The 128,851-nt window shown below is 32.6% G+C and overlaps 19 protein-coding genes and 1 long non-coding RNA gene across 48 annotated transcripts in view; 12 read left to right on the forward strand and 8 right to left on the reverse strand.

Annotated features, from left to right (window-relative positions):
• LOC101220145 (receptor protein-tyrosine kinase CEPR1) overlaps positions 1-2,672 on the forward strand; it is a 3,438-nt gene extending 766 nt beyond the window's left edge. The window contains exons 1-2 of the mRNA XM_004148353.3: positions 1-1,899; positions 1,984-2,672. The exon at positions 1-1,899 is cut by the window's left edge and continues 766 nt beyond it. Coding sequence (XP_004148401.1) covers positions 1-1,899; positions 1,984-2,363 — 2,279 coding nt within the window. The 3' untranslated portion in view covers positions 2,364-2,672. The remainder of the gene's footprint in view (positions 1,900-1,983) is intronic.
• A 7,304-nt stretch (positions 2,673-9,976) lies between these two features.
• On the forward strand, positions 9,977-14,694 carry LOC101219909 (probable inactive poly [ADP-ribose] polymerase SRO3). Of its 10 annotated transcripts, none has more exons than XR_004214428.1 (9): positions 9,977-11,047; positions 11,137-11,378; positions 11,473-11,591; positions 11,709-11,811; positions 12,561-12,655; positions 12,726-13,214; positions 13,601-13,697; positions 14,059-14,247; positions 14,452-14,668. XR_004214428.1 is itself a non-coding variant. In XM_004148352.3 (4 exons), exons 1-4 carry the CDS (start codon positions 10,107-10,109, stop codon positions 11,802-11,804), a joined length of 1,398 nt encoding a protein of 465 aa, XP_004148400.1. In that variant the 5' UTR covers positions 9,979-10,106; the 3' UTR covers positions 11,805-12,022. The 10 variants fall into 10 exon arrangements, 1 of the variants encoding a protein (XP_004148400.1); XR_004214426.1 differs by having other exon boundaries at positions 12,726-12,859; positions 13,112-13,214; positions 13,601-14,247; XR_004214429.1 differs by having other exon boundaries at positions 12,726-12,859.
• Positions 14,695-26,811: 12,117 nt separating this feature from the next.
• LOC101206636 (inositol-tetrakisphosphate 1-kinase 3) lies at positions 26,812-31,600 on the forward strand. Of its 3 annotated transcripts, none has more exons than XM_011651411.2 (10): positions 26,812-27,202; positions 27,715-27,796; positions 28,072-28,104; positions 29,400-29,520; positions 29,707-29,799; positions 30,085-30,204; positions 30,301-30,477; positions 30,670-30,725; positions 30,814-30,898; positions 30,989-31,600. In XM_011651411.2, the coding sequence occupies exons 1-10, from the start codon at positions 27,018-27,020 to the stop codon at positions 31,078-31,080; spliced, it is 1,044 nt and encodes a 347-aa protein (XP_011649713.1). In that variant the 5' UTR covers positions 26,812-27,017; the 3' UTR covers positions 31,081-31,600. The 3 variants fall into 3 exon arrangements, with proteins under 3 accessions (XP_011649713.1, XP_031737222.1, XP_011649714.1); XM_011651412.2 differs by lacking the exon at positions 26,812-27,202 and adding an exon at positions 28,324-28,431; XM_031881362.1 differs by lacking the exon at positions 27,715-27,796 and having other exon boundaries at positions 27,063-27,202.
• A 1,084-nt stretch (positions 31,601-32,684) lies between these two features.
• On the reverse strand, positions 32,685-33,447 carry LOC101206401 (EPIDERMAL PATTERNING FACTOR-like protein 2). The gene is made up of 2 exons (XM_004148382.3): positions 33,224-33,447; positions 32,685-33,133 (listed from the first exon to the last, which is right to left on the reverse strand). Exons 1-2 carry the CDS (start codon positions 33,324-33,326, stop codon positions 32,787-32,789), a joined length of 450 nt encoding a protein of 149 aa, XP_004148430.2. The 5' UTR covers positions 33,327-33,447; the 3' UTR covers positions 32,685-32,786.
• A 5,396-nt stretch (positions 33,448-38,843) lies between these two features.
• LOC101206167 (RNA polymerase sigma factor sigC) lies at positions 38,844-43,130 on the forward strand. Of its 4 annotated transcripts, none has more exons than XM_031881306.1 (7): positions 38,844-39,167; positions 39,908-40,112; positions 40,196-40,768; positions 40,850-41,080; positions 41,514-41,654; positions 41,741-41,938; positions 42,353-43,130. In XM_031881306.1, the coding sequence occupies exons 2-7, from the start codon at positions 40,086-40,088 to the stop codon at positions 42,629-42,631; spliced, it is 1,449 nt and encodes a 482-aa protein (XP_031737166.1). In that variant the 5' UTR covers positions 38,844-39,167; positions 39,908-40,085; the 3' UTR covers positions 42,632-43,130. The 4 variants fall into 4 exon arrangements, with proteins under 4 accessions (XP_031737166.1, XP_031737168.1, XP_004148429.2 ...); XM_031881308.1 differs by having other exon boundaries at positions 38,845-39,167; positions 39,908-40,071; XM_004148381.3 differs by having other exon boundaries at positions 38,848-39,232; positions 39,908-40,071.
• Positions 43,131-45,237: 2,107 nt separating this feature from the next.
• On the forward strand, positions 45,238-59,151 carry LOC101205923. Its single transcript, XM_004148380.3, has 22 exons — positions 45,238-46,322; positions 46,596-46,711; positions 47,875-48,083; positions 49,307-49,426; positions 50,674-50,802; positions 50,886-51,011; positions 51,606-51,661; positions 51,749-51,848; positions 51,926-52,043; positions 52,867-53,076; positions 53,209-53,542; positions 54,669-54,762; positions 55,221-55,329; positions 55,555-55,826; positions 55,922-56,049; positions 56,227-56,461; positions 56,821-57,009; positions 57,137-57,423; positions 57,604-57,817; positions 57,931-58,173; positions 58,299-58,381; positions 58,503-59,151. Exons 1-22 carry the CDS (start codon positions 45,496-45,498, stop codon positions 58,648-58,650), a joined length of 4,347 nt encoding a protein of 1,448 aa, XP_004148428.1. The 5' UTR covers positions 45,238-45,495; the 3' UTR covers positions 58,651-59,151.
• LOC101205695 (oleosin 16 kDa) lies at positions 58,949-59,976 on the reverse strand. Its single transcript, XM_004148379.2, has one exon. The coding sequence runs from the start codon at positions 59,797-59,799 to the stop codon at positions 59,392-59,394; it is 408 nt and encodes a 135-aa protein (XP_004148427.1). The 5' UTR covers positions 59,800-59,976; the 3' UTR covers positions 58,949-59,391.
• Positions 59,977-60,722: 746 nt separating this feature from the next.
• LOC101219668 (early nodulin-93) lies at positions 60,723-63,079 on the forward strand. Its single transcript, XM_004148351.3, has 4 exons — positions 60,723-61,065; positions 61,448-61,509; positions 62,335-62,410; positions 62,694-63,079. The coding sequence occupies exons 1-4, from the start codon at positions 60,954-60,956 to the stop codon at positions 62,792-62,794; spliced, it is 351 nt and encodes a 116-aa protein (XP_004148399.1). The 5' UTR covers positions 60,723-60,953; the 3' UTR covers positions 62,795-63,079.
• Positions 63,080-63,247: 168 nt separating this feature from the next.
• On the forward strand, positions 63,248-65,714 carry LOC105434656. Of its 2 annotated transcripts, none has more exons than XM_031881485.1 (3): positions 63,248-64,530; positions 64,860-65,198; positions 65,279-65,714. In XM_031881485.1, the coding sequence occupies exons 2-3, from the start codon at positions 64,921-64,923 to the stop codon at positions 65,478-65,480; spliced, it is 480 nt and encodes a 159-aa protein (XP_031737345.1). In that variant the 5' UTR covers positions 63,248-64,530; positions 64,860-64,920; the 3' UTR covers positions 65,481-65,714. The 2 variants fall into 2 exon arrangements, with proteins under 2 accessions (XP_031737345.1, XP_031737346.1); XM_031881486.1 differs by having other exon boundaries at positions 63,248-63,504.
• A 1,198-nt stretch (positions 65,715-66,912) lies between these two features.
• LOC101205459 (nuclear poly(A) polymerase 4) lies at positions 66,913-74,749 on the forward strand. 8 transcript variants are annotated; one of them, XR_004214599.1, is made up of 15 exons: positions 66,915-67,489; positions 67,616-67,693; positions 67,913-68,020; positions 68,247-68,309; positions 68,441-68,599; positions 69,596-69,709; positions 69,848-69,910; positions 70,016-70,345; positions 70,433-70,597; positions 70,684-71,622; positions 71,718-71,813; positions 72,287-72,380; positions 72,543-73,026; positions 73,535-73,656; positions 74,321-74,749. XR_004214599.1 is itself a non-coding variant. In XM_031881320.1 (13 exons), exons 1-12 carry the CDS (start codon positions 67,358-67,360, stop codon positions 72,323-72,325), a joined length of 2,286 nt encoding a protein of 761 aa, XP_031737180.1. In that variant the 5' UTR covers positions 66,914-67,357; the 3' UTR covers positions 72,326-72,347; positions 72,543-73,274. The 8 variants fall into 8 exon arrangements, 1 of the variants encoding a protein (XP_031737180.1); XR_004214598.1 differs by having other exon boundaries at positions 74,356-74,749; XR_004214600.1 differs by having other exon boundaries at positions 74,378-74,749.
• On the reverse strand, positions 73,322-77,276 carry LOC101219431 (receptor-like protein kinase HSL1). Its single transcript, XM_004148350.3, has 2 exons — positions 74,342-77,276; positions 73,322-73,908 (listed from the first exon to the last, which is right to left on the reverse strand). Exons 1-2 carry the CDS (start codon positions 77,232-77,234, stop codon positions 73,529-73,531), a joined length of 3,273 nt encoding a protein of 1,090 aa, XP_004148398.3. The 5' UTR covers positions 77,235-77,276; the 3' UTR covers positions 73,322-73,528.
• On the forward strand, positions 76,791-77,429 carry LOC105434657. The gene is made up of 2 exons (XR_968767.2): positions 76,791-76,928; positions 77,038-77,429. It is a non-coding gene; the product is annotated as an uncharacterized LOC105434657 (long non-coding RNA).
• Positions 77,430-80,731: 3,302 nt separating this feature from the next.
• On the reverse strand, positions 80,732-86,973 carry LOC101219195 (histidine-containing phosphotransfer protein 4). 4 transcript variants are annotated; one of them, XM_004148349.3, is made up of 8 exons: positions 86,793-86,973; positions 84,584-85,597; positions 83,258-83,317; positions 82,392-82,525; positions 82,243-82,311; positions 81,638-81,709; positions 81,433-81,505; positions 80,732-80,976 (listed from the first exon to the last, which is right to left on the reverse strand). In XM_004148349.3, exons 3-8 carry the CDS (start codon positions 83,315-83,317, stop codon positions 80,950-80,952), a joined length of 435 nt encoding a protein of 144 aa, XP_004148397.1. In that variant the 5' UTR covers positions 84,584-85,597; positions 86,793-86,973; the 3' UTR covers positions 80,732-80,949. The 4 variants fall into 4 exon arrangements, with proteins under 4 accessions (XP_004148397.1, XP_011649724.1, XP_031737229.1 ...); XM_011651422.2 differs by having other exon boundaries at positions 81,414-81,505; XM_031881369.1 differs by having other exon boundaries at positions 81,395-81,505.
• A 298-nt stretch (positions 86,974-87,271) lies between these two features.
• LOC101218954 (protein cereblon) lies at positions 87,272-92,144 on the forward strand. 2 transcript variants are annotated; one of them, XM_011651424.2, is made up of 10 exons: positions 87,272-87,657; positions 88,391-88,473; positions 88,571-88,648; positions 89,287-89,399; positions 89,493-89,558; positions 89,749-89,850; positions 89,931-90,486; positions 90,631-90,836; positions 90,924-91,087; positions 91,703-92,144. In XM_011651424.2, exons 1-10 carry the CDS (start codon positions 87,518-87,520, stop codon positions 91,836-91,838), a joined length of 1,644 nt encoding a protein of 547 aa, XP_011649726.1. In that variant the 5' UTR covers positions 87,272-87,517; the 3' UTR covers positions 91,839-92,144. The 2 variants fall into 2 exon arrangements, with proteins under 2 accessions (XP_011649726.1, XP_004148396.1); XM_004148348.3 differs by having other exon boundaries at positions 88,394-88,473.
• Positions 92,145-93,067: 923 nt separating this feature from the next.
• LOC101218724 (NADP-dependent malic enzyme) lies at positions 93,068-98,248 on the reverse strand. Of its 2 annotated transcripts, none has more exons than XM_011651425.2 (20): positions 98,092-98,248; positions 97,582-97,778; positions 97,325-97,445; positions 96,914-96,988; positions 96,222-96,373; positions 96,036-96,141; positions 95,865-95,930; positions 95,630-95,725; positions 95,458-95,529; positions 95,271-95,354; positions 95,082-95,180; positions 94,870-94,917; positions 94,727-94,780; positions 94,540-94,638; positions 94,353-94,442; positions 94,186-94,263; positions 94,014-94,088; positions 93,820-93,910; positions 93,550-93,678; positions 93,068-93,450 (listed from the first exon to the last, which is right to left on the reverse strand). In XM_011651425.2, the coding sequence occupies exons 1-20, from the start codon at positions 98,119-98,121 to the stop codon at positions 93,362-93,364; spliced, it is 1,851 nt and encodes a 616-aa protein (XP_011649727.1). In that variant the 5' UTR covers positions 98,122-98,248; the 3' UTR covers positions 93,068-93,361. The 2 variants fall into 2 exon arrangements, with proteins under 2 accessions (XP_011649727.1, XP_031737340.1); XM_031881480.1 differs by having other exon boundaries at positions 98,063-98,206.
• A 6,843-nt stretch (positions 98,249-105,091) lies between these two features.
• Positions 105,092-106,902, forward strand: LOC101210722 (40S ribosomal protein S5). Its single transcript, XM_004151667.3, has 2 exons — positions 105,092-105,332; positions 106,071-106,902. Exons 1-2 carry the CDS (start codon positions 105,107-105,109, stop codon positions 106,697-106,699), a joined length of 855 nt encoding a protein of 284 aa, XP_004151715.3. The 5' UTR covers positions 105,092-105,106; the 3' UTR covers positions 106,700-106,902.
• Positions 106,903-111,247: 4,345 nt separating this feature from the next.
• LOC101205219 (GATA transcription factor 12) lies at positions 111,248-113,385 on the reverse strand. The gene is made up of 2 exons (XM_031880709.1): positions 112,824-113,385; positions 111,248-112,220 (listed from the first exon to the last, which is right to left on the reverse strand). Exons 1-2 carry the CDS (start codon positions 113,208-113,210, stop codon positions 111,483-111,485), a joined length of 1,125 nt encoding a protein of 374 aa, XP_031736569.1. The 5' UTR covers positions 113,211-113,385; the 3' UTR covers positions 111,248-111,482.
• A 3,481-nt stretch (positions 113,386-116,866) lies between these two features.
• LOC101204977 lies at positions 116,867-118,139 on the reverse strand. 2 transcript variants are annotated; one of them, XM_011651427.2, is made up of 3 exons: positions 117,776-118,139; positions 117,276-117,503; positions 116,867-117,005 (listed from the first exon to the last, which is right to left on the reverse strand). In XM_011651427.2, the coding sequence occupies exons 1-2, from the start codon at positions 118,013-118,015 to the stop codon at positions 117,285-117,287; spliced, it is 459 nt and encodes a 152-aa protein (XP_011649729.1). In that variant the 5' UTR covers positions 118,016-118,139; the 3' UTR covers positions 116,867-117,005; positions 117,276-117,284. The 2 variants fall into 2 exon arrangements, with proteins under 2 accessions (XP_011649729.1, XP_011649728.1); XM_011651426.2 differs by lacking the exon at positions 116,867-117,005 and having other exon boundaries at positions 117,175-117,503; positions 117,776-118,134.
• A 4,714-nt stretch (positions 118,140-122,853) lies between these two features.
• Positions 122,854-125,824, forward strand: LOC101218489 (monoacylglycerol lipase). Its single transcript, XM_004148346.3, has 7 exons — positions 122,854-123,358; positions 123,571-123,609; positions 123,757-123,827; positions 124,309-124,373; positions 124,754-124,843; positions 124,925-125,017; positions 125,120-125,824. Exons 1-7 carry the CDS (start codon positions 122,982-122,984, stop codon positions 125,543-125,545), a joined length of 1,161 nt encoding a protein of 386 aa, XP_004148394.1. The 5' UTR covers positions 122,854-122,981; the 3' UTR covers positions 125,546-125,824.
• Positions 125,825-126,226: 402 nt separating this feature from the next.
• Positions 126,227-127,155, reverse strand: LOC105434658 (lachrymatory-factor synthase). Its single transcript, XM_011651428.2, has one exon. The coding sequence runs from the start codon at positions 127,017-127,019 to the stop codon at positions 126,531-126,533; it is 489 nt and encodes a 162-aa protein (XP_011649730.2). The 5' UTR covers positions 127,020-127,155; the 3' UTR covers positions 126,227-126,530.
• Between the last annotated feature and the right edge of the window lie 1,696 nt (positions 127,156-128,851).

The following is a 128,851-nucleotide window of genomic DNA, read 5'->3' on the forward strand; positions in this document are numbered from 1 at the left end:
TGCCTGACAAGATCTCCAGTCTGACAAAGCTAAAATCTATGGTCTTGACAACCTGTATGTTAGATGGCGAAATCCCACGATCGATAGGGAACATGACGTCTCTTGTTGATCTTGAACTAAGTGGGAACTTTCTCAAGGGAGAGATTCCAAAAGAAATCTCCTTGTTGAAGAACTTGCAACAACTTGAACTCTATTACAATGAACTCACGGGAAACATACCAGAGGAGCTTGGAAATTTAACAGAGCTGGTGGACATGGACATGTCAGTAAACCTTCTGACGGGAGAGCTTCCAGAATCCATTTGTAAACTCCCTAAGCTTAAAGTTCTACAGATTTACAACAATAGCCTCACAGGAGAGATCCCAAATGTGCTAGCCAACTCAACAACACTCACTATGCTATCACTTTATGACAATTTTCTTACTGGACAGATTCCTCAAAAGTTAGGGAAGTTCTCACCAATGGTTGTCCTTGACTTGTCAGAAAATCGCCTGTCTGGGCCATTGCCATTGGATATATGCAGAGGAGGGAAATTGCTATACTTTCTTGTCCTTCTAAATAGCCTTTCTGGAGAAATACCATCAAGCTATGCTGAATGTGTTTCACTTTTAAGGTTTAGGATTAGTTTCAATCAGTTGACGGGAACAATACCTGAAGGAGTTTTGGGTCTTCCCCATGTTTCAATTATTGATGTTGCTCAAAATAAGCTCACTGGTTCCATTTCAAACTCTATCTCACAAGCAAGAAACTTGTCAGAGTTGTTCTTACAAGGAAACAGGATTTCTGGAGTTATACCACCAGAGATTTCAGGAGCAGCCAATCTGGTGAAGCTTGATCTTAGCAACAATCTTCTCTCTGGTCCAGTGCCATCACAGATTGGCGATCTGATGAAACTAAATCAGGTAATGTTACAAGGAAACCAACTGGATTCTTCAATCCCCACTTCATTCACATCTTTAAAGTCTCTCAACGTTCTTGATCTCTCGAACAATCGTTTAACCGGGAAAATTCCAGAAAGTTTGAGTGAATTGTTCCCAAGTTCTTTCAATTTTTCGAACAATCAACTTTCGGGTCCAATTCCTTTGTCTTTGATTAAACAAGGGTTAGCAGATAGCTTTTTCGGCAACCCAAATCTATGTGTTCCACCGGCGTATTTCATTTCACCAGACCAAAAATTCCCCATTTGTTCAAATTTTTCCTTTAGAAAACGTCTAAATTTCATCTGGGGTATCGTCATTCCATTGATCGTCTTCTTCACCTGTGCCGTCCTGTTTCTAAAACGACGAATCGCAACAAGAAAAACATCAGAGATCAAAAACGAAGAAGCCCTGTCTTCTTCTTTCTTCCATTTACAGAGCTTCGACCAAAGCATGATTCTCGAAGCCATGGTGGAAAAGAACATTGTGGGTCACGGTGGATCAGGAACAGTTTACAAAATCGAGCTTGGAAATGGAGAAATCTTCGCCGTGAAGAGGCTATGGAATCGAAGAGCAAAACATCTCTTCGATAAAGAATTGAAAACAGAGGTCGAAACCCTAGGAACAATTAGGCATAAGAACATCGTGAAACTCTATAGCTATTTTTCAGGTCTAAATAGCAGCCTTCTTGTTTACGAATACATGCCAAACGGAAATCTATGGGACGCCCTTCATAAAGGGTGGATTCATCTTGATTGGCCCAAGCGCCACCGCATCGCGGTGGGAATCGCTCAAGGTCTCGCTTATCTCCACCACGACCTCTCGCCGCCGGTAATTCACAGAGATATCAAAACCACAAACATTCTATTAGATGCAAATTACCAACCCAAAGTTGCAGATTTCGGGATCGCTAAAGTCCTACAAGGAACTAAGGATTCAACGAACTCTGTAATCGCAGGGACATACGGCTATTTAGCTCCTGGTAAGTTTAATAAATCAACTAAAATCTCAATTTCAGAAAACCCTAGTATCCATTTTCATTGTTCTCATGTTTTATAAATGACAGAATATGCATATTCATCAAAGGCAACAACCAAGTGCGATGTGTACAGCTTTGGAGTAGTGTTAATGGAGTTGATAACAGGGAAGAAGCCGATTGAAACCGAGTATGGAGAAAACAAGAACATTGTGTTCTGGGTTTCGAACAAAGTGGATACAAAAGAAGGGGTTCTTGAAATTCTTGACAATAAATTAAAAGGGTTGTTTAAGGATGACATAATTAAGGCTCTGAGAATCGCCATTCGCTGTACTTACAAGAATCCAGTGCTTCGACCCGCCATAGGAGAGGTGGTTCAGCTTCTGCAAGAGGTGGATCCTTGCAAATTTGACCATCCCTTCGAAGATGTTGAAAAAGGAGAAGATACGTATATGATGTCACTAAAATAAAGTAACCTTTTTCAGTCCAAAATCAAAGGGGTCACCCTTTTTTTAAAAAAAAAAAAAAAAAATCTCTTCTTTTTTATTTTCTTCCTTATATGTATGAATGTATGAATGAATTATATTATATGATAAGATAAGTGCTTCCTCCAATACCAGAGGGAAGAGGGAGAGTCAAAGAGAATCAAAGTTGCTCTCTTTCCCTCTTTTTATAGTGTTTTTCTTTAACTCCCTTTTTGAGTTCCTTTTCATAATTTTGTTATTCTATTATGTGTAATAGATGAAATATATGGGTTATAATTTTGTTTCTTTCTTTCATTTTCGTTTTCTTTTTTATTTGCAATCAAAATATTAGAATGTCGAGCTCTTTCTTAAATTATGGTGCAAGATTTATAATTTCATGAAAGATGGAGAAATGGGTGATGCATGTTGTTGGCATAGGTAATGACTATCGATTCTTTAAAACATTTCTTAACCATGTTTTCATATACTAAAAATCTTTGTCATTCAAGTTAGGATTTGTAACACCTCGTGCTTAAGATTCAAAGTAGAATTCTCAATCATTGGCCTAAGACATTACAATTTATTTATAAGTTATTGTATTTCGAATACTTTTATAGATTTGACGTATATATTTGGTTAACTTGCAAGCAAGAGAACAACATGGTGATGTGTGAAGATTTAAACGAAAAGAAAAGTAAATGTATCAAGTGATTTTGTAAAAATGAGTGTATGACGAACTTTAAACATTTTAAATTTACATAGTCATTTGGTAACAAATATGTAGAGATTCTTCAAACTTGTAAGTTAATTTGACATCGAGTTTGTAGTCAACAGCTAAGATAACGATCGATTTGTACATCGATGGATTCATCTTGTGTCGGTATTCCTTTGCATATATCTACCTAGAATGATATTTCAAAAGAAAAAAAAAAGTGAGAAAAATGGGACCAAAGAGAATATACAATAAGTAACAAACTTCTTTTTCAAGATTCAATATACATCACAAATGAAAAGTTTTGGTCAACGGTAATTTCACCATCTTAGATTATTCGTATCAACTAGAAAAGACAAGTTTTCTTGCGATTCTTACTTTGTTCACTTTGTTTTAATATATACTCCGTCATTTAAACAGTACATGAGTTTACTTGTCTTAGTTTTAACTTTCATTATACCTATATTGATAGAAAACGTATTAAAAAATTAAACAAGATGGACTGAGAATTCAAAACTCTTTTACAAATGGTTATCAAATTAGATTTCTTCAACTCTAGCTATAGTTATCTTTGAATGTTTCGATATAAGATTACGTCAATCAACTAACCATTTAAAAAATCTAAAAGACGAACAATAACGAAAGAAAACGTGTATCATATATATATATATATGATAATATAAAGTAATTGACAAAACCGTAAAAGAAAAAAGATGAAATAGAATGATTTAACACAAACCCAACAAGAAAGTCATCCCAAATAGACACAAATGGACCCATAAGAAACAATAATGAATTAAAATCATCCCCCCTTTTCAAACTTGTCAAAAGAAAAAAGAATTTTCCCTTGTAAAAAGAAGTCCTAGAATTGAAAGATAAGATCTTGAGAGTCATTAGTGGAAGATGGTGATTGGCAAAAAGATCATAGCTTTTTGTTTCAAAAAATTTATCAAAAAGTGGGCTATCTATCCATCCATCCATCCATCCTTTTTATAAAAGAAAAAGAAACTAAACTAAATTAAATTCACAAAAATAATTGAGCCATCATTATTATTGTCTTCTGGATCATTCAATTCTCTGCTTTCAAGATCTTGTACAAGTTGGAAAAACATCAAAGTTTGTGTTCCTTTTTCTTTTCTTTTGACTGCTTAATAAAGCATCCTTTTTATCTCTCAAATTCACATGTACTTTGAATTCTCTATTGATCTTAAAAAGAAAATCAAAAAGACAGTAGCTTTTTCTTTCTGCTTCTTTTCCCTCTTCCTTACCGTAACAATTTTTATCTCATTCCTTTTGTTTCTAACAACCTAGATGTATTAAGATTCTTTCTTTTTAAATGTTGTATACATGTATTTGTATTAGTAGTAGATTCAAAACAGTTAAGTAGGATCGTTTTCGTAAAAGCAAAAAAAATTAAGTTCTAGAAATACTCGTATCTCTATACTTGTTATCATATCATTTCAAGTTCGCACTTATACGTCATATTATAAGATTTACGAAAGTACTGCACAAAAATGAAAGGTGGGAAGATATTTAGTATAATTTAGGAAAGAAAGGAAAAGGTAAGAATATGTTTGACTAAGTCAAGCATAGTGTATTGACCATGGTCAAACGCATATCACTTTTGGAAGAATCACTTTCTCTTAAACGTTTTTCACAAAAGTTACCAAATTCTGGAATTTGACAATAACTTATAATGATTCTTTGAGAAATGCTCAAACTTCGTCTTAAAACTAATTAATCAAATAATAAATGGATGCTAAAATGATGTCAAAATTACATCATCGAAATAAGGCATCTTAATATATTTAGAAAAGAAAAGCATCTTAATTTATAGTCATTATTGAATAGTTCTCTTTAATCATTTATATGTGCAAACAAAATTCCTAAACCAAAAAGTGCTTCAATTATTGATAAAAGTAAACCCCTAGCTTTGCCTACACACTACTGATTAGATTTGAAAGCCTACACACTGAAATAGTTTGTATAAAATCATTCACCATAAATTTAAATTTCAAAATCTTTTATATTAGAGTTAATTACTTGCTCTATATAGAAAAGAATCTATTGCACCAATAATTACTTCAATTAATGAGAAAAGTTAAGAACTTTGGCTTCTAGGGTTTAGGGTTTAGAAACTCATTAAAACAAATCCCATCAAATCATCCAATTTTTGTTAATTAAATTTTTATAATATAGTAGGGGTTACTTTATTAAGAACCAAGATTCCCTTTCACCATTTGACAAAAATGTGAAATATATTTTACTTTATGAGAATTGATCAAATATGAAAAGATATAAGCTTTTGTGTGTTTGAGTATCCTAAACACAAAACTATTCATAAAAGCAGTGATTGGACACAATGTAATATTTCATTTCGATTAATAAATCAACAAAAACAGTGTAAAATAATTGAATTAATGAAGGGATATATGTTCTCATTTACTTGAAAACATTTTAAAAAATAAATCCATTCAAGACATGAATCTAAATAATCAATGAATCATCAGAAATTTTATGTATATGTTTAGAAGTAACAAATCAAGCTAAATTTTTTATTTAATAAGAATTCATTCACCCGCGACCAAACTTTGATTTTCAAAAGAAATAAAATTACTCTTAAATGACATGTTGTTATATTATATATCTACCTAAGAATAATCATTTATACGATTATAAATATTGAAGAAGAAAAACAAAAAAGCTAAGTGAGTTACCAGTGGAAAAAAAATGAAACGAAATTGATCAAAAGCAATACTTCATAAATCTTTTAGTGTCATGTCATATATCCTAAACATGTCGATAAAACCCCCCTCCCGAAGACCAAACATATATACTTTTATCCAATATTTGTCTTAAAAGAAATGTCTTTCTAATTTTAAATTTATTAGAACATAAAAAGCTTAAAAGAAGATAGCAACAAAATGCAAGTAGATGATGGCTTTTGAGCTAAAAGAAAGAAAGAAAAAAGTGCTTATAAACTCATGTATTGTTCTATAAGGCCTTGTTGGAAGAATGAGATTCATGGAGGCATCTGTTTCAATTGCCAATGTGGAGAATCCATTAAATTCTTTTAAAAGTTGCAATCCCCTTTAACTCAAAAAGGAATAGTTATATTAAATTTTTTGAAGTGCAAAAATATAATAATAATTTTTTTAAAAATCCCCTAAGGTTTCAAATCTTTAATTATTGCATCTTTGTCTCTTACAACTACTACACTTTCCAATCTTTTTAGGGATCATAATATCTATTCTTAAATATTCACCTACACAAAATACATTTTTAATAAAATTAAGTTAGTTTAAACATATTTAATTTGATGAAAGAGTTTAACTAAACTAAGTTAAACAATAGTATATATTCTTGTAAGAATTATATAAAATATGAGATTGAAAAAAAATTGTATTATTGAATGAGAAAATTTGTATATGGTCTAAATTTTGTTCCTCAATTGGGAATCTTTTACTAACTATTTGAGTGGCACCATAATATATATAGCAACCATATTTGAACAAAACATATGGTTGCTATATATATTATGTAATTAATGTATCAAAATCTTAATGATATCAAATTTCATCACATCTCTTTCTCATAAAGCAAAACCCCATTAACATTTGTTTTTAAAAAATGAACATAACTTACTCTTATAACCAAATCAAGAGAAACAAAATTAAAAGAAAAAGTATATATTAAAAAAAATTCAAGTCAAGATACATAATACATTTTGTTTTTTTTTTTTTTTTTATGTAAAAATAAGTGTGTTATGACACAACTAAGGGAACACTATTGGGACATATATAGATATATATATATAAATAGATATAGGGACAATAATTATGTATTCCATTAAAAAAAATAAAAGCACTAAAAGACTAATGATCATGTAGAAGCAATTTCTAGAGATTTGTGGGCTTAACATTGACATCACCTAATAATTCATATAATGGTATTTGGTGATATTATACTTGGATTGCATTACAAAAAAAAATTAATTTAAATTTATTTTTTTGTATGTGCATTTAAACATGTAATTATTTAATTTAAGTTTGGCCCTTTGTTCTTGGTTGTTGCATGTGAAATGCTTTTGAAAAAAATAATGGGATTTAGAATGGGATGTGGGGTTTAACTGATGAAAATAATCCAAACATGTGATGTGCACCATAAAGCAATAGCAATTATACATACAAAGTGCTGAGACAAGTGTTGTCAACTAGTTGTGGACTTGTGGGGATATTTTTTCCCATTTTTTTTTAAAGACGTTTTAACTTTACTTTACCTTCTTTTTCCATCTATTCAATAGTAAATCTAATTCTATACCACATTCACATCTTGTTTACCTAATTCTCCTGTTTCATGTTATTTTTTTTTGCATTGTTTTTCTTATACAACAATATGAACATGTGTCAATAAGCATATTTTAGTGAATCGTTTATTGATTACTGTATAGGTCGATGGTTCTATCTCTTACATGAAACGTTCATTTGATAAATTTTATTATTGTGAACATTTTGTTAGAAATGTTTTAAGGGTAATGATATTCAAAACTTTATTCTACAAACATCGACAATGGTCTCGCTTGGGCCTATTCACGCAACTCATTGGGCCGATGGTGTAGGCCGAAGGCCAAGGTTGTAGTAGTGGGCCTTGCCTTTGTTGCTATTGGGCTTTAGATGTTTGAGCACTAAATATAGTGCTAACTTCAATACATTTTGAAAGGATTATTAGAGGACATTATGTAAAGAAGTATGATAATAAATATTTGAATCTAGAGTTACATAGAGTTAATAAAATTAAGAGGTTTATTTATTTAGAAGACGAGTTTTTTAAATTGCTTGAAAAGGATGAACTAAAGGGTAAAAAGGCATTAAAAGAAGGAAGATTAAATTGAAACTAAAGGGGTGACCAAAATTGACTCAACGAAAAATAACCCTCAAGTATTTCAAAAGTAGCACAAGGTTTCCACCTCCTTTCCTCTTTTGTCCTTGTCAACAATTATCATTTTTATTACGTTTTTTTAATGAAAATGTATTGTTTCCGCGTGAAGGCAATTTGAATATAATAAATGGAATAAAAGAAAGTCAAAAGTTTTTTTTTTCTTTTTCTTTTTTTGTTTTGTTTTTAAAAATATAATAAATGGAAAAAGAAAAATATATATATTTTTTAGTTTTTTCCATGATTTTAATTGTTTTATTTATTTTTATTCACTCCACCTGATTTCTTCTTTTTCTTTTTATTATTTTGTATAATTTTTTTTCTAATTATCATAATTTTGAGTTTACTCTTATATATACGATTGAATTATTAAGTTTGATTACATTGCAAGTCGATACTAAATAGATAAATAAAAAAATCTACACAAAAAAATCATAATACAAATAAATTCTAATTAGTTTTAAAAAATTCTAACCCGTTTTTAGATTGGAAGATTAACCTTTGTACTACTGAAATTAGTTTTAAAATTAAAAACAAAATAACTTTGTTCATTCAATAAAAACAATAGAAATAAGTGACTAATTAATTTGATGCTATAAGACACTATCTCGATTTAACGTGAGAATAATAGTTTGAAGTGAATCAAATAAAGAAAACAATAGAAGTTTATGTAAAATTGATAGCTAATTTTAGATGGTAATTAAATTTTTTTGTTAGATTAATTATTTTCTGGATATTTAGTGAAGAACTAAGTATTTAATTATAAAAGAAACTCAAAATAGATTTAATAATTTGTAGTTTTTCTAAGAAAAAGAAAATAGAAAAAAACAAATAGGAATACTTTTTGATTTTGTTAAATTGCAAATTCCGAAGAGGATGGAGAATGAGACGAGGGGTGGAAATCCCAATCCCATTCCCATTTCCATATCCCTAGAAAGGTATTCCCACCAAATTAATGTACAAAGTTATTAATTTGTGTATGAGTATTAAATAATAATAATTTTAGCTTCCTATCCCTCTTAATTTATTTTTATTGACTAATTTAACAGATGAATGTTTTTAATATTTTCAATATTCTAATTCTTTATTAAAAAAGTTTTAAAAATTAACAAAATAAAATAAAATGCACTAAAATTTGTTTGGTCAATTTTTAGGTTATGATCAAGTAATGAGTTGTCAATGTTAACAAAATAGAGTCACTACCCAAAATCAATGTGATTGGTAGGAGAAGTTATTGCTCTATATACCTAAACATATTTAACGCATTACAACCTCAAAATAAAACTAGCAAAAAAGATTTATATATTAAAGAATGACCACGTATATATATCATACTACTCTAGTATATAAATGATATTTTTTTAAGAAAAATGGTATAAATCTATAAATTAAAATACTACATCATTTAATAACTCGTCAAGATATGGATGTGATGAGTATTTACTCCTAAGGATACTAAAAAAAGTTCATAACTTCTTGAATCAACCAACCACGTGAACCAATTTGAGTTCATAGATTTCCCATCACAAATTAACTTTTGAAAAGAAAAAAAATTCCTAAAAGTTGTCATCCAACAAAACCAAAAGAAAAAAAAAGAGGAAGCTAACATATTAATTCAAAATGATCACAAAAGAGTTCAAATTCAAACTAAAATGGAATATAGGTAGATATTTTGAAGGTAAAATAACAAATAATAATAATAAAAGTCTTACGTGGGCCGAATCAATATTAAAGTCATCCAAAGCCCTCAATGACGTGGATTTTTTAGTAATAATAATAATAGAAGTCGCTAACTTAATTCCCAAGTAAGTCTTCTTCACCGGACGAAGCTTCGTTGAACCGGCGTTCCACGTTCACAAGCATCTGCCAAATCGGCGATTTAGTAAATTACTCAATTACCCTTCTCTCCTTAAAGCTTTCTATTCTCCATAACCGACTTTTGACTTTCCCAATTCGTAGGGGTATATGTGTAATTTGATATTGTTTGGTGACTGGAAACGGATACATATGCCGGCGAGCTCTGTTTCTTTTGTCTTGATTCTACTGGTTCTTTCGAAGCAAATTTCAGCGCCGGCTTTCGATCTCAGAAACTAGTAGAATCCATGGCCTCCAAGTTACTCGTGCATGAACAATTGAGGAAGAAGATGTTGGGGTCAATTGAAGTTCGATCTCCTCTCGGAAACCCTACAAATTCTTCCTCCTCCGATTCTCCTCTTTCTCTGCTTCACAACTACTCCAATTTCAAGAGAAGTGGGTTACCTTCACGTTTTATGTTCTATTTCCATAGTTCTTGGGTTGATTTCCCTACCCAAGTGCTTGAAATCTTGCGAACGGCTTTCTCTGACCGGAATCCAGCGGTGGAGTTGCAAATTGATGGATCGAAGTACTTATTTGATTTGTACAGGATGTTGCAGATTGATTTAGACACTGGTAGACAGAGATCGGTTGCTTGGATCGATGATAAGGGCGAGTGTTTCTTCCCTAAAGTTTTTATTGGGGAAGAGACGACGAATAGCTCCCCGATTTCTTGTAGTCCGAAAATTGAAATTTCGATTACGATTGATGGGAAATCCGGGAAGAGAAAGAGGGAAACTATGGAAGAAAATGAAGTCAGTTCTAGTAATGAACATATGAAAGTGAAGGCATCGAAAATTCCTCGTGTCGTTATGAATGATTCAGAAACTTCTGTATGGCCGAAGACGAAGGTGCTGAATGAAGGGGATAGTGGGTATTCGTTAGTAAGCAATTCCCTTCTCCCTTCAATGAAAAAAGTTGATTCTACCTTTTCAATCTCCGCAATTCATCGGTGTACCAGAACGGGGCCACTGGAGAAAGCTCGTCTCGATGTGTTTCTGAAGCAAAATGAGATTACAACGGCTGCTCGTGGTGTATCTAATATGGTTTATGCATGGTATGGAGCTTCTGCAAAAACTTTAGCCGGAATTTTGGCTCATGGGTTCGGAGAGCCAGTTCAGATTCCTGCTTCTGATACCACCCATGGCATTGGAGTTTATTTATCTCCATTGGGTTTGCCCCATTTAAGGTAAAATTTGGCTGTTCTTTAAGTTTAGATACTCTTTTTTTATTATGATTTCTCACCATTTTCAAACTGCGTTCAACTTCATTTCCTAGTTCTAAGCTATCGGAGGCCGATGGCAATGGAGTTAAACATATGATTTTATGTCGAGTTATATTGGGGAACATGGAAAAAGTTGGAGCAGGATCTCGACAATCCCATCCTTCGAGTACAGAGTTCGACACTGGTGTGGATGATCCAACATGTCCAAAACGTTATATTGTATGGTGTAGCAATATGAACAGACACATTTTACCAGAATATATAGTGAGCTTCAAATCAACATCTCATCTGCCGGGTAATTATTATTTTTTGATTTGGATCATTTATTTGATCCATTCTCCCATCTCTTTATTATTATTATTTTCTTTCTGGCTGATCCATTTTTCCAGGTAACTTGAGAGAATCGACTGAGACAAAGTATCCCCTTGTGAAATTACTTTCGAAGATGAGGAATTCCCTGCCTCCCTCTAAAGTTCAAGAAGTTGCGACGTTGTTTCAGAAATTTAAGGTTAGCATTCACTAAAAGGATAGAACGAAAGGAAAACATAAGAATATGGAATCGGCCTTTTAACTAATGGGACATAATATGATGCTAACTTAGCAGTGTGTGTTTTGACAATTGCAGGTTGGACAATTGGCAAAAGATGTTCTTGTTAAAAGGTTACGATCAATTGCTGGAGATCAGATGCTTCTATCCATATTTCGTGAAAGTCGTGGATGACAATGAGGTTCTTCCAAGTTTTATTTGGAAGCATTTGGAATTTCAATAATTGTGCTTTACTATTCATATAACAAGTTGTCAATGTTACTATACAAGTAGTTTTAGCAAAGAAAGCTCAATATACAGTAGAAAGATTAGAAAAACATTTGTAATTTTTCCTTAAATACATCTTATATGCAGAGATTTTCTGAGAGATCATCTTATTTCTTGATTGCTTATCTACTGTATGCCAATATATTCTTCTAATTCTACAAAAAGAGTGTTTGAATTGCCCATGAAATTGTAATTTTCAAAGTACTCTATGGATTTTGCCTGAAAAAGTCTCAAGTCTGTCTCCATTGGACTGGCTCCTCTCCAACATTGTAATTTGTAATTTTCAAGCTAAACCATCAATCTTTCTTAAAGAAACTATGGAATTTCTTAGAGGTATTTTATGAAACTGAAGTTAGAAAATAGTTTTATAATCCTTATTGAGTACCATTACAAACACCGTGAGAGGCCATCGCCATTCGTTTTCATTTATATTTCACATGTTTTGAAACATGTAGAAGTTAAATCGATCTTTTCCATTAGTTATCCTTCTGTGTCTACATTACACTTTTGCCTAGAGGATGTCTTTTTTCTATATTTGATCGCCTGTTAGGTTGGCATTAGTTTCCAACACATGTTATTTGCAATTGGGTTGTTTTTATGATTGATGTAAGAATTATTTTGGAAGCCACGTCGTTGATCTAACAGATTACCACTCACTAATAGTGAAATGCAGAAAAACATGGAACTGATATGCCTTCCGGTATCTGAGCTTAAATATAGATACTGATATCAGAAAGAACTGATGGTTCGAAATTTCTGTAAGTATCTTACTTAATTCAAAATGGTTTGTGAAGAAGTTGGTTGTGAATTTGATTGTAAGTTCTTCAGCTGGAAATTATTGGCGAGGATGATTTTCCCTCAAGTACAGCTAGGCGCAAGGGATAATAGATGTTTCCTTCTAGTTCTATCATTTGTTTCCATCTTCTAGGGGTATGAAAATCACTTGGTATGGAATCCCACGGGTATGAAAATCACTTTATTATCTTCTTGCTTTTCTGTTTTTCAATTTTCACACATGCATTTGTTTAAATATCTAGTTTCTCCCTTGTTGTAGGGTCTTACTTTTTGTAAATCTCTTAACTATTAATATCACGTTTCAAATAGTTTTACTTTCAATACTATTACAGTATTAGAACTCAGATCTCCTTTTTCTCACTGTTTTGAGTTTTGGGGTTTTCTAAGTTAAGTGGCTTGACATTTATAGTTCCATACAGAGGAAGATAGTTGGGATGGCTACAGTTCAAGGATTCTTCATGAAACTCCTTCCCTCGATATGTTCGTGGCCACATTTTTGTTAGGGCCAAGGAGGAACTCTTTGTAATTTCTTTTCCATCTTACTTCGTTTTATGACTATCTTTCATTCGAACAGCTCATCTCTAATGATAGCTTATTGTAGCTTGCCTTTTTTATTCTTTTTATAATATAGACATCTGACATGCAGACACATGGGATTTGGATTGTATGCTAACAAAAAATGTATGCATTTGGACTTGAGATTGAAATAAGGGTTTGATTCTGCTTAGTCCTTCAGGCATTGATTTTCTTCATCTTCCTTTTGAAAATTTGATTAATACTGGATTTATGGATTGGACAAGCAGAATAACTGGTACCAGGAACAAATTGATCAGCACTCGCTATTTTGTTTATTAATTCTAATGTTGGGGCTTATAATTACTTGTAAGTTACTACTCAGTTTTTCGCAGGCTGCAAAGATGGGGACAGCCTACAGGACGGATTGTTGAGACTGGTTGGGGGCCCATGCCAACTATCTGGATAAGTTAGATGTTAGCTGAACAATTGGTAACGAAGGGTGGTTTTATATTTCATTTCTATAGAATATTGGCGTAATTATCATTAGCTCTTTGCTATTGCTGACCCTGTATAGTTGTAATTGTTTATTGTTAGACTTTCCTTTTTTATTTTTAAACTAGCTCGTTTTATGTAGTTCAAACTTCTTGATGTCAGTCTCCTAGTGGTGAGGAAGAATTCATGTGCACTATTCTGTTTGGAAACATTGGAATTTCTTATTACATGAAGATGCTTGTTCTTTCGTTAGTCAATGATATTTGGTGGATAATTTTTCGTGTAAAGTGATTTTTCCCTCAACTTTCATGTATTGATACAACATTGTATATGACACCCATTTCTTCAACTCATGCAGTCTGTCTCGAGCTGATGCTCTTTGGAGAGGAGTGTCCGAGTTGCCAAGGTGCTGACCGAAACAAATGCCTTTCATCTTTCATTGTAGAATGGATTTGGAGCTTAGTCACTACTTGAACACCATGGATACATATTCAACACGTTGTCGGATGCTGTCAACTCACTGTGTCTAATAGCGAAAAGGTAGAAGGTATGTTCATGTTCATATAACACGTGATGAGTAATCCCACGTTTTTCTTACTGAGATATTTAATTCCAGAAGAGAACACTCTTTATTATTTGATTAAATTACAAGTTTCATCCTTGAGTCCTTCAACTTTCTTGTTGTGAAGTTTTAAAAATGAGTTTATGTCTAAAAAATTCGTTCTTTGTTATGTTTTACTTTTACTTTCAGGTTGGTGCAAATCCAAATCCAAATCCACCATCTTTTTAATATTGAAAATGTAAATTCTTAATAGACCATGATCTTCAACACTTATCCATATTTAGCTTCCTTGACCTTCGGGTATACCGAAAAACATCTACAGTTTATTGAATATTAGCATCGTTTATATGTATTTATATGCATCTTGATATTGATGATGTGTGAAAAAAGGGGGAATTCTATAGTATGTGCTCGTTTTTTCTTTTTGTTTTACTTACTGGGTGTTGATTTATATAAAAGAATGCTGGATTTCAAGATACTGAAAAATTTTGTTTATTTTCTAAACGAAAGAAAATCTCAATCATTGGCGATCTTAGAAGAAGATAGGTTAAATCATAAACAAGCACAAAAGCTTGAACTCCAATAAGTGAGAAGATCCATCGTTCTTTTATCGTAAGCATGTACTATGCTTTATCACAAATGCTTAAACACATCATTTACGTCCATTTTAGACCTAAACAAAAGATTTCTTCCACTTGGGTAGTAGTCTAAAGAAAGATGTGACTTGTCTAAAACCGAGACCATGCTGCTAGCATATATGATCGCTGTAAATATTTTCTCAAATAGAATCCTACTATTCAAAGTCTCAAGAAAGAACCTCACGCTGCCATCTTCCTAATTAAGTCGAGAAATTTTCTTCATTCTCAAAATTATAGACAGATTTTGACTTGGTCAAAACTAAACCCACTAACCATTGTGTGTATGTATAGTGGGCCTTGAAAATGTAAAAACTTTGGATTCTAACTCAAGAAGGCTGGACTAAAATTTTCCCATATTTAGATTCAAATGAGAACAAAAAAACTCCAAGATTTGAGATTCTTTTAAAAACTAATAATAAATAAGAAGATTTGAGATTGAAAAACTCGACTCGAGACTCAAACGGGGATTTGGGTTAGGCGAGCCACAAGTCAAGGATCAAACAGTGCTGCATCTCTTGCCCTCGGTCTCGATCAGGTATGAGGAATGTTACTGTATACATATCATTTGAGTTGTAGATTAGCAGAACTTCAAACTAACTTAATTGTTTTCTTGTTGATTCTTTCTTCTATACATTCAAATATCCTATGCATCTTCATTATAAATCATCATTTAGTGCACATTCAGTAAATTACAACAAGGTCAAGGGACTTTGCTTAGTAATGACTTAAATATTGAAAACTATTAAAAAGAGAGAGAGAAGAATAGTGGGGGGATGGGGTAGCAGTAATGGTAACAGTAGAAAGCATTTACATAATTGGAGATCAAATCAAATCATATTATATAATTAACTTAGGTATTGTCATCCACAAGACCTGGAATTTTGTCTCTTTTCTTCTTCTCAATGATTATTACTATTATTATTGCCAATCACCACACCCTTTTTCTTCCCAAAATCATATTTGACTTTTTTCTTTCTTTCCCCTTTTTTATCACTGTTATCTTCTTTCTCTTTTCCAGTCTTTTACAGATTTCTTTTTTCTTTTCTGTTGGGTACGATGAATGAAGCAAAGACATCTGATTTGATTCTTCCATTTCAAAAATAAGAGTACATGTTATGTTTACTTTGATCTTAAATTAAAATTTTCTATCGGTTTCCTTTGCTGAGAATATGATTTAATTTTCTGAAAACAACATCTTAATTTTCAGAAAATTCTAAAAAGTATATAATAAATTTCTAGACTTTTAATTTTGTATTCTTCGGGTCTTCGAGTCCGTAAGATCAGTACATCAATTTTAAAAGTTGAAAACTAAATTAATAATCTATAGTGAAAAGGTGTAAAGGTGTGGATGGATGATCTTATCATAAGTGCATTCATTTTTTCAAACTAATCCACTCCCCATTACAAAAAAGGCTACTTAATCAATTTGACTTAGGGTTAACATGATAATATATATATATTTAATTTGTCACATCTCACATAAATATCAGATAAAATTATTTTTTTTTTAAAAAAAAGCAAGAAGTAATAGTTGATTTTAAAGAAGAGGCAAAAGAAAAAGGCAATCCAACAGCAAAATGAAGTTGGAAGGGGATGCTTGAAGTTGAATGGCCAACAAGGCATTGTTTAAAGTTTTAGAAAATAAAATGAGTTGTACGGTAGAGAGAAAGAGAGGTAAGGTAACCCCAATTTGTTGGGTTATTATTGTTTTTTCTTTGTTATTGGAGTTGACCAACGTGGCAATTCATTCGTCACACACATTTGCTCACGTGGCTTCCTTTCCCATTTTTATCACTTCCTTTTTCATCAAATAAATAAATACAAATATCTCTTCTTCTTTTTTCATCCACTTGGTCTCATAAATTTTTACCTTTTTAGAAATAAAAAATTGATTACCAATTTCCTCCTAATGCTTTTGCTCCAACCATTATCAGAATTCATTTTAATACTCAAATTTGTTGTATAGATGATTTTCAACCGTTGGACTAAAAAAATCATAAGTTACATTACATGTTCAGTAATTAGATATAAATTGATATATGTCTAAAACGAATTAATAAGTTTTGTGTGTACTAAAATCTATATTCAAAGGATCATTTGAACAAAAAAAAAAAAAAAAATAGAGATTTCTTTTATTTGGGTGGAAATATGTATGACGTATCTTTTTGTTTAAGCTTTTATATGTATGTTACACTTACCTAAAACCTCTTCCATAAAGTTTTAATAACTTTGATAAATTTCATGTGTCTTTAAAAATATTCCACAATAAGTTTGTTTATTAATTCAAGTTTCATATAATTTGTTATAATAGATAAGTTTTTGTAGAGAGTTTAGACGGAAGAAATTAGTTCAAGTATTTAAAGTATGAGCAATTCACAAGCTATACTTTATGTTATTGTGCGTCACCTTAGTTGTATTCAACCTAGCTAACATCTTGCATAAATGTATCGTTGTTTAAAGGGGTTGGAGAAAATCTCTAGTACTACGATAATATTAAAAAAAATATATTCATATTATTTTTGTTTTCGTTGAAGAATTAAGTAGGTCCATAAAATAAATGTACAATAAATTAGTTGAGGACATGTTACGCATAGTAAATAAAAGTGATATGTACTACTATAGTACTAAAAAATATATTTAAAGTTTGGGAGAGTAAATTACCATTTTAGTTTCCTCAATAAATAGTACCGAAACTTTCCACACACCATGTGAACATAGACAACACATCCCTAGGGGTAAACATGATAGACCTAAAAATCAAGTCGACCAAAATCGATTGAACGTAAGGTGGTCTATTGAAGATAAAGAGGGATTTGGTTGGTGTTGGTTTGAAAAAAATTCTAATCGATAACGGTTTTTAAAAACTTTAAAAACTTAAACTGACCAACCTACGGTGGGGTCAGTTTCAACACTAGACTAAGTCGATCATAGTCGATACAGTGTCAGTTTAGTCAAAACATCGACTCAGATCGACCAATGATTATCCTAAGTGAACATTTTATTCAAATATTATCTTTGTCCTTTATTTTAAAAGTTTGTTTAATTTTCGTAACTCGATTTCAATTAATCTTAAATTTAGCATAGTAAAGTAGAAATTGTCACGATGTTAGAGATGAGGTTTAACAAAGTGTCAACACAACAAGTTTGACACATTTTGGAATCATAATAAAATATTTATTGGTATTGGAGTATGACTTTAATAAGATCAGAATGAACCCTTCTAATTTCAAATTTATACTTTATACCAATAGAATATTCTCAACTTATTCTCACCTTTCGAACTTACCTTTTTCATCCATCTTTATAATATAAAGCAATTTCTTGATATTTTTCTTTTGATTCTATATATTGAATTAAATATGAGCGAAGTTCACATAAGTAATTTTGCATTTTTATCAACAGTTGTTACTCACACCTAATTTTATTTAAAAAGCTTAAATGATAGAATAAACTAAAATTTTAAAAGAAAATATCTCACTAAATTAAATAATTTCTTCATTTGAAAAACTAGTATGAATTATTTTTCATGAATCCAATTTCATCATGTAACAAATACAATCTATAAAAATCAAAGTAATTAATTATATTGACCTTTTCATTTCCTTAGTTAAACTAATTCTCTGGTCCTCGTAAACCATAAATGCAAGTTGAAATTTAGATTTCTTTCGTCAATTTATGTATGTATTTATGGAGTACTTTGGTTATAGGAGATTTGAATCATCTCGTCTATGCATGACCATCGTTTTCTTTGCCACCTTTTAACGAATTATATCAATTCTAACAAATTGTCAACAACGCTATTAGCAATTATTTCTACTTATTGAAAGTAGGACTCAATGAGAATGAAGTCGTCTAATTAAAATCAAAATTATACTTTATACCGATAGAATATTCTCAATCTATGGTCACTTTTCAAAGTTGCCTCTTAAATGTTGTATTATATGATGTTGTTTTTTATACTTTTGAATACTTTTTTGAAATGTGAATTCTAGATGAACGTTCTCAAGTTCTAATATAGAGAATTGAGTATGAGTGACATTTAAATATAACCAAAGTTGATTAATTCTTGAAGAATTTTCCTAGTGAAACTAATTCTACTTGTCATAAATTTAATTCAAAAGTCTCATTCATAAATTCCATTTTACCAAAATTTACAAGAAATATATTACACGTGGAATAGGAATTTTGAACCAATCTAACTTATTGAATTAAGAAAAAAACATGTTTTACGTGAGTAGGTTGTAATTGAACCGTGCTTAATTAAACGGATCAAAAAACAACATTCTAATAAAGTTTAGTTATGATCATACCTAAATTAAACTACAATCTTATTCTGTTTTGGCATTAAGTTGAGCAATAATTAAGACCAAAAGATGAAGCATTTCCTCGTGGGATAAAGGAAAAAATAAAACTATACGCAAAGATTTAATAAGACGTAAAAATACATACATAATTGAACAAATTGATATGTTTGTTAGTTATTAAAATACATTGATTAAGTTTCATAGAAAGAATTAAATAGAATTAGAATTGACCAAATTCACAACCCAAATTCACTTTTAATACTAATTTTTTTCAGATTGTGGCAACGGCGGCGCGGCCTCTTTTCATTCTTTACTTTTTTATTTTCATTTCCACCAACTTATTTTCTTAAGAAATATATACATATTTTTTTTAATGATAAATTAATTTGTTAATTGAGGTAAATGACCTAAAAGTTGGGACAATTTGGTTGATTTGTGAATTAAATTATCTTTAAGTATATATATTAAAAATACCATCCATTAATATATTGTTATTTTAATTAAAAATTACATAACTTTAAGATAGATAGTTTTAAAAACTCTTTTTTAACTTTTGGAAGCATTAACTAATCTTTGACATGAATATAACAAAAGCAAGAGAGGACTTATTTCATTCCAACCTTCATTTCCATTTTCAAATGGGTTTTATTGTCAAAAGTAAAAACTTTTTAATTTCAAACATAAGAAAATATATAACACCCACTAATTTTATATTTTTTTTACTATTTTACTTTGGTGAAAAAGTTTCACTTTTAATTTAGCTCTATCTTTTTTACTTTTGAATTTATTCCATTAACTATAAATTTAAATAACCAACTATATTAATTATAAAAATTATAAAAATTATAAAAACGGGAAATTCATGGAAAGTATATATATTGAAATTATTTGAAAGGTTTGTTCTAAGGGAGGATTCATGTGGTGTTAGAAATATATTGAGAGTGACAGTCCAAAGTATATGTTGAAGTTCAACATTTTGATTTATAAAATAAACTTTATTTTATTTATTAATTAGTACTATGTTGATTAAATAGGATTTTCCAATTCAAACAACCATATAAAACCCATTTTTGCTTTATTATTATTTTTTTATTTATAATTCTCTGGCCTCTTTATATTACGTACTTTCCTTTATTCTTTATCATATCAATAACTTCGATATTGATAAATAAATACAAAATGATAGATCTATTATGTAAATAAATAAAAGAAGTATATACACTTTTTTATAACTACGAGTAATATGGGATCCTTTTTCAATGAGAGAAAATTCATTTTAATTATAAATGTTTCAATAGTCCCATGCAAACCAAACACTCCAAAACACGAATAAAATAATTATGGAGTTAAATTTTTAATTTAACTATAATGAAAATAAAACTAGTTTTTAGTTAAAAGAAACGAAGTTTGGTAGAAGTATAAGTTTTGAAATCTCTAGACTAAATTTAAATTTCAACGATAAATTAAATTAAAATAAATTTAAACTTTTAGTTAAGGTAAGTGTTTTGAAATCTAAGGATCAAATAAAAACAAATATAAAATATATGAACAATCAAGTATTTTTTTTTATAATATTTGACTTAAGGGTGTTCACGGTTTGGTTCGGTTCGATTTCAAACTAAAACCACAAAATGCAAAAAAAATCATATGAAATCGAACTGAACCACATGTTTGTGTCAAATCGAATTAAAACCAAACCATATATATGATTTGGTTTCGATTCGATTTATATCCGAGAGAATCTCAAGCAATCAAAGTATTGAGTTTGATCAAGTTTGACTTTTTGTTTTAAATCCCTAACAATCTCGAACCACAAAAATACTATCAAACTAAACTAAACCGCATAAAAAACAGTTTTAATATAGCACAAACCGCACTAAACTGCATGTAATTAGTTTCAGTTGGATCGGTCAAATCGATTCGATTTTCAAATATTCTATGAACACCCTTAATTTGACTTACGTACTGATAAATAGGAAGACTATTTCCTTTTCTTGACGTTAAAAAATCAATTTGTTTTTCTTTTCTTACCTCACATAGAGTATGAGATTTGAACTCCACACACACGTATACGTTTAATTTATATACGATCAAGTTATTTATAAATATAACAAAATGAGGCAAAATTGATGATAACAAATAACGTGTGTGTGATGCCACGTGGAAGTTGAAAGCATTTATGAAGAGAGTGACAATATGAAATCTGTGTTATAACCCTCAAATGGAAACGAAAATATCTTGACAAGTGACGTTGATATTTGACAATACCCACACCCTCCTTTTCAATAATAATAACATTAACTACAACACACACTCTCTCTGGCTACGGGACCGATATAACAAAGAATTGACCGATCACAAAAATGCTCGGACACACGAACCACGCCGCCCGGACACACAACTCCACATTCTTTTTTTTTTCTATCCCAAACAACAAACCTCATCATCACCTTACAAACAATCTCCACCTTTCTGTTTTCCGGCGGGGGGCCGGAGTGTCGTCATGTCCAGGCACTGATCAGGGCTGATTGGGGTGAAGTAATAAAGGGCATAGGAAGGGGAGTAGTAGGCGTGGTGTTGTTGCTGGTTGGTGGGGACGAAAAGTGGAGCGCCCACCACCCTGATCGACGAAATGTGTGAACCATATACGTATGTAATTGGAAAAGTTTGAAAGGGAGGAATTGGGATTTGAGAGCGTCAACTTTTGCTGCGACCATTAGAAGAGGCAAAAGAGAGAGAGAAAAAAGATGAATAATGTTTATGAGGGTAACAGAATTGAGCATATATGTTGTAGATGATATTGACATGCAAATTTGTAAAGAGAGAAGTGACTAGAATTATCATATATGTGTGTGTGAGTGTGACAACCATTGTGTCAATCAACTTTTTCCAAAAGCAAATGGAATGTGGGGAAGATGAAATGAAACCATCTTTTTTAGTTTTTAATTAAACTGTTTTATTACCGTTTTAGAAATATTACTTTAGCAGATCTGAATTTATTATTGAATTAATCTCATATATATCTAAAACACTTTAGTTTTTCTTTCTTCTTCTTGATAATCTTTATAGTCAAACTTGATACTCATATATATCTAAGTAACTATTTACTCTTTTTGATCATTGTAGACAACTTTATATTTCTTCATAAAAAATTTCTATGTATGTGATTGTGTGAAAGAAAGGGTGATCTCATAATGAATTAATTTATAGAAATTTTGTCATTATTGTAGATTTGGTTTGCTCTTTTCTTGCAATTGCTTGGTGTTGAAGCGTTGCTAAGTTAAGTTATATGTATTTATTATTCATGAGCATTGGTGGCCAGGTGGAGTACAGGCCAACCAAGCAACATCACCTTTTAATTTATACAATAAAATGACGAGAGAAAAAACAAAACAAAAGGTTAATAAATAATGTATATGTTTGGAATCGCTTTTTACCCTCACAAAAGTGCTTTTTGGATAGTTGAGATTTGTGTTTAATTATTATCGTCTTACAATACAATTCTTTGTTATTCTCTCTTCCAAAAGAGATATACATCACCAAGTGTTTAGTTAATTAGCTTTCTTCCATTCTAAGATTGGAGAAACACTTCCAAAACAATGACCAATCGTTATAGTAAATTTTGAACGTGAAATTATAACGGTTTTGAAAGTTTAATTTTGAGAATGTAAATACAAATTTTAGATATATGCAGATTGTGTAATCTGTCCTTTTATCTTTTCACCCCCATTGCTCTCTGTTTCTCCACAGAACAAACATATGGCCATATGGTGTGTCAAAAAGTAGTGGCCTTGGCTTATAGCCACACCAAGGACGTGGGAGCCTGGGAGGAGGAATATGATATAACATTATATAACCCATATCTGCCCAAAACATAGGCTTTGAAATTTGGACTAAACCACCACCCTTCGCTCTTCATTCTGATTTGACCTCAACTTTTCTCCACGTGGAAATTTCTTTTAACTATTTCTCATCTTACCTTCCTTTCTTTATTTACCACATAATTCGAATTTGAGAATCTTGGACACCTCAAAGCCGTCCAAAGCTTATAGTCTAGTGAAATTTTTGCTAATTTTTAAAGAGATATAGTTCCATATAAGTTAAGTTAAGTTGAGTTGAAATTTATGCTAAAAACTTTATTAAACGAATCTATATCCAAAACATAGACTTATGGTTTCCTAACGTGTTAATTCAAGATCACTTCATAACTCAATTTATCGTTCTAATGGTATATAAAAATGAATTTGGAAATGATCGCATAATACAATGTCAATGGAGAGTGGAAATAAAATATGAATAATGTTTTTGTACATTTCAAACTGCACTTATCTTTGTATCTCATTCACATTAAAAAAATCAAAATATAAACAAAAAGTTATCACACGATAAATTATAACCCGAATAATTTAACGAGATAGATGAATATATAAAGATATACCAAAAGAGAAATTAAGTTGAAGAGGTGTTGAAAGAATTGAAATATAATTGGTCCACGTCTTGGAATCTAAACTCGAAATAGTTTCTTGGTGATGGAAATTTGTGTATATGTGTCCCTTGAAAATTGTACCCATTGATTCTCTTTTTGAAAGTGCCACCTCCCCACCTCCATTTTCTATTTTTATTTTTTTGTTCATCACAACAACAACCAAAATCTGCTTTCTTTTTTCTAAAAATAATTTTTAAAAAATTATCAAAATATTTAATTTATGTGTGATTTTGGTAAGTATAAATAGTTTATCCATTTTTCTTTTAATTAAAAAACAACCTTTTAAGAACGAGATATCTCAAAATATTTTAAAATAAATTCAGATATATTGATACCATCTATAAATATTTTTTATTGATTTTTTTTATATTTAAAAATAGTTTTATCTTATTTGTTATTCGTCTAACATTTATCTAAGTCAAAATATTTTTAAATTGATTTTGTTTGATAGACTAAGACTTAAATGGTTAATTTCAATAGCAATGTCACTGTTTTAATTTAATAATTTTTTTACAGAAAAAGTAAGGTGTCTTTAAAAATAGCTGAATCTTATTTTTGTGTGATTAAATATCGAAATACAGTATGTTGGATACTACGTAACTCTCATGCAACTATGTTAGCTAAGAAAATGATGAAATTAGACTAGAGAAATGAGTTTTTAATGGCAATAAAATATGAATGTGAAGTTAAATTAAGGTAGATGGAGTTAGGTCTCATTTTGTATACAAAACCCACTGCTAATATTGGTGTGTTATTATTTAATTTATGAATGTTGTTGTTGTATGACAGTGACAAAAAAGAATAAGGTTTTGTATTTAATAAGGCCACTCTTACTCATAATCACACATGAAGTTGATATATGAACACTGAGGGTTCCTTTTGCAATGTTTATCCACACATATATTTATTTTCTCACTATGACCAAATCTTTTATCTTTTTTCACATATTTCTTTCCCGGATTTTTTCTTCATTTTATATAATATATATATGGTGATTTGATTTAATATTCGTATAGAATAAAAAATGATAAAATTAAGGAGTTTTTGTTGAGCTTTTTGTAGTTTAACGATTTTTATAAAGTGGATATTCAATTTCTAAACTTTTTATAGATAATGTATACTTTATGTAATTTGAGTTATGCATTATTAACGGAGTTTTTGTAACGATAATTAAATTTACTTTATAGAATATAACATCCTTTTTACTTTAAGTATTTATGTGAAATTTAGATTCTCATTGAATAATCATCTTTGTATTAATAGTCTTTATACGAGCTTTGCCCTTGAGAAAAAATATCAAGAAAGGTTTGCTTTGTGGAAATGAGAATGTGAAAACCTTTGGAGTGGTAGAATGTCTACAAATAGAATATATGTTGTTTTGGAATGAATTAATTTATAAAACATGGGTTTGTGTTCGATCTCGTTTGATAATTGTGTTGGATTCTATTGGATAACTACTTAACTTTCGGCAACTAAGTCTTATTTTCCTCGGGTAGTGATTCGGAGTTAGAATGTTCTTTTTTAGTACAATTTAAGGGACGTGGGAGATTTGAACCCACGATTTTATATTCACTTACAGGTGTATGTTGAACTAAGCTCTTGTTGGTCGAAAATAAAATGTTGTATTTTCATAATCTTAATTTTTTTTAATATATAGAAAAAGATTGTATAATTGGGATGGTGGTAGATAATTAGAACGTGGTATTTTATTGTGATTTTATACATTTTAAAATGATTCCAAAAAGGTATAAATACTCCTAATTTGAGAATAATGATATGATATGATGGTTAATGCTTTTTAATCAATGCCTAAAAAATGGGAATAATGAATATTATATTATTCTCAAATAAAGTTGTATTTACAAAATCCACTCTTATCCCCTCACAATGAAATGCCACGTCATTTATATTGTAATTAACATTCAGCCATTCAAATATGAAGAAGTAATCTTTAGGCTTTAGGCTTAGTCTTCACTGTAAAATTCACTCTTTTATTTGACATTACTGTCCCAATTAAGTTTATTCAAAGCATACTTAATTAGCTGTAGTTAATTTAATTAAGTACCGTAAATGAGTTTGAGGGTTATCACGTTTAAAGAACGTATAATATGTTATTAAATTGGATAATAAATGTAGACAGTACAATTTAAGCTAAGGAGAAATCTATACAAAGTTGTTCGAGAGTGTTTCTCAAGCCAAATTTATTAATTACTTTGTTTCTTTGCGTAGGTTAGATTGTGGCTAATTGAGTTCCAAATCTAGTTGATAAAGAAAGCTTTTGTTTATCTCATGTATTTAGTTACATTATATAACATCAACAACGAATTATAGTTCATCAACGGAGAATTAAATTTTTGTCGTCGACAAGCTTCAAAGTGTCATAGAACAATCTCTACCGTCCAAAAAAGCTCTTCATTTCATCTAGAGTCAATACTTTTGCGAGCTAAATATATATAATGAGTGGTAGTTCGAAAACCTTGTACTAACTACACCACAACACAATTTAAATTCATTGACTACCATACTAATTTCAAGATGTGAAAGAACCATTAATCATTTGTAACCACATAAAATCTACCAACTTTGAGGAATAAATAAATAAAACACTAAGCCAGTATGAAGACTATATTTCACCAAATTACATGCATATTACCTAATTAACAATCAAATTAGTTTTACAAATATTTAGTTTCCCAATTATTTGAGTACACTTAAACCAACACATCAATTTTTTTTCTTAAAAAAGTCCTAAAATATAAAATTAAGCCCCATTGTATTATCATTTTCATAATTAAGAAAAAAAACCTTAAGAATAAAAGAATAAAAGGATTATTATTGGTTTATAAAATCCAAGGATTTGGCTAAACACGGTGGAAGGCAAGAGGAGAATTAAAAACGTGTAAATGTGGGCATGGCCACAGCGCGTGGAGCTTTATTTTTCTATTTATAATTAATTATTCAAATAAATTTTAAACTCTTTTTTCTTTTTAACCAAAATAAAAATAAAAAAAATAAAAAAACAGTACAGCTATAAACCATTCCTTTTTATTTATTTTAAAATATTTTCATACATACATACATACACACACATATATATATATTTAAATTACGAAACTCAAAAACTAAAAACCTGTCTATAAATAACCCATCTCTACTCCGATTTCTTACCTCCTCCTCCTCCTCTTCTTCTTCTTCTTCTCATCAACCTTAATCTAAATTTCTTCTATTTTCTACATCCATTCGAATTCCGTTACTTCTCCAAATTCCTTGCATTTCCCCCCTTTCTTCTTCGATTTTTCCGGCTCTGAATTTCTCCTACTTCTGATTATGAGGTTGATGGAAGATTTGTCTTACTCTGCCAACGAAGGCACCCCTGAAATGGACCAAACGGTGTCGCTTCACTCCAGGTTTTCCAATGCCCATCAACAACGGAAGGTTGTTGTTGTTGGCTATGCTCTTACCTCCAAGAAGACCAAGAGTTTCATGAAGCCTAAGCTTGAAGGATTAGCTAGGTATAATTATACCAAACTCCTCCCTCCCTTCTTTCCTTCCTCCTTTTTTTTTTTTTTTTTTTTTGGTTTTTATCCTTTATTATTTATTCTCCGTTTTATGTTATATGATTGTTTGAGTTTCAATGTAGATGGGCTTCTGATTTCTCTGGTGCCCTTGTTTCCTTTTCCTTTTTCTTCTGGTTATTGTTTCGTAGAGGAATATTCCAGAGCCGCTTACGTCGTTTTCTTTTGCCTAGGGGAAGAAGGGGGGAGAGGGTGGGGGGAAATATCAGAATGTTCCAAAAATCTCGTAGTCGGAAATGGGTTGATTAATCAACTTGTATTTCTTTTGTTTTCTTTTGATTCTGAGGCCGTAATTAAGATTGGATCCTGCAAAATAAAATTCTGGGATTTTTTTTTTTTTAATAAATGGGTTTGATCAATTTCGCTATCTTCGTCTTAGACTCTCACATCATGAAGATTATTAAATGATTGTTATTAAATTTACTTATATTCTGTTCTGGGAAATGCAGGAATAAGGGTATATTGTTTGTTGCAATTGATCAAAATAGACCTTTGTCGGATCAGGGTCCTTTTGACATTGTTCTACACAAGGTTGGTCTTTCTTTGAAACTTTCCTCTATGGTTGTATTTCCTTGATAGAAACATTTGATGTTTGGTGGAGAACCGTCTATGTCTTGCTCAGAGTTTGATTCATAATTCTTCTTCCACCACATGTGGATTACATTACATGCATCAAGTTATTGATTTTTATTTTCCTTTTACAATTCACTGGGTCCCATTTGCTGTAGTAAGTTTTGTGTGGTGCTTATGGGTTTTCAACTCTTTCTCACAGCCCTTCTTTCTCTCTTTGTTTTTCTAACATGCAGTTGTCAGGAAAAGAGTGGCGTCAGATTCTTGAGGTTGGTCCTCTTTATTGACTATCAATTTAGTTTCAGTTTGACTTGTTTTAATTTTGTATAAATTACATCTAAACCTCGTGGAATGTAATACTGTTTTACCTAACTTGTATGTTACGCGACATCTATTCACATGGTTGGAGTCGAATGATCACTGACATTGGCTAATCGGCTAACTAGTTTTGATTTATAAAGCTCATCCACATCTGGCGTAATGTGCAGACTGGTTCTCTTACGTCATGAATCATGACTCAGTAGTTGAGGTCGAGGCCTTAAGGTTCCAACAAGTGAGGATGTCTCCACTTCTTACCACGTGGCTGACTTGTTCAGGTTTTCTTGGAAATTTTTGCCAAAACAAGAATTGGCGACTTCTGATTTGCATTAACTTTTATGGGTTCCATTGTCTTGAGTATATGGCTACCCATTTCAACATTCATTAGCCTAAAGTTAGATGGCTTCAGGGTTTCCTAATCCATTATTTCTAAATCCTGGTAGAAATCCAATTTATAGGATTAGATTATGTAAGTCACCCTACTCCTCTTCCTCATCTCAACTGTAAGCTTGCAGTCAGACAAAATGTCATGATTTGTAAACGAGGAAAAGGTTGTGCTGGATTGTTGGGCTACAGGATTCTCAGCTACTAGAAAGTTTGAGGGTCTTCTAACTTTACCATCTTTTTTATTCAACAACTTATCATCTGACATTTAATTGTGTCTGTTTGAACTGTCTTGTTTTGAAACATCCACAAATTTTCTTGAAGAACATAGCTAGGATGTACAAGTGATCGAGGATTGTGGACCATGAAAGTTATATTGTGATTGATTTCTCTATTGTTACTTTTTATACAAATTCTGTGTTTGGAAGGACTCAAACTGATACATTCTTAAATTTCACAAATGTACAATGCCATTTTTTAAAAAACATGTACAATGTCATTTTTCAATTGATTCTTTGTGATCAGGATAGTACAACAAAATTCATATGTGATCTAGTTTTCTAATTGCTTCTTCATTGCTTAAAAAGGTTTTGTAGATGTATAAAAGGAATTGTTGAACTTTTCTATTCTTTTCATTTTGCAGTAGCTGAAAATTCCTTCCTTCCTCCTTTTTCTTCTTCTTCCTCTTCTTCTTTTTTCCGGTATTCTGGCTTACTGATCTTTTCTGGTGGCCATTTGACCATGATGGACCATATACATGTGAAATTTTTGCATTAAAAATATGAAGTTTCATAAAGAAAATGTCTGAAACATTTGCAAATTAACTCCAATTTTTTCTTACCTTCTTTGTATTTGTTTGTAGGAATACAGGCAAACACACCCAGAAGTGACTGTCCTAGATCCTCCAGATGCGATACAGCATTTACACAATCGCCAGTCTATGCTTCAAGCAGTTGCTGACATGGACTTATCTTTATCCTATGGTAAATATTGAGAACTTTTTTTTAAAATTTTGTTTTTAAATAAATAGAAGCAAATGCTTTAATTGAGAAGAAAGTGAAAGAATATGGGGCCATACAAATATTTGAGAATGTTCTGCTTGAGTTCCACACATGATTATTACGTTCTGGAATTTACTGAATGGAAAATGGCCTTTTTGCTATGTGCAGGCAAAGTAGGTGTTCCAAAACAATTAGTCATAAAGAAAGATGCATCATCCATTTCTGATGCGGTGGTGAATGTCGGGCTGAAACTTCCTCTCGGTATGTATACTTATGCAATACACGGAGTCCTATGTAGTTTGTAGCATCTTTTAGAAGATCTAGAGGAGTGATTTGTGTTATAGATATGCTTGTTTACTTAAGGAGGTTGTTGACTACAGACCAGAGAAATTCTTCTGGCTAAGGACAGTATAGTAAAGTGTCTAACAAGCTTTATCCATTCTTATCTCTATCCAATGCTTTTTGTAACTAATAAAATATATCCTGCTAGTGTTTATCTCTTACTTTTTACGCTTTATCCTTACCTATTTCTCATATTGGCATCAGTTGCTAAACCGTTGGTTGCTGATGGAAGTGAAAAATCCCATCAATTATCTTTAGCTTATGATAAGTACTCCCTCCAAAAGCTTGAGCCTCCTCTTGTTCTCCAGGAGTTTGTTAACCATGGTCAGTAATTTTAACCTTCTTCCCTTTAATCCAAGTTACATTCATAATTTGGGATCATGAATTTTATTTCTGATTTGCTCTTATTTATGATGCCAGGAGGCGTCATGTTTAAGGTCTTCATCGTTGGTGAAGCTATAAAAGTGGTCAGACGTTTTTCTTTACCAAATGTCAGCATGTGGGAGGTATTGAAAAATGCTGGCATTTATCATTTCCCAAGAGTTTCTCATGCTGCGGCATCTGCTGATGATGCTGATCTAGATCCTTGTGTTGCTGGTAAGTCTTCAAATTTCAAGAATTGCCCTTTGACACCTTAGACGTCTTCCTCTACTCTTTAATTTTACTTCAAGAGATCAGGATCGGTTACTGTGTTCACAGCATATGTAGAATACTTTGAAGAAAAGTGGAGACATCATTTGTTAAGAATATTTGAATTTCATAACGAGATACTTAACTCTCTACTTGCAGAACTTCCTCCACGACCTCTCTTAGAGAGACTAGCAAAGGAACTCAGACGTAGACTGGTAGGGCTGTTGCTCATTTTCCTCATTTTTCTTTAGGGTGGGAAAAATAGATTGTGGCCATATAGTCATATTGTTTACCTCTATGCAGGGGCTTCGTTTATTCAACCTGGATATCATTCGAGAGTATGGAACTAGAGATCACTATTATGTCATTGATATCAACTACTTCCCTGGTGAGTGGTTTACCTTTTATTTTCGTGAAATCGATTTTGCATCAATCAAGATCTGTTAATGATGGTTTAAAGCTTTTATTCTGGTTGTAGGATATGGGAAAATGCCGGAATATGAGCACATATTCACAGACTTCCTGTTGGGTTTGGTGCAAAGCAAGTACAAGAAGAGAACAACTTACTAGAAAATTCTTTAATTCTCGTATGGTCACGTTCAGTACTCTCCAGATTATATTACAGAACTCTAGAATGAATAAGCGGCACAAGGGCCACTCAAGCAACTCATACAATCTTTTACTTGGCTGAAGGATAAGGACAGGGACGAGGAAGGGGACAGGGACAGGAGAAGCCTTAGCTAGTAGGTGTTATGGTATGAAATGGATTGCTTAAATCTCTGTCCTTCGGCTTCTTAGCCAATTATCTAATGTTATGGCTCGCTCACAAAGTTGACGAGTTTGCAGTTTGGAAGGTGTAAATATGCCTTTTTAACTTTGCATTAATTAGCCCAAATTTGAAACTAATTCTCTCTGGGGTCCTCTGTTCGCTTTTGTTAGGAGGTTACTAGAAAATGGCTGTAAATATTTCTAAGATAGAAGGAATGTGTCAAGGATCGAATGTAAATTTTGATTTAGAAGAATCAATTAACGAAATGTGTTTTTACATGGCAATGGGTAGGTGAGATCGTTATATGATTGTTGATCGAAATGATTTTATAGAAGATTTCTCCCGCTATTTTCTTCCAATTTTTTACACTTGCGAGATTAAAAGCCAAAACAGAGATCACAATAAACTTAACTTTAATATTACATGCATTTGTTGTTGTATGTGAGATCTGTTTGGTTTAACTTAAACTTTTTTAGTGGGATTAGTTTTGGGTTCACGTTGAATTGAAAATCAAATTTGATGACAAATAATATTCTAAAACTTCGAAGTTGCTTCGAAACTTAAATTTTAGATTACTGGTGCATGCATTGATATGACACTTTTGAAAAAGCTATTATTTTAGTTTATTTTTTTGAAAATGTCTTTTCTTATATTCTCAAAATGTCAAACGTGTTATTATTTTAGTTCATGTCCAAGACATTTGAAACATGTTTTAAGTTGAATTGAAGTTTGAAGAGAAGGAGTCGTCTGTATGGGAGGGAGAAGGTGAAGAAGCTTTTCAAACAAAGGTGAAGAAGCTTTTCATACTTAACCTCCATCCACACTTTAACCAGTTGAGTTATGTACAAAGAAAAGAAAAACTTATTAATATTTCATGTGATGCAATTAAACCAAAAAATTTATCCCAACAGGGAAAAATATAAAAAAAGATAGGGTTTGTTGGGTTTACTGTAGGAGTGTAGTAGCCAGCCATGAAAATATGTTTCCAGATTCAGAAATCTTGTAATATACGAAAACCAGAATTTTCTGAAACTTTTCTTCTGACATTACTGCTTCCTCTTTCTTCTCTCTCTCTCTCTCTCTTACTCTTCACTCTTCACTCTTCCTTTTCATCTCATTAATACCTCTCTATTTCTCTTCTCTCTCTCTTTTCTCACTTCAAAGATCCATTATATTTCCCTTTTTCTTTCCCTTTACAATCACCAAATCTCTCAATATTTCTTCAGCCACTGATGACTTCCTTCCCTTACTGTCATGGAAAACAGTGGACAATCCCCAGGAATCTAACGTCTTTACACTCCTTGTAATATAGATTAGTTATTAATCTCGTTATCAATTAGTTATAAGATTGAATCTCAATACAAAAGACACGGAAATTCAAGCATTAGTAAAAACACAACAGAGATGAAACTCGGGAAGAGAAGAAGTGATGATTTTCCATCTTTTTGATCTTTACAAGTTACCGTTTTTATTCAAAAAAGAAGAAGAAATGAAAGAAAAACAAAATTCATGGGTTGAAGATGAAGTTCCCACATTTGCATTTCCAGCTTATAGGCTTATAATTAGAGGTCTCATCTTCACTAGATAAAGCAACATCATGTTTTGAATTAACAGAGAAATATCTACTACTACTTCTTCTTTTTCTTCTTCCTTTTCTTTGATTCTGATTTGAATCATGTAATGCCACTGGTACTTGTACTGCTTCACAATGTCCTCCACATTCCCTACACTTCCTTCTACAGCTTGGTGGTCTTGACCCTATTTGATTCCTCATCATCATCCCCATCTTCTCCTCCTCCTCCGTCGCTACCTCCGCCGACTTCCTTTCTCCCTCCATTGCTTGAATTCCCCTACCTACAATATCCTTACAACTCAAAAACTCAACAATCTCTCTATATATGAAAAAAAAAAAAAAAAAAAAGCTCAACTTTTACAATGACTTACCTTCAATGGATGTGACAAGAATGAGAATGAAAACAGAGAGGAACAGCAAGAGAATTGAAATATGTTTGTTTCTGTTTCTGTGCCAAATTTGAAAGCTGCCCATCTTTTTTCAGTTAAAAAGGGGAAATGGGTGTTAAAGGTTTAAAGGGAATGGAAAGAAGAAGAAGCGTTTAAATAAGAAACGAGATGAAGAATTTTGATGACAGAACCAAAAAAGAAAAGAAAAGGGGTAAAATGAAAGAAAAAGAGAATCAGAGATTGAGTGAGTGCCCACTCTATAATTCAAATTGACCCATCATTTTTAACTTTTTTATATATATGTGAATATGAAGGTGGTACAAGCAATAATCCAAAGAAGAAAAGGGAAGGACATCAGCCTCGTTTCATGAGCCAACGTTCTGTTCTTTTTACATAAGAAAGAAAAGGAACTGTGTGTACTGATGAATTTCAGAAGGGGGAAAAAAGAAAAAAAAAAAAAGGTATATATATATATATATCAAATATCAAATTTTTATGTACATAATCACAAATCTCCAGCTGGGTTTCTCGTTGCCTTTTCATTTTCTTTCATTTTGTCTCCCTTTTTTTTAAATGGATAGAATCTTGGCCAGTTCCACTTCTACACGCCAAATTATTTGGTCCCTTTTTCTTTGAGGATAAAAAAAAGAACTGTTTTTTTAGTTTTTATCTGTTTTTAAAACTATTGTTGAGGATTGTTGTAGAGGAATCGTTGAAAGCTTTGAACATCACTTGTTTTGGCTTAGCTTTTTCTAGTTCTTTCCATTGTTAATGGTTACTCAATTGTCATTATTGGTCATGACCGTCATTATAAGCTTTAGCTCGTAAACTGGACTAGTGGTTTTTCCAAGATAATTAGAAGTGTGTATGGTTATCCTAACCTCTCTTTCTTCTCCATTGTCAAAATAATGAGCTCCATTCAAATACTTCATCTACAATTTTTATATTTGAAATGATTGATTTAGAATATGTATCACTAGTTAAGAGATTAGAGGTTCAAATCTCCTATCTTTATATATACGTTGTTGAACTATAAAAATATTATTAAAATCGAACAAAAACACTTCAAAGCCGATAAGTTTTACGACATTGTGTTAACCAAAATATGAGTACGAGAAGAAGAATAATACTTCTGCGTTGATTTGGGTAGCAATAATTCTCTAATGTTTACCAATATGGCCTCGTTTGATAACAACTACCTTTATTTGTTGTTTATATTTTTAAAAAAAGATAGAACTTTTGGTTACATATAAACTTACTTCTTTGTATTTTGAGATATATTCATTTTTGTTCTTTAAAATATTAAATATTTGGTTTTAATATTTTTAATAAATCTTAAATTTAGTATGTCACATTTTTTTTTTATTGAAATTGGCCAAATAATACTAATCATTTTGGAAAATTATCAAAAACAGCAAATTTGACAAAATATTTACAACATAGCAAAATTTTCAGATTCTATCAATAATAAATATTGATAGACACGGATATACTTCTATCAATGACAATAATAGAAGTTTATTAGTTTTTATAGTTGAAATCCAAAATTTTGTTATAATTTGTAAATATTTTAATTTATTATGTTATTTTTATAAGAGTCAATAACTTTTATATAAAAATCTATTATATGTGAAAATGTTTTCAAGTTTTAAATAAAACACTAGTAAATAACAAAAAGTTAAAAAAAATAAACTAGTAGTAGTGTCTAAATTTAAAATTTTATGAAAACTAAAATTGAACATTTGAAAGTATAATAACTAAAATTTAACAAATTTTAAAGTACACGCACATTTTAACCAATTTATTTAAAAATAAAAATTAATCATGTTTTAAATTTTAAAAATAAAGTTTGATTTTATTAAAACATGGATGGAAAGTCGATAACTAAACAAAGAAACTTATAGTTTAAATTAATATTTTTAAGTTTAATTTTAAAATACCAAATGGTTGTCAAATGAAGTAAGGTTATGAATTAATCTTCCTCGAATTAGGGAAAATGCTTCATCGTTTAAGCAAAGATCGAGGCAAGGGTGGAAGGACAATTTTAGGAATCGAGGATGTATGTGTGGATTGTAATCTTTGATTCCATCCTCGACCTCGACCACCTTGTTTTTTTACCCTCCCAATGTGAAACGTAAATATATATTTACCTCTCTTGTTTCTCTTCTCACAAACAAGAAAAGGAAAAATGTAAACAATAAAAGAAAATTGTGAAACATGATTGCTTGAGCAACCTTTCAATACTAGAAATTAGGGATTAATGACTAGCAAGAACAAATTTTAATAATATGTCTTAATCTTTTGAAACAAATACTTTAATATTTGAAGTTAGAGAAATAATGTTAAATGGACTATAAACACTTTTAATCGTTATTTGACTAACAAAAACAATTAAGATTAATTCCAATATATATATATATAGTCGACAACAAAAAGGATTGTCTAATTGAACTTTCTATCGTATACACAAAACTCTAACGATGTACGCTTTCTTTCTTTTTACACGACTTCATTCTATATATACTAACTTAATTTAGGGAGAGACACAAACAACGAGAGAGTTTTGGGAAGCAAAAAAAGTAATTTACAGGTTTGATTAGCAAATGATGGATGTGAAGGATGTGAAGAATGTGAATGTTTTTTTTTTCTTTTTTTTGTTGTTCTTGAAATTAGAACACAAAATGATGAAAATGGGAAAGGGAGTTTTCAAATGGAAAATGCAGAGATGAAACGTGTGCAGATTTGGGAATCGAAAAACGAAACTCTTTCAGACAGTAAAAAAACAAAGAATCACACACAGACCCAACCCTTTTTCTTTCTTCATCTGTCTCAATCTCATTTGATTTTATACATATAAATATATATAACCATTGGTTCTTCCTTTCTCTCACTTTCCCTCTTTTAAGAAACTGGTTGATGATCTTTAAGGAAGATGCATGTGTGGGTTTGTGATCTGTACAGAACAAGGTTTCTCTTTTCCCTTTTCCCTTTTCCCATGGAAATTAAATTAGGCCATTTCTTAATTAAACGTAACTCTGTTGGGTAGTATGCTACTTTACATTTAGATTTAGATCTTAATAGTTAGTACGTTTATACCAAGCTAAAAAATGAACACATGTTAGATCATGTCATTATATTCATGAACAAATAGTTCTTCGATACAAGTTTGTGATGTTCTTTTCAGTTGATCGTCATTTTCATTGACACTTACGGTGTGTATATTGACATTTTGTAAGTTGTCACGTATAATTTATATATGGGCAATCGATCTCTCATCGAGATCATTAAAGTTTGTCATATATGCCATGAAGGTAAATGATTTATTTGTTGTTGGAAAATAAATGACAAACGGTAATGTTAAATAATGCAAAGATGTCAATGGTAATATAGGGGAGGAATCAAACATGTAGAGTGTTATTTCATGTCAACATGCAAAGTTATGAGTGTAATTTAGTCCCACGACGTTACAATTTGACACTTTAAATTTGAGTTTTGTTTTAATTTGATTGTTAGGTTTTAATATTTACAATTTTAAGTATGGCGTGTTTTGTATTAAAATTTAGTTTAGATTACTGGCGTCAATATTTATTAATTAGTTTTAAATAATTAAGTGAATTTTGAAGAACAAACAAAATTTGTAATATTTTAGAACCCAATTAGTAAAAAAAAGAAATTGATTTGTTATATTTTCAAACTTAATATTAAAAATATTATGCAAATATAAAAATGGTTTTAAATAACAAATTTTCTAAAAAATATTTACAAATATAACAAAATATCAAAGTTTAGCAAAATTAATTTTAAAAATTAGATCTATGACACACCATTTTGAATTTGCAAAAATGACAAAATTCAAGTACAACCCATATTTGAAAAATGCAAAATTACAAATCTACCCTATGGAATTATAAACATCTCCGTTCGTCGTTTGATATGCTGTTGATACACTTTATGTGTTTTTGATATACTCAATATATTAAATAACACTTGATACTCATAATTGGTTTGATACACTTGATATGTTGTTGATATATTTGTTAAACTTTGCAAATACACTCAATCATTTAAATACATTGATACACTAAATATAATACGTTTGTTGTATTGTCGATACATTTATTAAACGATTTGTTCATACACTTGTTGTGTTTTTGTTCATACACTTGATGAGTTTAATACACTCTATAATTTTTATACACTAGTGATAAACATTTTATACTTCACCGATACACTCAACAAATTTAATATATTTGATATAGATCACATGTTTGATATCCTTGATGTGCTGGTACGTTTTCTATGTTTACTGATATACTCAATTGATTAAGATACATTTCAGGTTTTTGTCGATACACTTAATATACTTCACTAGTACGCTTTGATACATATTATATGTTTGATACACTAAGTTATATCATTCATATACTTAATATTACTAAAATGAATTGCATAGAAGTTACAAAAATGAAAATCAGGTAGTAATTAAGTATATCAACAAAATAATACATATAATATAAGTACATCACAACATTTATATACAAAGCTGATACATATAACGTGATGCTCTTAACAAACCAAAGACAACCATCTTCATTACATCCCAACTCAATAGATTTTGAATTAGATCTCAATGTCTTAAACTCAAGATTAGTCTTGAGAGCAGAGTGACTTCAACAAAATTTATTTACTATGTACAAAACAAATTATTCTCCAGAAAAGCCAACTCATTCTTAATATCGATAATATCAATATCTTTAAAAATTGTTAATTCACCTCCCAAATCAGTTTCAACTAGGAAAGAAGAAGTTGAAGAATCAATTAAGCATCAAATATTGTATATATAAAACAAGCAAATAAAGGATATTGGGTAGATTGATCCTTAATTAATATCAAGAACTAAGTCACATTTTTTTTAAAAAACTAGAACCAAACATAAATAAATTAAACAAAGTTCTCCAAATCCCCTCTTGGTAAAAGAGATGAGGAACAAATAAAAAAACAAACAAAAGAGATGAGGAATAACAAATCGTAGCCTTAAATTTTAATAAATGTCGATCGATTCACAAAAGAAAAAAATGATGATCAAAGTCTCTTACCAATTTTGGACACCAAAATATATAAAAGAATACTAAGGATTTAAAAAAATATTGAAAAAAATACGTACCTAAAGAAGAACGGTGGAAAAAAGGAATAGGAAGACGAAGATAAGAGACGTAGTGAAGAGAAGAAACCAATAATTGTGGAGATCGACGGAGTGACAGAGTAGACTACGAAAAGGAAGAGAATGAATGAGAAAATAAAAAAGTAGAAATTTAGAGACGGACATTTTTTAAATAATGAAAATATTAAAATATGAAATATCAATACTTATTGTAAAGTTATTATATTTGCAAAATTAAAAAAAATTAATTATAATATTACTAAATGATATCTATATCGTTTCAATCCAATACAATTTTTTGTTTGGAATGTAAATTATTTTAAAAATAATAAATAATACGAGAAGGACAAATGTCAAATATTAAAAAATTTAGCTGAGTTTTTTTTGAAAGAGAGTATATTTTAAAAAAGTGTTACGTGATTATGGTGTGTTAATCTTCTCCCCAAACGTAAGGAACGACGATCCATTGAAAAAGTTTCAATTCCTGACTCGACCCGCGAAGAAATATCCATTCGAAACTCGTTGACGGAGAGGAGATATTTTCTTGAACTTTTATTGCCCTAGTAAGCAAAAGAAATCTTGTTGATTTTCCAAATTCTTAGAAAGGAGATTAAGAATTGGTGGTAGAGAATTTGCAGTTTCGACGTCCACATTTTTCACTCATCAGATTGCATGTGACTAATTTACTACTACTTCACCACCAACCTTCTGCCTCTCCCTGGCTCCAATTTTCATGATGGGAACAAGTTTTAGGCCAAATCTCAGGTGGGGTTTTCAAATTCAGACTCATTCCCTCAAGAATTCCCCTTCCAAGCTTTCCCCACATGCCTGTTAGTTCCCTTTTCCCTTAACCACTTCATGATTTTGTGTTTTGACGTCGATTCATATCTGGGTTCATAGTTTCTTTGTGAAATATGAGATATAGAGCTTGTCTTTAGTTATTTTGATTCTGTAATTCATCGAACTCCATCGTTCTGTCTATTTGGTTTTACATTTTTAAGCTTACATTGTTCTGCTTGTTATACGTTTTAAATTGTTTTGCGATTATCTCGATCATCTGAAGATGGAAAATTTTTGGGGTTTATTTGGGAATTTTGGATTGAAATTATGAACATCCCGCCAAAATCTTGCTCCGGAACGGTTATATATGTATATATCTGTTACATGCCCTGAATTTACAGTTGTTTAAGTTTTTCGGGGATTGTTAGGCTCTGAAATTTTTCTCAAGGACTACTGACTACCACTGGACTGATTATGAACTGAATTTTCGATGATCTATCTTTAATTTGTTTTCTCCTGCTTAGATACGCGTGAGAAAGAACCTCATTTCTTAAAATATATGAACTGAATCGTGTTTTTAAAGTTATATGATGATATTGGCAATGGGAATGCATTGTTAAGTTAGGTTGGTAAAGTGAAACTCCTTTGGATGGTTTCTGTTTCCTATAAAAGAATAAAATAAGAATACTAGTTATAGTCTCTAATTCGGTTCAGTTCTACAACAGCTAAAGGCAGGGAAGCCGCCTTTAATTCAGGAAGACTTTCCTTCTTCTCCAGTATTTGTGAAGAAGGAGAATCTATCCCTAGAGAAACCTTGAAAACATACACTTGCTTGTCTGAAGCTCCACAAACCTCGGCCAATGATCTGTTAAATTTGGAAGAGATCGAGGTTAGCCCTTTGCAATGAACTTCACAACACAAAACCCACATGTAATCTTGACATCACCTAGTTTTTTGCTTTTCATAGGATGGATTTTATATGTGATCGTGGGTTTATTATTCTTATCTTTCAGATGAACAGTGGGGCAAAGTCACTTGGTCCTATGCATTATGGGATTAAAAGTACCAGGCCATCTAAGGTAGAGGACAATTTTTCTTCCTGTACGAGCTTGCCTACTGGCAAGGCGTCACCTTTTGGCATCTTAATGGAAAACCTTGATGTTTTGGAGGAAACTTTTACTGAATCAGGCATGCTCAGCTTGGAAAGAGATATTGTGCTGCAACTAACAAAACTTGGAGCTTTGGAGTTTTTTAATACCTGTCTATCTAGGACTCTTAAAACTTCAAGTTTTCATGATTCGTCAGGCTTACCCATTGAGGGCGGTGAAGATCACAATGTAAACCAGAAAACCAATGACCAGAATGACAATGTCACAGTTTACTCTGCAAAAAAAGCAGGAAGAAGATCAGTAAAAAAGAGAGCAATGGATAATGCTGATAAAATTGCTTCCCGGCTGCTGACTACAAGAGCTGTTAAAGAAAAAATCCATAGATCGACTGTATTTTCGAGAAAAAAATCATCTAATTCAAGTAAAAGAAGACTGATTGTTGCAATAAATGAAGCTGAAATGTCCACAGGGGTTAAGGTTGATACATCTTTGATGTTTGCACAACCATCTTTTTGATACATATTATGTTAACATTGCTAAGCTTCTATCTCATTCCAGGTAGTTGCAAATTTAGAAAGAATTAGAGAAACCTTAGAAAAGGAATCTGGAAGAATAGCAAGCATGAGTTGTTGGGCTGAAGCTGCCAGTGTTGATATAAAGGACCTGCAGAAACAGTTACAATTTGGTTCGTTCTGCCGGGATGAGCTTTTAAGGAGCACTAATTCATTAGTCGTGTTCCTGGCAAAGAAATACCGATGCTCTGGGTTACCAATGGAGGACTTGGTTCAGGTCTATTCATTACTGTTCTATGAGAAACCTGAGTGCTTTGAATTTCAATGTATATATTCTTTTAAGCTTTGCTTTTTGAAAAAGTATATGGCATTTTTTCCCTTCAGTTATTCATTGATAATAGCTTATCATTTACAAGTTTCATTTTTTCTTGTATGAAACCAAATTTATAGCACCCTCTAATTCTTTTTGGAGATGAAAAGCAGATAATGGTTTTTTCAGCCTACCACCGTAAATTAAGACGAGAATTGTGCTTGATGATTAAGTATTTCACCAAATTAATGCTCATTAAGGAAATTGATGTCAACATATAAATATGCAAATTTTGAATACTGATGCCTTACGGATAGAAATTCATTTCTCAATAGAAGCACATTAAGGAAAATGCAAGAGCTTATGCATCTTTGATGTTTATTTTCTCTTGGATTCGTAGGCAGGAGCCCTTGGTGTGCTGCAAGGTGTTGAAAGGTTTGACCCTAAAAGGGGTTTTAGAATCTCAACATATATTCAATACTGGATAAGGAAATCAATGTCAAGAGTTGTGGCACGGAATTCAAGGGGAATTCAAATTCCAGTATGATGTCTTTTACACCGGGAGGCGAATTTCATAAAAAATTTCATATTCTTGTATAGCTGACTCATCTTTATAATTCTTTGTAGAGGTCATTAACCAAGGCAATAAATCAGATACAAAAAGCACGAAAAGTGTTGAACCACAGTGGTAGGAGATATTCGGATGACGATATAGCAAGGGCTACTGGACTTCCTTTAGCCAAGGTTAGAGTTGCCAGCAACTGTTTAAAAGTTGTGGGTTCGAATGATCAGAAGATGGGTGATGGAGTAAATATGAAATATATGGTAGGATTTGCTCTCTCTCCTGTTCCCTCTTTCATTGAGGATTTCATTATGTTTATGGAAAATTGTCAAAAATAGCGAAGTTGACAAAATATTTACCTTTCATGAAAAAATAAGTGCAACCTATAGAGTGGAAATAATTTGTTTTTTATATATATTTTTTAAAACCCTATGTTTATTAATTGAGAGTGAAGATTTTGTCTACTAAAGTTGGTTCATCAAAAGCTTATATATTGGTTCAAAATGGCAACGCCAGCTTGTAAAGTTGCGCTAACTTAAAACGATCACGTTTAGAATATCCCTTTGCAGACTTTTACAGTGGGAGTGAAAATCTTAAGAACGATGTTTTCCTTCTGGATGTTACAGATTACAAAACATACGAAAACTCTGATTTGATATAATTTTCTTATGGTGCAGGAATTTACAGCTGATATGTCAATACAGAGCCCAGAAGAGACTGTGAAGCGAAAACTAATGAAGAAAGACATCTTTAATATTCTTCAAAGGTTGGAATCAAGGGAGAGGCAGGTCCTGGTGCTGCGTTACGGACTTGTGGATTTTGAACCCAAGTCACTCGAGGAAATTGGAAAACTTCTGCACATAAGCAAGGAATGGGTTCGAAAAATAGAAAAGAAAGCTATGACAAAGCTGAAGAATGAAGAGACTGTGAAGCACTTGAGCCATTACTTGGATTGATCTACTTCTTTCAAGCCACGAGAACCTCCAGTCTTTTCAAAACTTGCAGCCGGCCAAACAAGCCAAGGGGTTCGCATTGCGCTTTCGGGCCACACTAACAAAGTTGTTACAATGAGCATATCTCAATCCTCAACGATTTTCGCCGAGCAATGAATTCTGTACAGTTCCGTATGTGATTCATTACACACCGGCCTCTACACCACTGAAACATCAACCCATCTGGTTGACGGTTCATGTTTTTTGATGTAAAATATGATCTTTACTTCCATCATGGATTGATGGGACTGTACATAGAGATATGCACTTGAACATGGCCAAACCTTTCATATACATATATATACATGCATGCTTACATATATAGCCATTTTAAGCCATATGGGACAACATGTATTAAATTGTATTTCACATACAGGGCAATTCATGCCATTGCTATAGGTGTGTGTGAGGATGAGCATAGTATATTTATTAATACATAATTTCTTTAAAGCTTTTGTATTCACATGTGACTTCAGGGCAGGTTCATGACTTTGCTTACATTTCTTTACTGAGAAGAAATTTGAAGGACTTTACAATACTTTTCTTGCTTGAGAAGGAATGGACAAATGAAATTGTGAGTTGAGAGAGAAATCTGCTTGGTTTGACAACGTTGGCAAGAGCATGCTTTTGCCCTGGTCAAAATTGAATGCTATAATTTATTGTTATCAGCTGCTTTGCTTTTCTTGATGAAGGGGAAAGCTGACACCAAATTGGATAGGAGAGGCCCGCTTGTATGTATGCTAAGCCGTACTAAATGGTATAAGATTAGACCATTGGAACGTGGAAAAACAACCTTTTTCTCTCTCTTTTTTCGGTTAAGTCGATGAGAAAACAGGTTGATTTCAATTATACTTCAGAGTAGAAATCATTTTAATATTTAGAAGTTTGAAAGACTTTTAAACAGTAGCTTTGAAAGCAACTGTTGTTGAGTTTACTACCAGCAAAATGTTTAGAACTTCAGGGTTATAATCGAACCTTGATCCATAAGTTTAATGTTTGAGCTAAGGTGGAATTGGTATGTGAAAACAACTTGCATTTCATTAGGGATGTAATATTTATTGGAGGAACAAAAGTTTGATGACATTCTTTTCTTTGGGATGTACCACTCCTCTAGCAGAAACAAAAATTTATGATGAGTGTGATACGTCTATCGATACATCAATAAATTTTCTATCTATCAATTTTAGCCATGAACTTTCAATTGTATTTCGACCGTTTCAATTAATTATGAAATCGTTTGTGTAGTACAAAATTGATCAAAATATAGTTTAAAAGGATATTGGGGTGGATATTTTTATTGAAATATAACTTGTGCATTTTTCACACTGTTATTGTTCGAAAGACTTTTGTCCATGACTTTATTTCGTTGACATCAACCAATTTCATTTCCTACTAGAATTAGTAGCACAACTATGAAACTTAAATCGAACAAAAAAGACTACAACATTTAATTAATTTTAGTTCCCAAGTTAATGAAATATAAAATCCATTATTGTATTAACAATTAAATTAAAATTTAATCATATGAAACACATCGAAACATATAAGCAAATTATGAATACCAAATGTATATTTTAACATATGATTCAAACAGAAAAATAAAGAAAGGTTAATAAATTTTGGGCATTTTACAAAATATAGCATAATAATCACAAATATTTAATTTTTTTTGCAAAATCTTAGATTATATTTTAATAATTTTACCATTTACAATTGTGAAATTGTAATTAATTGATTTCATATTTGGATACACAAAATTACCTAATAAATAGACCCAAAAAAAAATCTAAGAACCGAAGAAATAGTAATATAGAAAATATTAAATAGGAATAAAACCAATAAAATCGTAATTAAATTTAAGATAAATAATTTTCCAATTAAAATTTGCAAAGCTGAGAACAAACATTTCTATTAATAAACATGAAGAAAATTTATAAAAAGAGAGAAAAAAATGTTGAGTTGGTGTTAATGTTAGCAATAAATAGTGTTGTCTCTCCAAAACTTTCACACGTCTTCTCCCTTTCACTGCCTTCGTGACAAATCAAAACGATCACCACCAAATCCATTCCGAAAGTGACCCTGTCACAGCCCAATCACGCCTCGCCTTTTCGTTGAAAATTAGTCAAAAACCTTGACCAATATCCTACCTGTCTTCTCCTCATTGGTCGGTGACAAAACTACATCCCTAAACATAAACATATTATCACACCCCATCTCCGTAAATGAATCTCTGTCACGCAGGCGCTTGAACGACACTCGCTCGGACAAGAAAACGACGGATTTGACGGATTCCTTTAGAAACGCCGTCGTTTGGTAATAGCGAGTGGTTTTCACGGTATTGGAATAGGAGTAGGGTTCATTATGATTTAATGATGAATGTGACAAAGTACCACGATTAACCTCCACACGTGCCAACCCCTGCGCGGGAAAACAAGGAAAAGTCAAAAAAGAGAGTTGACGATAGGGTTGAGCGAATGAGTTAATGACACGTGGAAGAGCGTATTGAGCTCAAGCCGTTTTGGAATATTTCTGTGTCATTTTTAGTCGTCCAGGAAATAAGTAAAGGCCTCTTCCTTCCTTCCCTCTTTCTCTCTCATTTGTTCTTACAAAAGAAAAAAACACCTCAATCTTACCTTCTCCGTTCGTGTTTTTGCTGGGCGATTTCTAGGGTTTCAGTGGGAGATTGATTGAGCGGGGGGTTTTTTCTCACCATTGAAATTCATGAGATTGTATTCATGGTGGAATTAGTTTTGGCCTTAATTACTGCATTTCATAATTCATCTACAAATCTTTACATTCTCTGACCTAATGACTCTTGACAGTAGTGAATGGCTCGATTCCACTCCCGCTCCATTTCTCTTTTGTTTCTAGTGATTCTTGTTCTTGTTACAGTGTTTCGTTTTGTTCTCTCATCTACGGCCGACGATGAATTTTCCATTCTCGATTACGATGCGTTTCTTTTTCATCAGGATTACTCGCCGCCGGCCCCACCGCCACCGCCGCCTCATCCACCTTCAGTTTCCTGCACCGTTGATTTAGATGGTGTCGGTTCGTTGGATACTACATGTCAGATTGTCAACGATTTGAACCTTACTCATGACGTGTATATAGCCGGGAAGGGGAATTTTTATATCCTGCCTGGGGTGAAATTTAATTGTCTTAAACCAGGGTGTTCGATTACTATTAACATTACTGGCAATTTTACGTTGAGCAATGATTCGTCTATATTTACCGGGAGCTTTGAATTGGCCGCCTGTAATGCTAGTTTTCTTAATGGTTCTGTGGTGAACACGACGGCTTTGGCTGGGAATCCGCCGTCACAGACCAGTGGTACGCCACAAAGTGTTGATGGAGCAGGAGGGGGACATGGAGGGAGAGGAGCATGTTGTTTGACGGATAAAAGTAAGCTTCCCGAGGACGTTTGGGGAGGGGATGCGTACTCATGGGCATCGCTGCAGAAGCCTAGCAGTTTTGGTAGCCGAGGTGGTTCAACGAGCAAGGAGGTAGACTATAGTGGTAAGGGTGGCGGAAAGGTGAAGTTGAATGTTGCTGACCTTCTTGTAATTGATGGGGTTGTTCTGGCCGATGGTGGTGATGGGGGGACTAAAGGTGGAGGTGGGTCAGGTGGCAGCATCTATATCCTTGCTCACAAAATGTAAGTATCTATCTTATCTCCCTATCTGTTTGTCTGATTTCTTTAATTTCATCTCCACATTGGAACACTGTATATCCTCCTCCTATTTGTTCGATAATTTTATTTGCGCGAGAGCTATATGAGTTTTCCTTCTTGTAGATAAGTAAGAATATTGGAGGGGTTAAGATGGTTTATGTTTTACCGTTTTTTTAATAAATAATTTGGTTCTTTGACTGTTTCATAAAAATGGACATGGAAAAAAATGAATGTTAAAGTATTTTGTTTTAAGAACAGGATTGGCAATGGCAAGATAAGTGCCTGTGGAGGTGATGGATATGGTGGGGGAGGTGGTGGAAGAATCGCTGTCGACATTTTCAGCAGGCATGATGATCCTCAAATTTTTGTTCACGGTGAGAGTTATTAGCTATTCGTGAACTTCGGTGGTGTTACAAAATCGTCGACCATGTTACAAGATGATATGCAGTATCTATAATATATTAGTATACACATACTTGCACACCACACACGTATACAAACACATAACCATCACCCATACACAGCCACAAATGCTTATATATATGTGTGTGTGATGAAATTTATGTATGTATCTATGCATGCATGAATTTTATTCTTCAATTTATGCTTCATTTTCTTGTCAAGATATTTATTGAACTCCATAAATGTGCATGGGAAAGGCTGGATATATTATGTTTCAGTTGCATAGTTTGAAGCTCATTTTGTTCAATTGGTATTTTTCTTTGGGATACGGAACGAAGTATTTTATTGGTAGTATTATGTATGAAATGTTACAAAAGAGTGGAGAAAGCAAAACCCCCAGCCATGGGGGGTTACAAAAAAAGAGATCTCCTACAAGGCTAAGTTCATTAGGACCATGAAAATTGGAGTAAAAAGGAATAAATTTACAAAATATAAGAGTGGAGGCTTGGTGATGATTTTTCATTTTACGAAATTTTTATCCTTTCCTTCCCATTTCACGCTCTATTGTGACTATACTCTAATACTTCGAAGAAACAATATTTCAATAATGTATTTATCCAACCCACAAGAAAAAGAAGGCAACACTTAAAAAGTATTTTCAGAGTGGAGATGATGTATTCTGCCAGAACCTAAAATTATGTTTAGTATTAAAACTTGATGCTCGTTTAGAACCAAACTCAATGTTCTATTTACTTGGGAGACTTGCTCTTGTTTCTAGCAGCATAAATACTTATATGTAGGATGGACTTTAGAAACATCCTGCTCGGGAGCCTCCTTGTTTTTTGTTCTTTCCCTTCATTTAGCAATTCCTGTTTTTTGTTCCCTTCTGTACTCTATGCTGCGTTCGATATTTTTTTTCCTTCATCTAATGTGAGTTAATGAAGCAAGATTGGATGGACTCCTTTCATCTATCTGCAACAAAAAATTTCTACAATTTTCTTTTGGTACTTATCTGTTGGCAGTGATGGGAGGAACTGCTCATCTGCAATGTACCTTTGACTGCTTATTATGGTTGTCAATGTGTTAATTCATTTAGAAGTATTGCTAAGATGGTAAATATATGTTATATATGTAGGGGGACGTAGTTTGGCTTGTCCAGAAAATTCTGGCGGTGCTGGAACTCTGTATGATGCTGTTCCTCGAAGCCTTACAATTTCCAATCATAACCTGACAACTGATACGGATACACTTCTTTTGGAGTTTCCTAATCAACCACTCATGACAAATGTTTATGTTCGAAACAATGCCAGGGCTTCAGTTCCTTTGCTCTGGAGTCGTGTTCAGGTTTGTAATTAACCTGAAACTCAGTTTAGATTGTTCACTCAGCATGAGAAATCTGGATATGGAGAAGTGCTACATTACAGAATAACACGTACCATTTCTTTTGAGCTATATATGTAGTACAAACCCTATACACATATACTTACTTTTCCTAGTGTGATTCTTTTATTCTACATCTTTTTTGCCCATTCTACTTTTAACTTTGAAGCTTTTTATTGATAGTCAACACGTTCTTCTACATTTGTGGAAGCCTCTTCCACCAAAAAAAAAAAAAGAAAAGAGGGAGCATGGCAGTTATGTTTGTGTGTGAAGTAGTTTCAAAGTTTCATTCACCAATCTAAGAAATTCCACGATTTTGCATAAATTATTTGTTTGACATCAAATGTTTAATCTAGCAATTGTGAACCTTGAAAGTTGAGGCAGCATAGACAGGTTGATGCAGTAGATTTGAGATTAGGACAAATCTATTTCAAAACAAGGGATGAACCCATCCCTAAGGTTGAGAGAACACTCTACAACAGTGTTCTATTTCAAAATGATATTCAAAAAGCTCCCATTAAAATTCCCAAGGTTGCTATTTGTAGCCTTACGAAAAAATAATGATAAACATATGAATTTCAATAACTAATTAAACACTAATTGATTTGAAATTAACAACTATACAAACATAACCTAGACTATAGTAATTATCTAGCATTTCATCCTGCATCACGTTTTACGAATGGCTTTTTCAATGATTAGTTTTGGCTTTCCTTTATATATTGCCTATGTGTGACTAAAATTTACTGTCTCTCTGCATTTTCCCTGTTTTTACGACAACTTTATATATGATGCTCTTCTGATTGTCCCTTTAGTGATAGAATTAACTGCTAGCTCTTCTGATTTTTTTGTGCTCCCTGTTTTCTTACTTGATGAACCATACTTGTTCACGTATTTTGGTTTTTGTTATTTCGCCAAATTAGCTAATAGTTTAGGTGGGTTTTACTGAATTTACTATTCTAGCCGATGTTAATTTCTGAGTCTTATGTGCCTTGTACCTTAGAAAATATTCTGTAGATATCGTTTGTTTGGATGGCTTGGTAGTTGGTTTGAAAAATGATGCTAGAATCATATTGTGCATGGCAAGTTCTCATTCGATTCTTCTGATGTATATTTTCTTTATGATGGTAATGCTGGAATGAGCTCTATCGACAATCTTAATGTTGGTTCTCAATACTATTAACTAGGTTCAAGGTCAGATTAGCCTTCTATCTGGCGGAGTATTAAGTTTTGGGCTGGCACACTATGCCTCTTCAGAGTTTGAGCTATTGGCAGAAGAACTTTTAATGAGCAACTCAGAAATCAAGGTAAAATTTTTTCTGTGGCCTACAGTTATGCTCTTCATGCTTGCAGTACATTTATTTTTAAGCCAGTCATGATTTAGGGAACCAATGTTGGATATGATCACTTTTAGCCCCTAAAATTTCATGGAAGTAACACTTAAATGCACAAACTTTAGTTTGTGGCGATTTAGTCTTGGTACTTTCAAATTTGTAACATTTTAGTCCCTGAATTTTAACAAGTATTAATTTAGTCCTTCACATTTCTGTAATGATTAGTCCCAGTGACGATAATACTATCAAGATTTAACGAATTTTCTTATGCAAGACTAATTAAAGGTTAAGTTTGTTTATTAATTATATTAGTCGTTTTATAATCATAATTGGCAATTAAGTTTGATGAGATTTTTATGATAGGGACAAAATTGTTTGATATTTAAAAGTGTAGGTACTAAACTGATACATTCTATAGTTCAAGGACTAATTTATACAAATATTCAAGTTTATGGACATGGACTAAATTACTACAAATCAAAGTTTATGGACTGTATTCTTACTTCCTTTTTTTTGAAAAGGTGACAAGCTTCTTTATTATTAATGAACTCAAAGTACAAGAGACTATTCTTAATTCCTTGAAAGTCCTCCATGGAAGTTCAGGTCCAACGGTGATTTTGATCACTAATGTTTGTTATGATGAAACCTTTTTGTTTCATGCATACACGCAAGTGTTTGCCACAGATGCATGCCCACAATACCATATAAAGAATTATTAGTATAGTTCCGGTTATCTGAAATATGACTGTTTGTTATCCTAGTTTTAGTATTCCCCCCCCCATTCCCAACAGTAGCTTGGGTTTCGCACATGTATAAATATGTTAATAAATACTACTTTAAGTATAAACATTCCTTGCCCATTTCTAGCTGAATCTTCTCCTGTTTGAAATTCCTTCTTCTCATTTTTTTATAACTTTATTTTGGTGGTGATGGTGGTGTAAGAAACAGCTATTAAACAAGGAAGGAGAATAAAGTTTTTCCTTTTTTGGCACTGAAATAGGTGCATTGCATCGGTAATACTAATATTATATGCTTTTGATTCCCTTTATTCTTGTGTTATATTGTATATACAAATGGGTTTATCTAATTTATTCTAGTTCTTTTGGGTATGTATCACGTTGGGTATTGCCAATGTCCTTTCTCGGCACTGAAAATAGGTGCAGTTTGGTATTGTAACTTATTTGCATTGTGATTTGAGAATCCTTGGTTTACAATTCCAGGTGTATGGGGCTCTACGCATGTCAGTGAAAATGTTTTTGATGTGGAATTCTAAATTGCTTATAGATGGAGGTGGGGATTCAGGCGTTGTAACATCCTTGCTTGAGGCCAGTAACTTAATTGTTCTTCGGGTAATTTAATCACAACTTCCCCCACATTTATTTTTTGTAGCCTTCCATTTTAAAGCATCTCATTCTTTTATTTTTTGATATAGGAATCATCTGTTATACATTCTAATGCTAACCTGGGAGTCCATGGACAAGGTTTATTGAACTTGTCAGGTCCTGGAGATTGGATTGAAGCCCAGCGGCTGGTTCTGTCTTTATTTTATAGTATTCATGTAAGTATCACTAAATTTGATCTTTGTTTAACTATCAGTTTATTTATCTCATACATACATATACATACATGTGTACATACATACATACTTGCTTACATACGTACGTATGTGTTTTTTTTCGATAAAAGAATACTTAGGAAATTATACAAGGAAACAATGAGAGAAGCATCCACGATCAATCTATCTCCTGGAATGAAATGGGGATGATCTTGGGTAATTCTGTTTGGAAGGACATTTTTGAGTCTTTGTAAATGAACTTGGGGAATGATTTTGCATATGCAAGAAATGGAACTTGTAGGTTTAGCATTCATGGTTTTCCATCTGTCTTCTTTGGAATGGGAAATTGTAGGTCTCGTCCAAGTTAGGATTGATGATCCTTTTTTTTGATAGAATCAGGGAACACCCTGGGCATATTCGTCTTTTAAGTTATCCATGATCTTTTGTGGCATTCTATTGTATAGCCAATTGAACCTGGAACTTTATTGTTCTCGTTCTATGAGAAACGTAGATTGGACCTGTTTCTCAATGTGTGGTTTGGTATGTTTATTGTTTTTGTGTTTGATTATTAATTTGGTTATCCATTTTGGGAAAAAGGTTGGCCCCGGATCTATTTTACGAGGGCCTGTAGATGATGCAACAAAAAATGCTGTGTAAGTTTGAAACTGGCCTTTGTTTCTTATCTCTTGCGTATCAGTTATCCTTTCAAACCTACTAATTTTCATTTTCGCATTCCATAGAACTCCTAAGCTCTACTGTGAAGACAAAGACTGCCCCGTGGAACTATTTTATCCTCCTGAAGATTGCAATGTGAACTCATCACTTGCTTTCACTCTCCAGGTGCTTATCAGAATGGAACGGAGTATGCCATGGATTTTACATTTCTGTAGTGATATGACACTTTGTTACCTTTTCAGATCTGCAGAGTTGAAGATATCACTGTAGAGGGACTTATCAAAGGTTCGGTTGTTCATTTCCACAGGGCAAGAACAATAACTGTCCAGTCTCATGGGATGATCAGTGCATCTGGGATGGGTAGGTTGATTCGTGTCCTCATGTATCACATGCTTGGGTTTTCATTTATTTTTTTTGCTTTGCCATGCATCCTCACACTCACACCCAAAAGTTCTGATATATAGGGGCTTAATTTTGAAGTTCTAATAATATGATAATTGATAAACAAGCTTACCCCTATCTTATATTAACTGACAATGTGCTGTTCTGTTTTGCATTGGAAGCTAATTTTTGTATGACTTAGTGGCGTGTTAGATTTTTGGAGTCTGTTAGAGTTTTAAGAGAGAAGTGTTGTCACCAAGTGGAATAAGCAATGAGGGCAGTAACTTTCATGGAGAATTTTGCACGAGGCTTACTCCAGGAGAAGTTCTGGTTTCAGAGAATTGTCTGGATTATCTCTTGTTAGGAGAAACTTCCCCGGGAGTATTTATGGTAGGAGAAACAAATTTGGGAAATGTTCAGTAAAAAACTTCTTTCTGGAGTTTCATCTCTAATTTAATGTTTTTCTTACAAAAAAAGTTTTTTCAATTTTTATAACTACGTTTTTGTTATCCCTTGAATTTTCACTTGGGTTGATGCCTTATCACTGATACTAATGTTTAATAAAATATCAATTGTATCCTATCCAGTATCCACTCCGTCCCTTCGGAAAAATCAAGGAAAAACCATACAAGGATTACTGACAAAGGGAGGGTGCTTAGGTTCAAAGTTGCCTAGAGAACTATCTTTCTACTTGTCAATTCTATTCACTTGTTTTTTGTTTCTAGCTTATACAATGTAGCCGTATTTGGTTGGAAAAAACACTTCTTTTTCTTTTCTAATTTGAACATTTTTGCAATTGCAGGGTGCACTGGAGGTGTGGGAAGAGGGAATGCCATAGGCAATGGTATATACAGTGGTGGTGGGTATGGTGGTAGAGGTGGGGTAGGATGCTTCGATAATAACTGTGTCCCAGGTGGCATCTCTTATGGGGAAGCAGATCTTCCCTGTGAGCTTGGTAGCGGTAGCGGAAATGACAGTTTAGCCAGTTTCTCTTCAGGAGGAGGCATTATAGGTGAGTTTATATTGCATGTTCTTTGTGGGATGTTCTTTTCAATTTTGAGACCTTATTCTAGATGAATAAGCTTCTATTAAATTAGCTCAATAGTCATTTAATTCCTTTACTATATTTTTGTTATATATGCAGTGATGGGCTCATTAGCGCATCCGTTGTCAAGCTTGCTCATTGAAGGCTCAGTGACATCTGATGGAGACAATTTCAACGGAACTGCAGGAGTAAAAAAGTTGACTGATATTCAAGAGTCTACAGGCCCTGGGGGAGGATCTGGTGGAACTATTCTTTTGTTTGTTCATACCATGGCTCTTCGTTCATCTGCTATTCTTTCAAGTGCTGGTGGATATAGTCTAGCAAATGGAAGTGGTGGAGGTGGTGGAGGAAGGATTCACTTTCACTGGGCCGACATACCTACAGGAGACGTGTACCAGCCCATTGCTAGTGTGAAAGGACACATTGGTACCCGGTTTGTACATTTGACCATACTAAGTTCTATGTTATGGTGTTCATTTCTAAACTCTGGCAATGGTACAGGATACGTGTTTGGCAACTCAATTATCAGGCTTCTTATTTTGGATTTTGGGTCATTCAGGAGTTCTTCTTCTTCCTTTTTTTTGTGGAATAAAAAGAAACCACCACATGCCTAAGGGACCAAAGGACAAGCCTACAAAGCATCCTTTCTCGAAACAGAAGGAGCTTGAAGGCTCTTCAATCTTAAGCAATAGCATGGGTTTGGTAACCCATTAGTTGCAAAATGTACTAGGTCGTCAACTATACTCCTTATTTGAAAAGATCCTAACGTTGCTTTATCTCTTGTTCCTCAGAAAAGGAAAGAGAGAACCTTGCGTTCCATTCTTTTCAAATTATTCGTAAGGTAGCAGTGCAGCGTTGGAGCATAGCACTTTGGCCTTTTTCTCTAACCACCACCCATAAAGAGCCTCTAGAAAGCAAATTTTCAATATGGTTAGGTCTGCACAATGGAAGCACAAATAAATTACAAAAAATTGCCGAATTTTGGGAGCAAAACTGTAAACTGTGAAGTGATATGAGAAGAATTCTTTGCTCCCTTTGCACACAACGCACAAATATGAGGTGAATTTGGAAGAGAGTTAACTCTTGGACCTTATTCAAGGCATTGATGCTGCCAAGGGCTGTAATCGAGAGGAAGAACTTCACCTATTTAAGGCCGTCCCTTCTTAGATCAACTTATAACACCTGCTTCTCTAAAACCCTCCTAAGATTAAATCGATAAAATGCTTTTTTTATGTAAATAATTTCTGACAGGTGTGTCAAGCGAAGTTGGTTGGATGAGTTTGTCTGATTGGTAAATGGATGATAGAAGTGTCTTGAAGTAGATATACCACTCCTTGTTAACTCCATAATATTAAAGTTTCTGGATTTTCTGTTTCTGTTATGGTGCCCTATAGCTTTTACTTTGTGTAATTTGATATGATGCCACTGGCAGCGGTTGTATTCATTTCAGCAGTTTTAATTGCATAATATCGAGGGTTCTCTTTCTCCAATTTAGCATTTCCAATTTAGCAAGAGGAATAAATCCGCCCTTTTGACCATCGATTGTTTGTTTTATGCAGTGGAGGTACAGCTGGTGAACTGGGTGGTGGTGGTGAAGATGGCACTGTGACTGGGAAAGCGTGCCCTAAAGGTCTTTATGGAACATTTTGTGAGGTATGTTTTAGGTTCTTTTGATAGGTTTCTACATAGTTTGGTTCATATCTTAAAATGTTCATTAATTATTTTTCCAGAAACAATGAACACGTCCAACATGAAAACACCACATTTTCCAAATATTTTGAATTTGTTTCAAACACTTTCCAGAGAGTATCTTAAAAATGTTGAAATGTTACTTTAAGTTATGTGTAGGTTCTCATTTCCTCTTATCGGTTATGATTCCATTATTCAAAATTCTTAAATATTTCAAATAATTAGATTGCCTTTTAAATTCTTTTAAGGTATACAATCATTTAGTGTCATGAAAATAATTAATGCTTCAACAATAGCCACGTTCCTTCCACCATAGCCACAAATCTTTATAAAGAAACTTTTCTGAACTTAATTAGAACATTAGGTTTGTTAATTCTCTACCATTCCCTTTCTATTGGGTTAACAATCTGTATTGTTTCCAGGAATGTCCTGCGGGTACATTCAAGAATGTCAGTGGATCCGATAGATCTCTTTGTCGACAATGCCCCCCTGATGAGCTTCCACATCGTGCTATTTATGTATCTGTTCGGGGTATTTTCTTATTCATGTTCTGATCTTCAAAATTCATTGAAGAAGCTGCGGTTAATGGATGTATTGTTTTGTAGTTTTTGAGAGTGCCTTTATATTTTTTTGTGCAGAAATAACATGCTTACTTCGATTTGTGAATTTATTCATGTAACTTCTATAGACTAATTTTAAGGTTCAAGGTTAAGATCGTATGCAATGTCAGCTAACCTCATTTATTGACTTTTTCAGGTGGGATTGCTGAAACGCCATGCCCTTACAGATGCATTTCAGATAGATACCATATGCCGAAATGTTATACTGCTCTTGAAGAGTTAATTTATACATTTGGTGGTCCTTGGCTCTTTTGTGGTCTCCTACTTGGCCTGCTTGTTCTGCTGGCATTGGTGCTTAGTGTTGCACGGATGAAATTTGTCGGGGTGGATGAGCTACCTGGCCCTGTACCCACTCAACATGGATCTCAAATTGATCATTCCTTTCCTTTCCTGGAGTCATTGAATGAGGTTTTTCTCTAAATGGAATGACTTTTAGTCCTTCAAAGACGTCCTAAATACTTAATGAATGAAGTTTTATTGACAAAGTGCTTTATATGGTTTAGGTCTTAGAAACAAATAGAGCTGAGGAATCTCAAAGTCATGTGTATAGAATGTACTTTACGGGTCCAAACACCTTTAGTGAACCGTGGCATCTTTCACACTCCCCTCCGGAACAACTCAAAGAGATTGTGTAAGTAATAATGATTTATTGCTTCAATACATTTTGTTGAAATCGACATATTTGCAATATAAACTTTGTATTTAGCGACTTGCTACCTATTCAATAATGATGGGTTATCTAGAACTTTGTCTATAGCCACGCACTTGTTCCTGGATTAACGCTTGAGTTCTGTATTTTGATATTCAGATATGAGAGTGCATTTAATACATTTGTGGATGAGATCAATGCTATAGCAGCATATCAATGGTGGGAGGGTGCAGTATACAGCATTCTTTCTGCTCTTGCATATCCTCTTGCATGGTCATGGCAGCAATGGCGTCGAAGGCTGAAATTGCAACTTCTACGTGAGTTTGTTAGGTCAGAATATGACCATGCTTGCTTGCGATCTTGCCGCTCCCGTGCTCTTTATGAAGGCATTAAGGTTTGGTTTATCTGTATTTATATTATGTTTTATTGGTCTAATATCGAACTTACTTTTCTTTGGTATAAAATAATATATGTTTTAAAAGAGGTATATTTTTATAAACGTGTCCGTGTCTAAATTTTTAAAAACATTTTTATTGGAACCCTTAGTTTTAGTAGACTTTCCTCTCAAGGGCTTGCCTTTTTTATAAATGGAAGTATTTGTAAATTTTATTATTATAATAGTTGTTTTGTTTCATTAATTGTGAATTGTGCATTATCCATCTGTTCTTTCTTTCTTTAATTGCTCTCTCCAACCTACACGTGGAAGTAATCGGCTTAATGCATGATGTGGTGTGATCTTTTGTGCGACTATAGGTTGCGGCAACATCCGATCTAATGCTTGCATTTGTGGACTTCTTTCTGGGTGGAGACGAAAAAAGAACCGATCTTCCTCCTCGTTTGAATCAAAGATTTCCACTGGCTTTACTTTTTGGAGGCGATGGAAGTTACATGGCTTCTTTTTCACTTCATAACGACAACATTCTTACTAGTCTCATGAGCCAGGTTTGTGAATTGAGACAAGGAAATCAAGTTTAATACTTCGTTGTGTAAACAATCATATTTAATAATATATGTTTCAGAAAAGGTATATTTACTAGTCTCATGATGGGTTCTATATTTTGATTTGCAGGTTCTACCACCTACAACATGGTACCGCATGGTTGCTGGCCTGAATGCACAGTTACGGTTGGTTCGTCGTGGTCAGCTTAAATCAACATTTCTACCTGTTGTTAGATGGCTGGAAAATGTTGCAAATCCTGCTTTGAGGAATCATGGCATTTGTGTGGATCTTGCGTGGTTTCAGGCTACAACCTGTGGTTATTGCCAGTACGGTCTTGTTATATATGCTGCTGAAGACATCAGTCCTCCGGCCATAAGAAGTTATCATGAATATGAACAATATGATCAAACTTCACGGTAATACATATATTTTTTTGAAGACATTGAAGGGATGCTTTACAGTTCTTGTTTTTGATAGTTTTGTCCAACAGACAAGATTGGGCTGTAGATATATTTGCATGTCTGCACATTTCTGGCATTCTTTTGTGGTCGTCATTTGTTTGGGCTGTTCTTTATCTTCTACCCCTTGTTTTCCAGTGTGAAGGACATTCCAAGAGAAAATCAGTCTCTGCATTCGAGGGAAGAAACACATATAAGACAAGATCATATTTCTAGTGAAGGCCGTGCAAGGCGAAAGAAGTCATATGGGGGCATTTTAGATGTCAGCAGTCTACAAATGCTCCAGGAGAAGAGGAGTATATCTTGCATTCTATCTTATGTGCTTCACAACACTAAACCTGTTGGCCACCAGGTATATATCTCAACAGCGTTCAATCACACATGGTGAATACGGTTTCAAATCTGAAAGGGTGTTTGTGTTATAGGACCTTACATGTACTGATGGTATTCTTTTTCCAACTGCAGGATCTTGTTGGTTTAGTCATATCAATGCTGCTACTAGGGGATTTCAGCTTGGTTTTGCTTACGCTGCTCCAGATGTTTTCTTTCTCATTGGCAGACGTTTTTCTAGTTTTGTTTATTTTGCCGCTCGGCATTCTCCTTCCATTCCCTGCTGGAATCAATGCCTTATTTAGCCAAGGACCTAGGCGTTCTGCAGGCCTCGCCCGCATCTATGCATTGTGGAACATCACATCCTTGGTCAATGTTGTAAGTCCACTCACTTCCATTACCTGAACATTCAGGAGCCAACCCTGTTTATGTTGGTGTTCACTAATAAACTTCATCATTGGAGAATCACATCTGATGGTCTTTTTTAACCCTTTTGTCCCCAGTTGGTTGCATTTCTCTGTGGATATGTTCACTCAAAATCTCAATCCTCGAAACATCCAAGCTATCAGCCATGGACTATTAACATGTGAGAGGCTTCTTCAATGTGCCGAAGATAGAAAAGAAATTCTTTGTTGTTTCTTTACTTCCACTAGAACTCCAAACTGACGGGAGAAAGATAATAATACATGTTTTTGTGTGTTTTGCAGGGATGAAAGTGAATGGTGGATCTTCCCAGCGGGATTGGTTGTTTGTAAATTTCTCCAATCCCGACTCATTAATTGGCACGTTGCGAATCTCGAGATCCAAGATCGATCCTTGTACAGTAACGAGTTCGATATGTTCTGGCAGTCGTGATGATTTTTATTGCTCACCTTGATGACAGACTATTTTCTCTTACCTTGTCTTTTTTTCTGGGGGAGGGAAAGTTCTTTACCACACATGGGTTTGCTCGTAGGCAGGCAAGCAAGCAAGCAGGCGTTCTTTCTACCATTTCATCCCACACTCAAAATTTGACTCTTAGGCCAGAAATAGATAACAATCAATATCAAAATCAAATCTTAATTTAAAGTCCAAACAAAATAGATTAAAAAAAAAAAAAAAGAAGAAGAAGAGGCTTTCACAATTGTAATCAAATCCATTTTGTTCTTTTTCCTTTTTTTGTTTTACTCTTAAAGACCAGCATCTTCTTTTCCTTCTTTACTTCCTTTTTGTCTACAGTGTTGTATATAATTTGGGATTTGTTATTGCCCCCTTTGAATCCCATTTGTGTACCCTCTTTTCTCAGTCCTGGGGCTTCCCCATCTCTAATTAACTGACTAGAAAATTCAATATTTAAGGTCATTTTTTTCCATGTAATAACCTCTGTTACCAAATGAAAGTGTCTGAATTAATAATTCTGATTCTTCATATTTTTCCCATCTCATTTTGACATTCATGTTCCAAACTTTCATAGTTTCAGTTCCACATGATCTGAAATTTTTGATTAAATTCAAACTTAAAAGAAACAAAAAGAAAAAAGACCATAAAAAAGAACCTAAACAAAATACATAACTACATCACTCAAAAGGTTCGTTCTCTAAACCCCAAGGAAGCCATTCAAGATTGTTCTTGTGTTGTGGCCTTTTCCTTCATGTCCTTCGCCATCTCTACAATTTTGTCCCTTGCAAAATCCAGCTGCTCCGCCCCCACTGGCTGATCTCCCGTCATGTAACTGTACAACCACGACAACGCAGCTACGGCTGCCACCGCACAAGTTGCTGAGAAGAACAAACCGGCGGCTGATAAGACTAAAACAGTTACCGCCGGCACCAAAATGGGACTAAAGAGGACGAGAATTGGAGTGGAGAGTATGAGAATTAGAACTGTTCCGGTTATGGTGAAGCCAGAAGAGACAAGGAAGAAGGTGGCGATTGTAGCCGCCGTCAAGAACTTGACGGCTTGGCGAGAGGAAGAAGTGGAATTGTAGAGTGTACGGGCGGATACGGGCTTTGATTGATCGGACATGATGACGAGGGCTCTCCGGCGCTGTGGTTTTGGATTCTGATGATGTTGAAATTGGGTTTGTCCTTATATGTATAACAGAATATGGATGGGAAAAGGATGAAGATTTTGGTGGAAGCTGGATGAGATTTTGAGTTCTTTTGAGTAGTACGTGTCCAAGTTGCATGGCCTTCAATCTTGGTGATACGACACGTTCTTTTCATAACAATCAAAATGTTAATTCACTTGTGATTCATTTTCAAAATCGTTTCAGAAACAAAAAAAAATACAAAGAAAATAATCAAAACGTTTCTGCTATTTTTTAGAGGGGAATTGTAAAAAGGGTAAATTTGATAAAATAATTATCAAATATAACAAAGTTTTAGTCTTTATAAATACAAAAATGAATATATTTTGTGAACGTTTTGTCAATTTTTCATTTTAAATGGTTTTTAAAAAGATAATTTAACCATTTTCAAAGACAATAGATTGTAAACCCGAGATGTATTTTTTGAAATTTACACCCAAATATAAAATTCAAATTTTTAATCTAAATTTCGAAATTTTAAGTAGCATAAAAAATATACGAGTTCTTTGTTTTTGCTTTGTTCAAATGGTTTAACGAAATTTGGAATTTTAATGAAATTTGGAATTTTAATTTGTCAAAATAATGTATAGTGATTATGTAAAATATTAAAAATTTTATTTTGAAAATGGTTTATTTTTAAAATTAAATATATGAGAAATGAAATCAATCACATTGGATGTTCCAATTACAAAATCCATTTTATTTATAAAGTTGGTGAATTGAATTCAACTATATGTCAATTTTCACAAACATTCTTACAAAGAAAAAAAAGAAGAGAATATGAATTTTACAAAATTCAAATACAATAAGAAGACGTTTGATTGATACCGTAATCACATTTTATCGTTTTATGTTCCATACAGTTTTATACATTTCTTGACTTTTGACCCTATAAACAATTGAACATGAAATAGAAACAGGCGGCGTCGATGATGAGGATTTAGGAGGCGAAAACGAATCTTGATTGGTTACTTTCCAATTAAAAAATACTCAGTCGGATGAATTTAAGATGGATTCATGAACTTTGAATACAACTCATCGATTCAACTTCTCTGAATTTTCGGATTCGGTTTCTTTCTTACTACAAACAATGGGAATCCCATCGGAATTGAGGGATTCGTGGGTGCACAGAAGGAATTCTTTTGTAATTCCCTCGCCGGCTGAAGATCGGAAAATCGCGAACGCCAAGCGATGTACTCAAGGTCTCTTACTTCTCTCTCGATTAACCTTTGTGTAGTTTCTTAGAATTTGGAGTTCGTGTTTAAGCAGTGGAGACTCGGTGTTAGCGCGATGGATTCGATCTTCTTTAGCTGCTGTGTAAAAATACTAACTCGTCACTGGTTAATTTGTAGGAAGAATTAGATAGAATATGCCTCCATGTTTTGTTTCATTATAATGAGATTTCTTTTTTTTTTTTTTTTTGTTGAGAAATTCCTAATTTATTTATTGTTGGGCATTCGTTCTTATGATCGTTTTTCTCACTTTTATCTTCTTTTAGATTTGGCTTATTGAGATGCTTTTGTAGATAATTAATCGCATCATCTTTTGTGCCTTACATTAGTTAGCGTTTGTATAATTTTTCAGAAGGCGTTCGTGCTGGTTTCAAGAATGCTTCTATTGCATGTGTTGCCAGTGCAGTACCTACGGTATTTTTTGTCTGTTTTGATGTCTGTTCTTTCTGTATTGTGGTTTAAAGTTACATACATTTGACCATATTAGTAGGTTGTCGTTAATAAGTTATAAGATGTATGAAGATAAATAATTAGTATGCAAGATTCTGTTCTATTGTTCATCAGGTCATGGGTAAGGCGTAAAGCTTTCCTTCAATTTCATTGCATTGGATTGTGTAATGTCTTCGTAGTGTAGGTATTCTATATTGGCACATTCCATGTAATTACTTGAGTGCGCTTGTCAAATTTATGGATACTTGTATTTTAACTTCTCCCAAATACGATGCCTTCCCACTCTAGGTCTGCAGTTATGTGAAAATAAAGTTATAGGCAGACGTAGAATATGAATTGGTCTCCATATAGTTGATGTAGTAAGAAATGCCCTATTAGTTTGGTGCTGGTGGGTTGCCGAAAGGCTATTTGGTTTTATTTTCTTTAGGAAATCTTCTCAGGACATCACATTTGAAATTGCTTGGGGCTTGAATATATTTTTATAAAAACTTGTTTCCCCAATGTTTAGTTGAACAAAAAATTATAAGCTCTGTGGATTGCAGAGTATTAAACCACATTGCAGCATATTTATACTTTTGGCGCTTTTTTTGGTTATATCTGAAATATTGCAGAATTTAAATAGGAGAAATTTTAGACACCTTTTCGTGGTCGGCAAAGTGATCAGTTTTGAAAAGAATTCTAATAGCAAGTGAAGAGTAAAGTCTTAGTCCCACTGTATTTTTTTGTGTTTGTGTGTTTGTGAATTTTTGTTTTAAGTTTGACACACTTCTTCTCCTGCTTTATCATCAGTTGGTTGCTGTTCGAGTAGTTCCTTGGGCCAAAGCAAACCTTAATTATACTGCTCAGGCACTCATCATTTCCGCAGGTATAATGCTTTTATATAGAAACTTATTTCGATGAATCAATTGCCTTTGTCACATTTGTTTCAAACTCAGAAAAGCCTAAAGAGTTAAAAGATTCTAGTTGTAGCAGAATAAAGTGAATGCAAAAATGTCAACTCCTAGAAAGTATGAGCCCATTCCATTTGGCTGCCCTCTAGGGAAGTAAAAGAAAATAGTAATAGGTATTATGGAAGTATCTACAAAAAAGGTCGTCTTAACTTGGTCCTACTTGTAGGAATTAACATTTTACTTTTAATTGGTGAACAGCATCAATAGCTGCCTACTTCATCACTGCTGATAAAACCATCTTAGAATGTGCAAGAAGAAACTCTCAGTTAGAGGATGCCTTGAGACGCCAAGGATCATAAATGTACTTTTGAGTGCCTTGTGCTGGAGGCTGGAGCAATCTGACCTGTTGTTGTTGTATGATGGAAGAAATGGCTCCAAAGCCTTGGATTTGGCAGGCTTGATGTAAAACAAAAAAAACAAAATAAAATGTCAACTTTTATCACTTTCTAGTGCTTAATCCATCCCTTTGTTTGGGATTTTGGAGTGCAAGTAGGGTTTATGCCGCCATTTACTCTGTTTCCCTTTCATTCTTCTTGAATATTATTTGCTTGATATGAAATATCATTTCAAGTTTCCAGGCTAAATGAAAATTGTTTATCTTTCTTGGTTGCTAAAGATTATCTTAAAGTTAACCTGAAATACAATTGTCAATGAAGTTCTTCACCAATGATTGCTTATAGCATGACATCTTTTGGATTAAGTTTAATCTTGAACTTTAATAAACAACCAGAGAAAATGCAATTAGGTACAATATCACCCTGCTATGGATGTGATTTACATTTGTTATATATCTTCATTAATTTTCTGTATAAGACTTGCATGCCAGCTTCAAAGGATTGCATTTGGTTCTTGACATGAATTTGACCCCCCTGGTCTGGATTCAGATAAAGGGAGGTGCAATGCACCAGGTGGATTCTACAAGATACTTCTGATAGTAGGCGATGCTATCCAGCTTTCCCATGATTATTGTAACCGTGGTCAACCTCACTTCCTTGGTACATAATATTAGGTATGTGAAAATTACACCCATCTTTGCTCTCTATATTAGACTCCTTGAATCCTTGGTAGCATTCATAATTCCACCAAGTTAAAGTTTGATGATACTGTGTTTGGTTTTGAAGAATGGGAATCAGAATGTGAAAAGAAAAAGGTTGGTGATTTTTCTTACCGGAGAATCTTATAGAGCAACTGGGAGAGATAGGACAGGTGACAGTATATTAAAGTAGTTTAATTGACAGTATTTTAAAGTAGTTTAATTGAAAATTTTCATTTATCTTCTTCGTAATTTATCCTTAGATTTCTTTTGTACTGGAACTGAAAGTTAGATAAGATCTATTTCCGTTCTTATCCGAGTCTTTTTATCTCTGATATTCAGATAAAAATTGAATAAAAAAGGAGGCAACAAAACCTTAGCTTAATGCCTCATCTTCTTCAGTCTAACCACTCTCAAATCTGGCGAAGGGGTTCGGACTAGCCAACATATAAGTAAACTTTATGCTAACATTTCATTTCCTTTGCATCTAAGTTCCCATTCATGATAATAGCCATAGAATTTGCAACCTTGGTTGGAGTCTCAACTGAAGAACCAGAATTGAGTGATATTGTCTAAAAAACTTGCACACAAAGCAACAAAGCCATTTGGATTCCATATTGGAGGATACCAACAAGCATTATCACTTTAGTATATTCTCTTTGGAATGACCAAAAAAGCATCCATTTCCGTGCCCCATGTAAGAGTTAATGGCTTGGCACCAACCAACTGCTCTTAGTGGAATTTTATAAGCCCTTTGCCAAACTCTCTAGGTATGTACTTTGGAAGTTGCTTAATCTCAATGATCACAACTACCAATTCAGCTTCTGCTTTAACTAAAACTTCCAAGGTTTTATCTCTTGGACAACATATATTCTCACAAGGACAACTGATAGGATTTTTGTTGTTGTGTGTACTTTATTATCTAAATGCATTGTAGGCTCCAAACTTATCTTTGGGAACAATTGTCTACTCCAAGAGATGCTCAGCTGAGGAACAAGAAAGGTTTTTGTTTTATTATATGAAATGTGTATGGTAATTATTGACTTTAACTTTTTGAGTTGTTAAATAAAGTAGATATGTCCTTGTACATATATTTTATTAATTTGTATTATAAATCACATAACTTGTATGATAATGTGGAATGACTCAAAAAGGATATAGGATAGACTATAAAAGTTTGGTCCTTTTTATCCTCTGAAAAAGTGAAACAAATTATTGTGGACTTGATTTTATTTATTCTTTCGTCCTTGCTAGACCTACTTGCCCTTCTTCATCTATAAATACTTTCATTTTTATGGTCTCACTTGAGTAATCTGCTAAAACTTACCCAGGAAATAATTGGAAGGACAAGAATTCACCCATTATTATTCCCTCTTCTCTTTGGGGAAAGTCATGGAGTCTAGGAAGTTGACAGTTGATGCGGATTTTGCTACAAGTGTTTTATGTGATGACTGGAATAGAAAGGAAGAAAAGTCCATTATCTCTCATTTCCAATTTACTGTAGCATATTCAGAAGGTTCAACCAGTTCGATTGGATCAATATCGTCATCGAGCGTTTGTGACGAAGATGCATTATCGTCATTCTCTTCTTCTTCTTCTTGTTCGTCTTTGTCCTCGACTTCATCTTTGTTGTCCCAAAGTGAACTTCGTGAGCAACAACTTCCTATCAAGTAAGTTAAAGTGTCAAGTCCCCCCAAATTTTCTTTACACTATGCTTAAATGGCATCTAATTCATATGTTTGTTATGCAGAAAAGGGTTGTCAAAATTTTATGAAGGGAAATCACGAACCTTTTCATCTTTATCAGATGTGAAATCCATAGAAGACTTAGCAAAGAGAGAAAATGATTACAAAAAGAAAGACACTCGAATTAGTCCCAGGGCTACTATTTCAAAGAAGCATGGAAGGAGCTCTTTTGCAACCATGCTGTCTAAGGCAGACACTTTACTTTGAGTTGAGAGATTTCATATTCTCAACTAAATATATGCGCCATATGCCTCCTTTGAATAAATTGAAGGTGTTGCTACTTATACAAAAATGAAAATAATTTAGAAAAAAAAACAACAACATTAAAGGTAGATAGTTGTGAACTTTAGTAGAAGAGTATCCATTGATTAATTTCTGTAGTAATGAAACTTAATTTGATGTGATACCAAATTTTGATAGAAAAAAGAAATTGTGCCTTTATGATGGAGCCTTTTATCTTGCCTTTTTGTTAAAGATAGTAAAAAGTAAGTATAAGATGAAAATTGCAATAATTATATTAACTTTTATGGTTGGATGAAAAAAATTAAAGTGAGTCTGAAATTACGATCATTATGTTGGGGACTCCAAATGATTGGAATAATACAAATTTGAAAGGATGTTACACCTATTTATTCCACCATGTCCATCAAAATAGATCTGACTTTTTTAAAATTGAAAATTAGTTTGGCACATATATTGGTTAGGTGGAATCCAAGTTGGAAACACCCTTATGTGGACTCCACAATAACAAATAAATAAATTATATACATATATACAGTTAAAGAAAGGAGAATTTTAAAAAATAATTCTTTTATTTTTAACAATTACTTGAAAATTATTACTTTTATTTTTAAATTTAGATCTAATCTTTTAAACTATGGGTAAAATGTTTGATATTGGAAGAACATTTCTAGATTTTGTTTTTGCTCCGTTTTTTTAAAATTGTTTAATAAATAGACTTGAAACAGTCAGACTTTTTTTTTTCAAACGGTAAACTTAAAAATAAAAACGTTTAACAAATTTTAAATTTTTTATATCATACAGTTGCTCAATTTTAAAAAATATTTGTTAGATTCTAAAATATTAAAAAATATTTTTAATTTTCTATTAAAACGTTAGTGTTTCCTAAAATTTAATTTTATATCTTTATTATTTTGTAAATAAATATATTATATTTGAGAACATTCCAAAAATAGCAAAAAAAACTTGTATTAGAGTTAATGTCATTACATTTTTTAATTTGATTGCAAAAATAATATGTTTAAAAGTGATGACCTTTCGATTAGGTATGATTATAATATGATATCACTGTTTTTTTACGTATTAGCAATATGTAAAAAAATTAGTGTCACGACGGTTTTTTTCTCAACTTTTTATAGTCGATTTAAAATACATTTAAAAAATAATGGTAAAATATTTCACTTATTTCTTAAACCACTATTCATGAAATTAATCATGTGAAAATAATGTGTTTTAAACCCACCGTAAAAAGTTTAAAGACTAATAACTATGGAGATATAGTCTAAAAATGGAGATAAATTCAGAATTAGTAATTTATTTAAGCAGAAAGAAACTAATAATAAATAAAAAATATAAAAAACAAGGAAAGGGACAAGCTCTGGCTTGACTAAACCCCTCTTCCCCGCGTCGACGCCCTCTTTCCTTCATCTTCTTCGCTCTCTCTCTCTCTCTCTCTCTCTCGCTCTCTCTCTCTCTCTCTCTCTCTCTCTTTCTGTCTGTGCAGCTCTGAGTTTGACCGGTTTTTGAACCGTCAACCCATCGCCGGTACGGACTAAGGGTTCGATCTGTTCTCTCTTCCTACTTTTCCAGCCTTCTCTTTCTGTTTCCCCTGTTTGCTTCTCTATGCTTTCTTATTCTAATTCATCCTCTCCTATCAAATCTTGATCCCAATTACCCCATTTCATCTTCTATTTTCGGGACAGTTACATCACAATTGCTTTTTTGAGTTAGCTTCAGTTTTCTCTCATTTTCTCAGATCCTTTTCGTCAATTCTCGGTCAGATTCAGAGTTGCTGCGTGATTCCTCGTGTTTGTGTTAGCTCTGTCTTTTTCGCTGTTTAAGAAATGGTGGGTTCTGACTGTTCAACTGGGTTACCCTCGGTGTCACATCCGGTGACGAATTATGGTGTTACGAAACCGATTTCTCTTGCTGGGCCGATGGATGCTGATATTCACCGCAATATCGAACTGGAGAAGGTGGTATTTAAATTTCAATTATTTTGGTGGGCTTTGTTGTTGCTGTTGTTGATGTTGTTGTGCTGTGTGAAAATTTCAGTAAGCGAATTGAATTTCAATTTTTTATTATGTTGTACCTATTGGTAGTTCTTGGTTGACTCGGAGCTTTACGAAAGTAAAGAAGAAGCTGCTAAAAGAGAAGAAGTTCTGGGACGCATTGATCAGGTGGAGACCTTGTTCGCTTTTCTTTTTATTTTTATTTTCTTTATGGGAATTTTGAGCTCTGTTCTCAATCCTATTTTGAACAAAACTGTGTTCTAATCGGTGACGCAAATGAGATTTTGATTTTTTTTTTTTTTTAATTACTAAATGTTCTGCGTTGTAATTCCGTTTAGAATTATGGCTTGAACTTCTTGTCCTTGGCCATTTATTTTTTTGTTCTAGATTGTTAAAAGTTGGGTCAAGCAATTAACCCTCCTAAGAGGATACACAGAGCAGATGGTGGAGGATGCAAATGCTGTAATTTTTACTTTCGGGTCTTACCGTCTTGGGGTAAGCATAATATTTTATTTAATTTTTATGGAAAAAGACGTACTTTTTACTTTATAAAACTTGTTGGAGTGTACAACTGTCCGGATGTATGCTAAGAGCAACGATCTTTTATTTCTTGGATAGTTATGTTCTTCCTGTATTTAGCCCGTGCATAGTGTTCAAACATATGAATTATGACTTACGAGTAAGTATTGAAGGCTGTGGTATAATATTAACCATATGACAGGTACATGGACCAGGAAGTGACATAGACACTTTGTGTGTTGGACCATCTTACGTGAATAGAGAAGTGAGTAGAATAAAATTCTAAAGTTATCAATATATATAAGATGCTGATGCCATCAACAATTTTTTCGCTTAACCATTATGAGATTAAATTGAAACTTATTCTTTATCTGACAATTTGTGTTTCGAATGGAGGACTTCTTCATCATCTTGCATAATATATTGGCTGAAATGGAAGAGGTTACCGATCTTCAACCGGTTCCTGATGCTCATGTTCCAGTAATGAGATTCAAATTTCTGGGAATATCAATTGATCTTCTGTATGCGAGCATTTCCCTACTGGTGGTCCCAGAAGTAAGTTTTAGCAGTTTGTTTAAAGTTTGATTATATTTATTTTATGTTTTCAGAATTTATTGTTGTTATTCTTTTCCCCATAAAACATTACTATCGTTGTAACATTAGTATCGTTGATCATACAAGATTTCGAACTATTATGTGTTATATGTTAATCTCTGTCTATGTTTAATTAGTCTTAATGGTGAGTATTTCCGTAATTCATGCAGAATTACCTGGCTTATAAAAATCCAATTGCCAAACGTTGTTATGTGAATAACCATGATTTCACTAGTGGTTTTTTTTGTCACTTTGTTATTAACCATGATGGCCCTTGTCATTTTTCATATGGATGTTTTTTACCGTTTTATTTATAGTTTGAACAATTTCTATCTACAGCTTTCATTAGTTCGTTATAGTTTCCAGTGCTCTCTCCATCTTTTCTTGTTGTGCATTTCTTGTGGTTTTGAGCCGTATAACCGTATAACTTTGTTTCCCCCGTCCCTGACGAATGTCGTCTTGATCTACTTTTCAGAGATTTCTTTCTTCTATGTTCTTTTATTTTATTTTGTTATTATATTGCTAGTGGTTGGGTAGAGAAAATTCACTTCCGAGTGAGGGCTATACCTAAGGAATTTCTTTCGTGTCTCTTGCCCTCATTCCTAACATTTTTATTTTCTGTCAAGTTAGTAATTGTTACCTTGATATCCCGTAGGTGCACTAATTGTTCACTATGTCTGTGTATCTGTGTTTGTTTAACACTGAAAAAGTGAGACTTTTTTGCATATCCATTCTTCTGTATATTTAAATGTTAGTGGGTGCTAAGCCATTCTTTTCATTGAGTTCTCTTCTTAGCTTTCTTATCTTTTTCTTAGCTGTGAATATCAACTTATTTGCTTCGCAGTTTTGCCGTTCTCACATACTACTTGTTTTCCTACTGCCATTTCCCCTTTTTTTTCTCATTCTTTGGACTGGTTCTATTCCCCATAAATTTTCTGTAATTTACTTAATCATCAGGACCTGGACATCTCTCATGGATCTGTGTTGTATAATGTTGATGAACAAACTGTTCGAAGCCTTAATGGGTGCAGAGTTGCAGATCAAATTCTAAGACTAGTTCCAAACGTTGAGGTGAAACACATTTTGAGCTTGAGTTGTTTTTCCATAAACCTATTTCCTGTTTTTTTTCTCTGTAACATATAATTGTAGCATTTCCACACAGCACTTAGATGTATTTCCTGATTTTGTTTCTGTAACATATAATTGTAGCATTTCCGCACGACACTTAGATGCTTGAAGTTTTGGGCGAAAAGACGGGGTGTATATTCAAATGTAAGTTGTAATATCATGGACTTGCCCCTTATTTTCACATATATTTTTTCTATTTTATATCTCATGTTTCACTTTAATTTTTTTTTATTTTTGTTTCTTGTGTAGGTCACTGGGTTCCTTGGAGGTGTAAATTGGGCACTTTTGGTTGCTCAGGTATGCCAGCTTTACCCCAACGCAATTCCAAGCATGCTAGTTTCTCGTTTCTTCAGAGTGTACACCCAGTGGCGTTGGCCAAATCCTGTAATGCTATGTTCGATAGAAGAGAATGAACTTGGATTTCCTGTTTGGGATCCTCGTAGAAATCCTCGTGATCGATTTCATCTTATGCCAATAATAACTCCAGCTTACCCTTGCATGAACTCTAGCTATAATGTCTCAACTAGTACTCTTCGTGTTATGATGGAACAATTCCGCTATGGTAATAGCATCTGCGAGGTGAGGTTATTCTTTTTTGGATTCAACATATTCTAAATATTAGCCTGCTCTTGATAATATTCTCTTACGTCTGTGAGTGCCTTACAGGAGATTGACTTGAGCAAAGCCCAGTGGAGTGCTTTGTTTGAGCCATATTTATTTTTCGAGACATACAAAAACTATCTACAGGTGGATATAATTGCAGCAGATGCCGACGATTTGCTAGCTTGGAAGGGATGGGTAGAATCTCGCTTTAGACAGCTTACCTTAAAGGTAAATCTACTAACCTTTCCTGATTATCTGTCTGAAGTTGGAGAGTCTTTCAACAGCCTGACATGTTCTACTTTCCCTTCTTGCAGATAGAGAGGGACACCAGGGGGATGCTGCAGTGCCACCCCTATCCTATTGAGTATTCTGACACGTCCAAGCCATGTTCTCACTGTGCTTTTTTCATGGGCTTGCAGAGAAAAGAGGGATTAAGAGGCCAAGGAGGCCAGCAGTTTGACATACGGGGAACAGTTGACGAGTTCAGGCAAGAGATAAACATGTATGCCTTTTGGAAGCCAGGGATGGACATCTATGTTTCTCATGTACGGAGGAAGCAACTGCCCACCTTTGTTTTTCCTGACGGACACAAGCGAGCAAAGCCACTTAGGCATGAAGGGCAACAAGTTGACACAGTTTGTGCTGATATGCTTCAAGATCAATCTGGGATAACTGAAAAGGGGAAAAAAAGGAAAAGTGATCATGAAGAAGAAGAGAAGGAAAAGAAACAAGCCTTAATCAGTCCACCAGCAGAGCAATCCCCCATGCCTGAATTTTTTGGTGGTGATCCTGATGGAAAATGGCCAAGTTCGAAATTTGCTAATGCAGATTGTCATTTGAAGGTTTGGTCATCTTTTGAACAGCCTGTTAGCAGAACGGATACCAATGGAAATGGCACAGATATTGCAACTTTGACCAAGGAGACTGGTTCTACAGGGGATCAGCTAGGGCTACCAGCTAAAGAAATTGAAGAATCTTCCTCGAGGAAGGAGGTGCCTGATCTATATAAAGGCAGTATTTCAACATCCAAGGAAGCTCTACAAATTGGAACGGACAGGGAAAATGTCGATGGGTTAGCACCGAATATGAATGGAAGTGTGCAGACAGTATCCATCAGGACTCTTCTCCATTGGACAAAGGATGTTGTGAGGATTGACTCCGAATCAGGAAATACATATGGTGAAATGACAGGGGGTGAGAGTACCCAAGTTGAATTTCAACCAAATTGCAATACACATAACCTTAGTTGCAAGGTGAGTGTCTGAGTTTGACTACATTGGATTACTAATCATAGCCAATGGCAGTAAGAGAAGTGGCATTCTGGGAATAGTGAGTCGGGTATTTGCAGGGCAATGATAGCAGGACAGATCCAGATTTGGCGTTGGATAATGGTTCTGTTGTGACTGGAAGAGTGTCTCAAAATGGTCAATCTAAAGTGTTGGAGGTTTGAATCCACTTGTTAAATTACTTTTATTTTATATATATTTACCTGACACTGTCATAACTGATTATGGTGCTTCCATCGAGGAATCTAGAATGAGAGGAGGTTGAGATTTTAATTGATACCAATCAGAAGAATAGAAGATTTAAACAGATTGCTGGTTTGATACCTTAAATATTATTTACAGAAAAGCCACTCTTGATGTTTCGTTCTTTATCTCTTCATCATTCCTCTTCCTTCAAACCATAATTATTGGTCTATTTTCCTGTTGGCTTTTAATTATCATTTTGTAATGCCAAATTTTCGCACAGGCAATCTTCTGACTGGTGCACATGTGGTGGCAGGTCCTGCACCACTATGCGTGTTATGTTACCAGTAACTGTGCTAAAAAACCCATTTCTGCTCAAATTTTCCTGCTTTACCTTTTTTCTCATGAAAATCTCTGCCTAATTAGTACTTTTCTTTTTTAACTTTAGCCGAAGATCAGCAATCAGGCAGTCACCGAATGGAGTTAATCAGAATCTAAGCAAAATTCTGGTAAAAAGGAGTCTTGGGGGATCTGGCTAGAAGGCATGTGTATTTAGATTTGATACATTTTCTGTTAGATAAAAGATTATTTTTCGAAATCTGGCTAAGGGAATGTGCTTTTTTCCTTTTATTAGTATTTGAGTTGCCTGATCATTGTGTTTATTTTGATCATCTTCTCTTTATGTTGCTTGTTTGGCTCTTTAGCATCCTTTGAACAGACTGAATCTGAACCTCAAGGTGACATGCGATGGGCAAATACTGGATGCTGGATGGGTTGTGAGGTCAGACCTGACCATCATTTGGTAAGTATCACCTCAATTACTGGCTTTGATTAATGATGTATATGGTGTTCATCATGTATGAACCTGCGGCTTGGGGAGGAGTCACATGGCTTGGTGGCATGGCATATGGTTCAGCTCCAATATGCTGTTTATTGTCCTTGATCATGGGAATCCGAAGCAGCAGTGTTGGGGAAAAAACCTTAAAGACTGCATGCAATGCTTTGAAGAATCTGGTGCATTTCATTTTAGATGCCTGGCACTCGAACCTTCACAGCTTCCCATTTTTAGAAGATGGGAGATTCTTTGTGAAGGAACTGCTCATGCGGTCGTTTCTGGGGTGAATGCAATCTACACTTCCAAGACCTTCAATCTTGCAGTTTAACCATATTGAGTTCGACTTGCACATTGTACGGGGAAAATTCTTATGTTTTCTTCCATTTTATTTCTTGTTTTCTTTTCTTCCTGGGGGGTTGGGGTGGGGGAGAGGGAAGGGAGAGAAAAGGGGAGGGTTGCTTATACTTTAGTTGGGCATCTCAAGATAGAATGTCAGGACAGTCAATATACCGGTGTCTGTACATCTCACATCTCCAGTGTAGTGTTCTTTATGAAATTCTTTCTTGATTATGAGATTTTTTCTTCTCTTCTTTATTTGACACGAATTGTATTTGAGTTCAATATCTAGACAATATTGTAGCCATGCAATTGATAAATTGACTACTGCAAGATTCTTTCCATCATTAAAATAGAACGTTCCCAATTCTTTGTCCCACTACATCGATAGAAGTTGGGATGGGGGGGGTCTTTGTAGCAATTTTAGTGATTCCGGATCTCAGCTGGAATATACAAACAGCAATCAATTGAAATGTTTGCTCTAGCTAATTTTCCATAACAGTAATGATCTTGTTGATGTCATAGAGGAGTGCCGAGGAGGGGAATAGCATCAAATTCAATGGCATGCTTTCTCCTATCACAAGCTTCTGGAGGACTGCATTGGCGTAGAATACGCAGAACTTCTTTCATCGAAGGTCGTATTTCAGGTAACATGCTCGTACAAATTAGACCAAGTTTGAACATAGTACTCATCTCTTCGAAGTTGCATGGGTTTTTAATTTCCTCATCAAGGGAATCAGTAATAGTTTTTCCCTCACTATATTGCTGCCATGCCCATTCTGCTAGGCTTGTGTGCTCATCTCCACTGTTAGGTTCCCTTCCTGTTGTAAGCTCCAGGAGTACAACCCCAAAGCTATAGACATCAATCTTCTCATTTACTTTCGTTGTGTAGGCATACTCTGCAAATACAGATCATGGAAATTTGTCAAACCTATATTTTAGACACTATGAAAATAGCATGTTTAGTACAGTCAGTAATGGTCATGGAGATGGAATCCCCTCTAGTTTGGCTAAGAAAAGCAAAATCTAAATATTTCATTTAGATTCCCTTTAGGTGCTTTGGTGTCTCCCCTTTTATTTCCTTTATTCAATGATATGTTTCTATTCTAAAAAAATTAGTATAAATATTCAAAACAGCGCCATTTTTGTTTTACAGAGGTTTGCTAAAGCAAGAAATAGCTTGGCAGGCAGGCCTCTACGAATGAAACTAGAAGTGATATGGATTTATATGATCTATGATGATAATCTTGGATGAACTTACCTGCGGCTATTATATAATTTATAATGTTTGAAGTCTTTGTATTTTCCAAGGATGTTATGGTATGAACTTACCTGGGGCTATGTAGCCAAATGATCCTGCTATTGCAGAGATGGTGTGGGGCTCTCCCTGACTGGCGAGCATCTTGGCCAACCCAAAATCTGCTATCTTTGCCTGAAACTCACGGTCTAATAAGATATTACTCGACTTCACATCTCGATGAATGATTGGTGGAGAGCAATCATGGTGCATATAACTGAGGCCCTGTGCAGCTCCAATAGCAATTTGCAACCTCCGCGGCCAGTCTAAGACAGATTGCTCAAGAAAATTCATTGCTGCAGATGTTAACCTTTTCTTCTTTTTATGAAGCCACCTATCTAGGCTCTGATTTTCCATGTATTCATAGACTAAAAGCTTTGAATTCTCATTCCAGACGCAGCATAGCAGCTTCACTATATTTGAATGCCGAATTGAGCCTAGTATTTGAACTTCTGCTTGAAATTCTTTCTCAAGTTTTTTATCTAACTCATTGTTACTCCAAATCCTTTTGACAGCTACATAATAACCAGCATGGTTGATGTCTATGCAGTACACTTTGCCGGATCCACCACTTCCGATCAGATTGGTTTCTGTCAAGTTTGACAAGATATTCGTTTCTGTGAACTCCAATCTCTGGAATGAAGTTAGCTTCCATGTGTCAGGGTGGCATCTTTCATCCTTTTTACAATAACTTTTATATAGGATGATAATCCATAGTAAAGCAATTACGAGCAAGGTAACAGTGAGAGCTAGAATGAGGGAAAGATATTTAAAGGACTGATATTTTGAATCTATTTGTCTAGAATAACAGCTCGGAAGGTCAAGTACACCGATGGCAGTACACAGTTTGGGGTTGTTCAAGAAACTCCTTCCATATGCTATATTCTCGTACTCATCTGGGATTTTCCCTGAAAGCTGATTGGAAGACAAGTTGAGGGAAGCCAGTCTTAGGTGGCCAATTTCAGGTGGGATTTCACCTGTGAAGTTATTACCTGATAAATCCAGGTATAGGAGGTTAGGAAGAGAACCAAATGCTGCAGGAATATGGCCTGAAATTTCATTTCTAGAGAGATTTAGAGTATTCAATGATTCCCACGAACCAATTGTCGTTGGAAGTTGGCCTGAGAGTTGATTACCACTCAATACAAGTGTGGTAAGATGAGGAAGACTTGTCAATCCATCAGGGAACTTACCAGAAAGCAGATTGTCGCTTGCCTCGAATACAATCAAGTTTCGCCAAGCTGACACATTTTGAGGAATTTGACCCGAAAATTTGTTGTTATTTATTGCCAGTCTCGAGAGATTCCAAGATAAGCTATCTGGTAACTCACCTGAGAATGAATTTCCATCTAACATTATGCTCGATAGATTGAAAGTAGTCCAAAGACCTGGAGGAATTTCACCAGAAAAGTTGTTGTTAGAAAGCTGGACTGTTCGTAAAGTCCTACAATTGCCAAGCCCTTTCGGCAATTTGCCACTAAGATTGTTGGAAAAAGCAACTACTCCCTGTAAGACGCTATTTTTACAGAGATGTTCAGGTAAGGAACCGCTTAGTTTATTCATTGAAACCTCCAATGCTTCCAGATTTGAGTGCAGACCCAATTCTTGTGGCAAGCCTCCAGTTAGGCTGTTGTTGAATACACGAAAACCTTTCAGTTCAGGTAAGAGGCCTAGACTTCCTGGAATCTCTCCAGACAACTGATTTGCAAACAAGTTCAAGACCTGCAACTTTTTTAACTTCCCAAAATCTTCAGGGATCGTGCCACTTAAATTGTTCGTAGAGAGGTCAACATTGAGTAAGTTTGATGCTCGAATCGACTTGGGTATTTCTCCGGACAATCGGTTTTGGTAGAGAAATAAGTTGGTTAAATTCTGCAAAGAGAACAACCCAACAGGAATAGAACCTATCAAGTTGTTACTGGATAAATCCAAGTGTTCAAGGCTTAAAAGTTCCAATAAGCTTTCTGGGATTTGACCTATCAAATTGGACTTTGTCATCCACATATATTTCAACTTCTTCAGTTTCCTGAAATCTTCTGGTATTGGCGATGGGACGAGCAAAGTGTTATACGCCATGCTCAAAGTTTCAAGATTGGACAAGTTGCCAATTTCAGCTGGCAATGTGCCATTGCATTGAGTTCTGTAAATTTTTAAAGTTCTCAAATCTGACAACTGCCCTAGCGCAGCCGGAAAATCGCCTGAGAAGTTGTTGGCGCTAAGGTCCATGTACTGTAGAGTTTGAAGCCGGTCTACATCTTGGGGTATTGGACCCACAAAATAGTTTCCTGAAAGATCAAGATATTTGAGCTTGGAACAGTTGTATAAAACTTCTGGGAACTCACCAGGGATATAGTTCCATGAAAGATCAAGCACAGTGAGATTTTGCAGGTTACATATGACAGTTGGGACTTTCCCAGTGATAGTCTTGTTCCTCAGAGAGATTCCAATGACCGTGCTGTCTCTACAGATGATCTCCGGCCAATCACAGGGCAAGGACGAGGCATTCCATAACCAAAGAGAGGGTGGATTCCCCCATTGTTCTTTGAGATCAAGCAAGATGGCCTGGTCTACATTGACAGTTTGTGAACTTGCATGGAATTGTATGTAGATGAAGTAGAAAAGGTAAACAGGGAGTAGGGTTGTGAGAAATGGCAGTGAAATTCTGGACATTTTTGGATGCTTCTTTCTAATGGTTATTCTATTCTGGTTGGATTGTTTTTTTCCTTTCCAGAAAAGTAGAGTAACAGAATGAGAAAGATGGAGAACTGTATATGAAAGTAGATGCCTTGAACCCATGTTGTTAACATATACTCTACTCTTAAAGACAGTCAAAGCTTGGTGTGGTTTGTTCTTACACGGCACAGCCAAAGTCCAAAAGCTGGTAACTATATTCATGTTCTTTACCAAACTCACCAATGGATTTGACATGATTGTTACTTTATAGATGTGGATATATATTCATTTCCTCAGTTCATGAACATTTCTGTTTTTTTAAGTCTCCCTCCAAGTCCTACATTCCAGTAACTCCAAATTTCCATTACTTTCATGTGATATTGGAAAGTATATACGGAGTGGTTTTGAAACGGTTAAAATTACTTAGTCGGATTTAAAATCACTCTCCAATACGTCTTTTATCGGTTTTGGGAGGACTTCTTTTGCCTTTTTCAGTTATGTAAAAGTGAAAATCCCTAGGCAACTAGTCGAAGATTTGAATCAATTTTTGTCGTATGAAAATGACATTTAGAAGTAAAAATATAGAACTGAACATTAAAATGATCATGAATGTTCTCTGAGAGTGATTTTGGACAGCCTGACAAATTCTAGAAGTGGAATATACAAGGATTTATTTACATCTTCAGTTGATATGCAACAAATTCTCTTTTATGGGTGTAGTTCTTACAATATTCAAAGTATTGAATCAAAAAAAAGGAGAAAGAATCTTCTTTTTCCTTGTGATACTGTGATATTAAAATTTGACCAAACTTCGTATAGTAAACTGCCCCATGTTTCCTTTTTGCTTCTATATTATCAATCATGGATTGCTTGGGTGAAGCAAAAGATTTTGTGCAGCCTCTGTTTTTGACTAAACTGTCAAATCACTTCACATTAAATAATAAGATATCAGAGAGATAGTTGATATTAAATAATGTAAAATGTGGCTACACTACACTAAATTTAATGCAAGATATGAATCCTTTAATTTTTCTTATTTAATGTTGAAAATGGGTCCCTAATTAAAGTAAAATATGAAATTGGGTTAGTTGTTTAGGATGAATCCCATCACTGCTGAGGGCATTGTGGCTCTGATTGCTCCACCATCATCAAACATTCAAACATTTTAATGCTATATTTAATCAAACACTTGATCAACACTAATCTCAAATAAAGAAGTTAAAACCACTGGATTACGAAAAATTTTGTTATCCTTTCTAGAACATTTTGTTTAAGAATACGTCATTCAATAAAAACCAAACAGCACACCTAATCGCAATACATCAACGAGCATCCGACTCATGATAGTTGGCCTTAGCCACATAGTCGTAGAAATTCAACCATTCACCACATCACACCTAATTAGGCTACAAGTGATAAAAAATTAGGTTATCATATTTATACAATTTTTTGTAATGTGTTTGTTTCATTTTAACGAAGCTATTTAAATTAGTTTCTTAATTAACCACAGTTTTATTATCAATTTATTTCTAAGATGGGTACAAGTTAACGATATATAGAGTGTTTCTACTATCAACTTCAAAGTTAATGATCTAATTTCCTCACTTTAAAAAACGATAAATTATATTTCTTAGTCCTTTTCAATGAATGAACATGAGTGTTTCTCAAAATTTAATAGTGAACTTAATTAAAACAATAATATCTAAACATTAATCTATATTTGTTTGTTTCTAATCTTTGACCTAAGAGGAGTATTCTTTTACTTAGATTCATTTGTTTACCAATCCATTTGGATTTGCAACTTGTGCTTTTGCCTTTAAAAGATATATAAGATATGATCCTCAAACATTATTGACTCAAATGGTGGTGAACTACCTAATTTTTTTTTATAATATGTATTGCTGTCTACATACTGTATTCCAAATTGTATTTTTTTTATTTTTCTTTAGATTATTTCACTTTAATATTGTTACTTTTTTTTTTTATTGTATCACTAAAAAAATGTAAAAATGAACTTTCTATTATCCCAAAAGGTCTATTTTCCATAGAGGCAAATTTAGGGGTTGTTTAGTGAAAGAGATGGTTTTATAGGTAACAAAATTAACCTTCCTCTTTAAAGAGAGATTCCTTTTTGTTGATGAAAACAATGTTTTTAGGTATTTGTTTATATTATGTATCAAATCAAAAATTCTAAATTCAATTCTCACTTTACTCTACTGGATGAATTGTCAGTAATAGCACAAAAATAGAACTATTTAAATTAAATATAGTAAAATTTTTAAATAAAGTTGGATGAATTTTGATATATTTTGTAAATAGTTTCAATATAAAAATAAACTATTAGAATATGTTTTATTTGTGAAATATTTTACAATAATTCTTTTTGAATTACTCATACAGAATAAATTCAATTGAAACGAAAATAACATCCACATATAATTTTGGAGATCCTCGAAGATGATTTAAGGAGAGAAAAGGTTATTGAATAAGTTATCTTACGACACAAGAAATTCAAAACTTTAAACCAATAATTTTACAACACTTTTTTTAATGCAAATAAATTAGAGATAGTTGCAAATATAGAAAGTATATTTAATATTTGTAACTATAGCAAAATATGTCAAAATCTATCAACGATAAGTGATAGATTTGATCTATCAATAATAGACAATTAAGAGTCCATCAGTGATAAAAGTTTATTATCGATAAATTTTGTTGTATTTGCAATTTTTATAAAATGTTGCTATATACTAATTATTATTCTTCAACTTGTCATTGTCATTCATTATAATTACTTATCGTTCAAATATTTGATTTGAAACTTTGGGTTGTTTTGGTAGGGAGGTTGGTTTTTGTTGCATGACAAGCAAGACCATGATTTGAAAAAGAGCCTTTAACATAATTTTAATGGTGGGTTTGAGGGTTTGATTATAATTAGTTACTCTTGTTTTTGGATTTGTGAACTTTTTGTTTTTAATAAGAACCTTGGATTTGAAACTTATGGGTTTTTGGAAAAGTGTAGAAATTCAGTTGGTAGATTGAGTATATCTCTTTTATCTTTTATCTTTTAAACCTTTTGGGGAGAATGGTTCAAATTCTTTTTTGGACTCTTTTGCTTCCCCTTCCTATTTATTTTAAATTTTCTAAATTTGTCCCTTCATTTATTTGTATTTATGTGTATGTTGGTCCCTTAAAATGCTTAATTTGTGTCCATGCTCGCTATGTTCATTTAACACGTACCAATTTGAACCATAATTTAGTAGATAAGACGTCAAATTGTTAATTACCATTTCAAATATTCATCTCTTTTCCAACTTTTTTTTCTTATGAAAAACCTATTCAAATGGTTGAAAAAAATTTCTTATAAAAAACCTATTCAAATGGTTGAAAATAGATATAGATTACATAACAAATGTTTATTATAATTTGGTATTGTTTTGTACACTTGTTGACATATATTATTAATACCTTCCTGAATTTGCAATAATACTATTGATTTTAAAATCTAGATTGGTGCAGTGATTCAAATTTCTATTATAGGTCATAGTCACACCATCCAATATTCAAAATGAATTCTATTCTTATAAGGTCAAGAGTAATATTACAATTTATGAAAGGAATATTATTTTTTTTATTGCTATATAAATGAAAACATCCTAAAGATTGCACATATAAAATATCACACTAGTTTATTGAACTTAAATATGTTTTGGGGGGGAAATTCCTTCTAGAATTAAAGATTCCATAAGATATAATGAGAAGAAGATATTTTATATTTATGTAGATTTTTTTTCTTTGTTATTATTCATCCTTTGCAAAAATAACGACCTATAAATGGAAAGAGCATACATGATATGATATTTAATACAAGGGAGTATTATATACATCAGAAAAGATTGTGTAATTTAGACAAAATGAAAGCTGTAGGCTCAACATAATCTTATATCCACCTTGGTGCCCTCCCACCTTCTCAACCTTTCCCAGCTTGTCTAACTAGCTGAAAATAGAAACAAATGCATATGCATGAGAAAAATACATATAACATATGTACAGTATCGGTAGATTTCGATATGCTCCTAGATCTTTATATGTTTAATCTTTGTCTTTGAACTTTGAAATTGTTCTGAAATATATATATGTTCAACTAGAATAGATGACAAAAACTGATGTCATAGTTATGTATAAAAATTTAAAATTAAGAGATGCCATATAGAAGATTAAAATCATTGTTTTCCATTTATTTCATCACAGAAGAGATATCATTATAATCATTATAGAATTAAATTGAATACATCTATGTCACACCTGCTTTTTATTCTTTACACTTCAACGGTAAAAATGAAAATAATCAAAGTTATTTGGGTTATTTTGCCTAATTTAACCAGTTTATATTATTAATGAGAGAAAAAAGAAACCTGGAAATAGGTATCAAACCTGGAAATAGGTATCAAACCTGGAAATAGGTATCAAGCTTCTTCTTCAGAATTTCGTGCTCTTGTTTCACTTGCTGGAAACTCCTTGTGCATCTATATAACAAAAGGAGAAAAGAAAAGAAGTTACCAAGTTTAGTTATCATTTGCTTGTGTAAACTTAATATATGAACTTTATAATATAGACTTAATATATGAACTTTATAATATAGAAATTAGTATCATTACCCTTCAAGATTTCCTGCCAAGCAGTATTCTCTGAATTGTGAACATGCATCTGTCACCCTATTGGCTCCAATGCTAGCAACAAAATTAAAGCGAATTAAAACAATTTTCTTAAACAGACAGAGACACTACCACCATATTTCATTGTCATGAAATAGACCTTCATACACATGGAGGATTCAACTTTTCACTAAAGATAAAATGACGTCATCGTTGAACCAATATTCCAGAACAATCAAATGCATCCTCACATAGATTTATCAACAACGAATTAAGTACCAAAGAATAGTTTCTGCCAAAACACGATTACTCTTTTCCCATTGATATTAACTTGAAAGAAAACATGTTTATAATCATCTCTAATGCATTATACAAAAATATTCAACTCTAAAGTTAGATCAATTAATCTTCTACGAGATTATGAGGAAGTACCATACTCCCTATGTTCACACTATAAATTTTGTGTTCTTACTTACTAACGAACTCCACATTAATGTTACTGGGTTCTATCCTATTCTTAAAAGTGTGTTGACGTGGCATACAAGAAGTTGAGGTGGTATAAAAGATTTCCATCCATAGTATAGAAAATTCTCCCTAATGGGTTTTACCTTGAGCTACTACCCTTGAACTGGTGCATGTCGTTGTCAAGCTTTTCAAAATCGGTAGGCTTACTGGCCCTGTACAAGCCAGTAAAACAATAGGCTCGAATAAATGGTCACCAGAATGATTTTGATCAGTTTTAAAGCTCTATACTCACATGGTTTGTTCAATGCTTCGTATGAGTCTGGCTGAATCATTGTAGAATAAAGACACAATTTCTTCAGCAAAATTTGGGTTAGTATCATCCTGCAGTTCTTCAAGCTGAGTGAATTGATCACGATCAAGATAACCCTGCAACAAAGAATTCTGTCTGGTTCAACCATTTATGTCGAAGTTATTTGCCAATCATTTGAAATAAATAAATATAACTAAAAATTCACAAATTTCAAAACTGAAGGAATATCCAATATGGACGTGAATGCTAAGATTCACTAGAATCATAATAACTGGCCTAGCATTTTATAAATTTAGTTTTGTCTTGTTCCTGGTCTGCTGATAATTTATGCTGGCCCAAAACATATAGCACAACTGTAATCATCCAGTACTATTATGAACCAATCAACCAAGAACCAGCTGAGACCTTTCACTTCATGTTTAGTCCATCTCACCGTTTAAACCCTGGAGGAACAACTTGAGAAAATAAATAAAAGTTTATTTTTTAACCAAATATTCAGAGTCTTGTGGTTTTAGTTTTACATTACTCTCAAGTACAAGTTCAGTAACCAAATCTTCTATTATGTCCAAAGATGAAGAGCATGAATATTTTCTTGGACACAGATGGCTCAGTTTGGCTTCTATACGAAGGAAAAATGGTTCCCCATCCACTAATGCATCGAAAGGCTAAACCTTCCCTTCGAATTAGACACAAAGCTTGGTAGTTAACTTTATGCACTGTACGGAAAACTATGAACCAAGGATTCTCCAACATGCTTGATGCAAAGTATAAGTTAAACTGTTCTAGAGTACTTGCACCATGAGAAAACACAAGAAAAGTGAAAGAACTTCCTGTATTTGAAAATAAACCTGCTCAAAAAGGCACCTCTTCGTGTAGGCAACTTGACGGTGCAAAAGGTTTGAGTCCATCTTCCTCCCCAGAAAAAAGAAGCAGATTTTATATGGAAATAAACAATAGAGGAGCTGAGAACTAGATTTAAGTTTTTTGCGTTCTTTGATTTATACAACAATATGCCAATCAGAGGTATTTATAGGCTCGCATGTGGAACAAGTATAAGATAGAAGGATGCAGAAGAGTTTATCATCGCTAAATTTTCTTCTTTTGCCATTGCAGTTTAAATGCCATATATTATCGTTTATGAGCTCAATCTCTTGAAGCCATAATGAAACCAAAAAGTGATGATTCAATCAATTTATTGAAAAGAACATTTAAAAGAACAATCCAAATCTATGGATAAAAGAAGGAAAAGAAATAAAGGGTTGCAACCTACGTGTCAATCAAATTCTATGTTTACATGCTTATAAGTAATACGGAACCAAGTGACTAAGTGAGTAAAGATTCCAAATGGTAAGTTCTACGAAGCAGGTGTTTTTAGGGTGTAATGTTACACACACTGCAACAGATTTTTTTTTTTTTTTTTGAGCAATTCCTGGTTATCCTAGATTTGAAGGAATGGCTCTGAATCCTTAATTCCCCAAAAACAGAAAGATCCCAGTCAAGAGGAATCACATCTTTTTTCATATAAAATCTAAGGATCCACATGCAAAAGAAAGGGAGTCGGAATAATACCATTAATCTGTTATTATATTAGCGACAACAATGAACGAACTAATGGTCCAAATACCATGTGGGAAATTGGAATAAGAGTCAAGTCAATGATGAGTGATTTTCCAAAGTGAAAGTAAGCAATTTAAACTATCCAGTGAATGAAAACTGCTTGAACGCTTGGCCAGTTCTATTCTATTCTTAAGCCTGCCCCCATATTACAACCTTTAATAGAAAAGCATGTTAAATTAAACATTAACGTCAAACAGTAAACGATAACCTTTTCAGCTCAACAAGGAAAATGTTATTTGGTGCAGAAGAACGAGAAAAGGCAGATGAAGATCAACTTCAACCTTAGGAATCAGAGTTAGGGGCTTAACTTGAGAACACCCCCATCCATTAAACATAAACACGATTTAGGTCCCAGATAAAATTTGAAAAAGTACTCTTATATAAATAAGTCAATTCATCAAATATGTACAACAAATTCTCTTGGTCTGAATGACTGGTTGTTACTATAATTCATATATTCTTAATAGTTCTGGTAAACAAAATTTGCAACCAAAAACATCAGAAGATAAAGAATGAAGGACCAACTAGGGGGGCAAATGATTGAAAGAGAATATTACCTTTAGGCTAGCAGAACATGGTCCCCTTCATTCCTCTCTCTGTCGATATTTGCTGCGCCATTTGACATCTTAGCAGTGATTTTTGCAAATATGCGGTCACATCCCCTCCTTTGCAAAAGCTGTGGGTGCACTGAATGAGATTGAGAATATGAATTAATGTGTTCCCCTCCTTTCTTCAGCGATGGGGTTGATATTCTTCATTATCAGTCTACCAAAATTGATAAGAATCACAGCAAGGATATGATAAACCCGACACGTAGTGCAGAGTTTATTTATAAATGAATACATGTTGTGACAGGACTAGAATAAAAGAAAAAGATATTATCTAGAGCCTCAATAGCATTTAAGCAAAAAAGGTGCCACCTTTTCAGTTTTCCATCCCCCACTCCTTTAAAAAAATGAATATGCATAAACCCACCTCAAAAATGTCCCCTACCTACCATTTTTACGTTTGTACTGTAGCCACAAAATGATGATAAGAAGCACGAGATATCTCATAGGCCCTATAATTTTAACTAGAAAGCTTCTGCAGCTATGCCTCTCATGTCATGTAATATGGGCTCACATAGCAAAATCCACTCTAAGCATGTTGATTAAAAATTATTTTCAAAAACTTATATCCTATTATGTGCCGAAGGAAAATTTGTACAAGTATGCTGAGCCAAAAAAAACTATGATCTGAAAAACTATAATAGCCAAATCAATAGATAAGGGATATAAAACAGAACAGAAAACATAAAATTTCCTATAACATTGAAGAAGAGACAGAGGCATTATAAAATCGTCTGTGGGGTCTCAATGAAAGTTTTCTTTCTCATCAACTATGTGCTCACTGGTAGAGTCCAAAACTTGTGAGTGGTGTTAGAACATCCAAAAGTAAACTTTAGTTTTATTATCACGTCGACTGCTCTTTATTATTCCAGAAGCATCTATTCTGTTCATCCCACAAGAATCCAAGGGTATCATGGAAATTCATGGTAGCATCCACAATATTTCTGCTTTTTTTTGGAGCACCTTTGGACAAAATAATAAGTATCAATATATCGTCCACATAAGTTGAGTCAAACAATTTATTTGCGAGAAGCCAAAATTGTGGAAATGGTAACAAAAATATTGTCACTTGTTGAAAATCATAAAGTTACATGATACCAATGGATATCTTAAAAAGAGTTTGATACATATCTAACAAATGTTGAACCTACTTTGACTTTACATAACTAGTTTGTAATACATTTATTGTACTAATAAGTGTTCGATATATGTCCATAATACACGTCCGACACAAACACAACTAAAGTTAGAAAGAAGAATCGGGTAGCATAATGGGTTTTCTTTTTTTTTTTTTTCAAAGGCAGATTGTGCGTTAAGTCTTGAGAGTGAAGTGTGTTTGCACGGAGAAAATGTGTAGAACTTAATTATAATCAACTTAAAAAGCCTCTCAAATGGGTTGTTGATAGTGGGTCTTGTTTCACTATTTTTTAATAGAGTTCATTGTGTGTCCTAGGCGTACGTGTCAGATACTTGTGCACTTACAACTTTCTGGAAATGATCGGATACAAATTCCCAAGCCTAACCCAAAAAAACATATATAACTTGAGATGATCTTAGCATGTTGCTCAACCGATTTCATAATTTAGCCAATGAAAACTATCTGACACCCTTGGAGTTCTTACTGTCACTGATGGCAGAGGACAGGGGAGGATGAGCAACAATGTCACCTTAAGATAAGTGTGTTTCATTTTGGTTGATCGATAATACAAATTAAATCTAAAGAAACGCCACAGGTAATTAGGTGATGAACAAAATGTTCGCTTCTCCAGAAGATGAATGGCACCAGACCCATAAAGACACAATAATTGAAACACTATGGAACATCAAAAAGAAAATTGGGCATCATGCTGGCGACTATCCCTATATTCCTTTCTATTTCTGGCTCTTTATTTCATCTTCCTTCTTGCTTTTGGTTATCCTTTAATAAAATACCGCTAATAAGCTTCAATTTCCATGCAGAAAAGTCCAACGTTGTCGAACTCCCATCATACATTTTAGTCAAAGCAAGAACTCAAATCATCAGAAACATTAGCTATTGTAAACTACCCAGACACCCAATTCTAATACTACGTCATCAATATCATCCAGCGATACTTCAAATCTAAATTTACAAACCGAGTTCTAAATAAATAAGCAGTCCGGTAGAAAGGAGAATTACTTGGCGCAGCAGATTGAGCTACCAAAACCCAACGACAGCATTGAAAATCACCTCTAACAGTAAGATCGGAAGCAGCTCGCTTCGAAAACTAGCTGAGAAATCCATGGCATTTTCTCTCGTTGGCACAACTTAAAGATCTTACCCTCTATCAAGTTTTCTTACAAATTAATTTTAAAACTTTAATAAGTCTTATCTTACCGCACAAAATGTAAATGCTGACGTAATTTGTGTTTTTGTAACAATTTATCAATTAAAAATTTACTATTATTATTTAGTACCCAAAAAAAAAAAAAAATAGATATTGAAAAAACTAAATAATTTTTGCTATATTTAAAACACAAAAATTCACTAAAAAATATTTGGTTGATTTTGCTTTTTTTTTTTCTTTTTATGTTTTCTACATTTTTAAGAAATGTGTTTAATTACTTTAAACTAATTTAATATTATAAGTGTTAACACTTTTACTAATGGTAAGAAACAATAAATTTTGGTTACAGTTGAGGGGAGGGGGAGACGCATCCCTTATTGCAGTTGGCGCCATTTGCTGATGCGGCAAAGCTCGATCACATCGTCGGCACAGAAATTTCTTTGAGTTTTTATCCATTCATTCATCAATCTATCATCGTGTCTTCCCGTTCAGTAACCTGAGCTCCGTTGCCGTCCGCCTCTACTGCTTCTGTAGATCAATGAAATTCTCATTTTTCTGTATACAATAGCCCTAAACGATGGAAGACCAAAGGCTGTTGGAGAGAGAGAGGCACCAGATCGAGCAGATTCTTCAGCTTGATAATGAGGAGTTACAAGTTGAAGAAGTTGATTACCTCCATGACTCAGATGATGATGATAATGATGATCGCGATGCTATGTAACGTTTACATCCTCGATTTCATTTCTCGCTTTTACTCATAGGGTTTTTCCGCATTACTTTGATTTGAAAAAGTAGCCGTTAGTTATTTGATCTTCGAATTTCAATTTGAAGAATGCTTTAGATTGTTTTTAGGATTTACGTTTCAAGTCTCCAAATACTAGCGTCGGTTCACTACATGGCCTAACTCGATGATAATTTATTATAACCAAGTCAAAGGAAAATGTCTCTCGCTCGGTAATTGGTTGTTTTACATGATACGGATGTTTTTGAAGAAGTTGAAACCTATGTAGAGATTTGAGAATAGTTCGTTCTTTTAATTATATGTTTTGTTTCACTCTATGTGAAGGTATCAGGAAACTTACAATAGGCAAGTGGGAATCGATTAGATTATTTTCTTTCATTAAGTTAAGAAGGGATATCTATTTAAGGCCTTCTATAGACGGACTGGCATAATTGTTAGATTCCATGCCTCTTTTAGTTTTTCTTCAACTGAAACTACAAGGTTATTCTAATCTTTTGCGAGATTTAGTAATCCGCTCAGCAAAAGGTGATTTTATTAATGAATTGAAATAAGTAAATAAATAAAATAATCCGTTCGATATAATTTCTTTAATGTCACAAATTCACACGTTCCTTCTTACGTCTTCCTTTGCCATTTTCTGCTGCTGTTGTTCTTATTATTATTTTGAGTGGTTCTGACAAATCCTGTTTTTTTCCGGCTTCATCAAAGTAGTAATGGTCATGGTGGTACTGAGGCCTTTCCTGAATTTACTTTCAATTCCTCTTTGGCATCTTTGCATACGTATCTTGGTGGTATGATTTTTTATTTGCTGATTAATATTTCGAGTATTCATGTTAATTCCATTTGGGGTAGACTTCTACTAAGACCTCCTGTGGTTACATGTAACAGAGGTTGAAGATGCTCATCACAGAATGGCTTTCTTGGATGGGGGTGCCATCCTGAACCTACCTGTATTTTATCTTGAAGGTATTTGTCTGCTTCTGCATCCTCATTCTGCTTCAAGCATTGATTGCATGGGTTTAAGTACCCTAAGTTGATTAGGATGGTTACAATCTTCCCCTCTTTAATCTTTTAAACCTACAAATCATACCATCAAATATCACTGTAATCAGGAGAGTCAAAACCTGGAAATTATACAACTTTGCTAAAGTCATCGTTTTTTTCTATGTTCTTGTCAAAAAAGAACTGTTTTCTTCCATGGATTTGCTAAATGCAACAATTTCATAAGAGTACGATGGAAAAGTTGCACGATGACTTGGAACAGGGTGTTCTTATCCTTGGAGGGAGCTGATTAAATAGATTAATGCTGTAACCATACATGTTCAAATTTATAGTTCATGACTAGTTATCATCTGAAGCAGCAAGCACTTCACCCTCTTCCTCTTTCTTGACACGTCTAGATGACTTGCAGGCCCTGCATGCATATCTCAAGAGTTTAGATATAACTGTTCGCAGAATGAAGAATAGTTCAATTCAGTTCCAACTTTGAGCATACAAGTTCAATTTTTCATGATTGGACTGATCAACTGCCATCTATAACCTTCCTGCGGTTACTTTTTCCTATCTGGTCTTAGTATGTCATTTGGAATTCACATATGTCGCAGGTGTTGTGTTGTTCCCAGAAGCCACTCTACCTCTGAGGGTGATACAATCAAATTTTATTGCAGCCATTGAGAGAGTGTTGACTCACTTTGACACCCCTAATACTATAGGTGTGGTATGTGCTCGAATTTAGGCATTGGCATATAATTTTCATAGATTCCTTGATATCCTTTATTGGTATCTCTAGCAAGATAAACGTCTATTTCAGGTTCATGTCTCCTTGGATTCTGATAGTGAAAGACTACGTTTTGCCAATATTGGGACAACTGCAGAGGTATTATTGGCTCCATTTTTATCTCAATGGTCTTTTCCTTTTCTGGAGTTATTCCAAAAGCATTTCATATCTGTAGTTTGGCCTCAAGCCAAAATTTGGGGTTCTTTAGCTTCTATCTAATCCTTAATGTAACGGCTGCCATACCTCTAATGATATGCATCCATATACCTGCCAATCCTCTCTATTACAGATTCGGCAGTTTCGAAGGTTGGAGGATGGTTCACTTAATGTTCTTGCCAGAGGGAAGCAACGGTTTCGTCTTAGACGTCGTTGGATTGATGTTGAGGGAGTGGTTAGAGCAAATTGTTGTCCTTGAATCATTTGTTTTATTTACTTCTTCCTGTTTTTTAATTAAGATTGCAATCTTTTTAGCCATGTGGAGAAGTTCAAATTATCCAGGAAGATTTGCCATTAAGGGCTCCACGGGATGCTTTTGGAGAATTGGCTCCTAGGAGTACTGTTCAGCGGCACGGTCTCTCATGTGCATTGGCTTCATATACTCCTTGCTCTAGATCATTTACGTCCAGGGATGAGGAGGATGATTCTGCCTCTAATTCAGAGGAAAGCTTTGAACGTGAGCTTTCATTGAGAGAGAAGAAAATCCACAATGCAGCAATTGATTCCAGTGAATCTTGTAGCGATGAGGAGATGTCTGGATCGGAGGCAGAACACCAACATTCGATGTCACATCTAAATGACTCTGATTCTTTAGGGTCAATGCATTCCGATTGCGAGAAGGAAAATGAGAAACCTGCCTCTGACATTGGAAAGAGTTCCACATCAGCTAGGGAATCTAGCGAGAGCAAAGAACTCAAAAGATGCCGAAGAAACTCAAGTTTTAATCCGATGCACAGGGTTTCAAAAGCATTTTGGCCATATTGGGTTTACTCAATGTATGATTCATATTGTCTTGCTCAAAAAGCCGCAGGTGATCTGAGTTTCTCTCCTTCACTCATCAACCTTAAACTTGGTCATTCTTTTGTTTTTGTTTTTCTTGGTTTTCACATTCTGTGATCATTTTGGCATGAAAGTGTTAATTCATTTTTTAATTCCTAGTCATCACTATTTGCAGCTATGTGGAAGCAGATAGTGGGGGCGCCAAACATGGATGGTTTTGTGAAGAATCCAGACATCTTATCTTTCTATATTGCTAGTAAGATTCCAGTTTCTGAATCTACTAGACAAGAGCTTTTGGAGATTGATGGCATTTCATATAGATTGCGTCGGGAAATTGAATTACTCAAGTCTATTGATATCATCCAATGTAAAAACTGCAAGGTATGTATGCTAGCACCGTGTAATCATTCTAAGGCAGTTATAATGATAGCTGCTCATTGTTTTTATATGTAATTTCCTTTTATGCAGACAGTTATAGCCAAGCACAGTGATATGTTGGTGATGCCTAATGAAGGTCCGTTCGGTGCTTACGTGAACCCCCATGGTTATGTTCATGAAATAATGACTCTTTATAGAGCAAATGGCTTAGCACTCAGAGGACGAGCTCAGACAGAATATAGTTGGTTCCCTGGGTATGATATTGATCGAACCTCTCTCTTTGAACCTATGGTTGGCCTTTTCTTCTCTTTCTTATATAGAAGTTGACCGCAGCTTGGTTACCAAAAAGTTAAGTTGATATAATTCCAAGGAAAGTGCATAAAATGAAACTAGCTACATTAAGCAAAGAATATTGACTAATTAATGAAAGATTAAAAAAACTAGAATATGATCTAAATAAATATAAAATAAAAAAAGTAAATCTACAAATAGTTCATTGTTTAAGACGGCCTATGGATGGGGCATGATATTACAGACCTAGACGTAGGATCAAGACAGCTTTTCTTGTGGAAATCCATACATGTTGAGAACAAGACACAAATGCAAATATTGACTGTATGAGAAAACAAGTTTCTTGATATTTATGTATGTTCAGTTTTTTTTAGGTTAATACAAGTGGGCCAGCGGGGTTTAGATATTTGAAACCGACTTAAAGAGAAAGAATGCATATCAATTACTGTTGAACTACTCTCACTTTTGCATATCAGTAGTTTGAGATGGAACATGGAAACGACTGTTTTGTGTTTTCTTCTTAAATCTTTTCTCTTGCAATTGGAAAGGCTGAAACTCTTTAACTTTTGTTCTTTTAGATACGCGTGGACAATCTCAATCTGTGCAACTTGTGAAACTCAATTAGGATGGCTTTTTACTGCCACAAATAGGAATCTGAAACCCAAATCGTTTTGGGGAATACGATGTTCCCAGCTAGCGGATGCCACACGTTGATACGTCCACTTTGGTTAGCTTTTTCTGAACTTCTTTCTAGTCTGTAGAGAAAGTTCATGTTTGTATCTGAGAAAACTTTGCTTCCATAGATGAGTGATTCTGTTTCAATAACCTTTACAAGTTCACGACTGGAGCAACTGCTCTCCCTCAAATCTAGATATAGACTATATATATATATATATATAATATTCATATGCGACATGTAATAAACAGTTTATTGCAACTATATTCTATTCAAGGTAGCGGGAGGAATTGCTGGGTCGAACATATTTCAGTAATCAAATTAAAATGTGTCAAATTTTGTCAGTGCTGTTGCCTATTTTGTGTTTCTTATTTATTGATGTTTTCAACAATGAACATCATACAACAAGTGCAATTATTATTGTTGTTGATTACATAGTTATTTGGTTAAATGGCATGTTGGCCCTAAATTTGCAACTGTCATTGAAGTTCAAACTTTCAAAATTACAAAATTGAAAATTGAGGTTTCATTAATGGTGTATACCAAATGAGAGAATTTTATTGAATATCAAAAGTTGTGATTATGAGAAGAAAAGCACTCTATTTATAGTGAAAGCAAACTAATCCTAAATAGTAACTAATATTAATCCTAATTAATTAAAATAAAAATAAAAAGTAATCTTAATTTTAATGTTAAACTAAATCTAATCATAAAAATACTACATCAATTGAACAAAAAAATCTAAATTAAAATTCAGAATTCTACTTAACAAGACATACAAATTCTTCTATAAGAAAATTTCAAAGTTTTCATTAGAAACAAGTACAATAGAAAACTGTTGATGGCATCTAGGCTAATAATACCATTGAGTTTTGTTGTAAATTTTAAAAAAAATAGTCCTTTCAAAAGTTTCACCATTACACCTAACCTTTCATAAATGTTTCAAATTTAGAATTTTTTAACGTTGCCCAAGTCCATATTTTCATTCTGTTTACAAATTTTGGTCAATACTAACATTTTTTTTTACTACCAAGTATAATCTTGTTACTCTTGAAAGAGCGAGTATTTTTTAAACTAATCGCAAAGTCTAGTGTTTTCTTTTTTTTCTAAACTTAGCTACTGTATGTATATATATGTATATACATTTTGACCCTTCTTCAAGTAGAATTTTAATAATTTTAAACTTCTTTGCTTATTGTAGGAAGGGGAAATTTTCCAGTAGTCTTTTGACAATGTGGAGGTGAGACTAATAAGGAAAAGAGTATGATTTTCAAATGGTCTCATCAGATCAAGCAGTCAATTGCTGCTTTATTCTTTATTACTTTTTCTCACAAATAATTTCATTTAGTTGAAAATGCCTAATACATTACTCGATCTATAAATAACAAATGAATGTAACATAAGAGATAAAGAACTTCAGAAACACAACAATAAGATAAAAGAAAAGTAACAAAGCTTTTTTTTAAGGCATGTCCTATGCTAATGCCAGGACTAAAAACAACAAATTACACAAAACAAAAAATGATGGAAGATTTTAGAGGACTAAAACTACAATATTCGCTTAAAGGTAGCTACGATAGCGGGGGCTGTACATGCAGCTCTCGGCAAATTTTACGAGATCCTTTGGTCGAGGAAGACGAGAAGCCAGACCTGCAATGTAATGCCATGTTGTTAGTTAACTTTTTCTGTCATTGGTTTGTTTATGAATGAATTAAATCACAATGTGAAGAAAATGAGAGAGATGCTAACCAAGTTCATAAGCCTTAGCAGCAACTTTGGCAGCAATGTTAGCAGATATCTTTCTGATGTTGGTAAAAGGAGGGTAAATCAAGCCCTTATCATAGTTTTCCTGACTCACTTGGGCAGCCAGAGCCTCCGCTGCAATGAGGGGAAAAAAACCGTTAAATCAAGCTCCAACTCGGAGACTAGCTCAACAAGCATTGGAAGGAGGAAGAGAGAATAAAGATTGGCACAAAACAAGCATTATTAGTTTGGTTAATTAACCAAAATTTCACTTACAGGCTGCCAAGAGCATGTCGTCATGTACACGAATTGTACCCGACATGATCAGACCCAAGCCAAATCCAGGGAATATGTAAGCATTGTTTGCCTAAATGACATTACCAAGAGAAAAGGCAAAGCTTATAAGATCAAACCATGCTGTTAAAATTGAATGGTTACTAAAAGAATGGTTTCTGAAGCATGAAAGCTACCTGGCCAGGCACAAAAACTTTTCCATCATATTCAACAGGGTCAAATGGACTTCCGCTAGCAAAGATTGCTCGTCCCTGCACGTTTTTTGGTGAATTATTGTTATATTGTGGTCAGCACAAACAAAACAAAAAAAAAAATTATGCCTGCTGTTTTGAAAGACTTGGATTGTACCTGGCTCCATGTATAAGCTTCTTCAGCTGTACACTCCGATTGTGACGTAGGGTTCGAGAGAGCAAGGATAAGTGGTTTCTGCATAGTAATCGACACTTGAGTTAATCTTAAACAGTTCCTTGTCTTAGAACTGAAGAATGACAAAGTTAGAAGGAACAAGAAAGAACCTCATTGAAGGATGCCATGGCCTCCACAACTTCCTTTGTAAATGTCTTCCCAACACCAGATGTTCCTATCAACACTGTTGGTTTGATAGCCTAATAATATAAAGTTTTAAGATTGAGTTAAAAAATGGTCTCATATACTATGAAGAATGACTACATAACGCAAGACTGATCAATGTAGATTACTAACCTGGACGGCACCGTAAAGATCCTTGATAGATTCATGGTCATGAGCCCAAGGCTTCTTAAAATGTTGAAGGGATTCGAAGCGGGATTGAACGATCAGCCCCTGTAATAGATGGTAATAATTTTATTTAGAACAGGAAAGATCATTTGAGTGTAAAGGCACAATATTCAAATGAGTCAGTCCAAACAACCTTCGAGTCCACGAGCCAAATCTTCTTGCGAGTCTCTTCAGTTGGAGCTCCAGTCTGCCAAAAACAAGTAAAAATCATTAGCCATAAATGCATTTGATTGATTCAGAATAAAAAAGAGAAGAGAAGTAGAAAGAGGTTCGTACCTGTTTTGAAATCTCCAAAGCAATAAGCTCAGCTATACCAGTTCCAGCCTAGAACACTCAAATGACAGAAATAAGAACCATACCAAAGATAGTGAATGAAAAATTACGGGACAAGACATGAAACTTAAGCAGATGATTCGTCAAGGAAATACAAGCCAAAGTTGACGAAAACAGTTCAAAACACTTCAAATATAACTCATTTTGAAACTCACCTCTCCAGCTCCAAGGAATAAGAAAGTGTGGTCAGCTAATGTCCCTCCAATAAGTTTAAGAGCTGCAAGTAGTCCTGCTACAACAACAGATGCTGTACCCTAAATATCGTAATGATTGAAACCATGTTAGAGATACTCTTGAAACATATAAAAATTAGGAGTGAACTGAAACACGTGTTTGTTTCGTACTTGAATGTCGTCATTGAACACAAGGTGTGACGAGCTATATCTTGAAAGCAACTCGAATGCATTGTGGTTTGCAAAATCTTCAAACTGTTTAATAAGTAAGAAATGGTTAGCGACACATTGGATCACTTGTACATAACTCCAAGCAAAATTCTGTCCTACTGTTGTAAGTTGAAAATTGTCAAATAACCTGTATAAGGACTTTCTCTCCGTAGTTCTTCTTTACTGCATACATGAACTCGTCTAAAAGTTCCATGTATTCCTGAATGAAGGAAAAAACAAAAATTGATTAAAACATTCATGTATGAATGGATTGAAATCATTAAGTTAGGAGGTAAAAAGAGAGTAAAAGATTGTTTCACCTGTCCTCTGGCCCGTTTCTGCCGAAGGCCAATGTAAAACTCATCATTTAGAAGCTGCTCGTTGTTTGTACCAACATCAATGGTTATAGGCAAGCACTGAACACAATAAACACCTATAAACTTTAGTCCTCGCCTGACTATTCCAGATATCAACACTTTGTTGTATTCAGATTACTGATGATAAACAAAGGGAGGAAGAGATTAACTAAAGTATATAAACTAAAGCATTGCTTACAGCTGAGGGTCGAATTCCTCCAAGTGCTGTATATAAAGAAAGTTTCCCCACAGGAATCCCCATGCCCTGAAAGATATCAGTTTAACAAAATGAGAATATGCAACAAAAAACTGAAGGATAGAAGAAAAAATGAAGGTTTATCAGCTGAGTGGAAGCAGTAAGTTTTATTACCTGGCATCCAAGATCCCCAAGGCCTAGAATCCGCTCACCGTCGGTAACAACAATAACTTGAATGTTCCTTTCTGGCCAGTTCTTCAAAACTTCAAGAATCTTGCCCCTGGAAAGGTAAATTGTTGATTACCAATTAAGAACGAATGCAACTAATCATACATTATAAATGCTAGTTTAATGACATACTTCTCTTTCAAACTGATGAAAAGGCCTTGAGGTCGTCTATAAACGCTCCCATACTTCTGGCAAGCTTCGCCTACGGTTGGAGTGTACACAATTGGAAGCAGTTCTTCAACATTATCAATGAGAAGCTTGTAGAACAACCTTTCATTTCTCTCCTGCAAGATCAAATGATAGTAGACATGAAGGAAAATTTGTGGTATGGCCAGGTAGAACAAAGGTACAACTACAAACATCAATTGAGATAAGGAGGCAAAGTACATTCTTTAATTGGGTTGTCTAACAGGCTTTGATAAATTAACATCTTACATATCATAAGTAATAAGATTTAGAGTCTTGTTTGTGTGCAGTTTAATGATATGACTAAAAAGTGAAAATTTTGGATCGCCACACAGTTCCAAGTCCCAACTTCTATAAGAAATCATAAACAATTTCGACTCCAAGATAATTTTAACATTTATATAAGGTCAAAGTAATCTTAGGACTTTTGAAAGAATAATAATATTTTTAAACAAAAAGCATAGTTTAGAGATACGTTTTAATAATATAGCCTAAAAATTCAATTCCAAAGACAAACCCCACAGCTCCTTATATCAATGACACTCATATTTTTCATCTAATGATCTTTAACTCATTAGCTGCAGAGAGAGGAATCAAATAGCAAAATTAACAATAAACAAGTGAAACATCTATCGAACCTGAAGATCCATCATGGCAATATATCTGTGTAGTGGAACTTCATAGTTGCGAAGATTATGCATCATCCTCCTTTCCTGCTTCCCACAAAAAAAAAAAAAATGTGTAAACAAGCATCAAATCAATACCATAAAAAAAGAAAAAGTGTTAAGCTATCAACAAAGACAAACAGAAAATGTAAAGTAAGAGAGTGTGGACAAAAAGATTTGCATAGTTTGCTATCAGTATCTTAAGTTTATTATTAGAGAGAAAATATCATATAACATAATCAAGACGCCACTAGCGTGAGACATCTTAGGTAGTGTACCCCTCTGAATTTTAACTCGACCATCCCAAACACAAGATAGGAAGACATTCCAACAAAAAAGTAAATAAAAGGGAAAATGGTAGAACTAGAAAGATCTAAACTTTACCTGAAGCTCTTGATCAATAACTGCTGGTGGCAACAAGCCACGCAAGTAATGAGCATCTCTTTCTTTTTCACTAAAGGCGAGGCCTTTGTTGTAGATCGGATCACGCAGTAAAGAATAACCACTAAAACAACAAAAGACAGACAAAAATGAGAAAATTTTCAAGTTAGAACAAATGCAAAAACAACCACAAAAAAATAATAATAATAAATAAACAGAACGTGTTTTTAGTAGCAAATATCTTCCTTAAAATCCCTTACCTAGCAACAGAGACTGTCCAAGGAGTAATGAGCTGATCTTCAGTAGCATTGTGTTCTCCATAGGCTTCTTCAAACTTATTGTCAATTTCTTCCATGTCCATATGAACACTACCGTTGCTCATTGTCTTCTTCATTGAACTCTCCATTGATCCCAAAGCTTCAATCTCAAATCTCCTTCCTCTACACACCAAGTTTCTCTGCGAATGGCAGAAAGTTAAAGCGAAAACAAAGGCAACACAGAGAGAATGGAAATACAGAAGGAATTTGGTGGAAATGAAAGCAGCAAGATTCGTGTTTTATAGTGAATGAAAAAATAAAAAAAAATAAAAAAATTCTTTGCTTATTCTTTGATTGATTTGCTTTGTCAACGAATTATGGCGACAATGTGAAGAGCATAAACGACCCACGTGGACTAATTGATTTTAAGAATTCAACAAACCCCATTAAAAAATATATAAAATTTTAAAATAAAAAAGTGAACCTTTTCTTCTTTTCTTTTGGTATTATTACCAGATATTGATGTCGGAGGAAGAAGAGCATAATTGTGAAAATGGAAATAGAAATTAGGATGAAAAGAAAAGAAGAAGGAATTGAAAGGTTTCCGCGTTTTCTTGAGTGAGAAACAGAAGGAGGGTGGTGACTGGTTGAAGAAGAGGGACTAAAGTTTCAAACTTTGAGGATTGAATTCACTTTCATTTCACTCCTTCCTTTCCCATCTATTTTCTTTTTTGCCCCCAAACTCCTTTTTTCTTTTTTTCTTTTTTTCTTTTTTTCTTTCTTTTTGCTTAACTTCATACAAAATATTCCAAAACTTTTCCATCACTTTCCATTCTTTTAAATTACAAAATATTATAATATATATCTTAGTCTATATTACTCATCAAAACTTTGTTATATTTTATAAATCTTTTGATTCATTTCGATATATTTAAAAATAGTCTTTTATTTTTATTTTGGAGAACTTCTGAAACCTGCAACGGATACTGCAACGGATGAAAGATCGTATGTCGAGCCTTGCGCAAGAGAAACTTTCGCCGATTCTTATATGGGTTCAACCTGTCAATATTCTTTGAACCTCATTTTTCTAATGGAAGGAAGACCGTAAACTCCTTCGCGAAATTATGATTTCTAAAAAATAACCTAAAACTTTTAAGTTATGAGACATTTTTTTAAATAGCAAAATAAATTAAAACATTTACAAATTATAGCAAAATTTTGGATTCTATCACTAATAATCGTTTATCATTATAGCGTATCAACGACTATCGATAGTAGAATTTGTTATTTTAAAAAAAATTCATTAAATAATTATTTTAAATACTCTACTTATTTGAAATAGAAAATGAAAATACACTATGTGAGTTGAAATGTACATATTAGAAATTATATGTAATATTTTTTACAACTCTTATTATCATTTTTTTCCTACTTGAACGGTGTGGTTAAAATTATTTACATTATGTAAATGATTTAGAAAAAAATTATTTTTCTAACAATGTTTTATAACTGTGGAGTTGTTTGGTATAATTATTTTAAAAATTTTAAAACTAATTTTCAACTATGGAAGAACAAAAATCTGCTAAGCCCCAAATATTAACCCTTTATGTTCCAACAAAAATAATCCTTTTTACGATCAATTGCATATTTGAACTTATTAATTAGTCTATATATGAACTTTTCCCTTTTTTTGGAAAGAATAATTGAGTTAGACTACGTTAACTTGTTTGAATCAAAAAAATGGTCAAGTATATTCGTTACGTGTGTGATGATTAATTTTGACGTTATTAATTTAGTTTATATATCAAAACACTTCCTCTTAAGTTAAAACGTTACATGTTTAAATTTTCATATATTATTCTTATATGTACTAAAATACATTTCACTGATAATATAAGAATGTTTGTATTATCTATAAATGTTAAAACAATACTCTAAATTAATTGTACTAAAAAAACAACTATAAGAGCATGGGTTAAAATCATTTTCTCGATCAAGTCTCGTATAATTTACGTGGATAATTTAGTAAATGACATCATATACGTCTTCTAATTATTACACATTAACTTTTATATAATCACGTTTGATTTTAACAAAATAAATAAATATTGCATGGTACCTTTTAATGTACGTAATTATTGTTTTACTTTAACCCGTTGAATATAAAAGTTGTTAAGCATATTCCTTGCCTATTTTGATGTTTTAATCAAGTTGAATGTAATTTAAGTTAAGTTTTGTGGACATTCAACTTAAGCATAAGTAAAATTTTTGACTAAAGTATAAATTATCTATTAAGAAATTTGAATAACATTATTCATATATGAACCTAAAAGAAAATTTTAATCTTTATAAATATATTGAAAAATAGCAAAAACCAAATGACGAACGAAAACAACTACAAATCAAACTCCTCCTCTAAACACAAAATAAAACTAATCCAAAACACGAACGTAGCTAAACTGCCAGATAGTGTCATAAGTTAAATACAAACAATTTGTATGTTAAACATTTTAAAATCTAATTTAACTAATGTTCGTAATATTATAGAAATATATATTATCGTCCTCATCATTTTTTTTTTCATTATATCTATCTATTAAATAAATTAAAAAATTAACCCTACCAAAATATTGAAATTAATTATAAAATATAGAAAAAAATTCTAAATAAAATAGATAAATTTATTTATAAATTTGGTTATATTTTATAAATAGTTATAATATTTGATATTTTAAAAAAGACGATAAAAGGATATTAAATGACAAAGAGAATATTAAATATAAATTTGGTTTTGAGTTCAAAATATGTCATGTGGTTGTGAATTAATGACTCAATTTATTACAATGGTAGGTTGTTAAAAATGGTAGGTTTGAATTATTCTCTAAATAAATTATAACATAAAAGTGAAAAAAAAATTAACTTTATAGTTCATATACTTTGTTATTTATGAAAATAACAAAGAAATCAAATAAAATCTAGCGTGTACCTATAAAAGCATGAATTTGATTATTTTTAGCATATTTACAAAATCACAAACCTTAAAGATATTTTTGTAAAATAGCTAAATTAATTTACCACTCAATACAATTTTCCAATAAAACGAACTTACTTTTATTTTTAAAAATACAAAACTATCATTTTTGATATTTTTATATGATTTTTGTTACTATAAATATGTTTAATTTAGTCCAATTTTGTTTATAAAATTTAATTTATTTCCTCCAAATTGATTTGATAACAAATACGCTAGCAAAATATTTTAAATATTAATTTTGTTAAAAGAACATTGGATTAAAGATAAACAAATAGTAAAGTACAAGAACCAACTTAGTAAAAGTAAATAATTAAGATTAAAACATGATATTAGTACATGTACATAGGATTTTCTTTATTGGTGCTTTCAATTGTCTTGATTATAGCTATGTAATCTTCATAAATCTTTAAATTAGTTTATGCATTTTTTTTTTGTTGGTTTTTATAAAACAATTTAATCATCATGAAAATTATTATTATTATTATTATTATTAATTACCCAATTTTAATAAAAAGTATTTAAAAAACAAATATAAAATTTAAGATTTATTAAAAATTGTGATAGTTGTAACTATTAGTACAAACTTTTAATTAATTTAAAGTTACATAATTTTAGAAACTATAAATAATTAATAAGTTTAAAATTTCAAAATGTAAACATTCAAAGTTTAATTTATGTAACGAAAAAAATATATATAAAGAACGAACACCCAATTATAGATAGCAATAATAAGTTAAATAATAACTATTTACGATCTAACAAAATTCATCTTTTTGACAATTTTACTGGAAAATAACATTATTTATTAGATAGTTTGGAAGAGAACATTATTTAATATAAAAGAATTAATAATTAACGACGTGTAGTTTCGGGCCGAAAAAAGAGATGTGGGCCCCATTTTAGTTAAAATATATTATTAAATGAGGAAAGGAAAAGAAATAAAAGGTAGCCGGTAACCGGTAGAGGGTAGGACCGTCCATATTTGGCACTACCTACCGGTGATGTCCGTTGCCCGTCACATCGCATTAAGCAACAACATATACGGTTGTGCACGCCATGCTTCCCACGCCCTCTCTCTCTTAATGTCCTCTTTGAAACTTTCTGATTTTAAACATTTCAATTCATAATTATTTCAATTGAATTACCTTCTTCGACAATGTTTATATTTTCTATAATCTAAAAATAAATTACTTAATTAATCTTATCATATTCTAATTATTAATTAAGGCTCTATTTAATAACCTTCTTGTTTCATGAGTTTTTTTAAAGACATGTCCTATGCCAATTAAAAGTATGTCTATATATATATATATATATATTATTCAATTAAGGTGCATGTATGTTATTGTTTATACCAACCAAGGGGTAAAATGTAAAGAAAAAGAAAGAAATTGCATTAGATGGGACAGAAGTAATGGTTTATTCATATAATTACTTACCAAATTTATATTAATAATTAAGATACATTTATGGACTATGGGCAGAGTTTTTAAAATAAAAAAGAAAATAGTGTGGGTTTTTGGTAAGGTCATAATCAAAGTTGTTGATAATATAAAAGGGAAAATTTAGAGGTTTTGTAAATCCAACTGGTGAAGGCTTCAACTGTTTGACAAATCAGGTTGAATTCATTTTCTTTCCCACACTTACACCCGCCGTCCTATTTGATCAAACCTCTCCATTTCTTTGTATTCAATATAATTAATTACTCAAAAACACCATTCCATTTCAATACATTACAATCTTTTTCTTTAATTGTGTATAATTAAACATCAATTTCATTTTATTTGACTTTTTACATCAATACATCGATTTTTTTTTTTAATCTGTATGATAAAATATTAATTTTTTTCGGGAAATTATTAATTAAATTATTTTAAAATTATTTCATTTTGTCTATGAACCTTACTTTGTATTTCCAATTTTAAATAAGCATGAAACCAACTTGTTTTTTTTTCCAGATATATACATTCTACATAGTTACTAATATATTCCACTATAGTTTTTCTTTTCTTTGTTTATCTTAGTCTAAATAGTTCTTAAAACTTTTATTTGTTTGATTTTTGAAGTAGATTTAGATGGATTAAAGGTTAAACTAAGAAAGTTGATAATAAACAAATTATATATATAAGTAATGAAACCGACGTAGAGTTTTAGAAAGATCCAAGAGTTTTGCTGACCTTTTACTTTGAAAACTGTTTCCCTTCTAGATTTCTTGAATTATTTATTTGTTGATTTATAATTTAGTCAATTATGTACTTTTAATTTGGAAAACTAAATATTCATATGTTTGGTATTCAAAAGTGGAGGGCATGCATAACTTAATAATATATATATGGTATAAACTTCTAGATACAAGATCATCGAATCTACTCTAATCTAATATTCTATATAATTCATATACTATACATATAACCTAGTTTGTCTCTTCTTCCCACGTAAAAATTGTTTGATATAATTTTATTTTATAAAGTTTAATTTTTAAAAAACGAAATTGGTTGTCATACTAAAACTTAAATAATTAAAATAAGCAACATTGGTAAGACTAATTAAAAATTGCATCAATGTTTTAATTAGCCAATATAGTCCTTTTATCAAGCTCACATCTTGAAAATCACCAATACATTTAAATGACTAGTTAGTAAAATGGACGATGGAAATTGATTATGATTCCGATTTGATTTGTATATAATTATGTATACAAGTTTAAATTGTATAAATTAATAAAAAAATAAAACATTATTTGGTAAAATGAGTCTAATTCTACTGAAATAGATAGGCAACTTCTTGGGTTTGAATCTCTACATAATTGACTATAATAATAAGAGGAGGAAGAAGAAGAGTCTGTTCTTCAAAATTTATATCCCATTTGAATTTTTCATAAACAATTAGTCCATTTTGCCCCTCAGATAAATTAATAAATTCAATAATACACAACCCTATTTCCATTTTAACTTTATTAGGGGTATTGACGAAAATACGACTTTCCATGTCTCGACGTATTTGATATTTTATTATCATTAATTAGCTGCATTACTTTCCTTGACCTTATATGTGAAGCATGTTTATGTTTAATGATCTACCTCTTACAAAATACGATTTATAAATAACCTACTATTCCATTTTATTAATGTGATCGCGATTTTACATGATCAAATGAGCATCTTGTTGTATGGATGACATTGTTATATGCACATAATAATTTTTAATACAATGCATCAACAAAATTTTTAAATTTTATGAATATTTGATGTTTAAAATATTTAAACAGTTTTGTTAAGGAATAGATATGTAGTAAAGCGAAATTATTAAATAAATTTAATTTGTGTTATATATGGAGAGATAGATTTAGGTATTGGGAGGTGGAACTCAATAAAATTAAAATGAAATAAACACACAAATCCATGTCAGGCCGTGGCCACGAGAATCGGTATTTATTTTAATCTATGAAATGTAACTATTTGGCCATTGGCTCATATTATTTAATTTATAAGTTCATTATATATATAAAAAAAGGAATTATAAATATATATTTCATTTATATATATATTAAAAGTTGAGAAACTTACCAACTTCTGGGAGCCAATCAAGTTATAGAGTTTACAACGGGAATGAACAGGTCTTTGCAAATTGCAATTGTGTAGAAAAACACATTTTTCATTCTACCAAAAAAACTAAAATAATCTCAATAAGTCAGTGTAATTAATGTTATAATCATGGAACCCATTAAACAACAGAAAAAAAAAGGTGTGCTATAGGGTATATGAACAAAAATAATAAAGAACGTTGAAGATTCAAAAGAGCATAGAACTTAAATCTTGCGAGTAGATACATTTGAATTTGAATAAGAAAAGGGTGTTGTACCAAACCAAATGGTCCATGCCATGAATAGGGTTCCGTGAATGATCCATTAGTGAACCCAAATGCTTTAAGATAGACATCAGGAAGTGAGAATGAGGCTTTTGTGTGGCCCATATACATGACTTGTAATAGAGTTGTGCGAATTTCCAAAACTGCCCCTACTTTGGTACAAACACTCTCGTATTTAAGTCGAGCTACACTCGTCAAGATCATTTATTTATGCCATTTAAAAATTCCAACACAAACCCTCTAACTTACTTGATAATTTAGTAAATAAATAAACCATATTAAATATATATATATATATATTAAACGATTATAAATGTAATTTACACACGTAAAATACGTATAGAAATAAATGTAATTTATTATTTTTTAAAATAGACTATTTCACGTGTTGTTTTCTTAAATCGTTGCTGCAACCTCTCCAATTTGAATCAATAGAGTTATTGATCCTTCTTATATGTGGTTTTTTAGATTCATGACTGGCTTAGTGTGATAGGTTGGGTGACTGATGAAACTTATTATTTGTTTCTCATTTTTTTACCTTTACACTTTGTTGCCCCTCTCGTTAGGGATAAGAATAATAAGAATAAAAATAACTTGAGTAACCCTTGGATTGGATTAAGTTAAAAAATGTTAATTGAATTGAATTGGATTGAAAAAAATTATTTTTTTAAGTTGGTTGGTGTTTCAAAAATAAGTAGGTTAAAAATTTCCCTTTCCTCGCGCGTGCCTTCTCCGTTTCTTTTGATAGCGCCGCATCTCCTCTCATCTCCTTCCTCTCCTCGCCTTCGTCTCCTGTCTCCGCGGTTCGTCCGTCTCCTCCCTCTCCTCTCTTCCGACGGTGATCTCAAATCAGGTATAAAATTATTTATCTATTGTTTTTGGTATAAATAAAATTTAAATTCCAATTTTTATGTTTTTGGTTTTCCTTCAAATCATTATGTCGTACATATTCTTAGTTTGTTGAGTTCAAGACTGACAATAGACATACAAGGATAGCACCTTGTTCATGCAACTTCTCCGAGACAACTTGACTTTTTGGACTTCTGATATTGGTAATCAACCTGGCGATAGAGATTAAGGAAGCACCAAAACGTGAATCAGGGGAGGGACATGGACAGTAGTTTGCATTGTTGAGTTGATACTTGATAGGAGTAGTTGTATTCTTCTCTTTTTTTAGCTACTTGGTTTGAATGTCTTATTATTTATGAGAATCTGATGTTTGAATGATTTGATATATATATTTTGTTTGAACACATTGATCTGCATTTGATATTAAATTGAAAATGTTAAAGCATAAAAGTTGTAAGTAAATCCTAAACCCAAAGAAAAAAAAAACCTACAACCCAACCCGTTTACACTCCTAGCTCTCATCTACAGTCGAATCGTTTTGGAATTCATGATATTGCGTGTATTTTGGGGTGAAAGTTGTCTTTAATTAGACTAGTGACAGTTCATTATTGATTGTGGAGAAATTTATGACCATCTAATTTTAATTTGAACAAGGGAGGATGAAAATAATTGGGAAATCGGATACCCATTGCATGTTATGTCCAACTAGTACTCATTTTTTCTTTGTTCTGATATTCTTCAGGAACAATGGCCGTTGAAGTTGATGTGGTTAACCAGGAACTGACCCTGCCTCATCACGATGTGAAGCTGTTCAACCGGTGGACCTTTGATGATGTCCAAGTGAATGACATCTCTCTGGTTGATTACGTTGGTGTTGCACCTGCCAAGCATGCCACCTATGTCCCCCACACTGCCGGGAGGTACTCTGTCAAGCGCTTTAGAAAAGCTCAGTGCCCAATTGTTGAGAGGCTCACAAATTCTCTGATGATGCACGGAAGAAACAACGGGAAGAAACTCATGGCTGTCAGGATTATTAAGCATGCAATGGAGATTATTCATCTTCTAACCGATCTCAACCCAGTTCAAGTCATTGTCGATGCGGTTGTTAACAGTGGACCACGTGAAGATGCCACTCGAATCGGCTCAGCTGGTGTTGTTAGGCGTCAAGCTGTGGATATATCCCCTTTGCGACGTGTTAATCAGGCAATCTATCTTCTTACAACAGGTGCTCGTGAGGCCGCTTTCAGAAACATCAAAACAATTGCAGAATGCTTGGCGGATGAACTTATTAATGCAGCAAAGGGATCATCCAACAGTTATGCAATCAAGAAAAAGGATGAGATTGAGAGAGTTGCTAAGGCAAATCGTTGAGAGGTTATTTTTTGTGTTACGGCAAGAGTTTTCTGTTATTTTTCTTGTCTGTTTTACACTCTTAAAATGAACGCTATAGTCTAAATCTACCGGTTTTGAATTTCTTATTTGGACAAATCATGTCTACTACTTGACTTTAAAGTTTTGGTATAATGTCATTTCATCAAAACAGCCAAATGCATGTGTTTCTTGAAATGGTGTCATTGTAACTTTATCTTTCTTAATTTAGTCTATGTAGTTAGTTTTTTCTAAGGCTAAAATGTATGTTGTGTTTTGATATTGTCTTTATAACTAAACTGTTTGCTCGTTGCCCCACTTCATCTGTGGATTCTTTTGAAAATATGAGTTGGGCTTGTTGGTCGAACCAAAAAAAAATATTCAACCAGAGACTCAATCCAAATAGTTTGAGTTTTGAGTTATCAGATTGTTCGAGCACTCATTTCTTAGCGTCAAAGTGCTATTATGGAACCCATTAAACAGCAGCAAGAAAAAAAAAAGGTGCTATAAGGTTTATGGATAAAAAGCAACGAAGAATATTGAAGCTTCAAAAGACCATAGGACTTCAATCTTACGACTGAATACATTTGAATTTGAATAAGAAAAGGGTGTTGTACCAAACCAAATGCTTCATGCCATGAATAGGGTTCCGTGAATGACCCATTAGTGAGCCCAAATGAGATAGATATGAGGAAGTGAGAATGAGGCTGTTGTGTGTGGCCCATATGACTTGTAGTTAGAGTTTGTGCAAGTTTCCAAAACTGCCCCCACCTTTTATGTTGTCTTCTTCTTCATCTGAACCACCAGCAAATTTCAATACCCCACCATTTCCTTCCTTCTTCAACTTTCCCCGGCACCTCCTTCTCGGGCGATTCCATGGCCATGTCTTCCCATTTCTATGTTGAACCCACGAACTCACTTCTCTGGCTTTTATTTCTCCATGAATTTTGCGTTATCATCTCCGTCTTTTAGACAACATCTGAACGATAAGATTTCAATCACAAAACTTTATTACTTTAGTTGAGTTGTACTTGTTTTGACTAGTTGTACATAACTCTACTAACAAATTTTTTAATAAATATAACGTTGGTAAAAATAAAACCTTCATAAATTTATTAAATAGTAGATATGAATATATATATAATTGATATTCGTAAGTAGAGAAAGCCATATCTAAACATGACATAGAATAACTTTTGCACTCATTGAAAAGTGACTTTTCTTAGACTGAAATCGGTTTAGATTGATTTAGTAAAAAACGATAAACTATTTACAATCCATTTAATAAAACTACTAAAAAATAAAATTCATTATTATAAATATTATTTTCTTTTAAAAAATTCATCTATTTAAACTATTTTTACAAAAGAAAAAACCATTTAAAACACCAATTTTAAAGGTTATTTTGTGTAGTTGTAAAAAACACTCTATTTTTTTAAAAAAAAAATTAAAATATACCTTAATTAGAATAGGGAAGATTATGTGAATTATCACACTCTATATATACATACATATATATATCATTGTCTTTTTTAACCTCTGAATGGTTCAAAACACTCAACTCTAAATTTAATTATGCACATTGTTTAAGAGCATCCATAATGAATATTTTGATTATTTATCAATTAAAAATAGTTAATAACCATTTTCATGGAAACAAAAATTTAAAATTATTTTATTACTAATAATATTATTTGGAGTAATAGTTTTATGGTCACATCGGTATGGGCTAAGCATAGTCATGGGCTTACTTTATAATAAACCGAAGTCTATAACTTGAGGGTTGATCCCTACAAAAGTCCTACCATGGTTCCTTTTAGAATCTTTTATTTTTCTTTCTTCTTTTACATAACACTTATTTAAATACTATTTTTACTACTACTTTTTCATTAAAAATGTAACAAAATAATGTATTGGACCTAACAACTCCAATGGAACAAAATAAACCATATTAGAATGGTTTCCAGAAAAAAAAATATATATATATATTAGATGATGCTCATAAACATAATAAATACAATGAAATATAATTAAAATAAATCGAGATAGTAATGAAAACGAAAGAAGCTGATGAAAAGATAAGAAGAAAGAAGAAGAAGATGGTGAGAAAATGGATAAGTTAAGAATAATGAATGCTTCCCATTCTCATTTGTTTTCTTTTCTTTTTTTAAAAAAAGTTTTGTTTCATTTTACATATACATTTGCATGTGATACCCTTTTTCTTTGCCTTTTCTTCTTTTCTTAATAAAAAAAATCTTGTTTTTTAAAACATATTTTTATAAATTTAGTTTTTACCAAAAGAAAAATTTACATTCAAACCTCGTCTACAAAATAATTTAATTGAGATAAACCAAAATACTGAATTAATAAGTTTTGTTGTGTTAATGAATAATAAACATCGGAAATTGATTATTTTCTCTTCTGTTGTGTTTAATAATAAAAATATAGTCAAGGCAAATATAAAGTTAGTATAATATATTAAGTTGTTTAGATTAAGAAAAATCACTTTTTTTACGAAAATAATTGAACTATTAGTTTTGGTTGGAAATGATATTGAAGATTTTCCCGACCCTAATTTTAGTTTTGGAAGATACTATCATAGATCTTTAAATGGAATTCTCTAAACAATTTGTCCACACAGTTTAATCAAATGGACAATATATATATAGTAGACTGAAGTTAGAACTTAGAAATTCAACTTCTTTCCCACGTTATTTTCTAGAAAATAGTGATTCAATTTGTAGATTTAAAAAAGAAAAATTAAAATAATAGTCTATACTCTATTTAAATCATATCTCTCCCATTAGTTAACGTTACAATTCAATGATCATAATTAAAAAACACACACACACACACACACAAATGAACCTATAGAATACCACCCACTCCATTTAATAAAAAATGAGTAGATCTGATTCAACAACAATTATAAAATAAATTAAATTGAGTGATTTCTTGATGGATTTTATTTCAATTTAATTAATTAACTAAATTCTTAATATACTTTGATCCAATCTTATACAATTAAAATAATTACACCCTTTGAATAAAGACAAACTTCATAGATCAAATTGGAAAGAAAGAAAATAATAAAGGAGTATTATTATTTCCCCTACACTTTGTATAAAGTAAAAATACTCTAAATATTTGTTTATTTTAGTTTACAAAGAAAATGAGTGAAAGTTAACGTGACAATGTCAGTAATGATAAAAATTAAACTATATATAATAGAAAATGAAGCACTTCAAAAGTTGAAAAAAAAAAAAAATATGGGCATGTGATCCCTCCCAAACTTTCCTATTTTATTTTTATTTTCTTGTAATGGTCAGAAATTTAATATATATATTTTTTTGTTGTGATTTTATTTAATAGTTTTCTAAATTGATCATCTAATTGTCATATTATAGTTTACATTATACTGTTGGATGCCTTTCAATGTATGATAGACTATTCCATTGTTTTTTTAAAATTAAATCTATTTACGAGTGTTTTAGGAAGTGTAGATAAACTAAATGTCGGTTTAATTTTATTTTTGATTATAACTCAACGACAAATCTAAATGATCTTTCTAGTACGTTGCTCAATAATGGCATATCATTTTTACTAATCTTTAAACCTTATAAAGCATAGTAAATAGAATGATATTTTTATTTTAGGAACATTTTAATTTATTAAACGTTTAGTTTAGAGTAAATAGAATGATATTTGAGAGATAATAAATGTAGTTTAGTGACCAACTTTTAATTTGAGAGAGAAAAGTAGAAAATGAAAATATAAATATAAATATAAACAATTTAACTTTGCATGTGCTTTGCTTTTATCAAACATTCTCTGCAAAAATAAGAGAGTATTGATCCCCATGGAAAATGACTTCAAAGAAAAACCATAAATCCACATTTTATCTAAGATTATAAAAACGATAAACTATTTAATCACATAATTGAACTTTGTAAATTTGGAAGAAATAAACTAAAAATTACATTAAATGTCAAATATAACATTTCATGTATTTTTTAAGGATTAAATTTAGTATTTGAATTATCATTAAATGTCAAATATAACCGTTCAAAATTAACTTTAGTAGGAATTAATAAATAACAAGAATAAAATTTAAAAAAACACACACACACACACAAATATGCTTTTAAAATCTATAAGAAAAATAAATAATATAGACTTTTATTATAAAAAAATCAATAATAAGAACTCTTTCAACAATATTAAATTTGGTATGTTTATAATTACAAGGATTAAAAAAAAGTTAAGAAATGTGGTTTTAATTTTAATTTTAGATAAATTGTAATTGAATATTTGTTATTTATAATTATAATTTATTGTTTTGTTTATGTGTATTTTTTAAAAGTTTTCAGTAAATTAATTACATTATTTAAACTACTTTTTTCTTAAATTAGCGGAAGTGCGTTTAAAGACTAAATCAACTAAATTATAAAGGTTAAATTAACTTTAGATTTTGAAACGAAGCTATGTAATATAAAAAGTTTAGGAACAATAATCACATTTTTCAAGGTTCTAATTTGCATCTCATAGACCTAATAGTAAAAACCTTGGACTGAATATTTCTTTAATTAATTAAACAACTATTTTTCTTCATTTGTAATTTGTTTTTTTTTTTTCTTTTCCGGTTGTCAGACAATTAAAAAAAATGTCTATGGGAAGAAAAAGAAAATAAAAATGTCAGAACTTCCAACAAAATCATCTAAAAATCTCATGAAGAAAAAACCAAAAATGAATCACATTGGCCGGACTCAATGCCTACCGGCAATGGTCAGATCAGCTGCCGGAAATCTGGGCCCACATGTTGATGAATGAGATAATCATCACCGTTTGATGCATCAAAGATCATATCCTGACGATGATCCAAAAGCAAATGCTGTGGTTGCTGTTGTTGGGCTCTAAGAATCTCCTTTTGTCGTCGAAGCTCCAAAACTTTCCGATGAGAATTAGAGTGTTTGGTTAAAACAAAGGTGGGGCTTGCGGCAGGGCGATACTCCGGAACCAAGCGGCCGGATTTGTACCGAACCCCACAAGCATTACACAATGTTTTTGGGCCCATTGGGCCAGTCCGCCACTGGGGTGTCTTGTCGGTGGCGCAGTGCATGCACTTACGCCCCTCTCCGGATGAAAATCCTAAGTCTGGACTGTCCTTCTTCTTAGCCGTAGCTGCCGCCTTGGGAAGGGTTTTTTTAATGGGATGTGGTTGTTCGATGGGTGGTGTAGTTTCGGATTCGGCAGTGGGAGAAGAAAGAGGAAGGAGGGCGGAGTTGTTCCAATTAGATGGGAGGGCACGTGAGCGTTTGCTGCGGGCTTTAGCCGGAACGGAAACAATTTCCGGTTTGAAAATTGCTGCTGCGCTTCGGGTGGCCGTGGGTTGTGGGGATTGAGTGGGGGGTTCGTCGGATTTGACTTTGACTCCCGAGATGAGTTCTAACTTTTGCATGTCCTCGCTGGAAAATGATTCCTCTACAAAGTTTGAAAGCCATTCCAGCTCAGCTAAATCGTCATACTGTACCACAAAAAATACCTATATTAAAAAAACAATTGCCACGTACCACACTTTTATTGGCTTCAAATACGTGGCCACTACAGATTTTCCTTTCTTTCTTTCAAGAAATTTACACAAATAAAAGTAAACTAAGTTTTTGACATTACAAATAATTGTACATTCTTAGTTGTCAAAAATTATATCTAAATATTTATTAAGAAAAAGTTTTGATTATTTTACATAAATTTTCATGATATTTTATTATGTAAATTTGTCACTTAATTCTACCATGACAAATAAAACTCAACAAAAATTCAAATGATATATCTTTCTAGTAATAAGTTCTTCAAGTACCATTGAAATATATTTAACAGATTAATTTTAGAAGTAACATATATAGACAAAAACAATACAAATACCAAAGTATATATTATATATATATATATGTATGTCATAATGTTATATCTATACATATAAAATACAAAAAAGGTAAAAAAGAAAAAAGAAAAAAGAAAATATTGAATGTATACGTAAAGAGAAAAAAGGTAAGAAATCTGGAAAAGAAAAAAAGGGGAAGAAATGGGCATCGCCTAAATACGAATGGTTTTGGAGAGGGGGAATTACCGGAACGCAGAGTTCGCTGGAGAAATGGGCATCGCCTAAATTAGAGCCACTAATATCTTCAAAGAAGGAGGATGAGGAATTGCAACTCTCCATCACGGTAACGGCGGAAGATTCCGTTGAATTATTGTTATTGTTATGGTCATTAGTAGAAGTATTATTATTGTTGTAAAACAATCCTCCTCCTCCTCCACCTCCTCCTCCTCCTCCTCCTCCTCCAGAGTCAGTAAGGACGGCGTCATCTTCGTTGTTGGAGAAATCGAGAAGCTCCTCGACGATGAAATGGTCGGGTGCAGCGGCAGCGGCGGCGGTGGTGGTGGCATCGGCGTCGTCGGGGGAGGAGAATTGGGAGGAGTAGGCATTGATCTGGAAATATTCAGGAGCTTCCATGATTAAGGAGGTTTTTGTGTGTATGTGTGTGTGTGTGTGTTTGTGTGTTTTTGGTGTTTTTTTGGGGGGAAAAAATAGTGAGAGAGAGATAAAGAGAGTAAGTGGCTAAGAGAGAAGAGACTAAAAAATTATGGCTGTTAAAGAAGAGAGAGAGAGAAGGCAGTTGGTTTGCGTTTGAAGGGGACAAGCGGACACCTAAAAATAATGCATTCACTCTTCTTCCTTTTTTTTCCTTTTTTCCTTTTTCATTTCCTTTTTTTCTTCAAAATTATTTAAACTATTATTAAATAAATATATATATCTTTTTTAATAATTTAATCTTCCATTCTCATTTACACCAATTTAATCCTTAACCTTTATTTGATAAGAAAGTAAATTTGTTCGCTCTCTTTATCTCTTATAAACATAATCAAGTTTAAATTGACCAAGTTGAGAGTTCTTTTTTATACAAATATTAATTCATGGTTTGAATTAATACTTTTTCTAAATTTTAATACGTCCAAACTTAATATATACAAATTTGTTGTATTTGCATGTTACAAATATAAGTAAGAAAATTCTTTAAATTTTAACATCAATGTTCACCCAAAATATGTAAAATTGTTAAATTGCTGCCTACAACCAAATGGTTCTAATTAATTTATAAATATTGAATACTTATTATAAACTGGAGTTACGCTCCAGATATTTTAAGCGTGGAAGTTGATATTGTGGAGCATTGGATTTTATGTGTTATGAATATGTAACAAAACTCAAACGTGTGTGACATTTTGCTTGTTGATTAAGGTGTATCTTGGAGGAAGCTCGTTTGGATATATTAACTGCTAAAATAAAAGAAGAAGGAAGAGGAATAATAAAAATAGAATGGTTTAGTTCATCATTTACAAAAGAATGAAGAAGGGAATTGCAAATTCAAGTTTCATCAACCGATCTCAGCTAGTCTATCGCTAAAGCTCATGGCATTCATTAGGTAGCCACCAGTATAATTTCCCACAACCCCATTCTTTTCCTCGTGAAAAATGTTTTTTTTTTCTTTTCTTTTCTCTTACTAAATGAAGAAGAAGAAGAAAAACAAATTTTACGTATATGGACTGAATTTGTTAGTTGTTACGTCAGTGGAATTCCTATTATTGGAGGGACAAATTATTTCACTTTTACTTTGATTATATTCCTAAATCTTGGTCGAATTGTCCAATTTATGCTTAAACAAATCCCCCAAATTAACAACAATCCATCTAATATATTAATCAAAATTAGAATATAGTTAGTGGTATTGAATTTAGTCCTCGTCTTTGTAGTTTGTAATCTTCTTTGGATAAGTTTCAAAACTCATTCATGCTACCTTAAAATTGGGGTTACTTTTGATTGAATTTTTATTGTTTAAATTTAAATTTTAGTTTGATCTTTGGTAATTAATGGTTGTTATTTTCATGTTCTCTTTTGTTTGACAAATTTATTGGTTTACATAGAAACAGTAACGTTATTAAGTAGATTTTTTATTTAGAAAGATTTAATCCAAATTTTAAAAGTTAAAAGCTATTGAAAATTTTGGAATCAAGTTCTCTTATATAATGTGAACACTAATGTTATTTTGTTTTTGATTTTTGAAAATTCAACCTATTTTCTTATAATAATATACATTTCTTAGAGTTAACATTTTAACTAAAATTTAAATATAAGAACAAGATTTTAAAATTTATTTGTAGTATTTGAAATTGAACTTGGAAATTTTAAAATATATATATTACAAAAAAAAATAATTTACAACTGAAATCAATGTTTAGTTTAAAATTCTATCAAAAGTAGAATGCAAATTAAATTAATAATGGCAACCCTAACCGTGAAAAGTATCCTCTTCAACTTACTAAATTAACTATAAAGTTAAATATTTAAATTTATAAGAAAAATAAAAAACTATAATTTATTTTCTTTGTATTGACCGTGAAATAACGTATAATCTTATTTATAGGATTTATACTGAGGTTAAAGAATTTATGATGGAACTCATGTCACAACATTTTTTAAATTACAAAAGTAACCAATTTGAAAATGGATCGCTTTTTAATAGTCTTTGATAGCGCTCTCGACAGGTGGGTCTTGCAGTCAAGCTCCCTTCTGTCTTTGCACTCGAGGGCCAATCTTTGTCTGGTCCGAGGAAACCTTTGCACGCCTCTGCTACCTTTTGGGATGCCTATGCCCCATAGAATAGAAAACTGTCTACCTGAGACTGTCCATTGACCCGTAGGTCCTGACACAAGGTTAGAATTCTAGCTCTTCCAGAGTGGTATCTCACTGATGGTTCGAGCTCCCCCAAAGGGGACCTTCTTCACCTAAATCTAATTATTTGTCATATTTGTCATATTTGTAATATAAAAAAAAAAGTATGTTAGAAACAGTATTTTCTTATAATTTTTATCAATTTTTCATTTATAATTTTGCACGTAAGATTGTACTTATTTGGTAAGTTTATGTATACGGAAAGTTTAACTTCTTGGAATACCTAGACTTTTATTTTATTTAAGATAATAATTAACTTTTATATGATTTGAATTTATATATTATTTAGGGATTTAAGATAAAACAATAAAAAACAAACTATACAGATAGAAAAAGACAAACATCTCTTAATTTTTTCATAAAATAGATATTTTCTCCATTTTACTGTTATTTATATCATATATTATTTATTAGTTTTAATTTGTTTATGCCCACAAAACTATAGCAACCAAACATAATTAAGAGCATAATTTATTAGTTTCCTTTAAAAGATTTATTTATAATTACAAAAATTGTAAAAAATAAAATTTTGATAAAATATTTATATTTGATGAAAAAACAAGTTTTATGAAACATAAATAGTTTATCAATTTTTTCACTTTTGAAAAAACTCCAATACATATCTTATTATTTAATTGGTTCTTAAATTTTAAATTTGATACAATATTGGAATTATTGTTGCAAAATTTAGAATTCTTAGAAAGGGAAATGAATACATAAATTTAATTTTGAGTTTTAGTTTTAATTTAATTAAAATATTTAAAAATGTTAGATTTTTGTTATAAAACATTGTATTACTTTTATTATTTTTAAATCCACCTTATAACATTTAAAATTAATTAATACCTATCCATACCCATAGCTTTGAAATACGAATCAAATTAAACCTATATAAAATTAACAAAATTCTAGTAAAAAAGAGTAATGTGATAACTTGTCAATCTAACTAAGAAGTCATCATTTTAATGTCACCTAAAATAAAAGTTAAATAATTAGCTGATGAAATATGCTTATTTTTAAATATTATTGGAGACATTGGATAAAGTTTTTCATTTATTTATATAAATAGTTACACTTTTAGATATATATATGCTTATTTTATTTATTTATGATTAAAATTTACATGGATTGCTTAAGTTGAAAGGAAAGATTTTAAAGGAGACCCATATTTGTTTGTGTATCATTTAAAATTTTATGTAATAAACAAAATATGAAAAAACAAATAAAAAAGATTAAAAGTGGTATTATTAAAGTAATTGGTAATGTGAATATATTTCATATTTGATTTGGAAGGTTGGAAGGAGGATTAGGGTTTTAGTGTGGGGTCCATTATGCACGTGATAGTGATGGGAGTAAGCATGTGAGGTCAAAAAGCCAAATTTGGTAGCGGAATTTCACATCCTCTTCCTTTTAATTATTTGTTTCTTTCTTTCTTTTATTTAAATAGGTTACAGCCTATTATGTACCTCCATGTTACGGGTATACTCTAACGTGACTCCACGTGCCCCTTTAACTCACCTGCTTCACAAACTTCAAATTAATAATTAACTCTTATGTTCTAACTTTTAATTAATAGCCTCCGCCTGATTCTCTAAACCTAAATTGGAAATGGCCCAATGGGCCTTAATGGCTCAACCTATTGCAATATCTTTCCTATTGCCTTATAACAAAGGTTTTTCGACTTATGTATATAAACTCAAATTCATAAAGCTTTTATTTATCGTAAAACTACTCGTTACATATGTACATACCCAAAACAGAAACAAAATATATACTTTATATAATTACCTAACATGATCACTTCACCATGGTTGGATCACAGACGTCTCTACCGACGGCCGGAATGCAACTGGAGCTCCGGCCAATCCTACCGCCGCGGTGGTCGCTTTTGGTTTTCTTCAGAATTTGTTTAATGGCTTCCGCTTGATACAGCACCGGATACACTCTTCCGATCCTATTGAACTTCGCACAAGCGCTCATGTGCTCCTTCAATGCCTCCTCTCTTTTCCAACCATTCTATATATATATATATATCGATTACAACTTATACTAATTAGTCTCCAAATTACATCAATATATACCACATGTTGAAACTAAACTAAATCATGTCTTTTGAAACTTAATCACGCCATTTCTTTCTAAATTCTTACCCCAAAATAAGAGAAAAACAAGCGTTTTGAGATAAACAAGTATGATCTAATTTAGACTTACATATTCAAATTTCCACTACCTCAAACTCAAGAAGAAATAACAAAGAAACAAACAAAAAAGAAAAAGAGAGAGGCAACCTTCTCCATCTCTTCGTTTACGGCCTCAGCACAGAGGCCGCAAATAAGCTTCCCCATGAACTTGTCCTTAACATGTCCAATGTACTCTGCTGTGCAGTCCTCGGAGAGACCGCAGCACTCGCAGGCTGCAGCCTCCACCTCTGAGATGGGTGGCAGCGGCACGTTGTTTGCAGCAACCCCAAGACCTTCTTTGCTTAGCTCGAAGGAGATGTCGGATATGGTTCGTTGGAGACCCTCCATTGATAGTAACTGTTGATGGCTTTTGCAGTGCTTCAACTTTTGTTTCCAATTTAATTTGGAGTCATATGAATATGGTTATGAAGAAATGGGATCCAAGCTAAGGGACACCTCAATTTATAGCATCCAGTTATTGAGAATTTTATAATTTTAATATCTAATCAATTTAATTTAATAAAGTGTGAGTAAAATCTTTTTGAAGATATATATCGCGTGATCGAAAAAGATAAAGAATCGAATCTTATTATTATTGTTGAACTCAAACAAAAATTAAACACATTCCATAATAACTTTTCAAAATATATCAATTCATCATTCACTAATAACACTTACAAAAGGAAGATATAAAGAATGTTTAACAAGCACAAAAATGTAGAGGTATTTTATTTATATGTGTGTGTCTGTTTATATATACAACATTGTATATTTAGTTATTAAACTTCAAATAGTTTAAATCTTTTGACTTTAAACCCTTCCAAATTTTAAATTTATATAATATTTCATTTCATACATATCTCATAAATTAGTGAAGTCCACAACCACAAGGATCTTGTTGAAGAAGAAGGAAGGAAGGAAAAAAGTTTAAAAAGTGAAGTTTTGGGATTTGACAGAGAAGAAGACAAAGTAGAGATTTCAAAAAAGGGAAAAAGGGGGAAATGGGTTTGTTTCACTTTTTAGCTTTTCTTTGTTTGTTTGTTGGTTATGTAATGTGAAAAAGCAACCCAACTTTAATTTGTATTCAATTTAATGGAAAGAGTTGTTGTACTGTATTAATTGCTAGGGCTCACTATATATAATAAGTCCACTGAATGTTGTTGACTCACTTCTAAACGTGTACGTAACTTAATCATAATAATTAATAGCTAACAAGAGTTTAAACTTTAGTATTTAAATTTTATTTTAACTAGAAAATATTGATAGATTTTTTTGGATTAAAATTGATTTTGATATCAATGGTAAACATTTTATTAAATGTTATATATTTTAACATTTATTTTTATTATTTTATTCTTAATAAATTTTATATCTTAATCATTGAAAATTGATTAATTAATAATCATTTTAATGTAAGAGTTTTAGTCCCGATCCCAAGGAGTCTCTCTCTTTTTCTTTTGTAGTTTTTTAAGTTATAAATATTCTATTTTTAAACTTTGTAATATTCTTTTTAACATTAATCATAAATTTTTAAATATGATATTAATTTATAGTATTTCTCAACTCATTTCTTGCTAAATTGAATACTCACACCAAAATAAGATAAATGACATAAAGTTGAGTTAATGTCACCCAAAGTATCTGTTTTATGTCAAATATATATATGAGGATGAGGAAGAGAGAACATTATTTCAATTAGATGAATTCTATGTATCCAAAGGCATGAAAGCTAATACGTGGGATCATGGAATGCTTCATTTGCTTGATCTCTTAGTATATAGGTCATAAAAGAAGTGCAACTAACTAAGGTGGTCGTTCATTTTAATTACTTTTGTGTCAAACAACTAATTAACTATAATAATTTACACCATAGATTGGACAAAGAGAAGTAGTATTTTGTCTAAACACTAATCTAACTAGTAAATTTAATGATTTGAAAGATAAAATGTTACATGTTAATTAAGAATGACACTTTCATGTGGAAGTTAGAGATTAGAGAATAATAAAGTCGTAAGGTAGGAGTTCTTGATAAGGGTGGAGAAAATCATTAGCAATAATTGTTGACTTTGTAATGACGGTCATACAATGTCAGTTATACAACAACGATTTAACCTCCTCCCTTGTATTTTTTTAGTTCGAAATCGATATGATCTTCTATAATTTATGATTAACTTTTGATAAAACCTTCCAAATTATTTTTTGTAAAGACATATATATATTGGAGACAATAACACGATGAAGAGAACCCCATAACAAAGGAATCACAAACACACGAGCAAAAACAATAGCAATAGAAAATTTGTAGAATCACATAAATATCACGAAACGAACTCCATACAACCGTCAATTACATTCCTACCAGATAAAATGAATAGCAGTAGCAAACAAAATATTTATCTGTTTTGAAGGATGAGATTGAAAATGGCCAAAATTGGTGGGGGGAGATTTGGAAGGTAAGTTCTTCCCCCATGGCGCCATGATTAATGATTATTACATTACACTTGAAATTGCCAAAACATTATCTATCAACAAAATGAAGAACTTTCCAATAGGCAAATAGTACTAAAATTAATAAATAATAAGAACAAAACAATGTGTGCTTTGGGAACCAAACGCTTGTCACTTTCTCATTGGCCTAAATCTATTTTTATGTCAAATAACATTTTCAAATGTTCTTATCAATCCCTTCTCTCTTCCTTTCATTGTCAATAAATCATAATCTTCTTTCCCATTTCTTTTTCATGCGGGTCCGATTTAATCTTATATTTAATACGGAATTTAAATAAGTGGAGTATTTAAATACAAAAGAAAATTTTGTTGATCCTAATTCTTTTTTAGCTTTGTAAATTAATCTACGTATGGCTTAAAATGAAAAATATTAATTTCTTTATCTTTATTATTCGTTTAAGCTTTTCAATTGATTGGTAATTTAACATGATATTTATGACACGTAAGATTTGAAGAGATTATTGGGTCCATTTGTCTTAATGTGTATGTCCAATCCAAATTATCAAATCACAAGATGGATACAGTACTAACTATTACCCTAAAACGTTACTCTATTTGGATAATCATTGAAGGGCTACTTTTTATTTTATTTATTTATTAATTAGAAAACATAATGATGCTCCTCAATTTGGTGATTGGTTCTTTTCCGAATCATTGAGGCAAAATGTGCCAAAAATGGGAAACTTAGAGCATGAAAAATGGAAGCATCAAATAGATGAAAAGGAGAGCCATCATATATTATATCCCATCCTTACTTTTTTTCCCCCCACATTATTGATTGGAAAAGGGTATAGTTGCACATCCCAAACTCTTCAATAATAGCCAAGGGACCTTGTTTTAATTTTCCATAGCTGCTTAAACTTTCAAAATTTATCTATAATTAATTATTGTGTAACGTGACAATCATTATCATATCTATTATTAAACTTAGGATAGGACGATATTTTATATTTATAAAACGTTTAAAATATTATTTAGGTCTTAATTTGATTTTTTAAAAACTTTGGATACGTACTTTCAAATAATTTTCATTTTAGTTTTTTTTGTAGTACTTAAAATAAACATGACTATTTTGATACTTATTTGTAATTTTTAATATAAACTTTACTTAAAAGGAAAAACTGTTTAATACAAATTTAAGTATAACTACATTTTAAAGAATCATGTGGATGAAAAAGTACGTACCACGTAAAACTATGATCTAGAAAAAGAGATATAAATGAAAATTATGGTAGAACCATATAAAAATAATCACAATTTAGCAATTACTAAAATTAACAATATAAGAATTAATATAGATGTTTTAAATGTATAGCTGCAATCTAAAAACCTAAACTAATAAATATTATAAGTTTGATGACCAAGCTTAATCCAACTTGGTTATTATTATTATTATTTTTGATTGGGTAAGAATGAATTTTCCTTTTAAATTATTGTAAAGTTTTAATTTTCATGGTTTGACTTTGTCTATTCTCAAATAGTCCTTTTGAGTAGGGAATTAAATAATATGTTACATACCTAAATTAATAAACTTACCATTAATATTTATATATGTGTTGTTCACCAAAAATAAGAATTTATAAAATTTATAAAATTCTAGCTTGGAATTTTTCTTACCCTTGATTTGTTATTTTATTTTTCTTCCATTTAGGGATAGCATTCATTCCTCAATGTTTGAAAATGCAGGTAGTGTTTGTCACCAACTTTTGAATGAAAATTAATGTCCTTAACTTAACAACCATCTTGCTTATAAAACAAGACAACAATTCATTGGGTCAACAGTTCAACGTTTATTTCTCATTTGACCGAGTTTTTATATTGACACAAACCTAAATGAAAACTTAACTTAGTGATAATTAACGTGACTTTTACGAAATCAAATATAGTTCAATTATCATATTAATAGGTTTGACATGATGGACTGAAAAATCATCTTGACGTGAAATAGTATATTAAAATTTGGTTGATGTTTGTAAAAATAAAAGAAAGGAAAAAGGTGAGTATAAGATATTTATTTCTGACTTAAATTAATTTCCATCCTACTTGATTCAATAATTGGAAAATTAATTAAACAAATATTCTTTTAAAAGAAAAAAAAAAGAGGCTAAAATCTCCCAATTTGAAATGCGTTTGTAAGGAACAAAAATAGTTAAGTACATAGCTGTAGTCTCATTTTGTCGCTCAACGGCCTCCGTACATTTAATTCCACCCGTTCTTTTTTTCAAATACATTTTTTAATAATTGGAACCAATTTCAATTATTCCATTTTTTTTTTTTTACCAACTTTAAATGTCTATAGTTGTTGGGGTTAAACGTATGTATCAATTTTTTTTAAAAAAAATCGATAAATTGTAATTTAAAACTAAAATGCTCAGTCAAAAAAAAAATTACAATTTATAAAACGGTAATTTGATTGAGAGAAAAAGAAGAGAAAAAAAAGCATAGGCAACACCGCCACAATTCTCTAAGCTACGGTTGATGAAATGCATAGTAATCAACGTCGAATCCTCTTTACGCGCTCCGTACTTTCAATTATTCGCTGCGATTCAGTGTAGAGTTATTTAAATATAAGAATCAATCTCTACCGTTGGTATATATTCCCCAAAAAATAACGGTCTAGATTTTAGTCTTCGTATCAGTGTTGACTCTCTTTGAACAGATTATTTATACCCATTGGTGGGAGCCTCGTTTTTTTGATCTCTCATTTTCCGAAATTCTCATTCCGACTCCATAGTCCGAAGTTTTTCATTTCATTTCATCGTCTCCGTTTCTCCGATTTCGGTCTGTATAATTCTCCATCTCCGCCATGTCTAGGGCCGAGATGGACCAGCTAACCTCCGGAGCCAGCAATCGGATTATTCCGATTTTCAAAGCTCTAAGGACTTCTCTCCTTTTCATTCACACCTTCTTCCTCTCTCTGCTTCTTCTTCTATGGCCACGCCGTCGTCGCTCTCCGGCTACCTCAACGGCTCAGGTTCAATCCTCTGTGAAGAAGAGAAGATTGGTATGGCGAAGGGAGGAGGAAGATACCCAGAGGCGTAGGGCGCTGGCTGAGGTCATTGAAATGGGCGTAAACGACGGCGACGGAGGGTTTCGTGGACGTCAGAGTACCTCGTTGTTCTATGGGGTTAAGAGAAACGCCTTGTTTTGCCGCTCCTGGTTGCCGGAACCGGATGAATTGAAGTAAGGGTTTTAGTTTATTTTCTAATTCAATTTCGGTTGAATTTTGGTACGAGAACTGTTTGATGAAATTTTACCTAAATGATATCTCATGGACGTACGGATGAAAAGATTTGGGATCAATTTTCTTGGAATTGCTTGATAATTTTCGTTAGTATGCCATAGATTGGAAGGTTCCCTGTTTCTCACGGCAAGTTTTGTTGATGTTCTTTTAGGGGTATTTTGATCATCATTCATGGGCTTAACGAGCACAGGTGATATTACAGTTATTTCATATGAATATGGAGATTTATTTATTTATTTATATGTTTACTGTAGATGGATTTTTGCTGTCAGTTTTTTTTTTTTTTTTAAATAATAATTCCCAATGGTTTTGTTTGATGTTTGGTGTTTGTTTGCAGTGGAAGATACGCTCATTTTGCCTCTCGGCTAACGTCTTGCAACTTTGGCGTTTATGCTATAGATTGGATAGGTAGATAACTTATACATATAATCTCTCTCTCCCTCTCTCCCTCTCGTTGTGTTCTATCAACTGTTCACAGTGTTAACTTCCACGATGTTAAATACCACTGAACCATGCTTTCGGTAACTAAGGAGAAAAATGACATTATTAGAATTTGAGCACAAGACCTTCTATTTTGATACGATGTTAAACCACAACCCAAAAGCTTAAACTGATGGTTGCGGTACAGTTATATGAATACTTGTAACACAGGTCATCAATTGCTTTGTTTTTTATACACTCCTGACCATATCGACTAAATAGTTTATGCGTATCCCATTACCACCACTACGTTTAACGAAAATTTTCAGGACCCTGTTTTTCTCCAAACTGAAGAATGGTGTTTTTTCTTTTTTTCTTTTCTCTTTTAGCTTGGTTGATATTGAAATTTAGTCTTTTTAGTGAAACATTCTAATTGTGTTATGGTTATTGTCTTGTGTTCTTATTGTAGGCCATGGCGGAAGTGATGGATTACACGGATTTGTTCCCTCTCTGGACCAAGTTGTTGCTGATACTGTAAGTTCTACTAATTCTATTTAGTTAGGTTTTAGACTTTTTCTTCTTTCGTTTTTGGCCAACATAAGACTTTCATTGATCACCGCATTACTGTATTCAATGTGAATCTTTTTTTTTTTATCTTCATTTCTGGAAGCTCAAATATGTTCTTTTGATTTCCAATGCTCAATCCTGTTATAGTGCAACTATGTTTCCATCTTTTGTTTTCCTGCACATTAGAATAGACATTTGCTAACAGATGGTGACAGTTTCCTGATGGGATTGAGTTCTTTGTTTAAGGACGTAGTTCAGAATTTTGTTCGATTTCAGATTGCAGATTGTGTCTTTAATATATTTCGAGATTTGGTAGGGGTTGTTAATTGTTTTTTTCTGTTACGCAGGGGTCTTTCTTAGAAAAGATTAAATCTGAGAACCCTGAAACCCCATGTTTCCTTTTCGGACACTCCACAGGAGGGGCCGTTGTTTTGAAGGTTAGTTGATCCAAAAAATTTCCCAAAACATCCTGTAAAATGATCCCAATTTTCAGTCTCCTTAACTAAAATTTCATACAGGCTGCATCGAAGCCTCACATAGAAAATATGGTGAAAGGAATAATACTCACTTCACCAGCTCTACGCGTTAAACCCGCCCACCCTATTGTCGCGGTAAGTAAGCTAATCACAATCTGTCTCTGTTAGCCATGAAGAAATATCATGCAATTTTGGATTATAAACAGACTGATGTCCAACCAACTTTCCATAATGTAGGCTCTAGCGCCAATTTTTTCCATTGTTATTCCAAAGTTTCAATTCAAAGGTGCAAACAAGAGAGGCATTCCAGTTTCAAGAGACCCTGCTGCACTCTTGGCAAAATACTCCGATCCATTAGTCTACACTGGACCAATCAGAGTCCGAACAGGCCATGAGATCTTGCGGATTTCATCATACCTAATGCGGAACTTCAAGACAATCACGGTCCCGTTCTTCGTACTTCACGGAACAGCTGACAAGGTAACTGATCCGCTAGCATCCCAAGATCTGTACAATGAGGCAGCCTCCGAATTCAAAGACATAAAACTGTATGAAGGGTTCTTGCACGACTTGCTGTTTGAGCCTGAGAGAGAGGAGATTACTATGGACATAATCAATTGGTTGGAGAAAAGGTTGAAATCTGGAGTTGAAAGTGCACAATAAACCTCATGTAGAATGAGGAGCATTTTCAAAAGGTTGAACCAAAAAATAGTTTATTGTGTTTGTTTCTTCTAGTCGTTTATGGGAACACATGTATGAAAATTTGTATATTTCTAATAGATTAACTTTATTTTTCTTCATAAATTAGTCCATTTTTCTAAAACACATTTATTTAGAGAATATAAGAGTAATGTTTGAATTTATTTGAATGGGGTTATCTACAAGATGTGTTTCAAATTGTACATCTCAAAATAAAGATATTCAAGTTATATTGAATTCATATGTGTGTAAATCAACATGTATATAAACAAGTTTTAGTTTACTTTATTTTATTGTGTTTAGAAGGTACTTAATCATGATTTTTTATTAATTAGTGAAAAGAAAACCTATAAAGACAGATCAAATCAATTCATCTATTCTATGTTGTCATTCCTTTCTTTTTTTTCAGGTACATTTGACTTGAAAAGGACTCTGTTCAAATGTCACTAAAAATAATCATTTTCCATGTTTAGTCTTAAGATATATATAAATTATATAAAATACAGTTCATTGTGAAGAAAACGAAAGAACAAAATCTGAAATTAGTGGTCTTCTTCAAGGCAATCTCTCAAAATCTCACACCAATTTTGTCCTCTTTATCTTTTGAACATCGCGTCAACTTCTCTGAATATTCGTCCCAAATAATTGAGCTCTTTTTTATATTAGATAAAGATTCGTTTTGGATATACAATCATAAAATCAAACAATTTAAACCCATGAGAATTTCTAAGATAAATTCATAGTCAACCCAACTTAAATTAACCATACACTTCAAATTTCCCTTTCTCTACAAACCTTTGTTATAAGTAAAAGGAAAAATGAAAATAGAACTTATTATCAGCTCCATATAGTTTAATATTAAGATTTGGTGAAGTTTTTTAGGGCCAAATTAATTATTTATTACACAGATGGCTTAATTTCAATTCCAATTACATGAAATCGAAAAAGTTTAGGGACTTTTCTGCAAAAAGTCAGCCATTTTTTTCATCATTTGGTGGAGAGCAGAGTCAAGATACTTCACAAACTCCTCCAGCGGCCACCCTTCGATCGGATCCGCCACGAACGACCAGACGAACTTGCACCCCCCGCCGCTTCCCTGGAGTAGCTTCATGGTGGCCACGTAGGATTTGAATCCCATGTTATTATCGAGGACCTCGTAGGTGAGAGTATGTGCGATGGGATCAATCAGATTCAGCCTCTCTTTGGCCCACTTGATCGACGACGTGGTGTCGGTGGTGGAGCAGTGGCGGATCAAGCCCGGCTGCCCAGGTACGCCTTCGACGTAGTGACAGGTGTCGACGAAGGGGAGCCATTTGTGGACGCTGCAGAAGCCGTCGGCCAGTAGCGGCCAGATTTGGTGGGGATCTGCGGCGGTTGTCTCGGCGAAGACTTCTCCTTCCCACTTCGACGGCGGCGGCGGCGGCGATGGTTGTTCCATGGAGAGATAGAGAGAAAAAGAGAGAGAGAGGGAAGGTTTGGGGCTTGTTATTTCCTTTATGATGGATTTGAAGTTAGCCTATATATCGACATTCCGATTGGTGGCACAGAACGGTTTCTTTCTTTTTTGTTTTCTTCTCCACTTTAGAAAAATGGGAAATATATTGGATTTATTTATTTAATTATTACTTTCATTGGGGTAAAGCATACAAAAAATACTCTTAGGTTAAATAATAAGTTTAGAAATATTGACATTTTTTTCTAATAAGGCTCACTCTCATCCATCAAGTTTGGCCTACCTAAACACAATGTTGGATATTATTGAAAGATTCAATATATTATATACATACATATATATATATCTAATTAATGGTAGAATAATAAAAATATATGGAATACTCAAATCACATATCTTTATGTTTGTTGAAATATGCTCTAGGTTATGTGCTAATGGCTTCCATTACTATGTTAAAAGTAAATATAATTTAGTCTCTTTTTCTTTTTGCAATAAAATATATTGTTTTTTAGAAAAATGGATAGAAATGTTGGGCATTGATGAGTGGGAGAAAGGACAAAGGAATTGCTATCACATGCATGGTTGACATTAAACTACATTTATGATATAAACATTAATTTCTCTCTCAATCTTAATGTTTGTATTGCCAAATTTAAATTTAAAGTTAGAGACTCAGATTCTTTTGTTTTGAGTTTTAATGTAATATTTTTTTCATCTTTTTTGTACTTCTCAGGATGAAGATTGTGTTAAATGGTAACATTTAAAACTTAAATTTAAATTTAAAAACTAATTTAAGTAGAAATCAATAGTAGTATTTTTCCCAAATTCTAGAAAGAAAAAAAAAAAAAAGAACCCTCACTTCTTTTGATCATTTAATTAAACTATTTTCTTTACTCTCGATTAATTACATAATAAGAAACAAAATTATTAACTATAATTAGTAAGAAATTTAAAACCAATATACAGACTCTTTTTAGACTGTTTTTGGGTATGTTATTTTATTTAATATTTATAACTTAAGACAATTATCATTCAATTTCAGTTAAGCAAATTTAAAATTATGATACAATTGCTTTATGTTTTCACAAGATCAATAATGTTCTGCTATGATATCTTTAAGAACTAAAGCTTATGTGAAAACATGTACTTTTTCTAAAGGTATATTAAAAACATGTACATTTGTCTTGACAATCAATTTGGTAGAAACAAAAACAGTCACTTTAGATGACATTTTTGATCCATTTCAAGCCTTTTAAACGTTTGGTTTTTCTAACGGAAAAATCACTCGTGAGCAAGTTGAAACTACGACCTATAAATAAATATTTGTTATGATGATCGAAACATACTCTTTTTGAAATTTGAAGCATCCAAATCTAACTAACAACCGTCAAGTGTAATGCTAAGGACAAAAGCTTGCATTTGATTGTCACAATCTTCAAACCTTCGTTAATTTAGAGTGTAGTTTTTTCCATATCTACTTAATTCATAATTTAGCTTAGCATATATTTTTTTAAAAGAACGATAGTAATTATTTTATTTTATTCTGTTTATACGGTTTTTAATCATGATTTTTTATTTATCAGTGAAAAGAAAACCTATATAGACAGATCAAATCAATTCATCTATTCTATGTTGTCAATCCTCCCTCTTTCCAGGTACCTTTGTCTTGAAAAGCAATTTGTTCAAATGTCACTATATATCATTTGAAACTTGACTATTCTAATTTTGATTTGTTTTCTTTTTCTTTCGTGAAATAAAAAAATACAAACAAAGATATTAAATAACAAATAGAAAAAACTTGAATGCATCTTAACTAT

This window comes from Cucumis sativus, chromosome 2 (assembly GCF_000004075.3).
Source record: "Cucumis sativus cultivar 9930 chromosome 2, Cucumber_9930_V3, whole genome shotgun sequence".
In the NCBI taxonomy this organism is placed as follows: domain Eukaryota; kingdom Viridiplantae; phylum Streptophyta; class Magnoliopsida; order Cucurbitales; family Cucurbitaceae; genus Cucumis; species Cucumis sativus.

Bases quoted from the DNA above. Each gene is read 5' to 3' on its own strand.
- LOC101219909 (XM_004148352.3), top strand. From the start codon at position 10,107: ATGGCCTCCAAGTTACTCGTGCATGAACAATTGAGGAAGAAGATGTTG. The intron at 11,048-11,136 runs GTAAAATTTGGC...TTCATTTCCTAG, and splicing joins TTGGGTTTGCCCCATTTAAG to TTCTAAGCTATCGGAGGCCG. The intron at 11,379-11,472 runs GTAATTATTATT...CCATTTTTCCAG, and splicing joins ATCAACATCTCATCTGCCGG to GTAACTTGAGAGAATCGACT.
- LOC105434656 (XM_031881485.1), top strand. From the start codon at position 64,921: ATGGAGTCTAGGAAGTTGACAGTTGATGCGGATTTTGCTACAAGTGTT. The intron at 65,199-65,278 runs GTAAGTTAAAGT...TTTGTTATGCAG, and splicing joins GAGCAACAACTTCCTATCAA to AAAAGGGTTGTCAAAATTTT.
- LOC101210722 (XM_004151667.3), top strand. From the start codon at position 105,107: ATGTTAATTGAATTGAATTGGATTGAAAAAAATTATTTTTTTAAGTTG. The intron at 105,333-106,070 runs GTATAAAATTAT...GATATTCTTCAG, and splicing joins CGACGGTGATCTCAAATCAG to GAACAATGGCCGTTGAAGTT.
- LOC105434658 (XM_011651428.2), bottom strand. From the start codon at position 127,019: ATGGAACAACCATCGCCGCCGCCGCCGCCGTCGAAGTGGGAAGGAGAA.
- LOC101206167 (XM_004148381.3), top strand. From the start codon at position 39,136: ATGATGGGAACAAGTTTTAGGCCAAATCTCAGGTGGGGTTTTCAAATT. The intron at 40,072-40,195 runs GTTAGCCCTTTG...CTTATCTTTCAG, and splicing joins TAAATTTGGAAGAGATCGAG to ATGAACAGTGGGGCAAAGTC. The intron at 40,769-40,849 runs GTTGATACATCT...ATCTCATTCCAG, and splicing joins AAATGTCCACAGGGGTTAAG to GTAGTTGCAAATTTAGAAAG.
- LOC101218724 (XM_011651425.2), bottom strand. From the start codon at position 98,121: ATGCTCTTCTTCCTCCGACATCAATATCTG. The intron at 96,142-96,221 runs GTATGTCATTAA...TTACCTTTCCAG, and splicing joins TTCATCAGTTTGAAAGAGAA to GGGCAAGATTCTTGAAGTTT. The intron at 93,911-94,013 runs GTAGCTTTCATG...AATGTCATTTAG, and splicing joins AAGTTTTTGTGCCTGGCCAG to GCAAACAATGCTTACATATT.
- LOC101205695 (XM_004148379.2), bottom strand. From the start codon at position 59,799: ATGTCCGATCAATCAAAGCCCGTATCCGCCCGTACACTCTACAATTCC.
- LOC101205219 (XM_031880709.1), bottom strand. From the start codon at position 113,210: ATGGAAGCTCCTGAATATTTCCAGATCAATGCCTACTCCTCCCAATTC. The intron at 112,221-112,823 runs GTAATTCCCCCT...TTTGTGGTACAG, and splicing joins CCAGCGAACTCTGCGTTCCG to TATGACGATTTAGCTGAGCT.
- LOC101219431 (XM_004148350.3), bottom strand. From the start codon at position 77,234: ATGTCAAATCCATTGGTGAGTTTGGTAAAGAACATGAATATAGTTACC. The intron at 73,909-74,341 runs GTAAGTTCATAC...CTGTATTTGCAG, and splicing joins ATTTGGCTACATAGCCCCAG to AGTATGCCTACACAACGAAA.
- LOC101218489 (XM_004148346.3), top strand. From the start codon at position 122,982: ATGTCTAGGGCCGAGATGGACCAGCTAACCTCCGGAGCCAGCAATCGG. The intron at 124,374-124,753 runs GTAAGTTCTACT...TCTGTTACGCAG, and splicing joins ACCAAGTTGTTGCTGATACT to GGGTCTTTCTTAGAAAAGAT. The intron at 124,844-124,924 runs GTTAGTTGATCC...AATTTCATACAG, and splicing joins GAGGGGCCGTTGTTTTGAAG to GCTGCATCGAAGCCTCACAT.
- LOC101204977 (XM_011651427.2), bottom strand. From the start codon at position 118,015: ATGGAGGGTCTCCAACGAACCATATCCGACATCTCCTTCGAGCTAAGC. The intron at 117,504-117,775 runs GTTGCCTCTCTC...ATATATATATAG, and splicing joins TAAACGAAGAGATGGAGAAG to AATGGTTGGAAAAGAGAGGA.
- LOC101219668 (XM_004148351.3), top strand. From the start codon at position 60,954: ATGGGAATCCCATCGGAATTGAGGGATTCGTGGGTGCACAGAAGGAAT. The intron at 61,066-61,447 runs GTCTCTTACTTC...ATAATTTTTCAG, and splicing joins CGCCAAGCGATGTACTCAAG to AAGGCGTTCGTGCTGGTTTC. The intron at 62,411-62,693 runs GTATAATGCTTT...ATTGGTGAACAG, and splicing joins GGCACTCATCATTTCCGCAG to CATCAATAGCTGCCTACTTC.
- LOC101218954 (XM_011651424.2), top strand. From the start codon at position 87,518: ATGGAAGACCAAAGGCTGTTGGAGAGAGAGAGGCACCAGATCGAGCAG. The intron at 89,851-89,930 runs GTTAGAGCAAAT...CAATCTTTTTAG, and splicing joins GGATTGATGTTGAGGGAGTG to CCATGTGGAGAAGTTCAAAT. The intron at 90,487-90,630 runs GTGATCTGAGTT...CACTATTTGCAG, and splicing joins TCTTGCTCAAAAAGCCGCAG to CTATGTGGAAGCAGATAGTG.
- LOC101206401 (XM_004148382.3), bottom strand. From the start codon at position 33,326: ATGGGCAGCTTTCAAATTTGGCACAGAAACAGAAACAAACATATTTCA. The intron at 33,134-33,223 runs GTAAGTCATTGT...AGGATATTGTAG, and splicing joins TCTTGTCACATCCATTGAAG to GTAGGGGAATTCAAGCAATG.
- LOC101205459 (XM_031881320.1), top strand. From the start codon at position 67,358: ATGGTGGGTTCTGACTGTTCAACTGGGTTACCCTCGGTGTCACATCCG. The intron at 68,310-68,440 runs GTGAGTAGAATA...TTTCGAATGGAG, and splicing joins CATCTTACGTGAATAGAGAA to GACTTCTTCATCATCTTGCA. The intron at 70,598-70,683 runs GTAAATCTACTA...CCCTTCTTGCAG, and splicing joins TTAGACAGCTTACCTTAAAG to ATAGAGAGGGACACCAGGGG.
- LOC101205923 (XM_004148380.3), top strand. From the start codon at position 45,496: ATGGCTCGATTCCACTCCCGCTCCATTTCTCTTTTGTTTCTAGTGATT. The intron at 48,084-49,306 runs GTTTGTAATTAA...ACTATTAACTAG, and splicing joins TGCTCTGGAGTCGTGTTCAG to GTTCAAGGTCAGATTAGCCT. The intron at 56,462-56,820 runs GTTTGGTTTATC...GTGCGACTATAG, and splicing joins CTCTTTATGAAGGCATTAAG to GTTGCGGCAACATCCGATCT.
- LOC101206636 (XM_011651411.2), top strand. From the start codon at position 27,018: ATGAGGTTGATGGAAGATTTGTCTTACTCTGCCAACGAAGGCACCCCT. The intron at 27,797-28,071 runs GTTGGTCTTTCT...TCTAACATGCAG, and splicing joins TTGACATTGTTCTACACAAG to TTGTCAGGAAAAGAGTGGCG. The intron at 29,521-29,706 runs GTAAATATTGAG...TGCTATGTGCAG, and splicing joins GGACTTATCTTTATCCTATG to GCAAAGTAGGTGTTCCAAAA.
- LOC101219195 (XM_004148349.3), bottom strand. From the start codon at position 83,317: ATGGACTCAAACCTTTTGCACCGTCAAGTTGCCTACACGAAGAGGTGC. The intron at 82,312-82,391 runs GTGAGTATAGAG...TGGCTTGTACAG, and splicing joins CGAAGCATTGAACAAACCAT to GGCCAGTAAGCCTACCGATT. The intron at 81,506-81,637 runs GTAATGATACTA...TTTGTTATATAG, and splicing joins TTGGCAGGAAATCTTGAAGG to ATGCACAAGGAGTTTCCAGC.